The following is a 109861-nucleotide window of genomic DNA, read 5'->3' as shown; positions in this document are numbered from 1 at the left end:
TTTCAGCTTGGCATGAGTTGTAGTTGTTTTCCAAGGATATCTTCGTCTGAGGTTGAGATTTTTCTTTTGGTTTTGGTGGGGGGGAGGCAGTTTCTGATGTCTGCTTTGGTTTGTTGGGTTTTTTTAAGAAAGCAATTTCGGTCAGGCTTGTAAATTGGAATAGCAAATTATCATTGAGTAATGAGTGAAGAACCCCTGGAACTGAAAATTCAGTCGCGAAATGAAAACAGCTCTTGAGGTCTGGACATGTTGCAAATGGTTGAGTTCAGTAGAAGGAGATTCCTGTTTCCTAATAGCATCAGGAAATAGAAGATTTGCCCAGGTCTTGTTGCATTTTAATTTGCTGTGGGTGACACGTAGCACCGGTGCCATTTCCAGGATGAGGTACCACCCCAGACCGGGTCGTGTAGGTCACTTACAAGCAGAGGTAATGTTGTCCCATGTCTCATTAAATGCATATTTATGTGGAGTAAGGGTATTCTCCAACCTTTACACCTCTGTGGCAAATGAAAGCAGAGCAAAAGCTCATTGCAGTGGTGGGAGGTAAATGCAGAGTCATCAGAAAAGCCTAAAGGAGTATTTGGGATGGTAAGAGCTTAGTGAAGGCATGGCTGGAGCATGGCAGGATTTGAGCAGACGAAGCCTGCACTAAGCAGTGGTCTTTCATAGCTCACTCGGCAGCCGAGCTGGAAATCCCGACCTATGAGCAGCGACGGAGCTAATGCCGTGATTTGCCTCCATCCAGATCATTGTACGAGCAGTCATCACATGGAGAGACCCTTCCACCACCGAGGGGAGCTGAAAAAAGTGCGACAGGAATTACTGGTACTGCCTTCAGTGTTTACCAGAAATCTGCTTTCTCTGTTATCTTCAGCCGGCATGGGGGAAAGTTAGTTGACAGAAAGAAAAATTAATTTCTTTGACAAAAGATCTTAGGAACTACTTAGAGTGTTATTGTTGCCTAAAAGAATGAAAGGAGGAAACAAATTCTGTGCTACTCCATGCAATTCCTGTATTAGTAGGTGTATTTTTCTTCGAACAGATGACAGGCCTTGGTAAATTGTTTCCCAGTGGTACCGCACAGATGGACAAAAATAGCTTATATAGAAAAACAGTTAAGTAAGAGAGAAGCCTACGTGCACCATTGTCAGCCTTCAGACACTCTGAGCAACCTTGGTGGCAACCCTAGAAAACCATTTTGGAAATACAGTTGTCCTGAGGGAGTTATTTAGGCCTGTTTAATGCTTAGGTTGTTTAAACATTGGAAAACTGGCCGTTGTCCCTTATTGCCAAGACTTCTTTGTGCTCCCATTTAACATTTTTGACAGTCCATAATGTAACTAAGCCCGAGCAGGCTGAGCCTGGCAGCACGCAGCCGCCTGCGAGCGGCCACCGAGTGGCACGTGGAGGGAGTAAATCCTGCAGCAAGCTGGGGGAAATGCCTGTGGATGGAGGGGCTGGCAGGGACTGCCTTGTGCCAAGTTCTCACTGCGCTTTCCTCTCAAAGGGAGACGGGCTGCGTTGGCTTTTCACATTGAAGACAGCCCCCAGGGGAAGCACGGCAGGTCCTTGTGAGCAATCACAGGTTTATAGAGTTCCCTTGGTCAAGAAAAGGCAGGCAGGGCTGTCCTTGCAGAGCAGGAGAGGTTGTTGGTAATTGGGCAGCTGAGGTTGAGAAGGTCAGCTTGGAGGGGAAAGTGGGTTTGACCAGGCCAGCTGGGATTCAGGAAAGGGGAAGGTTACACTTGTTCACATCTCAATTAGTCCTGGCCAAAATATGCTACTCCCAAGCTACAGAGAGCTTCCAGCCCACCCTCAGCTCTGGTCTCCGTGGAAAACCCCCTCGCCTGGGTGCTTTCTTCAGTGGACCTGCATGCCTTCGCTCCACAGCTTCATCAGTGCCTGACTCTGATAGAGGAGGATCTCTACAGCCCCCTGATCACCCAAGCAGGATTTCAGCACAGGTTATTCCCTTTTCCTGATGCTTGTTCTTGAAGTGACTTGATCCATCTAGTCTCACCTATTTAGTGCTTAGTGCCGCAGCACTAGTGTGGCTGTGGGCCTGCTCTCTTGCTGCTGTGGTGAAAATCATTCCTTTTCCTGTAAGCGGAGGTTCATACGAGAAAGCAAGCAAGCAAGGAGTTAGAGGTGAGAGTATTGGCACCTTTCTCCGCTGCTTCCTTAAGCCGTTGCCTGTTCATATTTGCCTTATCATCTCTTGCTTCACTTTCTCCCGCTGCAGCTTGTGTGCTGCGTTGCCGGCTCTTGCACGAGCTGCTCCTGTTCTTTTGCTTCTCGTTGTCTGTAATAACAAAGCTGTAACTCTGAGAAAAAGCTTGGAGGGAGCATAAACACATATTAAACAAAAATGGCACTTTTTTCATTCTTACCCTCTCCCACTTGTCGTTCCTCTCCCGCTCCTTTTTTGTGCGTGGCTATTGCGCTAGTTTGGCTTTCAAAGGTTCGTAACAGATGAGGATAAAATTGCTGTTAAAATAGGGCTGGCTTCAGTACTGTAAAAGTCCTTTGGTGAGCTTCAGCCCTGAGCTGTGTCCTGCCGAGCAGCTTCCCCAGGTCTTACGTTTGATGCTTTGTCCGCTGAACCTTCCTATTTTGTAGAACTCTCAAGAGATAAATATAAAATGTCTATTTCTGGTTGACAAGGAAATCTTCTTGGAGCACATCCTTTCTGGAGGATGCTTCAGCCTGGTACCACAGCCTGGCCAGGCAGAGCAGTTACAGACAGGTCTGTCTAGTAGGGGGTTTTATGGCAAAGACAGAGCTTTGGGCAAATTGCTTAAGACAAGTAGACCAGAGAGAGCATTGGTGTCGGTGGGAGTGGAAGAGAGCTTTGTACAAGCTGGGACAGCTGGAGCTGTTGTGATCCAGGACAACAGAGGACAGCTAATGTTGGTTGCTGCTCAGACAAATTCTAGTCTTAAGATCAGAGAAAGCTGGTATGAGTATTTCTAGGTCTTGTCACTTGGTAGATCACAAGTCTGTTGGAGCTGATAAGATAAAAGATCTGGAGAGAGTGGGGGTAGGAGGAGTAACATATCTGTTAAATGGGGAATTACCAGAAGTTTGGGGTTTTGCTTAAGACCACATCAGTGGCTCTCAGAAGAAAATGGCCCTCGCTGCCAGCTGAAACTGCAGATGGTGTGTTACCTGCCTCCCACAAATCAGCCCAGTGTGCACGGGGGACGCTGCTAATGCCAGTGGTTATCACCCCGACCAGTGCAGAGAAGGCTAAAGGATTCCCAGCTTTGGGTAGTTCTGTTGGGATTTGCTTTTCCCCCTCTTTTGAGGAGAGCACTGGGAGGTGTAAAATAGTACCTGGGACCCATCTGTTATTGCTGGCAGTAGTCAGTGCAATTGCAGAGATGCAGAAGTACTGGAAGCTGGTCCCTGGTGGGGAGATGTGGCAGGTGCTCGTGCTGATTTCTGCACTGACGTGACCCTACAGACTTGCTAGAACAGTTACTCCTTCCAAAATCTCTGATGTCTGTAAAACAAAAATAAAAGCTAAATAACAATGATCCTGTTCTAGGGAGCCCTGCTGCGCCTCAGAAAAAAGCATTGTGGGAAAAATTAGAAGGAAAACACAACATAGAATAGTGCATACAAGTGCAATTATATAAATAATGCAGCAAGCCAAGACTTCAGCTGAACGAATGGCTTGTGGTTCCTGCAGTAAAAGTCTGAGGAAAAACATCAGCTTGCTGCTGCTTAATTCTGTTCTACTACAGCACTTTAAAGGCAGGAATGAGAAGCTGAAATCTGATTTTTGAAGGCACTGGAAAAACTTGAATGTGGGTAGATTAATCAGAAGACAGTGCAGAAATCAGTAGGTTTAACACTGGGTGGGCAAAAAATGCTCCATTTTCAGCAGAAATCTTCATCCCTAACTGGGTTGCTCTGCTTGGGTCTGCTGCCCTCCATGGAGGACAGGCAGGTACAAAGGACACAGCATACAGTGACCCTCCGGGACTTGCAGGAGTGTAAAACATTATGGTGCACATCAGGAAAGGCCCTGGAAGAACACCTAATAAGGCTGCCAAGCAGAGAGCAGCCACCCAGATTAAGTACAAGTATTCGAACAAATGGTCTTTAACATCAATTCCTTGTCAGTCTCAGCATGTAAGTTAAACAGAAGCATAGCTGATTTATCTCCAAAGTACTCAGATGGCCAAAAAAGGCCAATTTTCATGATGTAGGATGATCTTCAGGGAGCAAGCGTAGCCATAAATCTCAGACATGTGCAGACAGTTTGCACAGAACTCTGAATTCTCTTGAGAAGAGGGTGCCGTTGGCCATGGGTTTTTGTGTCAGTCCAATGTCAGAAGTCACTTCTGAGCCTGACCTCGCAAAGCCAACGTAGTTTTGATGCGCAAACAGATAAGCTGTGTTGGTGTGTTTCATATCTATGTGTATTCAGAGTGTTGCAAATTTGAAACAAAACCTCATAAAAACTACTTCAGGGAGTTCGTAGAAGGTTGGGGGAAAACCCGTCTCCACCAGTGGTACCTCTGGGCCCTGACCGCCTGGTGACCTGCATCGCTGTAACTCTCAAGATGGTGGATCAGAAGCAACGCAAAGAGGGGGGTTTAAGAGGTTGCTTGGCAATGGGTAATGAACACCAGTCTTTACCAGACAGTAACTACCGTTCTCCTTTAGCTGTCTGCTTCTCGGCACTTGGGAATTTACTGGAAGAGACTAAAAAGGCATTAATTCCAACATGAGAATATCTCAGTTTTCCAAAAGCTCTGCTGATATCTGCTGGACAGGGTATAGTTATGTGTCATCCCCCATAGGAGAATTTTTCTCTTCCAGCAGTACTCTCATATCTTGAGCGATCTTCAGATGGAGGGAAGCAGATATGTTGCCTTTGGATTTTAAATGCTATTGCCAAAACTCAGAGTCAATATGATTATCAAGCCATGATTTTTAATTGCTGCTGTATTGCATTTGAGATCAACACTAATGAATCTTATTATGGCATGTTCGTGGCTGGTACCCTCAGTCTGAGCCAGATGGCGTGGCTTTCCCTAGAAGTGGCTGACCAAGGACTATGGCCAGGGCTCTGCGATGTTCCCAACCTCCACCACCATATGTAGCACTGCTGCATTTTAATTATCAGATATAACTAAGGAGATAAAATCACCCGCAAGATTTTTTTTTCCCTTAGGAAAAAAGCTTTCACACTATCTTCCTCAGATCCTCCCCTTTCCCAGCACAGGTGACAGGATGGCCCGCACGTACCCGTCTTCCCTTGTGATCAGCAATCCGTCTTCTCCTGAAGAGCTGACAGCTGAGCAAGTTCGCATGACGCAGCTTGTCCTGGGAAATAGACCATTCCCACCAGCAAGTGACTGGGGCAGCCACAGCTCGAGATGCTTCTGCTACATGTTTCCCCCAAGCGTCATTAAGTGTGTGTGCATTAGGTTTAGGAACTTTCTGCGAGTTCCTTCCCTCTTCCCAGCACCTTAAAAGGAGAGGACTGTAGAGCAGTTGTCAGGACAGGAGGGCCACGAGCAGGTCCTCTTTTGTATGGCTAAACTCAGTTGTAGGGTATTTGATACATCTAGAGTGAGATGAAAGCAAGAATCTTGGTATGTTAAGCCCATAAGAATTAATTCTGAGTTTGGATAAACAATATATTAAGAGGTCAATACAAAAATAGGGGACTATTTCCCATTTAAAAAACAGAGCATGGTTTGTTCTTTAGGCCTTTACTAATTGATTTTCAAGTGGGTTTTTGCAATAAGGGCAAGTTTCCAGTATTATCTGGCTTGAGACTAGCAAGGCTCATTTTTAAGTGGTGATACTTTGGGGTTAGAAATGAGGAGAAAGGCTCAGACTATCTTTCAGCTCTGTCAACCCTGCTTCACACAGAATGGTTTCCGAAGCTTACACGTCTTGGTGAAAGGAAAGCAAGGGGGGGGGGAGAAATATACACTTAGCCTCCTGCCCTCAACAGGCTTCTCAGCCCAACTACAGGTGTTCCACAGACACCAACCCAGCACCTCAGAGGTGTTCCCTTCCTTCCATTTCCATACACTCCTTCATCTCTTCTGCTGGGTTTTTGTCCTATTTCCCAAATCAGAAAGAAGGATATTTCATGTTTCCTCAGTGTGACTGTACAAATTAATATATTAAGTGTTAGAAATCCAAGTCTTGTTCATTGTAAGATACTTTGCCTGGTATCATAAAAGAACATTAAAATTAATGCCTCTGGCAAGAGACACCCCTATTTTACCCGGATGGAGCTCAGAAGGTTCGGTACTAAAGCGAATTAAGAACCATTACCCTGAAAAAGGAGAGCCAGTTGGTGCAGTTGCTGTTTCGTGCTTCATTGTATAACTAGTCCCATTTTACACTCTCGTCTTGTCATTTCTTTGAAATCAAAGTTGTTCTGATTTGATTGTTGTCTTGACTCAGCTCATCTGGCTGCAAAAGAGGAAGGAAAACAGGAATTATGTTGAACGACTTTTGGGCTGCATCGCCAGGGCTATTTGGTCACTTATTGCAGATGGTTTTCCTCTCCACCCAGAGAGATCTTGCAGATGAGCATGTCTTGGACTGGGAGCTAATCAGATGCTGCAGCTATGTTGGTTGGTGAGAGCAGCGGGTAGCAAAAGGGATGGCTGTGGGCCAGAAATCAGACTGACACGGGCAGGAGATGGACAGCATGATCTGACCGGGCACAGAAGAGCACGCCGCTAAACAGGAAGGTCCTTCGCTGCAAGCTTGTTGGGCAACGCTTACCAGCAGATGTTGAGGGACACCAGCGAGGAGCAGGAAAGCAGAAAGAGCCTGAGGTGCTGTCTGAAAGAGGATGACAGATTGAAGTCTTAAAAGCAATTAAATAGTTGAAGATGTCTGAAATCAAACCAACTGAGTCTAACAGACAGAGGTTTGCAATGTGGTTTAGAAATGCCCGGGCAAGGGAGGGGAAGGGAGGACAGGCAACAGTCCGAGGTTATTAACACCAGGAAGAGTGAATAATTATTGGAAGTGATGCTTCAGGTTAGAACAGGAAATGATAGTACTAAATTTAAATAAAATGGTAATTTGAGGGTAAACACTGGAATAACTTCCTGATAGAGAGGGGTCCCAAGTGGATTTGGGTTTCCAGGAATGAGACCAACATACGTGAACATGTAGAATGTGTGTCTGGGCATAGCTGAAGCTGATGCGTAAAGTTTGTAGGCTTGGAATTTAAGGGAGAAATCCCTTTTCCCAGGGCCACTTGTTGTTTCTGCTTCATGGGAAGAGGGAGTAACATTAGGAGAAAAGCAAGTCCCACGGTTCTGCCCAGGCTTGAAAGGTTACTGTTTTTCCCAAGAGCCAGCAGAACAGCTTTTGAGACACTTATTGCAAAGCAATAAATATTCACAGTCTGCACTTGCCAAAATATGTTTTGCCTCGTAAACTGGAGGAAAACTAAATCAGGAACTAAAACCACCCTGGTAAAACTGTGTCCTCTGCTGCCTTCGGTGTGTGCTGGGCTGTGGGTGAGCGGGACCAGGGGTTTGCTCCCCATCTCGGAGCGGGTGTGGGGACATCCTGGTGCCCTCTCCAGTCCTGCACCCACATCAGGAGGAATCGAGAGCGTTTCTTCCTGCAAAATTTGACTTTGACAGGCATGGTAATAAAGGTGACTTGCTTCCCATACGTGCTTTGTTGCATGGAATACAGTGAAGCACACTCAGGGCAATATATCATGCTCTGATTGCTGAGTACCTTCCATTAAAAATCTTCTTTACTAGCCCATTAATTTTACCACTCTCCTTGATGCTATTTAGGCAGCCTCCAGTGCACTTTTTACTTTCTAATAGCAAAGACTTGCTTCTTGCCTGTCCTTTGTTCTCCACCTGTTATCTGCCCAAGAATGATTTTTTGAAGGACCCCAACATGAAAAAATATGTAATTGGTTTAAATGCATTATTAATTCCTTCCACCATAGGAAAAGGATGTCAAAGTGCAAAACCTTAAAGTGCATTTCAAAATATTGAGGATCACATAACATATTAAAGAGGAAAAAAACAACCCAAAGTGTTTGGAAAGATATTGCACCACCGGTTTGACAAGAAATGATTAGTTGTTAAACTACAGCAGCCTGCGATTAGTATTTTTAACAATGGGAGTAGATTAGCATCAGTGAAGCAATTAGTGGAAATATCCAGGTACTAAAAACATCGCTGAATGAAAAATAATGCGTGGTTTGTGCTGGCAAAGTTGTGTGTGGTTTGTAGCTGGCTCCCAGGCAAGGAGACTTGGTGCTTGGTGTCTGCGAGGGGCTGAGCTGAGATTCCTTACTCCAGAAATACTGGCAATCTGCTAAGCAAGCTGAGGAAGAGTCCTGGTAGTTTCAGTTGGACTGGATGATGGTTGTAGGTCCCTTCCAACTGAACTACTCGCTTCTAAAGCATATTCATGGCATTTTATGTGCATGATCTGTAGAAGACAACTTGAGCATGTGTATTAGAGCTTTGGCTTGGCTGGAGGGAGGCCAGTCCTCACTCCACCACTAGGACAGCAGGATGTCTTCCACTGCTGTCAATGGAAAGTGATCTCGTGTTGCTTGTCCACGTAGGCAGTCTGTGTGATGCGGATTTAACACGTGTAGAAAGTTCCTGATGGGCAGCTTTGGCGGCTGCAGTTGTCTGTCCCAGGACCAGATACATAATAGTCAGGACTAAAGTGTTCCCCCCCGCTTCGTGCCTTACATGAGCCCTGGAGGTGAAAGATACAACTCCACATTTCTTTTTCCCCAATTTCTGCCATTCCTATTTACGAAGATCGTGCCGGTATCACGTGCTCGTGCCCCGCAGAGCGCTCGCTGAGCGCCCCTCAAGCATTAGCAACGCGTCGCTGTTGCTGCTGCCTTTGAGCTCAGAGCAAACACGCGCTCATGAAACCTCCCGCAGGTGCCCATTGGCAGGTGCCTACGCAACATCCACTGCAAAATCCCCTGGGTTTAAGTCCAGTGGAGAGCAAGCCTTTTAACCAGGGACTGGCAGTGGAACTGAGCAAGGAGGAGCCTTAGGGAAGGAAAAGTGCCATCCTCTTCAGTCCATTTTTCCTCTATTTTAGAGATATTCTTAAATCTACAAATAATATGCCTTACATGAGAGTTGGCGCGCTCGGTAAAAGCCCAAATCAACTCTTCATCTTGCAGACAGTCATGATGCACAAAGCAGTTGAATCATGGCAGAAAAACAGTCACATCCTCCTCTAGTGAGGGTTGGTTTGTTTTTTTTATAAAAAAAAAATCAACCACTTCTCCACACATCAGATAAGAGCAGCTGCCGAGAGCAGCAGGTTATATAATTGAAGGGCTTGATTCACTGCCCAGGGAAGGCGCTCTCAGGGCTGGTCAGAAGCTTATAGCCAGCCTGAACCAGGCACATCGTCTGGGGGCTGAAAGCATGGGACAGAAGTATGGGAAGTTTTGAAGCAGTGGATAACAACTGGACGAGAGCACAAGCAGCTCAGCGTGCAGGTATACGCCACACAACTCCTCTCTCTGACCGAGGACATGAATTACTTTCAGGCAGTTCCACCACTGTTATTCAGGAAAGAAGAGGATGTAACTATCAAAACCAAAGCTTCTACTGTTTCATAAAACTTCCCTGCGATATCTTTCATGATCTGTTCTAAAAGCAGAAGTTCAAGTGTTGTAGGTGGACACCAGTAGCTGTAAGAGCATCTCTTCCGATTCCTGGTATATAGTGTGCCCTTATCTGAATTTCAGATTTAAACAAGTAGCCCACATAACTATGTAATCGTTAGTTAGGGGTTTTTCTCTTCATGTTTTTCCTTTTAAAGCGACAAGAAAAAAAAAAAACACCAACAAGTTGAGCACTTGAATGTTCAAAGGACAGGAAATTTCTAATACTACTTACTCTGGTGATTTTAACCAAATTACTTTGCGTATCCGATGATCTGTATTGACCATTTGCATGCTGGCTGTCTCAATATTTGTTGACTTAAATTCTCATAATGCAATTACATACCCTACCCTTGCATTAGTTGTTAGGCGAGGCAAAACGTTTATCTGTCACTTATGGTGCTACAGTTTATTTTGATTCCAAGTTGATTTTTTGGGTCATTTTCCGTTTGGGTTGGCATTAGCTGTCCTGATATTCTTGTTGGTTGGCCAACCCCTCTGCACAGGCATGGAGGTGTGTCTTTAACCACCGGCACGGCTTGCAGCCTGCTTTCTCCTTTCTCAGAGAGCTTGATTACGCTTTTGCTGTTTTGTTTTGGTTTTTTTTTAATTGTATCCTTCAGAGAACTTATCTCACTCTCCCTTCACACATGGTCCATCTGATACCAGCACCTACCCATTGCATTCACGCCTTCGTGAATGTTAGAAGCCCAGGGTTGCTGACCTCCAAGGATGCCCTCCAGTGATCTCAGCTTAGACATGGACATGGGGCTTTCCTTGTATGAACCAGCTGGTAACAGCATCATCCTCCTGACACAGATTATTCATATGACCTAAATAAAGTCCAGAAATCCAAGGATATTACCCTAAGAAGAAATAATAAGATGCTCTTTGGACAAAACAGTGAAGGTGTTTTCTGTTCCAGGTCTGCCACAAGTTGAGATCAGAGTGCAGAAGCTCTGCACGTAGGAGAGTAACTACTCTCTTCATTTAAAAGTCTGCCACATAAAGCAGTGTGGCAATTTCAAATTCAGACTGAAAAGCGTCAAATGAAACAGTAGAGACCACTTACACAGGATGCACGGCGGGTGCACACGGTGACAGGACAGATCTCGGTGGCAGAAGCTGTTCTGAGATCGGCACACCGCAAAGCAACACAACACTGCAACAAAAAGGGTGCTGGCTTGTCCAGACAGAGCCCTGCCTTTATCCCAAAAGTGCCGCTCCCGCGGCTCCCTGGCAGTCCGATACATCTCGGGTGGAGCGCGTGCAAAGTTTGAGAGCCAGGAGGGCGGATGCGCGATGGCCCTTCTGAAGCACGGCGATGCTTCCCTCGAGCTCGGCGTGATGCCAGGTTGTGCACTAGCACGCGAGGCACGCACACGTGCACGCAGAAGGCTGGACACAACGGCTCTGGTCCCGTGTCCTTTTCCCACGCCCCGCTTAAGGCAAGCAGGGTGCTAACAGCTCCTCGTCCTGCTGCTGACTGTCCTGCTCAGCAGTGACCTGTGTGCGGCGGAGACAACCGGCCTCTCCTCTCAGCACTACAACGGGGCAAAATAACCTTTGTGTGCAGAGCTTCCAGGCACGCCAGGCTCTTTGCCATTGGTCATCCTGGTAGTCACGGTGTAGGAGTAGAGGAATGAATTTTCTCCTCGGAACCAGCTTGGCCAGCTGTACCCAAGTGTTCCTGTGTCTTTCTAAGGTAAAACTGCGAATAAGAACAGATGAGCACAGGTGCAACCTTGATAAAATGGAAAGATGTGGTAATAAAGGAAGTAGTTAAAAGGTTAAGCCCATGACGGTATATGTTTGATCAGCAAAGATTAATTGTGCAGGTTTTAGCTGACCTGGTATTTCTTCTTAAGTTAAGAAAAAGAAAAACACACAAACAAAAAAAACCATACACAAACCCCATACTTTGGCAAATCAGGCCATTTTAAATGACTAGCTTTTCCAGAGGTGTAAATCACAAAGTGCTGATCGCTGCGGGGCTCCGGGGGTGGCCCCTGGGAAGCGGCCGGCCGCCTCCACTGGTGCGCAGGACTCGCGGAGCCCCAGGGATGCTCCTGGGCTTGGCCGGCACCCCAAACACCTCCTGAAGATGGAGCACATGGGCTGCGGGGGGTTTGCATGCCGTGTTTAAGTCCCTGAGGCAGCCCTAGCACAAGGGAATCCAGCACTGAGGAAAATCTGGGTCTGATTTCCATGTGGCTGTAGTTGTACAACTAACGTGGAACCATCCTATTGGGAGGCAGGGTTTTGTATCCTGATGGATATTTCCCATTAAAAGCCTCTGCTGGAACCCAGTTAGCAGGGCCTACAATCTTATTCCAATATGACCATTTACTCGTATAACATGATCTCTGATGTTCTGTGGTAGTTTACTTGACTTACCTTGTGTCATAGATGATTATCTGACCATCCTCAAATATCAAACAACAGTGTATATCAAACGATCCACTAGATGCCAGATAAATATGGGTTTAGCTCATTGTAAAGTGTCTCTATCAATGTTAAGGTTCAGTAATGCACATAAATTTTCCTTTCAGTTTAGATTTTAAAAAATTTCCAGTCAACACAAGCCCTGAAATAATCCTGATGCAAAAAAAAAAAAAAAAAAATCACATGTTTTTGTGATGTTCATTCCATTCCCTTTCCAAAAAGAGAAATCCAACTTTCATATATTCTTTCTGGCTTTTTAGATTACTTGCCAAAAGAAAACTAATGCAAAATTTCCCCATGAGAAATGTTTTCCTGTGTACTGTTTAATTTTCCAGGGATAAGTTTGTTTTCTCATCTTGCAGAGAAAAAGAGCCCTGGTAGTTTATGCAGCCAGTAAACTCTGCTATCAAAGAATGAACATCAGATAATTAAAATGTTACTTTGCTATCGTGGGTGGGAAAACCCCGTAACGAAAACGTCTCTGATAGACTGTTTTTATTTTTGAAAATGTATATGTCAGAATATATTTTTACAAGAAAAATGGTAAGAAGCAATAAAGCTAATGTCAGTATCTGAAACAAAACTAGAAAATCGAAGCACAACCTTTGTTTATTTGAAGTAAAGGCTAGTTAAGATTACCTGGACAGACTCCCAGTAACGCAGATTAGGAAGCCTAAAGTCACTGCTGGCCTGTGTAGACCCCTCGCACCCCGTTCCAGTCTAAGGGCCAATAAATGCACCTTATCCCTGTCCCGCTCTGGAAAAAAAAAACACTAGAATGATAGAATACTTTGCCAGGTTTGCCTATAATCCAGATTTCACATCAGTTCTAAGAAAACCAGGAGAACTAATACAATTTCCCGGCTCCTGCTAAAGGGAGCCTCCGGGAACGGGAAAACATTCTGCAGCTTTTGCCTGAAAACTTGTCTTCCACAAAGTCCCACTGAACGTTTCTTGGTTCTGACTGGTATGTCTGCAGTGTGACTTGTGAAATAATGGAAACACAGCTTAAAGAAAGCTATATCTCACCCATCTACTGAAGCGCTCTTTTGTTACATATACAAAACAGGAAGAGGAAGCAGCAATTGGCTCTATCAGGACAGGATCTCCTGACAGTGTGGCTATTCTATTTATTACAGGTTGACATGGTGGAACCATAAAAAGACTCAGGGAAATCCAGCTTTTCAAAGCAGCAGTCCAAAAGTCTTCCTGATGCCATGAACTTTTCTCTTTTCTAAGATGGTTAACCATGCGAGGGACTTGGGACGCTAACCTGCAAGACACCTGCCATTGAACGTAGCAAGACCTGGAGGTGTCCAGCATCTGCTAAAGCCAATCCCATAATGCCTACAGAAAGGTAAAAATTCAAACCTTATCTTTCACAAACACATATATAGCGTTCTTGTACAGAGTATGATCAGCTGGTTGCGCATGGCCGGTTCTCATGGCTTGCTGAGGTCCTTCACCAGCCAAACCACAGCAAAAGGATGTCTCTGGGTCCTTGTCTGCAGTTTTGGCCTGACAAGCCCATCCTTTCCTTTTGCACAAGGCGAAGGGATTGGAGCGGGTTAAAGGGTCCCCAAAAGCCCTACTTCCAGAAATTTTCCCTGGCAGAAGACCCTGAAATTACCACTCCCTGTCCCAAAGACCCCTTCAAACCCGGGTCGCAGAGACCCCTCGAAACCCCTGGTCTAGGGGAGAGGGGAAGCGCAGCCAGCTGCAGGAGCACCATGAAGCCCTTGGGCTGCAGCACCCAGGCAGGCTGAGGCAGCACGGGCAGCCCCACAGCCGTGCCCATACCCGTACACATACCTCTGCAGCGGTGGCCACACAATCTGCTCCACTTCTCAGAAGAAGCAGCACAAATTCTCACTTATTCATTTGCAATTTCAGTGGAAACCACATGAACCCTGTCTTCGATGAAACAGAAACAACGCTGTTCCCTGGCTTGTGCCTTCTGTCATTTCCCAGATTAGTCAGCCATGCCCATTACTGCCTCCTTCTGTGAGGAGAGATTTGTGTCTGTGAAAGAATAATATAATTCTCCAAATATTTAGGCTAACGATGATGAGATTGCTGAATGCGGTCCTTGCAGTCATGCTGGTAGTAATTTATTTCATTCACCTCAGCAAGTGCTTTATTCCAAAAAAATGCGAACTAGAGAGAGTGCTGAAGATGCCCTACCACCTTTGCAGCTTTGCGGCTCCTCTCAGTCCTCTTTTTCCCAGCAGCTAGTTAAAAAGGTTGTATTTGCCATAGGATACGATCAACAGCTTCGTGATCTGAAAGACTGACAAGGGCTGAGGTTTTCTTCTCAGGAAGTTGCCCATCTCCGTTCTTTTCCCACGGAAATCAGGGGAAGGGGGAGCTTCATTGGTATCCTGTGGCTGGGATGGAGCAGCTTCTCGCAGCTGACAGTAAGGGCCACGCTCATTAACAGCAGTCCCTAAAACACAAGTGGAAGACAGGGCCGGTGCTGGAACTGTGGCATCACGTCTCTGTGCCGGGTCTGGGAACAAATGGTGACACATCCTGGAGGGTCTAGGTGACAGTAAGGGATGGTCCCCTGGAGAAACAGGTCCCGCTGGGTGGGGGCCCTCGCAGGAACTGCTACAGCGAGAGCCGAGCAGAAAAGGGATTGCCTATCCTCGGCAAGGAGGAGGAATTACTTTTCCAGATAAGGCATCACGTTTGCAAGCTTGACAAAGAGGGAAAGGGGCATACCCGTCTGACTCCGGCCGCTGATACCATCGTTTCTCGGTGTGGTTTTCTGCTGCTGGAACGCACCGACTCAGCCAACTTGGGGGCTGACTCGGGGCTCGCCGCCACTCAGAAATGGAGGGGACGGTCCTGGCTGAGCAGCCCCTATGCAAGGTGCAAAGCAAAATCTGCTTGTTTCAGAATGACTACGGGCTGTCAGGCATCACGGCATGGAAACTATTGCATAAGAAAGACTCTTCATCTCATCTCACACTTGGGCAACATCCCCAAACATTCCATTTCCCTGTGACTTTCCCATCCCTGCGCAATGGGAGTGCACCCACACCTGCTAGATCCAGGGCCACCATACCATACCTCCGTTAACCCACACCAAAAGCTTTCCGTGCTCCATTCCTCCTTTTTTTTTCCCCCTTGCTTTCCTCGTGTGCACATCACGGGGAAGGATGTACCTGGTTCGATGAGCCCTCCCTCAGCAGCCCATGGGGACCGCAGCTATGTACTTTCCAGGCTGGGGCTGGCTCAAGTCCAGCTAGGTCAGTGCAGGCAGAGCTGCACCAAGGTCTCCATCCCCACCCTCAGGCATCGCCACGGTCGTAGTTTTTTTTCTCTAGAAAGTGCACCTGGCAGATGATGTGGCCACTAGTCATTCTGCTGCAGTGTCACGCAGTCCAGCCTGTCTAAAAAACTTTGAGCAAGTCTGAACCGAAGTTGAGATCGCCAGCCCTTCCACACAAGATTCAAAGAGAAACAACCTATTTTAGTCATCCAGGAGAGGAAAAAACAAGCAACATGTTAAAAAGATGTTTTCTTTGTCACAAAATTCTGTCTTTCTGATTTTTCCTTCTTAAACAGCCAGCGTGAAAGCTGTTGCCAAAGCTGAAAAGCTTTTTCATTCAGGCTACAAATTATTTAGGTGTTTAGGAAAATTGCTTGGCACTCCAGCAGTAAAGGAAGAAGCAGTCCAGTGCACTCGATTGATATGGCATTTACGACATCTAATGAAGGACTCAATGTCTTGGAATCTGGTGTCTGACTGGAGCTGTGGACGTTCGGGGTCCGGGAGGAGAAGGCAATGGAGGGTCCATCAGTGCTAAGTGGCGACTTAGCTTAGCCCTAAAGAATGATCAGGCTTCTTCCAGATTTGGATGGTCCCAGACAGATCTCCAAAGCCCGTACCCCTAAATTATGCCTTATCCCATTGTGTTGTAAAATGGGAAGCAGACTGATTTAAGCATCAAATTAGTTTTATTAAGGACTAGCAGAACAAATCTTCAGCCTCCAGATGTCTACCAAGTCATTAAAATTTGTGGTGGTGTTAATAATCACCTTTATATCAGTGAAAAACTTTCTCAGAGGCAAAAGGTAGCTTATCTAACTAAGCTCCTCCGGTGAAAGACTGAAAGAGCTGATGCCTCCAACGCAGTCACAGCTTGCAGAGAACTGCTGACATACGGGAAGTGCCAGCAAGTAGCATCGTCAAGGTGGCTTTGAACATCTGCTACACCACTCAGCTTTCTAAAGTGCTCTGAAAGTCCCAGTGCAAAGAGCCTGCAGACCGATGGCTGCTTCGTCCCCTCAGCACGCATGTCTCATCAGCGTAGCTAAATGATCCCTTCCGAAATGTGTCTGGTTCCCCAGCACAGCTGGAATTCAAACTGTTACTTAATTATACCAGATTTCTAGTGACTTTGAAGGAGAGTGAAGAAATCACCTTATGCCACGTCAGAAGTGAAATGACCCAAATCCTGAGGTGCAGCCCTCCTTCCCTTGCTGACCTGCCTCCCTCTCCCAAGATGCCCTACAACTCTCTTCTTTCCTCTTCAGCCTTCATCCCATCCCCATCATGCAAGTTTTTAGGGGTTTCCCTCCTCTCTCAGACTCTGTCACTGCCTTGTGTGTTTTTGCACACTGTCTCACCACCTGTAGTTTTCTTTTTGCTTACCACTCCCCCCCGCGTCGTCCTCTGCTTTAAGTTCCTCTGAAAGTAGTGTCTTACATTTTCTCCAGCCCTTGTTTCTTTGAGCTCCCATGTCTAAGCAGGCTCTGTCCCCTCAGGACACAAGTGTGCTCTCAACTGATGCACTAGACTAAACTGTCCTTGATATCGCCACCTTCTCTTACCCACCCCCCACACTTTCGCCACAGCACACCCACACTACAGACCCCAGTCCCTCTTCTCCTGACCCATCCTCAGCCTCCAGGAACAGGTTCTTATGCTCCACATCATGAACCTTTTCTTCCTAAAGCCTCCCCATCCCTATCGTCCTGCCTGGGCTAATTCTGCAAGCCCGACGGCTCATGAGAGGTGATGTGTAACCTCATTCTTCAGACATGACGGGGATCATTTTGGGGGGGTCTTCTTCACACCCACTTCTCTGGCAATGTATCCAGGGGCTCCTTCAGGGAGCCCGCCCTTCCCCTGCCCTCCTCTGGGTATCTCCCCTGTCCATGCCTGGCCTTTATACATGCATGTTCATGTTGCCATCTCCTCCATCCTTTGCACTGCTCCCTCCCAATTCCTTGCCTAACCTACCTGTGTAATCTTCTTGAGACTTTGAGGTGTCAGTGCCAGTGACATGTTAGCTCGGTTTGGACTCCATCTTACAGGAAGGCTCTAACAAACCAAGCAGGGGAAGAAGAGTAAGGAGGTGACCTTGTGTGGTGTGCGAGGGACCCCGCGCGGATGGCGCTTCCCTGAACCACTCCACACCGAGTGGTCTGAAGATCTTCGCCTGCACAAACTGGGGGAGCAGAGGTGCCGTGCTCTGCCCCACCGAGCAGTGCCGGCCGTCCCTGGGGACGGTCACCTGCGGCCCCACAGCCTAGGAGGTTTGCTTGGTCCTCTCTCAGGGCATCGGGTCTGCGTGCCATGGATTCATGCTTTCCCTTGAGTGCAGAGGTCCCCATGGTGTGTGGAGGTGTCAGGGCCGGCCACCCTCCAGCTACCCATCCTGGAGGACAAGAGGTTTCATCCAGCTCCTCACAGTGCAGGTATATTCAGCGAGTACCCCAGTCCTGCACTAGTTATCATGCCTATCCCCTTTTGAATCACAGAATCACAGACTGGTGGGGGCTGGGAGGGACCTCTGGAGATCACCCCGTCCCACCCCTGCTTGAGCAGGCACCCCCAGAGCGGGGGGCACAGGGCCGCGTCCAGGCGGGGTGTGAATGTCTCCAGGGAAGGGACCCCACAGCCTCTCTGGGCTGCCTGGGCCCCTGCTCTGGCACCCGCACAGGGAAGGGGTTTCTCCTCATGTTCAGGTGGAACTTCCCATGTTCCAGCTTGTGCCCGTGGCCCCTTGGCCTGGCGTTGGGCACCGCTGAAAAGAGCCCGGCCCCATCCCCCTGACACCCGCTCTTCAGATATTTATAAGCACTGATGAGATCCCCCCTCAGCCTTCTCTTCTCCAGGCTGAACAAGCCCAGGTCTCTCAGCCTTTCCTCACCAGGGAGATGCTCCAGCCCCTGACCACCTTGGCAGCTCTGCGCTGGCCTTGCTCCAGCAGTTCCCTGCCCTTCTTGCACTGGGGGGCCCAGAACTGGCCGCAGCCCTGCAGGTGTGGCGTCACTGGGGCAGAGCAGAGGGGGAGGAGAACCTCCCTCGCCCTGCTGGCCACACTCCTTTTCATGCACCCCAGGACACCGCTGGCCCCCTTGGCCCTGAGGGCCCGGTGCTGGCTCAGGGTCACCTCGCTGCCCCGCAGCACTGCCAGGTTCACGTGTCTTCGTGGCCTCATTGTATCAGAGCTGAGGTTTGACCTTGTCTTAGGAGTGGGGTAAGCAAACCCTTCCCACCTCAAACCCTGGCTCCTCTGCCAGCACATCTGGAGCAGCAGCAGCCTCCACAATCCCACACCAACCTCAGTCTGACCTTGCAACAAGAAATCTTCCTGTTCTTGCGAGCAAAGGGCAGAAAAGAAAAGGAACAGCAAGAGAAAGGAGAAGGAATAAAAAAACTGAATAGCAAAAAGCAGAAGGAATAGCAAAAATGGTACCAAAAAAAGCAGAAGGAATGGCAGAATGGAGTAATACCAAAATGTACACCACAACAAAAGCAAACTACGGAACTGGCTTCACAGCGCAGAAGATTGCAGGCCGTGCAATGGGTTGCCCAGTCTTGGAGGCTCTTGGACCTCCATCCTCGGAAGTCTTCAAGACCAGGTGAGATAAAGCCCTGAGCAACCTGGCCTGACCTGGTTTGAGCAGGGGGCTGGACTAGACATCTCCTGAGGTCCCCTTCGGCCTGAACTATCCCACAATTTGACCATTCCTAATATGCTGCCAAGTGGCTCTTGGGAGACAGGCAGGCTTTTCTGTGCGCGAGGTAGGTGAGGAAGGCAGGGAAGGCTCTCAGGAGAGGCAGGTGGATGAGGTGCACTTACTTCTCACACACCTTCCCTGTTCACAGAGTGGCACAAAAGAGGAACTTCCACCTCTGCTGCACCATGGCTTTGTCAGAAATGCAAGTCTGCACGTTCTGGGTGTGCGCAGGTTCAAGGGCCCACAACCGAAGCGCCAGTCGCCTGGTCTGACAGCAGAAGAACCTTCTGGGACACATCAGGGTGGAAGAGATGCAAGCAAAAAAGAAAGGAAGATCTGGCATCGCAGCTGGAGGAAGCAGGCACAGCTGAAATGCTCGGTACTGCGAAACCTCCCGGTGGGTGTGTAATGGGTCTGTAATCCCAGCGCCAGGTGGACAAGGGCTTTGCCATTATATTCAGCCAATTTTCCAAGCCTTTGCTTTCCCTATGCGATGTAAAAGAGCAAAGAAGGGAGAATAAAAGCATGGTGAATAGCAGCTTGCAGTGGCTGAGAGCAGTGACGCTTAAATAAAACACACAGGTACAAAACCAAAACCGTGCAGCCCAGGCAGAACCTGCCATAACAGCCTCCAAAGAGACCATCAACCACCTACCTCCCACCAGAGCAGACTCCAGTCTGCTGTTGATCTTATTTCCAGCTCATTCCTAGAAAGAAATGAGTTTATTGACGTGGTAGCATTTATGTCATTCTAAACTATTTATTTCCAAGGTTTGAGGTTGCAAAATACGTAATTCATGCTCTCCAGCAGCCTTCCTGCAGCGGCTGCTCAGCTCTGTACCCTTGCAGCTCTCCCAGCACAGCGCCTGGATGCCACCTCCGCAGCCCAGCGCTGGCGCGGGGCCACGCTCAGCCCTTCGCACCTGCGTCCCTCTGGGCTCTGCTTGCTGCCTCCGGTCCCTGCCCCAGGCCAAGGCTCTGGCGCTCACCCAGCCAACCTGACCTGGGATCTACTCCCTCTTCATGAGAAAAGGAGGCTTTGGAAAGCCCTGGAGCCCAGACTTCGCTGACCCAACCATCTGTAGGAGTTTTCTAAACGTTGTGCCAGAACTGAAGGTTGTAGAAGCAGCCTACAAGAAAGCAAACAGCTGGAAAAACTTCATGGGCGATGCTTGCATCGAGCCCTTCCCTCTGGAAAGAGCCACGCACAGGGGCAGCAGGGTCCGAGGGGCTCAGGTGGGAGGCAGGCTGGAAGTAACCCCTCTTCCTCTCCCCACATGCCTGCCTTATGCCTGCCCCTTATGCCATGGTGGGATTCCACCTGCGCCCGAGTGGGCAGAGCCATCCCTGTCACGGAAATGGTTCCTTCCTACACTGAGCACTCCTAAATAACAGCGTGGGATGTCCTGCTGAGCAGAAGACAGGTCGTCAACAGGAGCAGTCTCGGGGTCCCTCGCACAGGGGCACAGACAGGCAGGGAGGGGTCCCCTCGCGTGACCTCCACACCACAGAGGTGTCATGGAAGCAGGAGGACGTGGAGAGATGTAGGTCCCACGAGCAGAGAGCAGTGTTTGCAGGATCTCTTGGTTACAATATTGTTTTTCATTCCTGCCACCTTGGAAATTAATCCTTAATTCTGAGAAACTGTATTTAGTCAGTATTATTTCCCAAGAGAAGCTAAAAGAGTTACTACCAGAGGTCAGTTGGGGTTACACGGAAGAAAATAATCTTTCCAGGTCCTGGACGAGTGTCAGAGCTATTCCTGGCCATTGCAGCGTCTCTGCATCCACCACCTGCCCAATCCTCACATTCTGAGGAAGGGCTGGCAGAGACCTCTGCTCCTCCTGGTCCCCCACACAGATATGGGGGCTGCAGGGCTGACGACGCTGTGGGGATGGCCTGAACAACTCTGGTGGGTGTCAACAGTCGAGGTGGCCCCGGCTGTACCTTTGGGATCACTGATTCTGTAGAAGGCAGGGTGATGCCACCACTTCCAGGACAGTGTAGGGGCCAAGTTTGCCCCCAAGGGCAGGAAAAATCTCTTTTGGTGCATATTTTGGTCCAGTGCAACTAGAAGTCAGTGCAGAGCACATTTGTGGGTGATCTCTATTTTTTAAATAGGTGAGCAGCAAAGTGCCTGGAGGCTCGTCAGCACGTGGGTGGGGATTTTTCAGTAGCCAACTTGCCATGAGGCGAAAAGATCTGCCTCCACCAGTGCAATTTCTCAGTGCACAGTAGCCAGCCAAGCACTCCATGGGTTATACTGGGGCCCCTTCCTGTCCTGCTGCTGGTGTGAAGCTGAGGTTGCCCCATTTGCACTTGTTACCCCCACACACAATGCTTTCAAGCTGCCACTGTTTCCCAGTTGTGTGCTTCGCCACTTTGGGTCGCGCCTGGGAGGACCACGCAACCGGCCGGGCTGTCCTCGCCCAGCTAGAGAGCACAGCGGTCTGCGGAAGCTCGAAAACACTCATCGAAACGGAGCCGGGGCAGAAAAAAATGCCTCAAAATTCGGCCAAGCGGTCACCCAACCGTGTAAAAGCCGTGGCGATGCAGGGGGCTCTTCAGCAGGAGCACCTGGGCTCGCTGCTTACGACACCCGCTCGTTGAAAAGGAGCTGGACGAGGCTCAGCCTGGGGGCACCAGCGCCGGAGGGGTCCCAGGAACCAGAGGTGCACCTGAGGATGGGGGGCTTTCACGGTGAGTTATCCTGGTGGGGCTCCCTTGAGTGCTGCGGCGGGTGCACGTTGGAGGCGCCCTCCAAAAGGGTGTTCCCCCCAAAAGGGTGTCCCCCTAAAAGGGTGTTCCCCTAAAAGGGCATCCGCCAAAGGGCGTCCCTGTTGCCCCGCAGAGGAGGCGGCAGCTCTGCAGCACCCGGGGGGACCCGAAAAGCCGCCGGTGCCCCCAACCCCGAGAGCCGCGACCCCGCCGGGGACGGGTGCGGGGCGTGGCCGGGGCGTGGCCGGGGCGTGGCCGGCCCCTCCCCGGCGCTGGGGAGGGGCGCGCCGCGGTTTAAGGGCGGCGGAGGGAGGGCGCAGGGTAGAGCTCGACGTCCGGCTCGGCTCCGGTAAGTCCCGGCCGGGGTTCGCTCGGGGGAGCGGAGCGGAGCGGAGGGACGGGACGGGGCTCCCCGGGGGCTGCCGGCGGGGGGACCCCCGCGGGGGGTGGCTGCGGGCCGGGCTCTGCCGCCGGTGCCCCGGGAGCCGCCGTGCCCGGGCGGTCGCGGCCGGGCTGGGCACCCCGCTAACGAGCCGCGTTATTAGTTGCCGCTTGCTTCGATTATTCGCTCCGTTCCTCTTGCAGAGGCCAAACTGTTCCTCTTGCAGAGAGCTCCTGTGCTCAGGCAGCTCCTGCGCCTCTTCCCCCGGCCGCTGACTCCAGCCCGTGTCCCTGCGAATGGGGGATGCTTTTTGTCCGAGCGCAGAGCAAGCCACAGCACCTTCTCCAGTAGTACGCGTTGTGGTTGTCTAATTAAACTTAGTGTCATCTGCTTATGACCAACTCTAAACCTTGTTGCGATGTGGGAGGCTTGGAGAACAGCAGGTTTTTAGGGTTTTGCTTAGCTGGGGTTACTATTCTTATCTGGCCGTTGCTGGATCATCTCACTTGTATACATTCCGAACGAGCCGAGTTCGCCAGCACGGAAACAAACAATTCTGTGAGCCGCGACTGTATAAATAAAGAGTGGCAGGAGCTATATTTGTCTTCAATTCACGTTGCAAACCTGGTCTTAAAGCCTCAGCTAGGAAATGGTGTTTGTGGGGGTGGTTTTTTGGTCTTTACAGATAGCTTTCTAGGTGTGGGGCTCTCTTGTACTCTAGCAGCCCACCTCAGCATTGCGAGCATCAGTTTTCCTTTTGGTGGCAAAAGGCATTTTAAATACATTTAGAAATATGGTGGGTGACAGGACTCGGTTGTCTTTTAGACAAACATCTCGCATGGTTGTTTGCTGTCTGCTGATGTCTCTAAGAATAGCAGCTGAAAGATTGAAATTTAGTCCCTGAAGGAAGTAAAAAGTTCATAATCCAGCTCAATGCCACTTCAGAGGTGTGCACAAATAGGCATGGAGATTAAATAAGGAAGTTTCTCTACGGTGCAAGTAATGGGCTGGGAAGTTTGCTGGTACCTCCTGGCTACCCTGCCCAGGAGATAACCAGGCTGGCAGAGGGGAGGGGAAGCCTGCAGTGGCAGGAAGGCAGCAGTAACGTCTGCAGCTGGGCATCACTAGTGCCCTCTCAAAAGGCAGACGGGGAACCTGGCCCAAAGCGTGCTGCCGGGAGAGGCTGGCTCTGCCCGGCTCCCCGGTGCTCCTGGGTGTTTCTCCATCTGCAGTCTCTCCAAGCGTCACATCCCGTTGCTGCTTTTAGGGGAGACATCTCTGTTTTGGCCTCGGCGCTGGCCATGCCACCTAGTTTCTCCCATTTTCTGCTCCTTCTTCGTGCTGCTCCAGACTGCCTGGAGGTGCAGGCAGGTGAGAGAAGCCTCAGTGTGCAAAATTCCAGCCTCTTAGTCTCAAACATCCTGGTTGTCTTTGGTTTTTTTTTTTTTAAATGTCTGAGGAAGAGCTGATCTATGATGCCTTGGTGAGTACAGAGATTTTATCTATACGGGTTTTCGTGAGATAATTAAGCCTCTAAACTCCAAGTGTTCTTCCAGCGTGCAGCACAGCAGGGTTTTGCTCAGCAGGTCTGTCTCGCTAGGCATTGACCCAACATAACGGTAGTAAGAGCTTCATCACCTGTGTCAGATTATCTTGACAGATAAAAACAGGGAATGGAGATCGTGCAGCTTTTTTTTTCCAGAGAATACTGCACTACCTGCTGCTCCCAAGCAATTGGTTAAAATCAGACAAATGTCACCACGAATTTAATTTTAGCCTTACGTGGAGATTTTCAAACATTATTGGAGTGATGCACCTTCCATAACTTGAATCTCCGGTCTGAAGTGAAGACCTCGGGCAAGCGAGGATGCCGGCAGTCTGGGCTGAAGGGCAGATCTCTCCGCATCTCCCAGGGGACCCAAGGCTCGGTCTCCCCTGCGCGGGGGCAGCAGCTCCGCGTTGCTGGCCGCTGCTCACAGAGGAGGGGCGGCTGGAGCCGCGGGAGGCGGGCAGGGGCGATGGCTAGTGTTCAGACCCGCTCTGGGCTTTCCATCACGAGCAGCCCGGGCTTGCCCAAGCTGGGGCTGAGGTCAGGGTTTTGCCACCGCCAGAACCGGGCTGTCAAGGGGTGGCACTTGCGGGGCAGGGAGAGGATGCGGCTGCAAACTTGCTGCCTCTCCCAGATTAACAGGTTATTCGCAATGAGCGGTGCTAGATAAGCTTCACTTATGCAAGCTAGGGTGAACCGTAAGCGATGGTGTACAGCGTGCTGGTGTACGGCTGTTGACAGAGGCGTGCTGAGCCGTGGCTGCCTCTTGGCCAAAGACCTCTGTGCAGTCCTGTGGTCGGTCGTTCACACGCCCCTGTGTGTCCACAAATACCCCAAAGGGAAAAAACATCCTCCCTTGTGTCAACTTTTGCTTCCCCTCCTACCTGTGCCACCTCGCTGGTATCCGAGCTTTAGTGTAATTTGTGCGTTGCAGATAATGAAAAGATTGTTTTAAGAGCATAAACTCCCAAATAGCTGAAACTTGATGGAAACCTGGAAGCTTTGAGCATCGTAGCATGCTTCTGAATTCCCCGTATATCCCAGAGAGGGAGAGACAGGGGGAATCCTTCTACTCTAATGCTGCCAGACTATTATATGGTTGAAAATATGTATCATTTAAGGTTGGTTTTGAGCACGTACATAGTGTGGGTTCTCGGTTGCATTTGTCTCAGCTGTTGCTTTCACCATTTTTGTTCAAGTCCTGCTATTTCAGTCTGCGTGTATCCTGCAGTTCTGAGCCTCGGGGTTTTACATGGTCTCAGACTGCAAGAGAGATTCTGTGTCTGAATCATTAGAAATTGAAAATCGATGAGAAAAATATGTAAGCGTGTATTTTCCTCTACTTTAGGACAACCCAAATTAAGGGTGTCGTGCCTCACTGCACTCAAACGAATACCAAAAGGAAACGATAAAATGTCACGGAAGACTGGCTGAGCAGATCCAAAAACCCACCCTGGCGGCTCTGGCGAGCCCCAGACCTGCTAATGTAAATCAAAACAATGTGCAAAAGCAAGCCCAAGAAGAAACCTTTTGCTAGGGAGTTACCTCGATAGTGCAGATGTCTCCAGACCAAGAGGTTTGTCCCCTGTGCCAGGAGCCGCCCTGCAGCTTCCCGCTCCATCTGTCGGGTGCTGCGGCAGCAGCTCTGCCCAGGCAGCGTCCGCTGCCCTACAGTCATCCCTCCCGCTCATCAGATACAGCGTGCAATAGATTTCCCAAAACTGTTAATTTACACATTTATTAGCATAGCAAGTTGAAAATACGGTGCTGCCGGTGAGGAGAGGAGGGCAATGAAGAATGTGGGGAGCTGACAAATGTCTGGCTGTGCGCTGAGCACCCTCTGGCTTACAGTCATCTTCCACCTTCTGTGCAAAGGATTCGGGTTTTTTAAATTGATTTTTTTTTTTTTAAACTGGAGAAAGGCTTGTTTGACCACATCCTTTACTGTTTCGGAAACCTTCTTGCGGTGACCTGCCCTTGCACAGGCAGGCGTGGAGGTGGAGCACAGGGAGACAGTCATTTGCCAGGCGATGCAGAGAGGCAGGACTGAACTGTCACTAGGGACCAGATCTGGTCTTTCCTTTTTAAATGGCATAGTGTTCTTGCCACCCGCATTATTCCTCTCCACTGGTTTAATGGGTAGCTACCTTAGCTTGTGGGGAGTTAGAGCTTTTTGGTAATTCAGTGGAAGGATGGCGCCGGTATTGAGGACTTCTGAGAATGTGACTCTCACCTTTACATCAGTTGTTGGTACCAGGGTAAGGAAGGTGGATGGTTACAATAGCACGGATCTGCACAGACCCACACCCCCATCCTAGCTATCCCCTCCTGTACGAGAGAGATGGTAGGTTTTTCCTCCTTTTTAATAATCACATTTTATTTTCATGTGCTTCTTTACATAACTCACCCGAGTGTTTCATCCTTAGGCCTGACACTTGTCACCAGGCGGAACTGGTGCCTCAGCCAGGCAACATGACGGGGTCGTTCGATAACCTGACGTGCCTTCACTCCATCGATGACTTCAGAAACCGAGTCTACTCCACGCTGTACTCCATGATCAGCATTATGGGCTTCGTTGGTAACGGCGTTGTGCTGTATGTCCTCATAAAAACGTACCAGCAGAAGACAGCCTTCCAGGTGTACATGCTGAACCTTGCCGTGTCCGACTTCCTCTGCGTGTGCACCCTGCCCCTGCGTGTCATCTACTACGTCCACAAAGGGAACTGGTTCTTCAGTGACTTCCTATGCAGGGTCAGTTCGTACGCGCTGTATGTCAACCTCTATTGCAGCATCTTCTTCATGACTGCCATGAGCTTCTTCCGTTGCATAGCCATCGTTTTTCCAGTCCGGAACATCAATTTGGTAACGGAGAAGAAGGCTAAACTTGTCTGCATCGGCATCTGGATTTTTGTCACCCTGACAAGCGCTCCCTTTCTGCGAAATGGGACATACCAACACGGCAACAAGACCAAGTGCTTTGAACCTCCAGAAAACAATCAGAAGAAACATGTAGTGGTGATCCTGGACTTTATTGCCCTATTTGTGGGTTTCATTTTTCCTTTTATTGTCATAACTATCTGCTACACCATGATCATAAGGACCTTACTGAAAAATTCCTTGAAGAAGAACCAGGCTAACCGCAGGAAGGCCGTCTGGATGATCATCATTGTGACAGCCACCTTCCTGGTCAGCTTCACCCCGTACCACGTGCTGCGTACGATCCACCTCCACATGCTGCAGCTGAAGAGCGCTAGCTGTGATGACACCATATACCTACAGAAATCTGTCGTGGTAACGCTCCCCTTGGCAGCTTCCAACTGCTGCTTTGACCCACTTCTCTATTTCTTCTCGGGGGGCAACTTTCGGAAGAGGCTTACCACCTTTAGGAAGACTTCTTCCTCCAGCTTTACGCAAGCCTTCAGGAAAAAGTTCTCCATAAAAGAGAAAGATGAGGAACCCTTTGGAGACAGTGATCGGGAGAATGGAAAGTCAGCTGTGACCCCTTCGTAAGGGGGCTAGGCCATCCCCTGAGATCTCAGATGGGCAACAGAGATCTCAGAACTCTTCCAGAAGACGTGATGGAAGCTCACAAGCCTTCATTGCCACTAGATGTGTAATAATAAAGGTGGATGTTCCCCGATTTATGCTACTCGGAGGTACAGCCGCTGCCGAGGACGGCCAGCCCCTTCCCCAGGAGCACTGCTTGGACACGCACAGCCACTTAGCATGGAGGAGCCACCTCCAGCGCCAGAAAACTGTTGATCTGTCAATAAATTTGCATAAACAGACTCTTCAAAGGCTGTATTTGGGCATTGGCTTCACTTCACAACTCTACAAAGAGCGTTAATTCTCCAAGTCAGTGGGAGCTACTGACAAATAAAAAAGGCAGAGTTTTCACTGAATCTTTAAACAGCCCCTGAATTATTTATGCAGCAGAGGCCAGCAGATAACTCCTGCCGTGTTCCTAGCTGCTTCTGCTTTGGATTTCAGTTTTCAACCTAATTACTTGTGTAAGACTTGCAGGGTTGGTGCCTGCGTCTGCAAATCTGGGGACTCGGGCCTGAGCCCCTCTCCCACCCCCAACGAGCAGCTCTTGACAGACACGCTCTCATGGGCAGCAGATCTGCCGGCATTTTCTGAATGTCCGGAAACATCCCGTCTGTGGGAGCAGTTTTAAAATTGCATTATCCTAGTGTGCGTTTGAAACTTATTTCAATGGGACTGGCCCTGCAAGGGATGGCTGTAGGATCTGGATTAAAACACCAGTTCTTTAGGAGGTTTTACCTAGAAGTAGAGCGCTGGGTGCTCAGAGTCCGGTGCAGGACCTGGCCTGCCTGTCTGAACTATTGATGAAATTTAAAAAAATTAATAACTTAGAAAAAAAAACATTAATGCAAAGGACCTTTTTAAAAATGGCTTTATACGATATTTGATCCTGTTCAAGAGTGTTCACCTTGCTCACACCTCACAGAAAAGAGGCAACCCATGACCCTTGGAAAGATCTCTAGGAAGACCTGGAGATCAAGAATCTGAGTCTGATGAGACATGAGTGAATGTTGAGTACAGTGTGATGGAAACCAGATCCGGCTGTTTCTTGTGTAAAGAAAAACTTCAAAAATCTTGGACAGAAGGAAACATTCCTGTGCTTTTTCCAGTGAACCCATGGAAAAGTACCACTGCCTGCCTTTTGCTGGAGCAAAGCCCAGCCCAAAATGTGTGATATATCAAGACAAATACAAATTTATGTAGGATTAAGACTCTTAGTTGGAAAAGTGGATGATAAATGAACAGCACATACGTTTTTAATATGGTATTTATGAAGCTCTTTGATGTTATCTGAAGTAAACACTTTTAATACTGTAGAATATGTAGAATACTGTAGAATATAGCGGCCTCAAGCTGCGTCAGGGGAGGTTTAGATTGGAGATTAGGGAAAATTTCTTTACTGAAAGAGCGGTCAGGCCCTGGCACAGGCTGCCCAGAGAGGTGGGGGAGTCACCGTCCCTGGGGGTATTTAAAAGACGTGTAGACACAGCATTTCAGGGCATGGTTTAGGAGATATTGTGGTGTTGGGTGAATGGCTGGACTTGATGATCCTTGAGGTCTTTTCCAACCTTAATGATTCTGTGGTTCTATAAGTAAGCAAAAGGAGTTTGGGTGGGGGGCAGGAGTCTGCTTGAGAAATGATCTTTACAGATACACAGAAGAGTGCAAGTTCACTTTTTACAGCACATTCTGCGTATTCCTGGGTCAGCAAAAGGCACTCAAAACGGAAATTCACCCGTGGAACAATCTATGGATGTGAATTTCCAACAAGATCTGAAACCCCTTTAGAAAACTTCAAGGATCTGTGAAGTGGAAGAGGGCTGGAAGCTGCTCATGCAGAGCAGTGTTACGGTTCCCCCTAAACCCACAGGAGGGCAGAGCTTGTAGTTCAATGGTAGCACTGTAGAGAGTTTGACAAAGAGCGTGTAAGAGGAGAGTTGGCTGAAACTTCCTTTCGAGGTTTAGCACTGAGTACTCTAGCTGCGTCTCAAAGCGTTGAAGGCATTGTGCAACTGTAAATAGAAACTATCACGGAAAACTGAGTTTCAGTATATGTAGAAATAATATGCACATTCCCAAACTTTAAAATATTGTACAGAAAAGCTATATCTATATGTTGCAAAGCATTTTTATTGCACGAGAGGTATTTTTTTCCTTTTTATTTTTTTAATGAGTCAATGGTTATGGCAAGACAAATGGCAGTGTTTTTTTGTGCAATAGGAAAGACTATTTTTAAAAAAGGTTGCTGAAAACTAAATGAAAATGTTGCAAGCTAAATTTTAACATTTACTGTTTTCTGTGTCTTATTGTAAATTCTCTGCATGCAGATTCTTCTTCCCTACAATATATTTTTATCTACACATGGTGCCAGAGTGTAATATTCATGTAATAATCATTTATAATGCTATAATAAAATCTCAAAGCAGCACAGAAGTTGCTGAGGGCAGGACCCGGAGTGGGCTGAGATGTCAGGGGACTCGCTGCCCCAGCCTCCCAGAGCTGGCGTTTGGTCCAGCCCAACTTGCCTGGGCTCAGGGCGCTGGCTGGGGCTGCTGGTGGGGGGACCCGCAGAGCCAAACCACATCTGACGGCAGCTGGCGTCTCGGTAGGTCTTGAGAGGTGGAGCACCCCGGCACACAGCAGCTGGGACCTCGGTAAATCTATATTTACGGACAGAAACTCTTTGTAAGACACTTGGTGGGAAGTGGTGCTTTTGGTGAGGACGATGTAGTTGGGTGTCTTGCGTGGTCACGTATCACATGAGTTCCTGGGCGGAAAAGTCTGCTGAGAACGACATTTTCTAATTATGCTTTCCAAAAATACATGCAGGATCTGCGACGTGTTACTTAGTTATAAAATAAATACATTTTTATATATACCTGGACTGGCGGGGAGGGAGCTTTGCCATCGGCTCAGCAGAAATTGGGTTTCACTGAAACTGTGGCAGTGAATGCTGATCAGGCTTTGCTCAGGAATAAGGACCTGGAGAGAATACGTGCCAAAAAACAGGACCCGTTACCCCATACCAGCATTTTTGTGGGCTGTAAAAATGCCAGGAGTTGGGAAGAGGGACATAGTGCCATCCTGGCACCGTGTCTTTGTCTGAAGTGCCTGAAACAAGTAAGTGGGGTGTTCAGTTTCTTGCCTGAAGTTGGACTTTCTTCTGCTGCATGTGCTGCAATTTATGGTACGATAGTGTCCCCTAGTGCCGAGTTACTCCTGGAGCAGCTGCCTGTTGCCTTATGAGATTTTTTTTTTTCTTTTCTTAAATAGTCCAGTCTCGGCTCCCCACCTGTAACGTTGTCCTGTTTCCTCCAGTGTTGGTCACACTCAGTTCTGCCTCTCCCACCCCTGCCGGAATTTTATTTCATAATCTTTGGGGTTTCCCTTTCTTCCTTCCGCTTGTTTTTTTTCCATTTTCCTGGGGGGATGCTCAGGCTGGGAAGGGGGTCCAGCAGCACCCCTCCCCACATGGCCACTGGTCCCCGCACGGGGACCCCGGCCTCGGCACCGGTGGCGAGCAGGGTCCCTCCTGCTGCCCGAGCTCCAACAGCACCCTCCGCCTTGCCGAAAAAATGTTGGTTTTCCACTGAATGGCTGTCCTGGCGAGGAGCTTGGGCCTGCAAAGCTTTCACTGGAAGCTGATGTAACTGCAGCCCTTTGGCATTGCATCATCATGATGTAAATCCCATCATTTTGGCCTTCGTTTGTCTGGGAGGGTTATTTTTCTGATAAAAGCCAGTAGAGCTCTGGAAGAAACCAGCACCCAGGACGAGCTCCTGGCTGTGCCCGACAGCAATAAAACGGTCTTGCTTGTCTCTTACCGAGAGGAAGCAAGCGGTGGTGGCTGCCTTCGCACGGATGCTGCCGGGGCTGAGGAGCCCCTCGGGTCCTCGGTCAGGGCACCCAGCGCCCGCTCGGCGCCCGCCAGCCACGAATATCCCAGCCGAGGAGGAGCGGGGATCGCCGCGTGGCTGCCCGTGCTGGAGCGACACGCTACGGCTCCTTCTCGCCTTTCGCTTACACGCGGCCTGGTCTGGCAACGAGTAACGTTGGGTCAGTGGGTAAATTAGACGCCGGTGTTTGTTACCTGTAACGCGGTATTGTTTCTGTTTGCTCAAAGGTGGAAAAATAACCGGAGCATCACAGAACACCCAACCAGCTGCCTCATCGCTTCTGTCGCTTGCCGTGCACGCGTTGCCAAGCCTGCGCACTCAGAAACCTTAAACCAAGCCTTCAAAATCATCACTTAGTACTGGTTTGGATCTCCCTCTGTGCTGCTTCAGTGCCTGTGCCCGAGGGTGCAAGCAGGTAACGTCTTCAGGCTTTGCTCTGCAACCTCCACAACTAGAAATACACATTTTTTACCCCCAAAGCAAACCAAGAGAGGGAACTTCTGTTCTAGGCCTCTGATTTTAGCCAGCATAAGTCAAGCCGCTAAGAAAGTTTACTTGGGGCTAGTGTGTCTGCTTTACAACCTTTTTAAATTACATGTAGGGCTCAGACAGCGTGGCAAGCATAGTCTAGATGCTAAAGCATGAACTGATTAATATTATATTTACTGTTAAAAAAAAAAAAAAGTCCTTTAACCTATTCCCCTCACTGTTGGCTTTTATAGCACTGTTGGAGGTGCTGTATACCCTGAGCCAGTGTTCAGAGCATGATGCCTCAAGCCGGACCGTGGTCGCTCCCCTCCAACAGCCTCTGCCGGGGCAGAGCGTTCGTGCCCGTTCAGAGGGGAAAAAGGCCGATCTCAGCTGAAGCCCACAGCGTGTAATGGTGCATACAGCCTGCAGGTGTGAGCATAAGCAAGGGCTGAGGCTGGGAGGAGACGCCGATTCCTTGGTTCCTGTTCATAGTTTCAATCTGCAAACCCGACGTGCGAGACTGTCGTACAGATATTGTGGTTTCTGTTTCTAAAACAAATAAATGGGGAGATCCAGCCCTTTCCCCAGTGGGCTGAATAGGTGCCACCAGCTTCTTCGAGCTTGAAACGGAGCAAAAACTTAAATACAAGAGAGAAATCTGCGTTATGTGTTGATGGAGGCAGAAATCTTTTTGCGGGCTGTGGGATTACAGCGTAGCAAGTTCCTTAATGGGAAAATGTGACAGAGTGTTTCCCTTGAAAAACAAGAAATCCTGGACTAGCCGATGCCCAGGACGCAGTGCCTCCCAAACAGACTAAAACCTCTCCCCTTTACCTCTTGGGGGAGTGGGTTTCAGGATAAACTTCTGTGCAAGCACCGAGAACCACATGGGCACTGTTTTGTCTTCGAAGGAGGCTAAAATGTGTTTTTATTTGTGCTCATTTTCAGAGAGGGTCCAAAGCAGCCACCTGCCACCAGAAGCTAACCACAAGCTAGCTTTCAGTTTGCAAAAAATAAAACATTTTTTCTGTTTCCAAGAGAACCGCACAAACCTTGGTTTCCAATAAGCCCTGGCCTTGCTCTGCCCTCTTTTTTCAGCAGCCGCTCAATACGGGCGTGCCCTCCGGCAAGCACATCGCAGCCTGCCTGGCTTTCCTCGGACACGCTGCCGGGGCAGGTGCTGTGCAGGGGATTCTCAAGCAAGACTCTCTCTCACTCTTAGCTTTTCTTAATGAGCTGCTTTAGCAACAGCAAAATTGCCTGACCCTGACTGCGGGGAGAGGAGGGCACTTTCTGATTTCCCTTAGGCTGCACCCCCAAAACCGATCAGTCAGAATTACTGGTTACTTCTGGAAATGGTAAGTTTTGGGGGAGTTTTCTCCCCACGTGCATGGACGTGCTTGAACACACTATAAATTGCAGAAGATAGAGTCACATTTCTCATACTCAGTGGCATGTCTGTCTTGTTCACAAGCCTTCAGTGGTCTTTTTACCTCAGGCTGTAAAAGTATTTCCTTTTTTGACACTTGTGATACTACAGCAAGTTGTCGTTTGGGGTTTTTAACTCCACACCAGTTTTGCCTGCTACAGGGGCCAAATTCCAACATGGGAAATTCAGAAACTACGCATGGGATGTAACCACCCGTGCTCTGTATGTAATATCTTCATATAAAACACTTGCAGGATGTGAGAAGCAAACAAGCCTTCAGTTTAGCAACCAGTTAAACCCAAGCACCGGCAATGAAGAGAGGTTTCCTGCTTGGAGCAAGGTGCTTTCTGCCGCCACCATCCGCAGGAGCCTGGGCACGTATTTTGGGGCTGGAGGGGCTTGGTGCAGGGGGTCGGTGCAGGCTGTGAATCCCCTCCACCAGCTGCAATAGGGGTCTGTGCACCCAGATGCTGCAGGTCCCTTAGCGGGAGCTAATTCTCACGCTGAATCCTAATTTAGCAATTATTTTTACCCCATTTCCACTGCGATCTGACATTAGAACTGGGCCTTCTTCCATACGGCAGGAGGGAGAGCACTGGGCTCTTTATCCTTCACACACAGCAGCGGAGGGTATGACCTGATTACTAGGGGAAAAAAATAAGCAGCAAAAATGAAGGAAAGTACATCAGATTTTAAAATACCATCAGTGTAAGCAATAAAATGGCTTAGAAATGCTATGGAAAGCAAACCTGAGGGATGAAGAGCCTGGCCTGCCACTCGGGGTTACAAATCCATCTCCCGGGACACGGGTCAGCAAGATTGTGAGCTCAACCCTATTTCTCCCAAACTATTAATTTCAGCTCTGCGAGTGGCCACATGTACAAACAAATATTTGGAGTATTTTCAGACTTCACTTGAGGGTGAAATGTGCCTGTTTCTTTCCTGTCAATGAGGCTTCTTACGCTTGAGAGGAAGCCAGGCTGTTCTTGGAGCAAAGCGAGGACCCTTTGTTAGTTCAATAAATATATTCCAGATGGATATTCACTGGGGGCGGGGGGGGTGAATAAAGGGGAGGAGGTAGCAAAAGCACCCTATTTTGGTCATTAATGAAAACTCCGCTCCCAGGACCACTGCTGCATGTCTCTGCTAGGGATGCTGAAGACTAAACAGAGTTTGTTTTCGGTTTAGCCCATTGAAATTCCTTTATTTGCGAGGAGCATGTCTCTGTGATGCTCTGCTTGAGTTTAACTCGAGCAAGGCTCCACCCAGCCCCCACGAACCCCGCAGCTAACGCCTTGTGGGACCGAGGGCAAAAGGCACAGCGTTGCCCTGCGTAACCGTTTCAGGAATCGCTCTCGGCACGAGGCAGGAGGAGGCTTCTGCGGGTATTCTGTCTAGCAAGCCCGCGCCGGGGCTGCTGCGCAGGGCTGACTCGAGAGCCACTCGCTTTTGCGAGCAGTTATTGCAAAAGGTGAGCGTGTGGCCTGACTCTGTTGAAGAATTGTGTCGACCCCAGGAGTCAGCTCAGGCTTTATTTCTGAGTAACCATCTGAAACGAGACAGACCCTTCCCTCTGGCTTTTTCTCCTTCCACGTTACTCACGGCAGGAAGCCTGCTGGAGCAACCAGCACACACTGCTCACATGAGTAAGGGCTGAAAAATGCAACAGTGCCCTTTCACCACCATTTTTCAAGGAAAATGGAATGAGAAGTTCCCCGTAATTGGCCTTGAGCCTCTGGCTCCTGTCAGCAGCATCTCCTCCCACATGCCTCCATGTCCTTCATCACCCCGACTTACTATGCCAGAGGTTCACAGGACTTCAGAGCTGCTTTATGTTCCTCCTCGCCCTTTTCTGGGGCCTGAGGTGGGAAGGGCATCGCCGCAGCTCCCCTACAAACCCAGAGCAGCATCCTCACCCTGCGCAGGAGAGCTCGTGGTCCCCGGCTCCAGGCTGACCCCGGGGCAGCACCCTGCTCCCTACCTGGGCGAAGGAGACCAGCGAGGCTCTGCGTGCACAGTCCAGACCCTGCGATGAGGTGGCCAGGAGACCTGCCCTGGAGAAGAGCCACGAGCCACGCACGAGGTCCCCTTGGTCCCGCGCTGTGTGGGAGTGGAGGCGGGCAGAGGCTCTGTGCTGAGTTCAGGTGGTTTTCTGCTTCAGGATGCAGCACGCTGACTCCAGTCAGGGTTAATCATATCCTGTGGTAGGAAAAACAGGCCTTGGGGATGTGAACTAATAAAACTGAGGCACTAAGAAACGGTTGCCAAAGCCCTGGGGAACAGTTCTGCCCATCCCGAGGCCGTGGGTACTTTTATCTTGTGATCTTCCAGGAGCCTGTTCGAATCTCAATTGTGCTGCTAAGACTGAGCTGACCGTGGCGTTTGCTTCCACCGCAATTAAAACTAAAACTAATCGTTACAATCTGGGGTTGGTCTGAGGGGCAGTAAATGTCCCTGGTGCATCTGCGCGGGCTCCGCGTTGCCGGCTGGCCCGTGGCAAAGGGTGGCGTAGCAGGTCAGGAGAATCGACCGCGATAGAAAGTGGCCCCAATGATCCAGCCGCGGCATCCACCCAACTTAAATTTCTGAGTACGGTAACAGTCTCCCGTGGTGGGAAGTTCTTTGGGTGAACTAACCCCAGCTCCTTGCAAGCGTTCAATATTACACCAAGATTACATGAATATGAAGGCACTGATCCCACCAACTCGCACAGCTTCAAGCGAGGGGTGCCTGAGCTCACAGCCTCCTCCATGGCCGCTGACCCTGTGGCAGCATTATGTATTTTGATTTTCCCCTATGTATTTTTGATTTTATTTCTACTGGACGTTCCTCTAGGACAACTGTGCTCCAACAAGGAGTGCTGTAGCAAGAGATACTGGTTACACTTCACCCTCACAGAGGGCGCATTTTGTTGATGAAGTGACTTCTTAATCAGAAGGAAGTTGTGCGGGTTAAGTGATAGTTGCAAGGGGGAAAAAAGCTGAAATAGAGGGTAGTAGCCATCAAAGCTGGAAAAGCTTTCTCTGTGACAGTCCTCCTGCATCAAGGCAGACAGAAAGGAGCAAAACATCAAAGCTGTGGCCACGTCGTCTACAAGGAGCCTCTTAATTCTGATTGAGGTATCTCCTCTGCTTTGTCTAACTGAAGTATTCTCTGGGCAAAGAGAAGGAAGCTGATCAAGCCCTCCTCCACCCCACTCCCCCCACCAAAAAAAACCCCAAGAACAGTGATAATCAAAAGTTAAAGCTCAGAATTAATCAAGAATTCAGACCAGAGAAGCCCAACAGCTGAAGTTTCAATCCCAAATTTAATTCAGTTACACAGAAAAATACGTAAATGCTTCAACCCCTGGTTTCCTTAGAAAACCGAAATCTTCACCAATTACCAGCTCTTTATCCAAACTGCAAAGACTCTGTCAATACAAACGGTGCTGCACTCCCCCAGGGCCACCGGGACCGGGAGGAGGTTTGGGGCTGACGGAGAAAATAGTAACTTGAGGGATTTGTTTGTTTCTTTATATTTTATGTAGAACTTCAGGGGCTTTTCTTTAAGGTCAGTGCAGAAACACCGCAGAACAGCATCGCCTTTACTATCCCAGCTTGCATAAACACAGTTTGGGCTCCTTTTGGATGAAGGGATCTATATTTAAATACTCATGGCTTTTAGGATTGTTTTTGCTATATTCTATATATAAACACAAACCTACTTATCCAAGGGCAGCGGTGAAAAGGTGGCTACACCGTCCGTGACCAGTAGCCCCCAGCGTTGGCAAGACATTTTCTCCCCCTGTCTCCCAAAGACACAGGAGGTCGGGGTCTGTTTTCCTAGCAGGTTCCCCTGGAGCGGCACCGACAGTATTTTGTCCATCAGAAGGAGGATTTTAAAGCCTCGGCCACAGAACCTTTAATAAGACGGGGGATTAGCAACCCTTATTGAGCGACGCCGTGACAGAAGGCCAGGCTTGTGCATGTTTTACCCCTGCCCGCGTGCCCCGTGCCGCTGGCACAGTTTGGGACAAAAGGCTGAAGTAACTGCAGAGAGGGGAAGTGAAAACCATATTGCTTCATTTATTTTACTTTTTTTACGAAACAAGAGTCCTGTAGTTCTCTCAAATATGTGCTCTGTGTTTTTCCTTTTAGCAAAGTGGCTGGAATAGACACTGAGAACACACGCGCAGGTGGGAGGAGGGTTTGGGTTTCTGCTTACAGGTGGCCCTCCTGGGGTGACCGGCCACACCAGAGCATTCGCAGGTACAAATATTTCATTTATGGGGGCTTTCCCTCAGCTCCGTTTGAAACGCTTAGGATGAACAAGAGCAAAGAGGGTCATTTCAAGCTTTCCATTGCTAACGCTATGGTCGTCCAGGCTGTGCCGTGACACTGTGCTACGGGGAATCCGCTCTCGGGTCTCCTCCCTCACGCATTTCACATTTTTACCCAGCATCGCAAGGAACGAGTTGTAAGTGGGACACAAAGCAACACTTTTCAGTTCGCCGGGTTTAGCGGAGGCTGGTGTTTGCGCCAGCCGTGACGTGGGACCTCTGTAGCTGCGTGGTGGCCAGGGTCATGCTTAGCTGCGGGGTTTGGCTGGCTTGCCCCTCACTATAGCAGAGGAGCACTTGGGTCCCAGATCAGCTCCTGGCAGACAGCAGCCTATCAGCCCTCTCTGACAGCTCTGACAGAAAACGGTCCTCCATCGCTGCCGGACGTATCTCGCCCTCATTATCACAGCAGAAGGGTAACCTCTAACGAACTCGGGCTCGTAACTTCCCCGTTAAGCAGGGAGCAACTTTCCGAGCATGTAAATGAAGAGGTGAGGCAGTGACCGATGCTGGAGCACCCGGCCATTCTCAGCCAGCTTTTGCCAGCCGAAATGTTCTTCCTGAGCTCACCGCCAGCGAGACCGTGACGGCAACCAGCAGCGTTGCCCAGCCGGCCTCCAGGTGCACGCTCGCAGCAACGTCACCACTCCCTGCACTGCTTACACCTCACTTTCTTTCTTTCTTCTGCTTTTCTCACAGATGATCAGAAAATAAGCTGCTGGAGTGTCAGAGACGAGCCGCACGTCCATCCCCACGGATGACCGCGGCTGGCAGCCGCTCGGGGCCTCGCTCGCAGCCCCCGGAGCCGCCAGCCCCTTCTCCAGAGCACGGCCGTTGCAGGGAACTCGGCGAAGCAAGCACGCCGCGTTTCTGCGGAGGTGCTTTCGGAAAGGCTGGGGAAAACCTCCCCTCTTCCAGCCGCCCCCATTGCAAGGCGCTCACAGCAGCTGCAGTGAGGAAGACAGTGCAGATTTTTTTTTTCACAGCAAGAGAAGATGCAGGAGGTGGGAAGAGGCCAATTTTTTTTTTTTCCTGCTTTCTCATGCGCAAAAGGGTCCTTATTCATTTTAATAGCAGGTTCTCTCACGCAGCAATCTGCTCCGTCAGCCAGACAGCGCAGAAAGGCTCCTCATGCAGCTACCTCACGCAGAATATCGCCACTTAGACCTTCTCATCTGAGGGTGGGAAACTAGATCCTTGACAATCTCAAAATGGAGAGCATTAGCCCTGAACAAATAAGTAGATTGCAATAATGGATACAATATGGAGGTTTCCTCGAGGAGCCAATATTTGTATTCTTCACAGCTGCATCTTCTTCTGTTTGTTTTTTTTTATTTTTTCTTTTTAGCCTGAAGTGCTCCCAAACGCCTCATGCCATATGGCTGCTTCTTATTTGCATCAAAGACCTGATTCATCGCCGCTCTGCACTTTGATAGATTACGTATGCTCCTGCAAAGCAGATATAAACCGCTCGTCGGCGAGTACAGCGAACCTCTTCTGCAGCGGTGCTGCCACCGATCCGATGCGAAGGAGACGGTGCTCCAGCTCCGCCGTGTCTGCTGAGTGCTGCGGCTGGGAGAGGAACCCCCAACACAGAGCAGGGGCCCTCGGGCCTCCATCAAGTGAAAAAAAAAAAAATAAAGAGAAAAAAACCAAAAAAGGGAATGGAAACAATAATGAGGAATGGGGTTATTGTAGGAGAGAGCAAGTAAAAGAGGTTGTTCGGGGACAATGAAGAAAATGCCAGATAGGAAAGAAATAGTGCTCTGAAGAAAGACAATGGAGAAATAGAGTGAAACAATTGAAAACCCATGTTAAAGCAGAGCAGGGAAATCGCTGATCGTAGGCGAGCAGTTTTTCACAAAGGTGCTGAAGCTTCGTCCGCTTCCAGCACGCACGGCTTAGGGGATGCAAATAAAGCCCTTTACCTACGTCGTTAAGTTGCAACTTCAGTGCTAACGTGATGCCACGAGCGAGACGGTTTTTACTCCCTAAATGTGAAGGGGGTGGCAGTTAGAAAATGGGAAGCAGCCGGGAAAATGAGTGAACCTGCATCAGCTGACAGAGGGTAGGAAACCTGCACCGCGGGCACAGCAGGAGAGGAACAACACGAACACAGGGAAGAGCATCACATCACACTTGACACGAAAATATTTTCAGATTGCATCAGGCCTCTGTTGCTGATGGTTCACCTGCAGCTCGTCCAGATATGACATTTAGAGCAAGTTAAAAAAAGAGAGCGGTATTTCAACAACTAAAGTCTCAGCCTTTAGTCTGATGGAAAAAAATCAGTTCCAAATGTGGAAATTTCAATACAGACTATAAATTTGTTACAATTCAGATTTATTCTGCTTGCTCTCTTTCCTTTTTGTCCTTCCCCTCCCCTCAGTTCTTCAGAAATTGGCTCTGATGCTTCGTTCCCACTCTCCAAAGACCCTTTGCAGCTGAGTTTCATGCAGCGGGAAACGAGCCCCTGCCCAGCCTAGCCCAGGGAGCAAACCCACTCCTTCCAAATCCCCTGTCTTTGGGATAAAAACACAGTACCCTGGTGCTTCAGCATCTTGCAAATTTTATCTTCTTGCAAGGCAGCAGTGAAGTGTGTCAGTGATAGGGGTTTTTTAAACATTTTCAGTCTAGTTTATAGAGCTAGTAGTGAACTCATTTTGGCTTTCTCCCCGCTAGAGCGAGGACAAGCATCCTCCAGCCCTAATGTGTTTAAATCATTGTTGTTTTGGGCATTTCTGAGGATCCAGCTACTCGGATTACTTAGAACTATGACTGCATTCACATCAGGCCAGGCAAGCAGACCTGACTGCTCTGCTGGCACTGCCACCAGGTCAGCTGAAGAACTGCCTGTGTATTTACCTTGGGAGCAATGATGCCGCTCCAGCTCCTCAGAGCCTGAGCCTTCCCACCGCTGAAATGTCCGATGCATCTCCTGGGGATGCTGCAGCACCAGGGAGCGAGGCCAGGATGGGCTCCCTCCTGCAAGGAGAGGCTCTTTGCAGGAAGACCATGATTTCCTTCAGCCATATGTTTTAGCTCTGGAGCAACAGGTACGGTGCCACGTTGTATGTGTTTCCCCCGGCATTTGCTTGGGCCTGCCTGTTTCCAGCGTTTTGTTGTGGCACAGAGTTCTTCAGCCTGTTTGGGTCTGGTTTTTAATTTTTTTGTTTGCTTCTTGGCTTGGGGGAAGAGTTACAAATTTATGGGTAAACACAGCTAGTGTTTGGAATTAGACTGAATTGGGATATTTGATTCCTATCTGGGCCCTTGATGAATAATTCGAGGAGGAACTGAGCAGAAAGACCTTGCAGAAGGTGGTAGAGGCGTGTGGGAGAGACTGGGCAGGTGTCCCACAACCATCTCCTCTCGTGCTGGTGCCGCAGGAGAGCTGGGACTGAGAGAGGCGAGCAACGACTTCCCTGCTCCAGGCTTTTTGGTGAGGAAAGCATCGGAGCCGGGCAGTGCTCGAGGCCATGGCAGCCAGCCGCTTTCAAGACAGTAAGGGAGAGCTGGAGGGTGCCACGTTCCCCTCGGCCAGAAGGCCAAGGAGCTCTTGCACGCGCCTCCCCAGGGCTCTGCAGAGCTGTCGGCACGAGTCACCACGAGTCCCCTGGCAAACAGCGCTTGCCCCTGGACTCTCATGGCTCAGCAGAAAGCAGAAGTGATTTGTTCCTTACAGGGGCTGAGTTCAGCAAGGAACCAGAGCTGCTGCTAAATATAAGCAGCCAGGCATTTGGGTGAAGGCAGCCAGGCAGCCGAACACTCCCGACTCTCGGCACCTTCAGCCTCCAAGGATCCTCCCGGTTCTGAAGAGGCCCTTCCAGCCGCTTTTCCCCCTCATTTCAAAAGCAGCTGGAGCGCAATTAGTTTGCCACGGCTGATCGGCAGCCTGTGTCGCGCTCCAGAGGAGACGTGCTCCCTTTCGGTGCTCCCGGGCATCCCCTGTCGATATGTACAGGCATCCTCTGGCAGGGAGCAAGGTGGGCGCTCTGGCCGTCCATGCTCCCAGTGTGGGTGACAAGGGCAAGCGTGGCTTCTCCTTGCACACAGGGACGTCAGCAGCGGGGCTGCAGCGACAGCCCAGGGTTTAATTAGCTTTTCCTAATAGACGCTGTTGCGTATCCAATGAACTTGGTTGAACCTGTGAGCTGGGGTGAGTGAAGATGCAGGTGCCGCTCCAGGTAAGGACACGCCATGTTTGCACACAGACTGCGCCGTATAATAAGTGAGAGAAGGAGTCGTAAAACAGATGTTCTGTGCAAAGTGCAAATTACCCAGGCACTGAACTTCATCCCTTACCACTTAAAGCAGCCATAAACACGAGGGCTGTTTACTGCGGGCTGCGGAGGGCTTTTTGCACCTTTATCATCGCTTTGTACCAGCAGTGTTGTGGATCCAGTGATGATATTCAGCGAGTTCGTGTGGGATTTTACGTGACAACTTCTATGCAAGGAGTTTCTGGTCCGGGGCGGCAGGTTCGCAGGGGGATTCTGAGTCCAGCCTGGAGAAAGAAGCACGGACAGCAAAACACGGTGTCCGTCTGCACCTCCGTCGCCTGCCAAACTTGTCTGCCAAGCCATCCTGGCCTGTCCGTACTGATGACAAGAATCTGTCTTCGTTCTTCATAAGACAACTCTCTTTTTTTTCAGTGAGATTACCACGGTTCCAGCTGTACCAGGAACACAGACCACTGTGCCCACTGAGAGGACAGGAAGTACTGCGAACATTACTGGACTCAGAAGAAAATCTCTGAACTTGGTTTAATTTCTTCACTTAAAATGCCATTAATTTTTTTTAATGACATAGTGGACAAAACTACAGAGTGTGGAGCGGAGTGCTGGTGTAATCCAGTGCCTCTGATGGTATCGCCTGTTTGTTTAGCTAGCGTTGATTACCATTAAATCATTTCTGCCGCTGCTGACTTGCTGCTGGGTTCAATGGCAAACAAACTGCAAGTTCTCTGGAATCGGGGCGAGCGCACCCGTGCGTGCGGAGCAGCGGGCACGTTCCATCTACCGGCAGGGGAAGCACCTGCTCCCGACACCCTGCAGGCTTTCCCCATTGTGCTTCTTTCCAAATACACAGCACAGAGTGCTGCTTTGCTCTCGGTGGACCAGATCCTCAGCTGGAGAAAACACTCTGAATTCCACCGGGGTGGATGGAGCAGTGCCAGTACGTACTGGCAGAAAAATCTGCTCCAGTGTACACAGTTTACTTTTGAGGATCTAAGCTCATACGCTTCCAACAAAGTGCTGTTTGATAAAAGTTTGTTTGCCAGGTTGCCTTGCCTCGGTCTCTCCTGAAGTGTACACAACAGTATTTTGTATATAATAAGAGAAAATAAAGCAAATGTGTTCCAAGACCTCATTCGCAGGTCCTAGCAAAAATTCAAGAGATGGGAGGCTTTGCTAGGCACTAGTTAAAATAACCATAATCATCATTATTATTGCCATGCAAGTATGAAAAAAGAAGTGTTTTTATTATGGGCTGGAACTAGAAATCCAGAGCAGCTGCTAATTGTGATAAATGGGTTGTTGGTTGTTGGTTTGGAGGGGGTTTTGTGCACAGGTATTTACTGTGTCCAACTGTAAAAAAATAAAACCCAGCAGGTTCTTGTTATCCAAGCCTTTCAGCAACCTCCCCGCCCATGCTCAGATTGGAATATGTTGTAATTGTAATAGTCCTCTTATCTCTCTTTTCTCCCCTTTCTTGTCAAAGGCTTTCCGTTTCCATTTCTTTAATATTTTTTCTTCCCACCCCCCCGCCCTTTTTTTTTTTGGTTATTAACTCACCTAGGACAGCTGAATTAGCAAAGAAAAAATAGAGAATACAATTCAAAACTTTCTAATGGAAGAATAAGCATGGTTTTGGCACCGCTTCTTGTCATTGTTTTGTTAAGACGGACTCTCCTTAACTCTCCTTTTCCACTCCAGAGACTGCCCTTCCTTTATAAGCCCAGATTTCTTCCCATTTGTGCTCTCTTCCCTCCCTCCTGACTCACTTCCACTTCCCACTTTGGCTCTTTCTTTTCTCTTTCCTTTTCCTCTCTCCAAATGTTCTCTGATCTTATATTCTGCTATTTTTAATTCCCTCTTCCCAGGCCTGGATCCATCCCCCCAACCTGGTATCACTGGGGTATGTACCTGTCTAGCCTCTTCCTCTCCTGGCTGAAAGGACAGCCTGGCAAACATTTCCTCAAAATCCAACTTTTTTTTAGTCCAGCGACTCGAGATGAGCGTTGCCTGCCTTTGTGTGGGAAACCTGGCATCGCCGCTGTCCTCGCACCGTCCTTACGGCTCTCCAGGAATTTCAAAATATAGTTAAAGCTCTCCTCAAACTTGTCCCATCTGTTCTGTAATTTCCGACCCATCTAACCAGGGCCTTCTTTCCAGGCAGTTTGGTCACTGTGCTACTCCTGCCAAATAGTTCTTCTGTGCAGCTTTGCCATCTGGAACAGCCCGTGTGCCTTCAGCCTCGCCGACTGCCCGTGTAGTTTCCAGTTTCAGCTGAAAACAAGAATTTTTCCTTACTGTCATCCCATAGCAATCTGAATGTGGGATGTAGGCAGCAAACATTCGGTCATTTATTTTCCACGGTGTGGGAATACTTCTCGTACTTGAAGCAATTTCAGTTTTAAAGGAGCCCTGGAGCTTGTGGAACATGGGCGGTTTTTAGATCTTTCATCCTAAGTCTCACTAGCAACTAGCTATGACTCGGTAAGCTTTTCCGTCAGGCATCATATTTGCTAGAATTACCAGTGAATACCTTGCTAGGATGTAAAGCATATTCAGAATGGAAAACTAAGGGGGGGGGGGAAATGATTTAATGAAAGGTCGGAGGGAAAGGAAAAGGATTTTTCCGAGTGCTAAAATACTGCATTATTACCTACAAAGGAATTCTTATAATAATCAAAGCTGGGAGGTCCAGGAGCCTTCAGTGCAAAGAATGCTCAGCATTCACCCCCAAAGACCTCCTTTAGTCTGGGTATCAGACACAGCATGCTCATGACGGGGAATCAGACCTTCGCATATCACACAACACCACCAGTCATAACTTCTAAGGTTTGGCTGGCAATGAATAAATACTGAGCCTGCGAAGTCAAAATAGTCCTTGAATTGCTGCCTTCAGCAGCAACGTTCATTTAATGCAACGCATTTCAGATTTCCAATTGCATCCTGATGGGTCTTTTTCAGAGGAACTTCCAAAAAGAAAGTACAAATATTTCACTTCAGAAATTAAATCCCCGGGGCACTAGATACGCTTCACTGCAGATTAGTTAGAGCCCATGGAGTTATAAGATTCCTGAGACGGAGTGCTGAAGATTCCAGGAATTCTCTCAAAGGTGAAATGATTAACCAACCTTTTGTTCCTAGAGCACAATAACACAGAAAGCAGGTCTGTATTCACTGAGTCTCGTGCTGGACTTGTCTTCTACCTTTTCTGAAGTGTTCACAAGCCTTAAATCTGAGCTGGAATTAAAGAACTTCATTTCAGAATTGTCAATGAAATAAGGAGCTAAGTATTAGTGGCAAAAGTAAGATGTGACTTAGAGGAGCAGCTTGTTTTCCTCCCCGCCCCGAGTCTTTTGCTGAAGTTTTCGGTCTATTTTATTGGCACGAGGAATTATTAATTCCTTTTCAACCCTAATAAAACATGCGATGTGCTGATCCACACTGTTCCACAGGACAAAATTAGGAGCTGCTGCTTTTCTGTACCAGAATCAGGCCAGTGGTCACACATGTGCGGTAGAACCTGCGCAAGAGGTAGGAAGAAGAGGAAATTTCAGTGCGGCAACTGTGACACCGCTTTTGCCAATTATCTCATTCAGAGGGAAGCGGTTCCCCTGCCTTCTCCACCTGGAACTGGCCATCGATCCAGATACCAAATTAATTTTGCTTTTCAGATCACAAAGGGCATTACAACGAGCTGTACAGACACAGAGGCTCTCGTGTGCCTTCAGAAGCTTAAATAAACAGGGGTAACAAGAGAGATCACAGGATGAAAAGGTAGCGGGCTCCTTGCAAAAAGCCATCTTTTAATGCACCAGCAGTGTTAGTCTGTACCGAGTGTACATTTTCAGCGATGCTAAAGGATACGATATCATTTGCTTGTTTTCTCCCCACAAGAAATGTACAATTCAAAAACGTTAGTGAAGTCTTGTAATAGCTAGATGATCAAATGCAACGAAAGAGAAGAAAGGGACAACACTTCAGCAAGTGCTGGGTGTGCAGATGCAATCTGATGATGACTTTTATCTGTTCTTTCGCTGTTTGCTACCCATTTGCAGAGAACCTATTCATCATTTTATGGGCCAATATGAGTAAAATTAATTGTCAAGTTACACGGAGTGTTTTTGTGGCATTTATTTAGCAAGGTAAGTTATAGCGCCTAGAAATTCAGCAGACACCACCGCCTCTGGCCTGCCTTAACACTGCTTGCTTATTTTAAAAGATGGATGGGAATTTATTTTAGTCCTGCTTAGCATGGGTTGTTCACTATGGCAATCCAACCGCTTCCACTAGTCTCCAGAGAGAAATTCTCTGGCGTAAAGGAACAATTTCTTCTATTCATTATAAAATTTCCTATCTTAATTAAAAATACATCTAAGATCAGTCCGGGGGTAAACACATGGCCATTCATTTTAAAAGGTTAGTTTCTTTCTGCGTATGTTATATAGCTTGCGAATAAACATTGAGTTTGACCTTTTTCTTCTAAACTGCTGTGATTCACAGTTCACGTGGAGCTCGTGTAAGAGCACAGCTGTCACGCTCATTTTGCATCCCCACAGAAGCCGACTCCCACACTGTGCACAAAGCACCCCCTAAATGACAGCTTGGAGAAACGCGCCTCGAACTCGCTTAAAACACATTAATGGAGATGTATCAGTGCAAACTGTCCGGTGGAAATAAGCTGAGGAATGCAAAATTGATTGCTGCGTTAATTGCCGGAGAAAATGGATGTGCCAGAGGGGATGTTCAGCCCATGCTGTGTTTCTTCGTCCTTTTTGGAGCAGGGCTCGGTGGCCCCGAGGGCTTGGGATGCTCTGACCCGGGTAAGAGCGGACATGGAGAAGGGAGCTGCATGTCTGGATACCTGGCTCCTCATTTTGACCCACCGGTAATGAAGTCTTGTCTTCCTCTTTATTGTGCCCGCTTAGACAGTTGGCGTGATACCCTTCGCTTTTATGGTCACCAGCGTTAATGCTTTTTAACGTTGCTGCACAGTGTTAAGAGTCTGGGCCTTTTTGCCTTTGCATGTGCTGTGTGGGGCCCCTCTATCCCACTGAGTTAGCAGCGGGGGGGGGGGAGATGAAATGTGTAAAATGTGCAAAACACCGCGTTTGTCCTGGTTTTGCCCGACGGGGCTGACAGAGGCCACAGACGCGCCAGGCACCGGTTCATGTGTCGCAGCCAGGGTAGAGCCGAGGGCGCTGGTGGTGCCAGTGGGTGACGGGCCATGACCACGCAGGGCATCTGCCACCAGGTGCCAACAACCCCGTCCCCAGAGGGACAGGGGTTGCGGGTCCCGGGGGACACAGGCCTCGGGGGACGCGGGCCAGGCCTCCATCATGGCGGGGCGGTGGGTGCCGGCCACTCGCCCCCTCCGGCCACCGTGGCACCTCCCTCTCCGATCGCTGCCACCCACCTCTGCCCCGAACGGCTGTGTCCCCTCCCTCGCCCCCCAGCCCTACCGTCCCCCCTCGGGGACTCCGGACCCTTTCACCCTGCCCCACCCGGACCTGGCCCGCCAGCCACCTGCGGGGTAACCGGCCCCCCCCACGCGTCTTTCCGCGGGAGCGGGGTGGGTGAAGACGGAGCTCGGCCCGTGCTGTGGTTGGCGCGCCCGCCCGCCCGCCCCCGGCCGGCGGCGCAGGCGCAGTGCCCGCATTCCATCATGGCGGAGCGGTCGGTTGGCGGTCGGCAGCGGCGGGCTTGAGGCGGGGGCCGGCGGCGCCGCGTACGGTCAGTGCTGCCGCGGGGCCCGCCGTGACACGGGACGGGACGGGGCGGGACGGGGGTCGCTCCCGTGGGACCCCGCTTTGCCCTCCCGCCCGCCAAGGGGCGGAAGAGGGCGGCGGGGCCGGGCCGGGCCGGGGGAGAGAGGCGTTCCCCACCCAAGGCGCGGCGGGCAGTGCCGGGGCTGGCGGCCGCTTCGACCCGCCGGCGACGGCGGGAGGGGACGGAGCGGAGCCCCGCGGTGGGGAGCGGAGGCCGGGCTGAGGTGGCGGGGTGCTGGCCCGTCCGTGGCGGGAGGCGGCGGGGTGCGGGACGGCGGCGGGGCGGACGAGAGGGACCGCCCGCCATGTGAGGCGATTGAGGGGAGAAGGTGGACCCCGGGGTGTGGGGCGGGTGTCGTGGGGACACCCCGGCGTATGGGGCGGGTTTGGGGGGTGGACGTGGCGCAGGTGGGAGCAGCGCGGGATGTGGGGGGAGGATGATGAGGCGGAGGAAGGCTGTACGCGCGGGCTGCCCCACGGGGCGCGGGCGGGCTGCCCGGGGTGTGTGGGGATGTTTGGGGTGCAGGGGGATCCCGGTTGCTGGTCAGCGAGCCCCGCCGTGCCTCCCCGCCGCCGGGGGCTGACGCCAGCGGGCTCCCCTGACTCCCTTCTCCGAACTCCCCGTCTCCCTCTTTCCCCTTTCTCTCCTTTAACTTCTGTTTCTTTGGGGAGAGCGGGCTGAGGTCTGAACTCACCCCCCCCCGCTCCCCAGCTTCCCCCTCGGCCCCCCTACACCCACCCCCACCCCCACCCCCGGTTCTCCCTCCTCGGCAGCCGGAGCCGCTGCCTGCAAATGCCACGTAGCCTTCTACTTGTTCCCCTTGGCTGCCTCGCGGCTCCAGTACCAGACACCTCCCCCAGCTCCTCCTGGGGTCGGGGCAGGGGGAGGTCAGCCCTGTCACCCATCGTTTGGGTGGTGGCCATCTTTTACCTACCCACCCCCTTCTGCTTCGCCCCCCTCTGCCTTGGGGCAGCAGCCAAGGTGGGGACCCTACTGTGACCCCTTTTTCAGCGCGGTCCTATTTACCGCCCCTTACAAAAGGCTGTTGACTTCAGCAGCGTGGGGGTGCTTTCCTGCGGAGGGCTGGGGGAGCGTCCCCAGAGATTCGGGGCCCCCGAGCCTCAGCAGCCCCTCTGCCGCCTCTTATCTGAGGTGCTTCGTGCGCAGCACGTTGCCACAGTCTCAGAAAACGGGGCAATAGTGCATTGCTGGCAGGTGTATTTGCTTCCTTGAGCAGTTCATTCTCAGCTGGTTTCTGAGTTTTGTTTCCGTTTAAAACTTGCTGCTCAGACTTCTTGGAACGATGGAAGCTTTCTGTACAGCTAATTTATTTTCGTAACTAAGGTTTCCATTTCTATCCATTCTTCGAACATTTTTATGTCTTTTCTGTTCTGTGGCAGCAAGATTTTTAACACTGGCAGTCCTTCCTTGCTTTGCCGGCTGCCTAGTTGTGAATATTGATGCACAGCGCTGCTGCAGATAAGTTCCTCGGTAGCCCGGTACGCCTGTGCCTCTGATCTGTGATTTCTAATGTTCTTCTAATGTATTTATCTTTCTAACACTTGGTTCATTAGGGAAATACTATCTCAGTCACAGATGGAAAGACTGAGGCACCGGAATATTTATGGCCCAAGGTCACACAGGAAGTATGTGGTGAGGCAGGGAATTGAATCTAGATTTCCTGAGACCCAGATTAGCATTTTAACCAGGGAAGCATCCTCTCTGTATTTTTTAAGCCAATAAATTGACCTTGGAGTTAATATCCAGTGTAGAAGAAAGTACTTAGTGTTTTGTTCAGTGTCTTTGTGAGTAAGAAGCAAAACTCGAGTTGCTTCCCACACTTGCATTCCTCTCCTTGTTTTTTGTAATCTGTACGTGAAAAACGATAAGGTGGTAAAATAGGAAAGATGTTGATTTTCTCAAGGCTCTGTGTGTGTAATCACACACGTTGAAAAACGGCCAGCTATTACACTGTCCTCTCTTTAAGGTCTTTTTACCTTGCTGTGTTCCAAATCTCTGCAAGTTTTGGAATGCTGTTGTTGTCTGGGAATAATTTGTCCTTAGCTGGGATCAGATAAATCTAATATTCTACAAAGCTGAGTTGAAGGGGATCTACTTTGTGTTCCTTGGTGTCCTGGGTCTTAGTTTGTGATTCTTAATACAGCAGCCTGTGAATAAACAGGGCTTGTATTGACCGTCTTAACTGTCTCCTGGAGCAAGCTATTACAAGTTGTTCGCTCGCTTGTAGCCTTGGTATTGTTGCAGCAAGTGTTTGAAAAACTTGGTCTTAGCTGCAGTTAAGCAGCACTTTGACAATGAAATGGAATAATTTCAACTCTTTGGGCTTCGTATCTGCAAAGCTACATATTGCAGGCTGTCTTCATTCCCGTTATGTTGGGATGGCTTGTTTTTGTATGTAAAGTTTGGTAGTTAAGTTTACTACAGTGTTTTACTTGCCAGTGGTTTTGAGGAATTGGATGTTAGGATCGTTTAAAACAATAAGTCCTAGTGTATGCACCTTTAGAGAGAATAAAGATAACTTTGTCTACACAAATGCTTTTCCTGCCGCAAGCCTTGATCACAAACTGCATCTTTCATGTTGTACTGAAACCAAATTTGCAACGAAGTTGAACGTAAAGGTTCTGTATAACACTTTTAACGGTCTTTTGTTTGGGTTTTTTTGGAGGCTAGCATTTGCATCGTGTTGACTGTGTGGGTTGTCACACCCATGCCAAGAGTCTTTCATCTTTTATGTTTATTTTTAGGAAAGGTTTGGTGAGTCCTTAAAAAACAAGATTTCATATGTACTGTGCAAATGGTATAAATTCCAGCGTTCTGCTCACAGGAGAGAGTGCCTTGCCTTGGCAGACCCCTCTGGGAAGGCAGTACGTTGGAGCGGTGCTGTGTAGGTATTTGTTAGACCCATTTGTACACCCATTATTGAAAGAGTTTTTTGAATCCCTTTGAGTGAATCTCGGGCAAATTAAAATGCATGTTTTAAGCTTGGAAGACTGAAAGTGGCACTTCAATTTGATGACTGCTATTTCCCCAACTTGGAAGTCTTCTTGTCAAAATGTAGAAGGAAGCTTGTAACTTCTAAGAAAATCCACAACTGGGAAGGCAATCTTAACAAGATTCTGCATCAAAGTCGTAAGCCGGTATGCAATATTGTAAGAATGGCATCCCAATTTTCTTCTCTACATACTTTCTTAATTTCCTGTCATAGTTTCATTTAATCAGAGAAGAATTTTAAATTATCTCTGAAAGCAGATGAGAACAACTCAATATTAGTAATACTGTGACAGTCGAGAGACTTTACGGATAAAATTGACATTTCTCACTTCTAATTTTGCTATATCTCAAAACAATTGGGTCTGAACTATTGGTATTTAAAATTGTGGTTGCTCCTTGCTCTGGTTTCACAAGGCTGGTGAAGATCAGAGAAGTAACCTTTTCATTTTTTTCACCTGTTTTTAGCAAGTTGTCATGAAGCTTACCAAGGTCACGATGGTTAGTTTTCAGCTGTTATCTTTGCTGCAAGCCAGACCTTAACTGAAAAGTTTTGGATTCCTGAGTGAGGAGCACACACTGAACCCTTTATTGCATTCTTGAAGAGCTTATTGTAAAAGCAGCGATAATTTATTCTTTCAGTGGTGCTAACACAATCCTTTCTGTGTATTGACCGGCAAAGACAGACCACTGGCTCAGAGCCCGTAGTCTGTTTCAATCTTAATGTAAATCTGCTCTTGTTCCTGATATCTTGATTGATGCAGAAAATGCCTCCGTTAGCTCAAGATTCACTTTTCCAGCACCGGAGCCTGATGCTTTATGTTTTTTTTGCCCGTGTCTTATTAAAAGTAGTTCAGGAGGAACATTTATTAGGCTGTGACTTTGGAAACATCTGCAGCTTCAAGACAGTATCACCTTTCTGGGGAAAATAACAATGGATCTGCTGTGTTTGCTGGAGGAAGCTGTGAGCTTCTGCTGGCTGGCTGAGTGCAAAGTTAGCCAGCTCAGTCTGTGAACTACCTCGGCGGCTACGGGGGCAGTGATTTCTTGGAGTGTTCCACTAAAACTGCGGAGCATGTGTGCCTGTGCCTTATCGTTAGAAAAACTATATTGGGAATTGACTTAATATTTGTAAGGCCTTCCCGAGTCTGGAGAGCCAAACCAGTGCAATTTATAATCCTCAGTGTGCAAACAGTGTAGGAACCGGAGTCTGGTGCTGGATCCAGCTTGAGAAAAGTGATGATTTTTTAATATAACCTCTTGAATGGCTTCAGTGAGGACTGAAGCTGTTCATTACCTGGTCCTGGTGGAGCATCTTTAGAGGAACCGTTTCTAGAGTAAACATCTGCTGCCCTGTGACAGTAAACTGTGATTGTGTTTTCCAGATTGTACCATTTATGTCTTATTTTTATGTCCCCTATCAGAGTATAAATGTGTTCGTGGTAATTTAAATTTTGCTATATTCACATACTTTTTGGAAATTGGTATTTTTCATCCTTATTGTCATATAGAGGAATAGAGCATTGAGTAGATAGCTAAGTAAATGTGCTGAACTGCCACAGAATGCCCTTCATACGGGAACCATCTTCACAGCGTTCAAGTTACCTTTCACTAATTAGGCCGTAGCTGAAGCAGTGGCGTGTCTTTGGTGAGTACGGCGTTGAATGCATGTGCAGTGTTTACTCAGTTGTCAGGTTTTGCATTCTGTACATACTGAATAAATGCAAGGCGGCTGCGTGAGGTCTTCTGGTTCTTTCCCAGTGGAGTCTTCCTTGAGTTTTATTTGCTGATTCTAGTTAATCATTGGCTGTTCTCTGATGTCTTTTGCTGTTTTATTGAATGTATGTTGTTTTCTGCACCTTTTTCCTTAAGACTTCCAAGTCACTAGAAAGAAAATTACTGCTACTTTTTTCTTCTCTGCAGAAGGAAGACTGAGGGACAGTACAGCACATTGCTCATACTACAGCAGGCACTGACGGTGTGACACTTATCAACAGGAGCAAATTCAAGTCAGGAGAGTGTCAACGGTAATTAGACATAACTTACTATTCTCCCAGGTTTTATGAAGTGTTTTTTCCTGTTAAGTCGCTTAAGTAATGCTTTAAAGTGAAATAATGTAAAAGTATTTGACAGACTTAAAAACTTAGGGCTCTTCCCCCACCCCACCCCCACCCCTGGAAGAAAATTTTTGATAGGTTATTAACAAATGTAAAAAATGAATTAGGGAAGGAAGAACCGATAGAGTTCCTGAGGTAAAAGGAGATTCGGTATTTCCACATAAACATTACTGGTTTTATTAATATTTCCACATGGCTTTCTCTCTCTCTCTTCATCCCACCCCCTTAGCTGGAAGTTTTGTCTTAGACTTGCATAATTGGCCTTTGGATAAAGAAAGTAAACTCTGTTTTTAGTGAAATGCATTTCCTGTGTAGAAAACAGCTGAAGTGGGTGGCAGCATACTGATAAGTGACCGACTAGGTGGCCTTGCTCAGATACGTTGTTTTTAGTTGGAGTTCATGGAATTGAGCTCCTCGGTCATGGAATTGATCAGGTCACGGAACTGACCTGCTGGAAAAGCGGAAGGAGATCTGTCAGAAAGCTGCCATCAGCGTGGCACTTGTGGGAGCAAGAATTCTCCAGCTTTCCTTTTTTTTAATGAAGATTCCTGTGAATTATCTTCTGATTTACAATGCTGCAAGAGCCTTATGAAACCATGGCAACTGCATTCTTAAAAATAAAAGTAGCCAAAAGTAAAGACAAACTTTATAAGCCGATGGCTGGAATGGTGCATTTTACGCAGGGGGGAGAATAAGCAGATGCACTATAAAGTATTTGTGAATCAGAAATCACCTTTTTGATGTAAAGACACAAAGTAGTTGTTTCATCTTTTAGAGGGTTGGTGTCAGGATGTCCTGAAGACCATCATCAAGCTTTTTCTGCAAAGAATGTTTATGTATAGAACCACCTGTTGCGTTGGTGGAGACTCATATGTCTGAAAACATGTTTCATGATCTGTCTGTGGATTAGAAGAGAGCAGTTGTTAATATTGCTCAAAATGGGTACCCATTGATACTGCACAGCTATTACACAGCCGCTAATTAACCCTGTCCTTTGACAAGGTTTTGATCACTGTATCTGTGATGTTGGCGCGCAGAGCTTACAACAGTGCATTCTTTGCCCTAACACAACTGCCGCATTGAGGAAAGGAATCGTGTGTCGGCTGTCTTGGAAGATGAAATCGCATTTTTGCGTTATGTCACCAATAATGTGCTGTCCATTGAACTGAAAGGCGTCCAATCAGATTTTAGTTTTTCTGTGATGGGGGTGTATTTTTGCTGAGGTTCGGTCCCCTCTAATGAAGAATTAGTTTTCATGTTACGACTGTGCACCGAAATTCAAGCGTAATATGCTAGTCTCAACTTCGGGAAGAGCAGTTTACCCTGTTTTCCCAAGCCCTTTCCTGTTTGGTTCGCAACTGTCTAATGCAGCAGGAGAAGTCAAGTAAAGAACTGAATGGTAGCTAATCCGTGTAGAAGAGAATGTGATGTGAAGTTACGTAAGTACAAATCTTTGAGGAGAAAAGTTGAAAGTCTCCTGTGAGTGAAAGATCAATCAGCAGATGGATTTCATACAAGACATAAAGAAAAAAAATTGGGAACCATATTATAGTCTCCTGAGTTGAACAGGTGTTTCGGGAGGAAAATGGTTTAATCACGTTGAATAAGGGATTATAAATTTGGATGAAGTATTTTTTATCTGCTTTATTAAATAGCTTCAACATTGATATCTTTTAATGGGGATCAGTTGCTTTCAGTTCTGCCATGTGAAGTGTTAAAGTGTTCCAGGCTAGGGAAGCAATCCGTACCATTAACGGATAACTCTGGTTGGGTTCGTCATACCATGGTTACTTGAAAGGATAAAGGCAGCCTTTAATACTTGCTTGGATATAAGTACTTGAAAGATGGTACATGGTACGTGTTAGTATTGAACAGAATGACTGTTTCCATCAGAAGGTTTAATTTGCTTCATATATATGTACATCATGTATTTTTGTGCATTTCAAAATGTCAGGGGTGATAATTATTTGGAAGAATTATTCTGTTTTGGAATGTATTATGTAAACAGCTTTTTGGTGTATTGTAAACTGCCATTTTGCTTTTTAATGCTGATTTCTTAAAATATAAACTTGATAAAAACCTATATAAACCGTCATCCTTAGCTCTTCAAAACTGTGATAATTTACACTTAGGTTTTCATGTAAAGGCGTGATTACGTCCCCAAACTCGTAGCAGGTTAACCGATTTACCAATAAATATTTAAAGCTCAGGCGTAGAAGCAAATTATTTCAGTGTGTTAGCACACATCAGCTGAACTCTGATAATGGTTATGCATTTTCCTGGCCTGTCACAAACGCTGGGTGAAGTCTGTTTGCTTAAACCTCATGTGTATGATCTCATACTTGCATTTTCCGTGAACTAAAAAAAATGCACGTGGTCTGTTACCATGAGACTGCTCAGATGTGGTAATTTAGGTAATTTATTGGTGTGTTTTAGCCCCTGGTTTAAGTAGAACCTGTTTTAACTAGACTAATTTGATCCGCTGAGCAGCTAAAGCATTACAGCCTGAACATCATCTTACGTTGCGCAAGGAAAACAGTCTTCAGTTTGTGTATCAGAATAATTCTTCCTTGCTTGAAGTTTGCATAATCTCTTACGATTTGGAGAAATCCTTTGCTTTCACTGTATTTTTGTGCTTGTTTTTGAAGTCATGTTTTGTAAGAGAGTTCTTAAAAAGCTTGTGTGTATCCGTACATTGAGAGGATACATCAAGCACGCTTCTGACTCACAGAAGCAGACTGAATCAGAGCTGGGGGACATCAGCCTTAGTGCCTTCAGAAACCTGAAAGCAAACTCCCGCTTGTGTGAATCTTATGAAGTCCTGATATTACTTCTGTTTTGTTGGATTAGACGACAACTGACCGCTCTGAGCAGTCTCATGGTAGGAAGCCTTTCCTGGAAATAGCGTTGTTACCGTTTTAACAATCTGGATGATTGCTCTCCCTTAGGTTTAAAATAGAAAAAAAATTATTTTTTAAGATTTGGAATGCAAGCGTTGGATGATAACTTTTGGATCAGAGTCTGTTTGTGTCGTACCAGCTGTACCGACTTTGTGCGCCTGTCTGCCATTCCGTAATGCTCTCTAGGTTAATTTAGGACAGGTACTACATGGCTCTGGCACCAACACGGCCTGAGTTTTGGTGCTTCCCTGGCATAATCCCAGGAGGTTTCACTGGCTCAGCAGACTGACATCCACGTCTGTACGGCGCACAGCGTGGCATGTCATGTGTCTGGAAACACATCGTGCAGGGCAACGTAGACCAGCCAAGCTCAGGGTACGCTTACATTCGCCGCTTTGCTGGCTGGTCTTCTGCCTACTCTTGAAGATTGTAAGAAAAGCTTTTTAAAATACGTCAGATATTTATTCCTCGCTATGAACAAGCTATTCCTCGCTGTAGGGAGGAGACTCAGAGGAGCAAGGTGCTATGGAATATGTGTTCCTACTGCGGTGGCTCGTCTGCACGTACAATAGCTACTTCTTTGGATTGTTTCCATTCTTTGAAACAGAACTTTTCACCTGAAATTGAATAAATAAATGGGCAGAACTTGTTTCTTTTGTGGGGGAAAAAATTACCATAAACCGGATTCAGTTTTCTGTTCCACTTCAAGACCAAATTGGTCCCACAGAGAAGAATTGTACTCTGTTATCCAGTTACTTAACCTGAATTTCAGAATCTTGGAGCACGTGCACTCCCTGTAGAAACTTGCAGTTCCCATCCTGTAAATCTTGGCACAGTTTGAAATACTTTGCTTCATCCGTTCAGATCTGCAGTTACTTAAAGGTATAAACTCCAGCTACCTGTTTGCTGACTGGTGACGGTTTCCCTGTGGCTGTTACTGTGTTATCACCAAGGTGTATTTTCAGGTACGTAGTAGGGCTTGTGCTCTTTAGAGTAGAGGCTTGACTTCCTACAGCTGTGTGTATTTTATTTGCAGAGAAATACCCTATTAGCTTTCCGGCTGCTCTTCACCACTGGTAAGGCTGACTGCACCGTCAGACCTATGTAGGGTTTTCCTTTCTAACTTTTTGTAATTATTTTTTTCATTTCAGCAGTGCCCTTTGGTTCTTTTGACTCTGGTCAGAAGTTTTTTGGAATTACTTTTCAATGAACCATGGGGTGTGTTACTTCCGTAACTTCTAAGTGATTTAGGTAGATATTTGGGTGTAGAATTTCAGTGATATGTTTTTAATGTGTAAATAAACTGGTTTCCTTCAAGGCCTGAATAACCAGAGCAATGTTTTGAAATTCAGGAGACACGGTTTCACACTTAGAAAATAATACTTAAAGTAAACATGTTGTTGCGTTGCATTTATTAAAAGCTTTTTCATAGAAGCTTGAAAATTTCATGCTTTGTGTAGCTTTAGGATATTAAAATGAGCAACTTAGCTTATGCCAGAACACGTCATCTTCCTAGCCGGTGGAAAGAAGCAGTCAGGTTTGCATTTAATTAATTTTATTTTTTGAACAGCACCAATAGAACTGGTAAATAACTTAATCCCATAACCTTTTTTCCAAGTTTAAGTAAGAATGAAACGCAGTCCTTTGAGGTGTTTGGTTCTCTTGAACACTTCTAGAAGCAGGAATAGGACCTTTCAGGAACTACTAGTTTCATTTTATGGGACTGGTCACTTAGGAAGCAGCATAGAAGGGCTTAGGATATGACTCTGCTTTTCTGGCAATAAGAGTAAAGACATGAAGTAACTGGAACAATGAAGGAAAATATTTATCTAAAAGTAATATCATGTTTGCATTATAGAAACTCTTAATGCAAACTTCACAGGCCTCATAAATGAATTGTTGAGGGGACAGTCCTAACGTGAGCAGTGAGCATATTGTTAAATAGCACCTCAAATCAGGTCAAATCTATTGTACTCTGGGCGTTGGCAGATAACTTTCTCCCCAGCTCGCAGTTCTTAACAGTGGAGTTTTCCCCTGCGAAGATCAGCAAGTTCTGCGGTCACTGGGAAGACGCGCAGAACCCTCTGGGGTGAGCACTGCCCTCCAGGCTGTGCGCTTGCCTTTTGCTTTTGTGTCCCCATGGAGTGGAGCTCTCAAATCTTGAGGGATGTAGCTTCAGGCTAGAAAATAATTCTTACGTGCTATGGGCCGTTGCTGGTGTCGTTTCTATTTGAGGGTGGAGGGGTTTTTTATCGCTTTCCTGGCAGAGTCGCATCAGGAACCTGATCCAGACTGGTAAGGAAGGATGAAAATTGATACCCTCGCTTACGTCAGAGTTCCCATGTGTCTAATATGTTGTATCTCCTCTTCCTCTGCGATTTTAGGGGGTTTTGGTGTCTGTGATATGAGGGCTTTCCATCTCAATCTTTCTCTTCCTGCAGGGAGAATTTCTAGGGGCAATCAGGTCTCACAGTGCCCTGAGAGATAAGCATTAATACTTAATTTAATTGTCTTTAGAAAAAAATGTACTCTGATTTGCTAGTTGCTTTTTTTCTTCCCTCCCCAGCTCTCCTACAGAGAGCATTTACACCTTGACTTCCCCTCTGTAGGTCGTTCTTGTCGGTGGCCACAGGAGCTAGCCAACTTTCTGCAGCTTTTAGGAAGTTACCAGAGGTCCTTCTGGCGACTGGCCTGATGTGTTTGATCCCCGGATGGTCTTTGTGAGGGCAGATCTTTCTGCATTGTGATAAAAGGCTTGTGGTCACTTTGCTGTTTTACCGTGGAAACTATTAGCACCGCTTTAGAATAGTCATTTAAGTAACAGCTAAACCTTTTGGAAAGCACAGAGAAATGTTTTGGAAATGTCAGGTTTTTATACATCAAAAAGAGAAAAAGATTTTAAGAGAGTTTCTAGAAAAAGACACTTGGCGTGGAGTGTGGAAGCCTTGTGCTATGTGTCTGGAGTTGGGGTGGGCATTTTGTTGAGGTTTTCTTGTTTTACTTGGGTCACAGACCTCACCTAGGTCAAAATTGTGAGGTCCTAGCAATACTTAGATCAAAATTACATTGGGCTTTTCACAGCTGTAAGTATTAAAAACGTGTGACTGAGCACATTTGTTGGGCAAGTCATGAAGAACATTTTCAGTATCAACGTTGTGGCACCCTTCTGGCTAGAAGCCAAGCTTCGTACAAGATGGCGCAGACAAATTCACTTGGGTGTCATTAGAAATTACTTCCAACATTTTAATCAAAACGTATATTTAGTTTTGAACAGATGACTGTTATGGAGTGATGGTGGTCTCTTCAGAGCTGAAGTTGTAACTGAGCTTCTGTTAAGTCTCTCGTTCCCTTAATCTTGCTAAAAGTAAACCAATCCACCTGGAACGTCTCATGTGTGTGGTCCTGCGGCAGAGGAGAACTATTTTAGGACCAGGATGATATCTGAAACACCTTATTAATACTGTTTATTTGAAAATCTTGGGTGGGAGAGAGTAGCTTGTATCTTTTTTTCTTTTTTCCAAAATGTTTCCTACTTCAAAATTGCGTGGGGCATAAGTTTCAAATCTGGAGGGATGAGGTGTTTTTAGAATTCATAAATAAGGTTTGATCTTTTCAACGAGGCCATTCCTTACCCTGAGGATGGGGATGACTTTGCTTGGGTCTACTGTTGTTCTTTTTAACAGCCTTTGGAGATTGCTGATGCAAAATTTAACTGAGAGGTCAGAGTGTGTTTAAATACTCAGAAGTCTCAGTTTGCAAGAGGTCTTCTGCAGTTTAAGGCACGGCAGTGTCTCAATGATTTCTTTATCAAAGTACATGAGGTTCATACATGTATGCGTCCACGGATCCAGTTCTAGGTGTTGCTGTTTTTCAAAGGTAAAAGACACTAAGTATATTGTGTAATGGGACTGGGGTTTTTCTTCCCCGCTTCGAGAAAATAGAGATATGCAATATATACTCACTACACTTTCATATAAAAAATACTAATTAGTAATTCTATTAATATTAAAGGGTATGATTAAAGCTTTAGGTTTTAATACAATACCACTCTTAATAAATAGCAATATTGTAGTAGTTTACTTCCTGCAATAAATGTAAACTTATGATCAGGCTAGAAGGTTGCATAAGGCACTGAACCTAGAAATCAGGAAGTCTGAGCTAAATTTCTAGCTCTCCATCGGACTTCCTCTTTGGCCCTGGACACGTTGTTCTTTCTAACTCAGGCGTACTGTATTTAAAAAAAACAACTCTCCATTTAAGTAATAAGCTCCTTGGAATAGGAACTTTCTCATATTAAATCCAGCACTTACTGTAATGAAAATACAGTCTTTGTGATCACTTGTGTGTGGAATTAAACTTTTTTTTACTGTGTTTGAAATCTGCTCAGCTTCTGCTCTGGCCAGTGGAGTGAAGCTGATCCATTGCTGACTACAGTGTTCCCCCCATCTAGTTGCTATGTGATATCTTTCTGGAGAGAGATTTTTAATATACTAGGAAAATATGTTAATATGAGATAACAGGATTTGTAAAACTTGCTAAATACGTAATACTGCTACACATGCACAATAAATAATCTAGTATTCTATTATGATTAAAGGATATAGTTCCAATGAAAAAGTTGTTTTTTCACTATATGAAATTTTTCTTATTTTATATAGTACTATAAAACACATTTAATTAATGCACAAACTTTTCTTTGTTTTTACATGCCCTGCACATAATTGGTTGCAAATTTATTGTTACTGCCTAAAAAGAAGCCATGTCTGTGAAATTGTTGATGCGGTGTTGGTGTTTACTGGTGACTCTTCCAAAGCTCTTTATGAAACAGTAGCGGTGCATTTCTACAGGAAAATTATTCCAGTCATAACTTTTTCTTAGAGATATGACTGTCAGAATGGGGAAGTTGTTTCTGTTGTGTTGTTCAAGTGGAAGTGCCTGATGTGGACGTGGCGCCTTGTTCCGAGCTGCGCATCGGCAGGTGGCTGGAGGAGGCTTTGTAATGCGGTACGTGTGGCTCCTAGCGGGTTTAGTAAATGTTTGTTAGTAACTACCTCCGCCTACTAGAACTGCATATTAGTTTCAATCCAAGATGAAATAATTTTAGACTATTTTAGGTGTTAGTTTCAGAATGTCTCATTAGAATATGTAATGTTTCCCAGGTTAGGGTACGACGATATAGTATCAAATAGGCTTCCGTCAGCCTCCGTTGCTTTGCTGGTCCCATATAGGGAGCGGAATGGCTGGTTTGGGTGTAAAGAGGAGCCCAGCTTGCTCGGCTGAGGCGCTGACTTCAGACGCGAGTAGGCACGAATCAATGAACAGAGTTCAGTGCGAATCCTTGGGGCTGGATGGGGTCCAGGATGACTGAAGCACGGGCTGAGAAGAATTTGGGCTGGAGAAAAGGGAAGGCCAATGTTTCAGTCTTCCAGAGTCTCGGCATTTTTACTATGTCAGGAAGTGAGGTCAGGCCTAGCCGCTGTATACCGTAATTGTTTTCTGGAAGGCTAGTCATTAAGATTTTCTGTTTTTCTTAGAAGCCTTTGTAGTGTGAGACTGACAGTGGAAAATAGTGCCTTTTTTTTAAATATGATTAACATGATTAACCATGTTACAGTAGCACAGTGTTGAATTACTCCGGAACACTTCTCAGGGTACGTTTTTAAAACATGAACAGGTTTTATTTGGTTTAAAAGAAATTTACTTTTTTTTACGTAGGGAGATGACAAAACAGTTCAGTTTTTTTAGATGCTTGCATCTTGAACAAATAATCCTTGAAAGCAGTAGCTCAGGCGATTTCCAGTATAGATTTCTGTTAACTTAGAAATGTGATTTCGACTATTACCTCTTTCAGCTTTGCTAAAACACTGCTTCTGAAGTTTCTGAGATGGTTAGTCCCAATTCTCTTTTTTTAATGGCTGGCATGCTGTACAGGCTGAATTCATCCTTCAGCTCAGACAAAGTTTGGGAATGACCTTTAGCTGATGTCTAATAGAAACCACTGTAAAGAAATGAATCAGGCCAGAAGTACCCTTGCAAAGTGTAACCTTTCTGAAAATTAATCTGTTTAATTCCATACTGACTCAAATACCTCCAGAGCATGGTGACAAAGCCATAGAAGATACCTCTGCACATTCTGCTGTTGATTCATATATAATGATTCACTAATTCTCAGCGTGTTCCTTCGCAACTCTGAAAACTCCAAAATTTGTCTAGTCTGTAATGCTTGCAGACAGATTCTTCTTGTTTATTTTTAGTCTAGAATTTAAAATTGTGTGTATTAGCTCATCTTTAATGTCAATGCAGCCTGTGAATTCTTAGTACAAACACTTTATTTTCTTCTTTTTTTGCCCTGACCACTTGGATAGTTAGTACTGACGATAACACACCTAGCTGCCAAGAACAGACCCTGGCAAATAGCAGCCTGAGGCTCTGTTGCCAAGCATGTGATGAACAAACTAGCTTGAGGGGACCCGAGAGCTTTTTGATGCAGTTCTACCCTTTTTTGACCATGTACAACTCACCAGCTGGGTTTGCCTGTCCCAGGTAACTTTTTTTTTGGGGTCAAACTGAGGGTTTAGAGAATGCCCAGCGTCCATGACAGCGTTTGAGGGAAGCTGTGAGACTTGGTGGGACTCTGGCCATGGGAGTTGTGTATGGAGGTGGGTTCAGGATCCCTGGATCTCCTCCCTGCCCATGCAGTGCTTGCCCTCTGCCTTTGCTTTGGAAGCAGCTCTCATCCTCCCTTGCATTGCTTACCCTGCCATCAGTGGCGAGAGTGGTGTGGCTGAGCTGGGGCACAGCAGGGCTGCATTCCTTGCTCCTAGACTAGCAGCAGGAGGGTGTGGGTAATGGCTTTTCAAGATAGATCTCGATTTCTTTGCTTTGTTTTTCAGGAAATTTTGCTGAGTATGTAATAACTTTTCAAGAATTCTCTTTTTATTTACCCAAATACCATCTACATCCTTGAATGAAATGGAGACTTTGGGGGGTGAACCCATTAATACCATGTTCAGTAGGAGTGCTTTATTTCCCTTGAAAAGTTTTACCTATTAAGCTGGTTGAGTCCCATGCTCACTTAACAGCAGAGGTGCTAACTTTGAGAGCAGCACTGTCTCTTGCTGCTCTCTTATCAGTATTTTCAAGGAATGAAGCTTTGCTCTAAAAAAAAAAAACCCTTGTTTTTTAAAAATCTAGCAGTATGCAGTGGGATGTTCCTCTTCATCGTTAGCGTTCTGCCACTTGCAGCTGTGTGAGCCCAGCTGTATGGTAAAACGTTAGTGTTCTGAGCCAGGTGAAACCGCCCAAGAGTTATTGAAATGGTTTCATTTATGTGAGTACTTCTATTTTCTGTGGCCATATGGACATTCCTACGGAGACATGAGATTGTATCGGCTATTTTTGGAGATTGTTAACTGTATAAAAGCATTCGTTTCCTAATAGTCCAGGTATTAAGTTCTTCCTCTGAAAAATGTGAAGTTACAGCATGTAGAATGTGTGTGTAGGTGTAAATGTAAATATTACCTGTGTCATTAGGCAAGAGATTAAGGATTCTGAAAACCACGTGGATGTTGGTGCGCTGCTCTACGAATTGTACTGACTACACTGTGCTGCTTGCCTAATGCAGGCAAAGCCTCAGAGAATTATACTCAGCCAATGTAGGAGACTAGGACAGAAACTTTGAACGTTTATTTAAAATTGCAGGTGGTATTGGGGCTTGTTTCGGAACACGTTTTTCTACAGCTGGTTATTTGAACATTTGAATACAGATGTGGTAAAGGGTTTTCCCCTTTAAGTGCTAATTTCTGTTTGAGGTTCTTAGATGAAAGAAATTGAGACATTATCCATATATAAAATAAAGTGTTTTCAATCTGCCTGTGTATGCTGAATTCCTATTATGCTCTTAAGACTTAGATCTAGCCTCTAAACCTCTGTAAGTGGGAGAGGTGTAGTGGAAGAAACTTCTGCCTAAATTTTAATGTAGCAACTGGCAGTGTTACCACATGGGTGTATTTTTAAGTTAAATAGTTATATACAGTCAGATGAGTTTGTTTCCTTGGCAGAGGTACTTCAAAAATCTGACAAATAAGTTGGAAGATTATTTTATTCAGGAACTAGATATCATGTTAAGGTAGTTAAGTATATTTAGGACAAACCTGGTACAAATTGAAACTTTGGAGGTCGTGTCTAGCCCTTGCACCTGTGCAGTCATATTTGGCCTCTTAAAATCGTTGCTGGAGCGGGCCTGGAAAACAACAGCTATGCAGGACGAGCTGGTTTCTTTGGCAGTCTTGGGTATTTTGTTATGCTGCATTTTGTGCCTGTGTGATTGTATCGGTTATTTTGACATACTTTTGCAAACAAGAAAGAATGTGTGTTTTATCAGTGGATGCTACCAGCCTCTTTACCTTGTAAGGGTAATTCAGGAGAAGTCCTTGTAAACTCAACTTTTATTACAGACCCTTTCCAAATGAAATGAGTTAATGCCAGAAGAAAGTGTGCGTGTGTTTGTGTTTTGTTTTTTTTATGCCCCCAAACACTGCCACTTCCAAACTGGTTATAGAGAACTGAACAAGGGTTTGGCGGTTGCGTATAGACTGACTTGCTTCATGCACAGATTTGGGGGTGGGGGTGGGGGTGTTTTTTGTCTTGCTTTTGCTTTTTATTCTTAATGAATTTGGACTATCCTAACTACATTTGGTTTTCTGTCTGGGTTTACAGGAGGTAATGGAAACGGAGAAGGTGGTGTCAGCATTTCCTGTATCCTGTTATCTTGTGCTTTTTACGGATGCTAAATTAACTACGCACTGAAAATTCACTAACATTTGGATTGTATTTTGACTTATTCTAATTACAGATTATTCATTAGAAGCCAAAAATTATGCAGCAGTTTTCCATATGCAGTTCTCCATGGTACTCAGTTAAAGACTTTGTACAAAGTGCTCTACTCTCTTGTGTTGCCTTAAGCTTTGTTTTCACTGTGTCAGACTTCTGTGTCAATGACATGTTGCTACGCTGGAGAAATTGTATGGTTTGGGGTGGGGGGGTTTGATCATCTCAGAGGCTGAAACAAGCATGTAGTATGTGAATTATCTGGCCTAAAACTTAGGTTCTAGAGTACGAGCAATTCAGAAATTGTAACTACAAATTCAGGGATGAAGTGCTGCATAGGTGTAAACTATGCGACTGTGTTATTTCATCATTTACGTACCGATTTCATCACTTAGGCATGTCAGGTTGAATATGCATGATACATATTTAAAGAGAGTATTTTTGGAAAAAGGATATGCATCGCCTGAAGGCAGTACTTAAAAATGAAAGGTAGGGGAACATACTAGCCTACTTGGGTGTACTCCATGGTGGGGAACTTGCGTATGTGGCATATGAGCCCCCATGCTTTTAAGACTGTGAGTTTGCAAAAGTTTTTGAATGTGCGATGAAGCTAGAAGTGGATGTTTTGTAGTAACCTTTGGCTCCAGTTAAAGTCAGTTTCTTTGAAAATCTTTGGGGGAACGTTGTGGAGTGTTGAAGTCTGATGATATTTTTCCTATTAAGTTCTCAAATGGTCTTGAATTGCTGTCATTAAAAGATTCAATTAATATCATAGTGCAAGTGTTCGGCTGATTTGTGAAGAAGAAGAAGAAAAAAAGAAAAGCGATGTCCTGAAGATACCACTGTATTTTTCTTCTGAAACATTGGTACCAAATTTGGCAAACAAAGAGAGAATTATTTGGGGGAGAGGAGAGACATATCTAATACTGGCATTGTCTGTTTTAGCAGGTGGTTAACGTGAGCAGTTGTCAATGAATAGTTTTCAGACATGATGGCCGACCAGCCGCCTCCATTAGAAGCAACGCCTATATTGAACGAAGTGCCACTTCTACCTCATATGGTTAATGGGGACAGCATACAACAGGCAAGTGATCCGCTGTGCTTCGCTTTCAAACACGTCATGTCATACTGTGGTAGCAGGGAGGTTGACATTCAAGCACGCTGTAGAAAACGGAGCAGGTAGAAAAGCTGTTTGTTGTACAACTTGTATGATGGCTGAAAGAAGAGAAGGCTTGGAATAAAGCATCTGTGATATCGATACTGCGATAACTGCAAAGTTAGAAGAGCATGTGGCTCTCAGCACTGATATTGTCAGTAAAATAGAAGTGCAAATATAATGTCAGAAAATCATTCAACATTACTATAGTGGAAATATGAAAAGATTGCAGATTAAAAGGAATGTTTGTTATACGCATGTGAGTGCTTTAAAATTAAACTACAAAATCAAAGAATAAAAGGGAAAATGTAATATACAGATTTAATAAAGCACTAAGGTTTTGAAAGATCTTAAAGCGTATGTAACATAATCAAGATTAGCAAATGGCTGCAATGCTCTAAACCAATAGGTCTATTGCGGGGAAATGTAGAGAGGAAAGACCTTGCCCTCCTGAGATTAAGTATCTTCATTAATAATTACAGTGCACTGGTGAAACCTGAGTATATTTAGTTGAAATGTTAGCATTTTATTGGACACGACCCTTCACAAGTACCTAGTATGATTAGAAATACAGACAGAAGTGAAAGCAAAATGGTTTGACTGAAGCACAAGCTTGTGTGAGCTGTCAGTAAACTTGAAGTGAATTTACTGTTTGGCGGTAGAAGGTGAGTGCCTTGTACGACAAACACTGGGATATCTTCCCATCTTTTGGAGATAGACTGTCAGTGCGCTCAGAAATATTACAGACATCCTGACACTTTAACACTGGGTATCAATTTAAGCAGCATCTACCCCCAGCCCTAGAGCAGCTTCAAATGTGACTGGTCCTGGTAGGAGAGAAAAGGGTTGTTGTTCGGTTTGTTTTAAATAGCTAAATAGCTGTTGGCTGGCTGCGATGGGACAGAGTGCTACATAATTCACTGAGGCTCCCGTTCCCACCAACAGTTGAGCCAGATGATCTCAAGGTCCCTTCCAGCCGGGGCTGTTGTAGGATTCTGTGATAACAAAACATAAATTTGAAGGCTTTATGTGCCTGGAGTTAACTAATCATTTTTTTGAGGCAAGGGACAAACTCTGCCCGTTGCTTTAATCTGATCAGGATATAACTTCGTGTCTGACAGTAATTGAAATAGGAACTAAGGGGTTAATCCAGTAGGAAAAGTTGCGTAAAAGTTTCCAGAGGATAACTGCCATGTGAGTGATTCTGAAGGGTAACAGCAAAGACCTTGGCATATTTGCATGTGCAGTGGATAAACAGGGTAAAGCAAAATAATAATGAATTCTTGAGGGTCTGACAGAACATAAATGAGGAAAAGTTTTAAATGAGATATCCTTTACTGTGTAATTGTTACAGATGAGGAAGGATCATAGTATACTTGCTTGTAAAAATAGCCTTTATTTAAAAAAAAGTCTACTCTGCGTTTTTCCTTCAGACTTTGGAGAGAAAAGTACAGTGACTGTGTTTTGAAATAAGTAAAGCTGTAGTCTTTAAGCTAGTTCTGAAGTTCTAGCATTAGCAACATGAAATTTTAGACACTGACCAGTGGTGAGGTTGTTCAGGAGCTCTTGTTTCACGTTACGCAGGGGAAGAGATCAAGTAGATCTAATTGGAGACCGGCTCCATAGCTCTGTTTGTATATAGCATGTCTTGGTATAGATCAGTGTGTAGAGTACCAGCATTTATTGAATGATCCAAAGGATGGTGACAGTCACTGAAATTTTCAGAGCCTAGTGGAGACAATTTGCAATCAGGCGAGGTTTAAAAAAAAGTTTCATCTTAGTTGCATGGAAACCGGTATTTGGAGAGTAGATTTTGTAGACTGATAGACTCCAAGATTTATAGTTGAATTATACTGGAAATAACGAGTAAGTCTGTCTAGTGAAAATCTTCATGGGACCGGCAACGTGATTTCATATTGATGTGCCAAGGTTTCCCCTTCTAGCATGTCTGTATATAAACAGCCACATCCTGTTGCCATCCCTTGGGTGCTGAACAGAGACACTCACTGCTCTTGTTTGTGGCACCTCTCTCTGGAGAGGAGAGGCTTCTGAGCCAGCCTCATATTGGAAAGCTTGCTTTTAAGTAGGATATTAACTTAGAAGCTTTATTAATGCAGATGATTTTTCAATTTCTTTGGTGCCATAGAGCATAGACTAATTATAGAGTCTGGTACTGTGTCTTTTGTTTTAGAAATAAAACGTGTGCTGTTTTGCCAATCACTGCAAACAGGCAGATGCAGCACCCAGTTTATCAGTTTCAATTCACATAAAGTGTAAGTTGGAAGTTTTTCTGGAAGGGTTTCTTGTTCTGAAAAAACTTCAGCCATGGAAGGCGTGTGAATAGAGGATAAAAGCAAAAAGCTGACCAGTGCTTTGAAACAGCTTTTGAACTATGTTGATCCCACTAGTTCCGAAATGGTCGCGTGGGACACGCAAAGGTGATGGCATATCTGACTCCCAGCTCTAGTCTATCGTCTAATGTGGCTTAGATTGACTCATCAGAAACATTCAAGCTTCCTGGAAATTTTCCTTGGTGGGAAGTAGATAGAACTGCGTTTGCTTCATTAATTATACTGAGTCATTCCTCTAAGACATGGCCCCTTGCATTCCTGAAATTCCAGCCTCTGAACTGCTCTACAGCCCTGTGATTACACCACACAGCTTCCTGAACTGTTTGTGAGAACTTCAGTTAATTGCAACGTGTTCCGAAGATCTGATACGTTCTGAGGCTCTGAATTTCTAAAAGGATCCTTTTCCTGCCTCGGAATTTTCTTGCCCTTGAAGATGAGACTTGCTGTGAGGTTTTATACCTGCCGATGGAGTCGTGTCTCCTGCTAGTGTCCATCCCCAGCAGCTGCTGTTCGCAGCAGACCTCATCTTTCCTGGTTCTTTGTGCTCTGGCACAGCGCTGGCCCATTGCTGTCTGTTTCCTTTAAACGATTAACATCACTTCTCTCTCTACTCCTAGAAATTCGGTAGAGTTGGAGTCATGAATTTACTTATGTACTGAAATGATGGGTCTGCTTAAGTATCAGCATTTTAATTATGCCATTTTAGAAAGTATTATCTGCCCTTCTTGTGGAACCATAAAAAAAAATTACTGACTGGCTGGATGGCCTTTTTAGGGATTTTTGGTGTTTTACTTACGTCCAGAAGCAAGTCATCTACCTTGAGTAAAATTGCCTCCTGCACCGTGAGCTCACAGGTGAAGGGTCTGTGTTCACATACGCTTCTACAGCCCCTGTTAAAAAATAAAAGCTAAGATTAATACAGCAGCGTGTGGAAGCTGCAAAAGTGTTAAAAGGCGTTTAACAGTCTGCTCCTTTGAGTTTCGTTTTACACACAGCAGTTTAAAAGTAAGAGATCTGTGCAAACATCAATCTCTTTCTGTGCCACAGTTGCACGCTCAAGAGCAGAGGGAGAGGGAAGCGGGAGACCTAAGCTGTAACGTCAGTAAACATGGGTGCGTTTGCACTTAACCTTCTTAAACGTTGGCTGGAGAAACGTGCTTTGGTTAATGCCAGCGTAAGCTACGTGGCGAACTCTTGGAAAGAGTGAGTGGAATTGGTCAAAACACAAAGGTTGAATGAGGGACCACAAGATCTTTTTTAAGTCTCAATCTTTTCCATGATCGTTGTGTTAATGACCAATATAATAGAATTGAGGTGTACCTAGTAAATCTGCAGCTGATATGAAATGGGAGGAATTGCAAGCATCTTGGGAGCCTGAAGTTATTTTAATTACTAGAAAGGTAATCTAGAAAATTACAAGCACAAAGGACTGTGTTTAGGGAGTCAGCTTATCATAAGGCTTGACTGGGGTTTACAGTGGTCCTTCAGAAGCAGGTCTGCCAAGGGATGGATAAAGACTGCAAGTGGAAGTCATCAGCTTGTCAAAAAAAAGGCAGAAAAAAAATCCCTAAAGGATTTATATACAGGGTATGGCATCTAAATCACAGAAAACAGTCTTTTCTTTTATGGGTGGTTTATTCTTTATTTCATTGGTGGCTAAGACATGAAGAAAGGGTTCGAGTGGAGGTAGGGGGTGTTGAAGGTAGATGATAAAATCTGTAGTGATGAGGGAAGTGAAACTGTGGCGCAGGTGCCTGGGGAGTTGATGCCTGGGAGGTGATCTCTTCAGGCCTCATCTACCTGATACAGGTGTCCTTTCATGAATAGTACAAGAATATTTTGATAAAAACTGAAAGAAAATCATACTTTTTTGAGTTCCATAGCTGGTTTTACAAACATATTCTTTCCAGTTCTACATTGGCCTGCCTTTACGTGCTAGCCCCATTCAGGGTGGAATTTTGACTGTAAACATGCAGTTCTGCCATGGCCAAAGCCCTCATTTTACTGGAGAATTAGACCTGTGCCGGTATAATATAGTAGAATCTCAGTGCAGAATTCCTGTGGTGATGCTCTCGTGTTACAATAAAACTGAAGCACGTGCTGTGAACGGGGTAGAATGAGGCGTGATCGTTTGTGCTACCCAACACAAGGGTAACGATGCTGTAGACAGCCTGAAGAACAATTCCGGCAGATGTCCACGTTGATTTGCATGAAAGTGAATGCGATCGTGTCCAAGCTGACCTGCAGACTCTCACTGTTAGTTGTATTTTTCCAGCTACAGGTTTACACAAATGTGAGGAAAATACACGTCATCTTTCAGGAGCTGGAGAGCAGAGGTCGTAGGCATGACCTGCTTTACCACCTCCTCTGCCCTCCTTCCACCCCAAAGGACTGCATGCTTCATTAAGTAAGCATCAGAGAATATATCGTCAAATACATATGAGCATGCTATCAGTGAAAAAACATGGCTGAGTTTTGGGCGAAGCATCTCTTTTTTTTTTAATTTGTTTTTCCTTTTATTTTCTTTTTTTATGTGTGTGTGTAGTCCTGATTTTGCCAGTTTAGCCCTGAAACTGAAATAATCTCATAGGCAAAGCTTAGAAAGCAAGTTGAATCTTAGGTAGTTTATTGTTTCAGTAAAACAAGAAAAAGCAGAGTGAAAATACTGAAAATAAAAGCTTAGTTAATTATTTTAAAGATATCAAAGGAAGCACCTCTGGTAGTAATCAGAGAAAACTACTGATGATGCAAAACTAATGATTTTATGCCAAAGTGTGAAGAAATTTCATTCTACCCATCAGTGTTTCTCATCTTGCTCTTGCACTAAGGTTGCTGAAGTTATATTGTTTTAATCTAACTTGTGGGTATAAGGAAGAGATGGAGTTCCCCCCACACCTGGTAATTTCTAAAATTAAAAAAAATACCTAACCGCCCCTTTTGTGTTTTGTTTTCTACAGGTTATTCTTGTACAGGTAAACCCAGGTGAAACATTTACAATTAGAACTGAAGATGGACACTATCAATGTATTCAAGGTAAAGGGAAAACTGAAGTACTGAATCCAACGATTTTGATTCTGCAAATGTCACAGAGTTGCTACCAGCGCTTGTTTCTGTAATGTCGCATGTGTTTTTATATATCCTCTAATGTAATGAATCTGATTTGTCAGTTTGTAGCTAAAGCACAGGTGTGGCAGTGCTGGGAGATGGCCAAGATTCGCTGCATCTCTGCAGACTTTGCTGCTGATTTAGAAAAGGCCGGCATCTCAACCGTTTTTGTAACGCTCCTTGAATAACTCCTGAGAATCGTAGCATATGAATTTACATGGGATTTAGTCCACACTAATCTAAATAACTCTAATAGACACCATGAGAGCTCGCTTTACTGCAAGGTAGTGGCGTTAGCAGTCTGCTGGTCTTGAGGGAAGCATTGCTACCCTCTGTGTCTGGCTACAAACTGCTTTTTAGCTTCTGGGTAAGTGACTGAACTGCAAGTCTGAGTCAGGTCAAAATATTTCCTGTAAGTCAAGTTGAATTTATCAGCACTTCCATTTTTGGAATATTTTTCACCATTTCAAATGATATTATATAAAATGTGTCCATTCTGCTTTCATCAAATCCCAGACAGGAACACTTTCTTTCAGCTTGATGTGAAAAATAATATATTGTTATTTAAAAAAAAGAAAAGAAAACAGTCGGTAGGCCAGCTGTCAGCTTTACTGTAGTGCCAATGTTGTTGCTAGAGACTTTTAACTGTCACAAAACAAGAACTAAAATTTATCTGTGCTTATTTCTGTACAGTTAAAGGAATACTGTTGGCTGTGTAAGCGTGGTGGTTGGAATAAACCTATCTGTGCTTTTTGTAGAGTAAATGTACAGCCATACTTGCATTCAGCAATATTATCTAAAATTATGGGTGCTTCCTGAAAGCTATTAAATCATACTTAATGCGTATTTTGAATGTGAAAATGAGTTATCCATTGGTGACGTAAATTGCATTATTTTTCTTGATGGAAACTTGGTACAGTCACTTTATTTTTTAAACTTGCAGTCGTAATTATTTCAGTTTCTCTCCTAACTGACTTTTTAATTGGGTAGTTTAAGCCTTGCTTCTAAATCTACTTGTCTAAAAGTAGTTCCATAAATACAGAGTTGGGTGCGGTTGCTGGCTTTTCAGGCGCCAAAGTGAGCCACCACCTTTGGAAAAATAGGTGTCTCGAGTTTGTAAAAGCCTCGCTTGTTTAAAAAGTGGCACCTTGTTACTTCTCAGGTCCAGCACATGTTCCTATGATGTCACCGAATGGTTCGATGCCGCCTATATATGTGCCTCCCGGTTATGTATCTCAGGTAAACTTTTAATGTATTCTTATATCTCAGTATGTTTGTGGGTGTGGCTTTTTAACAAGGCTATCAATTTTTTTATCTGGAACAGCTGTTAAAAGCATTTCTCATTTTTTCCGTTGAACTTACCAACTATTTAACTTTATTGTAGGCTCTCTCACCTTCTGCTCACTTAGGAAAATTTGATCTAGTTTTCAGGATTTTTTTCACGCTACTGCTAGGCAGTAAAAGATCACTTGTAGTAAGATAGCCGATGGCTCTGAATGGGCTGTCTGTGGAGCTCCATTAATAGGATCAACACCTTGATTTTCCTTCAGCCCTATTTTCAGGGTGAAAGTAGGTTCCTGGGTTGTACAAACAGAGTGGACCGCAGCCTGCTAAGCGTCAGGACTGATGAGTACGGACGGTGCTTAGCTCTGGTGGGAACATAGCTGGGGCAGCGCCAGAACGAACGCGTCCCGTGCATACTGTGGGTACGAGACTCCTGTTTCTTACGTGAGGTTATGTGGGTCGTATACCAGTATCGTTCCCTCTCTCATCCATTAGGTCTCTCTTGTTTTTTCCTGGGCTGCATAGATATTTCTTTTTAATATCTTCTCTTAATTCAGGTTTTTCTATTCTAATACAACTCTATTTATCAAAGTTTTCAATGCGCCTTTCTTTACCAGCTCTGATCTCCTTAACATTCAGCAAAACACTCTGCTGTTTTAGCAGAAGTGTGAAGAGGAGTGTTAATGCTGGTGACATGTGCCTCTGAAATAAGCAGGACTCTGGCTTCTCTCCCAGCTTTACTTTTCCATTCTCACTGATTTTCCACTGCTCCGCGTCGTTACGTCAGAGCAGATCAGACCTGCGTGTGGTATTTGAACTGTTATCAGAGATATTTGAAGTTACCAGTTTGATTTACTTTTAAATTAATGCATTTTTAAAGGGAAGTAATTAAAAAACCAGTGTTTAAATTAGGTTTTTCATTTCCTAGTGATGCTCAAAATCAGGAGTTTTCTGAGCAGTCTTGAAAACCCTGTAAGTGTACGTTCTCGAGTTCCTCAGGCACTTGTCTTTTTGCATACAGCTGCCTCTGCAGATTGTGCTTCTGCTATTACAAGTTCGTACTTTCACGCAGACCCTGAAGAAAGATCCCCCAGATAATTTATGCATCAATATGAAATTGAGTCTTCAGTGCAAACAGCATGCAAAGCGCTGGCAAATGCTGAGGTGTACAAACTGAAAAACACATTTGTTCTGTGTTTGCTGACCCATGAAACTAGGAGGCTTGGTTTGGTTTGGTTTTCCCTTGGTCATTATGACGGGGATAGACAAGTTTAAAACCAGCTTTAAATTGGAGCTTGAGTTACTTAAACTGATCTTGTCAGCAGGTGAGACTTTAACTTTCTGTTCCCAAAACTGTCTGGCAGAACCTAGAGATAAGTTAGGTTGGCTTCTGCCTAAGTAGAATGAACTGATTCAGTAGCGGATAGCAGGGACATAGCAACTTCAGGCTGTAAAAGTCGTATTATATTAATGTATCCCTTCTACCCAAAGCTGCCATGTGTTCTTGCTTAATATACATGTTAGAGTTAACATAGCCATCAAAATTTGCTGAGTTTTGACTTGTATAGGTTATAGCATGTGTTATAATATTAAGCAGTGTAACGTAGTTCAAGTCATGCATTTAGGTATACTGATGAACCAAAAAGCTCCCCACGTTGTTTCCAAAGCGAAGTGATCCACTGTAAGCTTAGTCTTAAGTGACTTCTCCTTGTAGTTTTGTTTTCTTCTATTTAAAGTCTGTTAGGAATTCCTAATAATACAGCTGACTCTGAGGTCATCTCACAGCTGAACTCTGTCATAGCAGTTTGCGAGCGGACACATTCTGTTTCCCTTCAGAAGAATAATTTCTTGCTAGTTTGCTCTATCTTTTGCTGAGGAGCTTTTAAAAATGTACTTTTGGCATAAGCAATATTTCAACATCCGTAATGCCTTTTTGGCCAACTAGGAAACGCTACAGTGATTTCTTATAGCCAAACTAAACATGGCTTGAGAGAGATCTTGAAGGAACTAACAGGATAAAACATGGCCTGCTTTTGTGTAAGCGCTTTCTCAAAATGGCCCGAAAATATAAATTGTGTACATTTTCAGTAACGGGGCTACATAAATAAGTTGAAATCGTCTAAGAGCAGTTTTTATTTTGTATTATTTACTTTACCGATTGCATTTTTTAAAAAAAACATCTTTTTTGCATCTCGGTTTTGCATGCCAGCCTGCAGCTGGAACGCGCCCCCCACTTGCATCCACGGATAATATTTTCTGCTGACTACAGGATCCGTCTCTGTTAATACCAAAGCACTGTACAGCCCTGCCTAACAGCGTTTGTGTTCTGCGCTTTTAAAATGCGACTAGGAGGAGATGACTGATGTAGAAGGAAGGAAGCGTAAAGCTGCAGGCTAATTTTAAACCAATCTAAGAAAAATGCCTCATTTTCCTACTAAGACTTGATTAACTTTGAAGTGTCAGTTTGCCTTTAATATTGAATATTTTTCTGTCACTATTTTTTCCCCCAGTTACATTGCTCACACCTGTTCAGTTATTTGAGGGAGAAAACAACTGATTTGTTGCCTGCCTTTAAATGGCATTTAAGACAATGTAGTTTGCTTCTGAGTCAGACTTTGCATTCAATACAGTCTGAATGTTATGCCAGTGGGCTTCTGTATTGTGGCAGAAGAAACAAATTGGAATATGACCAGGTGATTTCTCTGATGCTCAACTCGGAAGCCTTTGACCCAGTCAGAACTGTAGGTGCTGAAAACGTAATCCCTCAGTAAGCAGAATGGACTGTAGCTGCAGTGACAGCGCACCGGTGTAGATGTCCTCTCCCTGTACTGTGAACCCTACCTGGAGAAAGAACCCCATAAACCTCTGCCTCTGTTTGTCTGTTCCACGTGCCTTAAAGATGAGATTAACTGGGCCTTGTTTTACCTCAGTGTCATTGTTTTTTTTTAATATGACTTTTTGTGAATCCCACCCTGGTGTTATTTCTTGACCTTGCCTTCTAAAACCCGTGTCCTGCCCAAAGTCTCTTCTCAGTTTTAAGATTTGGAGAAGTGTTATGGTATGAAGCGTTGATGTATTTTAAATTTACTGTAGGAAAAGCAATGCATGGAGATATAAAAGTATTTCACGTTGGCAGAATTAGACTCCAGAATGAGCCTGTGCACTGCCAGTTTAGGACACAGGCTTAAAAGCGTGCCTGTGCATACATATGCATGCGCTGTCTCGGCACCCTTTTATCCTAGAGTTCAGACACACAGACAGGTTCCTTGTCTGAATTTTCTTAGCCTGTGGCAAACATGAAATGTTTTGACATTTGAGTTGGGTTGGATCATAGTACAAGACAGCAGAGCTGACTTGCGATGCTTTGTGCTTGCCAGAGGCAAGGAACGTGTAGGCAGACGTGCACCACAAATCCGACGGCGTGCAGTGGCTTGTACATCCGATAGCGCTGTCAGTCAGGATGTGGTCTGACGCGGTTCTTCTGACTGTAATTACAAGTCGACTGGGAATTACCCCCCGATCAATTCACGTTACTTGTTTAAAAGAATATATACGTTATTCATAAACGATAGTTGCTCAGCACTTCAGCGTGTGGGCCTCAGCTTCTTAAAGCTGGCTGCCACAAACTCCAGTTTCTTCCAGTAACATAGGCTGGGTTTCCACTGGGATTCATTTCTTTGTGCATGTCTGTGACTGTCTGATTGTGGGTGTGAACTTTGGCATAGAGATTCTTTAGTAAATACACAATATTTACAAGACTGGTTTTGTACTGACGTTTCATTTCTTACATTGCATAACAGGTGGTGGAAGAAAATGGAGTTCGTAAAGTGGTGGTGTTGCCACACTCGGCTGAATTCCATCCTTCCATGCATCCTCCTCCTCCTCCTCCCCATGTGCCACATTACCTGCATCATCACCATGCTTTGCTTCCCCACCCGCCTCACCCAGTGTACCCTCCGGTTCCCGGGACGGGAGAGCTACCGCCCCAGTTCATTCACCAGCATCCACCACCACACGTTTTTCAAGAACAAGGTGAGAGTGTTTAAATACACGAGAAGGCCTTTCACTCGGTGCATTTAAATTGAGACAGCCGAGGTCTGTCAGTAGCTCTTTCACATGCCTCTGATTTTGGTGCTACTTATTAGACTCCCTGAGCCTTATGTGTGTTTATGGGGTGTCTTAAAATATGCTTGTGTATAAGGTATCGTGGAGCCTGGTCTGAAGGCACTCCGCACGTGCGAAATACCGCTGTATAGAGCTTAAATCTTCTGCTGTTCTGTTTTTAAGGATTTAATACAAAAGCACTAACCTAGAAGTGTTTTAATACAGTGTGTATTGTTCGTGGATCCTTACTTTTGTTACAGTAAATGCCACAATGATTGCTTCTACCTTTGTCTAAAATTGTGGTCTCCAAAACTGCTGCCTTTTGTCACAGCCTTGGCATGAAGTTTTTTGAAAATGCATTTGATTTGGTACATTAATGTGTTTTTTTGGCTAGACAGAGTCCAAATATGACTGGAAAGAGAATAAAAATAACATACTTAAACAAAACCCATAGTAATCCATGCTGGAGGGTGAAGTGCAAGTCCACTCTGTATTTAAAAACTGAATGAAGCAATACTTCAGAGGAGGGCTAGGATCACTGCTGAATTAAACCAGGCCATAAGACTTATTATATAAACAAGCGTTTAACACAGAAAGAAATTAAGCTATGTAATAATATTAGACTATTCACTATCTCTCTCTCAAGCTTAAATTGGTAATTAAGCTATTTTGGATCATGTCTAGGGTGAAATAATCAGTAGCACCCAAGCTATGTTTTGAATTTGCTTACGCTTTTTTGAAGATGTAAATGTATGGCTATATTGGGGAAGAAAGGCAAGTGCAAGGCATAATCTTGAGCAGCTAACAAAAGAGAAAAGCCTGAAGAAATACATCTACCAAAAAAACACCAAAAACAGGGAAAACCCCTCCAAACCCTAAACTCAACAAGTGATCAAAAATAAAGTTTAAGAAAAAGAAAAAAAAAATCAACAATTTGGACATGAGCTAAATAGGAATATTGTATTTTATAGGTAATAAATAACAAGAATTACACCTCCAGGTGCATTTTTCTACTACTACCTGATCCTTATGCACATACACTGATTTGAGCCCAATCCGTAAACCCTTTCTCAGGCGAGGTTCCCAAAGCCTGGTGAAGCTCTGCCAGTCAGCAGTGCGATACGTGCGCGTTTCTTGTCAGAGCATGTTGCTCTGCTGCCCAGAGACACCCGCGCGTCACCCGTGAAACTCCTGGGGGCTTTGGATGCACCAAGCTGACGTTATGCGAGCCCTGCAGCTCCATGAACCTACGGGCTGGCAAAGCAAGCGCAGTGAACTTCCACGGGCTTTCAAGTTCTGGTTACTCTTCTAACTTACAGAGCGTTTCTCAGATGTCAAATTGTCCTGAATAATGAAATAAGTTGTTTCTTTGCAGAACCTCGTTCTCATGGAAGGACAAACTTCATTCAGCGAGATGAAAGGAGCCTCAAAATGCAAGAACACCTGAAGAAAAGACTAAAAGACAGACAAGCTAGTGGTCATACTAACAATAAACTTAACAGTCCTCCATCTTCACCACATAAAGTTGTTAATTCTTCCAATGCAACAATGCAGAATGGAAATGGAAAGGGACAGCAAGGGGCAGGAGGACAACTAAAGCAGAAGCAGATAGGAAAAACAAAGGGCAGCCCAGATGCAGAGATGGGAGGTAGGTTGCGTTGAAAGGGTAAAAAAAAATCGAGGTTCTTTTGGAACAGAAGGTGCTCTAAGTCCACCGCAAAATAGTTTCTGAAAAAAATGAATTTGTAGATTTCTTTGGCTACTCAGGCATAGAGAAAGCCTTGAAATACTTTTTGTTATGTTTAGATTTGTTTTTTTTCCCCCCTCTAGAAATCATAGGAATGTCAAGTTTGTTCACTTGAGATTTTTCAAATAAGGCCTTCAGGAAGATTTAATTTTAAACCTTTTGTTTAGTTCTCTGCTTTTTCTGACCTGGGACTGATCAGTAGTCCAAGCAGGGATGACCTGTGGGTACTTCCACAAAAGGCTTCTGGTGCCATTCTTTGCGGTACTTTTCAGATATCCAGGAGTTAATTAACACTTCCAGAAATAGGAAAGTTTGAACAACTGTCTGTCCAGGTTGTTGTTTGATCAGCTCTAATTTCAGTTCAGTGCATGATTTTGCTCCAAGGAACGTTTGAGGTTTTTAATAGCTTGTGGCTATATACATCCATATACTGAAATACCTTGTGTACAATAGCTTTGTCTCTGTTGTTGGTTTGAAACAGTGTCGCTGAAACGCAGTTCCTTATCATGATTCCTTAAATGGTTTGTGCATCTTTTAGTGTTTTGTGTGTGCGTGTCTTAATTTAAGAGGTCTTGTTAGGCTGCAAGGTGTGGTCCTCATCTGTGTCACTGCTGTATTTAACTCTTCGGTTAGGGAAATAAAAGAGAAATCTGACATTGTGTCTTGGGAAGCAAGTAGAGGTGGAAGCTTCTATTCAACTTGTTTCAAGGATGAGAAATACACTGGATTAAAGATTTGTCTTAATACAAATTTATTGGAGGGAAGAAAGTTTTTATTTGTGGGCAGAATAGCAGCCTGACTTGTTCGACATGGACGATTGCAACGGTAGCGGTCAGTTTACAGATGTAACCCTTTTGGTACCTGTAGGTATTTTTCGTGTGCAGTTTTGATCAGGCTTCTCCCAAATTATGCCTAGACCAAGTGTTTTGCAATAGAAATTCAAGGAAAGCACACCCAATAGAGAGAGAAGATCTTATTGTCATTTTTCAACACCTTTCTGTTTTGGAAGAATGTGTTTGTGTTGTCAAAGAAAACCCATTTATGCTCAGATTCAGAAAATATACCCTTTGTGCAGGATGTACTAAAAGGGGTTTTGTAACACTGTTAGTTTTGGGTAGTTCGTGTTTCTACCTCTCACGCAGCCAAAACAAACAGAGGAAATGAACTTTGCACAATAAGTACTATTGTTAAACTCTTAACGAGGCGAACTCCATCTTGTGGTGGCATTTTTGTAACAGACTGGTTTACTCTTGGAGTTTTCGGTAATCTGTTGTGTATTTGAAATTTCAGAATCTGACACTGAATCCAAGAAATGTGATACTCACTTGAGCATTGGCAAGCCAGTCGTAAGTATTGTCCTTAAAATACCATTATTTTCTGTGCATATACTTTCTGTAAAATAACATGTGTCTTATTGATCTCTTCTTTTTTTCGTAATGGTTTATTTAATAGAGAAAATTTATTTTAGTTGTCAGAGCTTATAGCTGGGAAAGGGCAGCCATGCTATGGAAACCCACAGTTTCTAAACTTTCTGAAAATGCCTGACTCAGTTTCCCAGTCTGTAAGCCAAGAATGTGTCCACTGTTGAAGTTGTCTAGTGTATGCAGGGCTTTAGTACCTTGCAGACCAAGGGCGTGCTAAACTAACAGAAGTCTATCCACTCTTGGAACCATCCTTTGTTCAGCGTAGAGGATTTAAGAATATTTGGAATAGAATTTACAATAAAAGATCATCTTTTTATTCTATGTGTAGGAATTGGAGCAAATATTTGAGTATTTACAGACCAATTTAGGAAGTTGGAGTCCGGTGGTGTTAATTTAAATGTCTAAAGGCTAAAACTGCTGATATTTTTGATCTCGAGCATGCTTAATGAAACTCCTCTTTGCATTGTCTATACAGTAAGCGTGGGTCATATTCTGCTCCAGCTTTCTAGCTATTCTTTGTTACGGTAGTATTTTTTCACTGCTGCTTCTGTACTTAATGCTAACATCTGTACATTAAGTACATCTGTACTTAATGCTAACGGGAGGCTGTGTTGGCTTTGTCAGAGGAAATTTGGAGTCTGGGAATTAAGCAGCAAAAAAACTTAGACCGACAATTTTAGTCGTGAGCACTTAAAATCAGAGCCTCTTGCTATCCTGTAGCTTAGTGGTTAAATATTATGTGTCAGGGAGTTGTAATAGAGTTAGAAAGTTAGGCAATGTGACGGTGCCTAACTAAGATCTGGTGTCAGCGTTCAAGACTCCAAATCTGAAAATTTGCTCCAAATGAGTGACGCAGACAGTGCAGGTGAAATAGAAGATTTCTCTTTGTACACTGAGACAATGTAGTGTGCCTGTACATGTGTGGAGTGTTTGAAGGGAAATCCGTTAATATGGTATTTTAGAAGTGAAAAGAGGAAATAATTTAAATTCAAATGATGACTCGATATTTCCACTACAAAGGTAAAGAATTCCTCCAGCGAGGAACTTCATAGGCAAACTAGCAACACCATGTTATTGACTAATATACCTTTTATTACAGAAAGCAAACTTACTTGCATTATTTATGCTTTTAATAGGTTTCTGATATACAAGCAAGATCAGCCGTTCTGTCCTGGAATCTCCCAGTTAGTTCACAGAATGGAGAGAGCCATAGTCATAGTCCAGCAGCATTTACATTTGAAGTAGCAATATCCAACAGTGGTAAAAATGGAAAATTTAAATCTGTCTATGTGTAAGTTTAGTTTCTTCATTTAAGCACAATACCGATGTTTAAAAACATTAACCAATCAGCAATCTCTCTATCAGGAGCTGTTTGTTGACTTGCAGACCTACCTACTTCACATGAAATAAATTTTAAGTAATATCGCTAAGAGTTACATGGACAATGGAAAACGTGAGAATTAAATGTGCGCTACATGGTTTTGCTTTTCAATAAGCTTTTTTCCTTTAAAGTATTAGGAAAAGCTGCAACTCTTTTCTTTGTTTTTTTTCTCCCCCCCTCCTTTTCACAGTGGGGAAGAATTAACAATTACACTTCCTGATCTCAGACCAGCAACTGATTATCATGCCAGGTATGTTGGTGAGAACAAAATACTTCATGCTTTTGTTGATGTGTTAATTACAAAATTATTGTGGCTTCATGAAAAAGGTGGGATCACAAACAACCTGGGGAGCATTCTGCAAAAATATCATAGCTATGGATGCCACCGTCGCTATCTAAATTCCCACTTATCCTCTGATTTCGTAGAAATGTCACCTCGTTTTCTTCCCCACTATCTTCTGTCTCTTTGTTTCTCAAATAGAAGCTTTAAGTTATCCCCAGTTGGTATTTTTTAGAACAATAAGACAGGACTCGATCGAAGAGACTCTTGTAGGCTGAAGGCAGCAGCAAATAAAATAGTTTGGCCTTGAACGTGGATTTGCAAGTCTGACCTGTCAGCTTGATTTGTGAAGTTACTTCTCTAAACCGCAGGCTTCTGTGGCAGTGCAAGAAGGGAAGTTGAAATGGGGAGAAGTTAGATGTTGTGTTTCAAGGGAACAAGATGTGACATCAAGAATTGCCCCACAGAGTAAATAAGCGTTACTGGAGAAGGTGTTTAACTGGTCAGGGAAAAGACAAGCTGGTTAAACAAGCGGCAGAACACTCTGATCCAGTAGCAGGAGAGCACGCCTCGGTGCTTGGGCACAGAAGGAGGCGAGTTTTCAGACTTCCTGAAGCACGCTCCTATTCTTAAACTGCAGAAGGGTTCCGAGTGTGTTAAAGACTCAGCGCAGCTCCACTAGCACAGTGTAGCACAGCGTCTGTTTGGTTTGTGGTGTTGCTTTCCGTGCAGGGCACCTTTTTTCTACCTACAAGTCACTTGATAAGACAGACGGTATTTGTGAAAAATTAGTCAAGTCATTGCTCTCCAAAAACAAACATAAATGAATGTGGCTGCTCTAGAGGTTCTGTCCCATTTGAACAGTGGCTTTATTGCCTCGCCAGATGATTTCCCCCATTTTAGTATCCGTACTCTTGCACAAGTGTCGTCCGTATTTGAATCTCAAGGTCTTTTTAGCAAAAGGTTAATTTCAAGTCAGGTGTTCTGTTACCATAATGCTTGCTATAGTTTTCATCATGCCTCCCGTGTGTATTTCATCACTAAAATACCTGCACTGTGGTAGACAGTAACTGTAAAGTAACTGAAGGGTGCCAAACGGGAGTCTTCAAGATCAGTAAGTGATCTCCATCACACTACTCCGTCAGCATGCTCTGTCTCCCAGGACACAGGACAGATAGTGGTGTTTCTTAGGACGTGAGTATTGGTTACTAGAACCCGGAGCAGCATCATAAACTTGCTTCTTTTTATTTCTTCCTGAATGAAGAGGCATGAAATTGTTGTCTTTTGGAATAGATGATCTGAAAGAAGAGTGATTGGGTGCTTGTTTCCTATTAATCGTCTCCCTGTGCTCGGCACTGGGGAGGCCCCACCTCGAATGCTGGGCTCAGTTTTGGGCCCCTCGGGACAAGAAGGCCCTGGAGGGGCTGGAGCGTGTCCAGAGAAGGGCAGCGGGGCTGGGGCAGGGTCTGGAGCACAAGTGTGCTGGGGGGCGGCTGAGGGGGGTTAGCCTGGAGAAGAGGGGGCTGAGGGGAGCCCTTCTCGCTCTCTGCAGCTGCCTGAGAGGGGCTGCAGTAAGGGGGGGGTTGTTCTCTGCTCCCTGGTCACCAGTGACAGGACGAGAGGAAACGGCCTCAAGCTGCGCCAGGGGAGGTTTAGGTTGGAGATGAGGGAAAATGCCTTCCCTGCCAGAGCGGTCAGGCCCTGGCACAGGCTGCCCAGAGAGGTGGGGGAGTCACCGTCCCTGGGGGGGTTCAAAAAGATGTTGACGTGGCACTTGGGGACATGGTTCAGGAGGCCTGGGGGTGCTGGTTGGGCATTGGACTTCATGATCTTAGAGGTCTTTTCCAACCTTAATGATTCTGTGATTCTATTCCATGATTCTCTAACGTGAGCAGGCTGGTCCTGCTGCTGTAACCACTTCTTGTGATTAATTGCGTTTCTAAAGCTGACAACACTTTCCTTAAATTTTCAACTTTTAATGCAATAGCAACATAATTAATTGTCCTTTCTTCAGAGTTTCAGCAACCAGCAGTTCCATAAAAGAATCCATTTCAGAGTTAGTGAGTTTCACTACAGAAAGCTGTGAGCCAGACTGTCCGGCTGCACCGAAGCTAACTAACCGAACCAAAAACAGCCTGAGTTTGCAGTGGAAGGTAAGCAGTCCGATGTGTTTGTGTATGGTATGTCTAAATTAGCTTTGTCGATAATTTAGTGTGTACTTTAGGTGTTGGCTTTTAAGTTGCTCAGTTAAGACTGATAACTGACATCGTGATTGTTTCTTCCTCTTCCTTTCACCGCTTGCTTAGTTTCTTGCATGTGGCTTTAGTGTGATCGAGTTGGTAGCAGATCTCTCCGACTATGAACTATTCAGTAGGACAGTTCTCTTCTGAACTGGCAGCATAGGAAAGGATCCAGCATTTCTATTTTCATTTGGGGTTCCTGGGTGATAAACAGATGAAATGTAATGTTATAATTCAGAGGCCTCATTCTAACCGGGGCGTAGTGAATTTCTTTGGCTAGTTTGGAGATTTAACTGTTTGAGTTTTGAACGCATACAGTATCTGTGCAGACTTGCTGGTAACTGTTTTCTTGTCTCTTCATGTTTTTCTTATGTCTACGATTTTACCTGGAAATGGTTTATAGCTAAATGACTTTAACTAGTTAAATTATTTGTATAATCTGTATTCAGAAAGTAAAGGTTGTTCCCAATTCATATGTTGTAACAAACGCAAATGGTGTGCACCTCAACGCTTACGATGCTCAGTTGCTGAACACACAGTGCAAGGACACAAGGGAAAAAGCTGTAAGAATGTAATTTGCATTATTCATAAAACTATTCATAAGCTCGTATTCTAAACCAGCAAGAATCCTGTTCTAAACCAGAGGAGTAGTCTAGCAGCCTGGAGAGCCATCAGGAGCGAGGAATTAAACTAGTTAAAATAGCTGCTAGTTTTTACCCTTTCTGACTGACTTTACTGAATGTGTGTGTCTGTGCCCACAGTGGAGTTTCAGGTGATCACAAGTGTGTTTGTGGGAGAGGAGGGATGTTCTGTGTGCCTGCTGCAGATTCCTTTCAGCTTTATGCACAATACTTCGTTATAAAAGGCAGTTGGAGAGTGTTATATTCAATTGTTAAAATGGTTTTTTTATGTGCAAAAATATTTCTAAAAGCAGAACTGTTTGATTTTAACTTCTTTCATTGTTTCTTTATTTTCAGTCCTCAAATGACAATGGTTCCAAAATAACTAATTTTCTTTTAGAATGGGATGAGGTAAGCCCTTTTCTTGTGGAAAAAAAAATCATAATGACACCTGTAGACCAATTATACTTAAAAATACTTTTTGCTTAGGTACATCAGCTATTTTCAGCGCAGCTGTCCAGACAGTTTTAAAGGGACAAGGTGATTAAAGAGCTTGAACCAAATGACTGGTATTGCAGCAATTCAAGTAGACAGTCCTTTCAGATCCTCTGAGAGGACAGTGTAAAACTCCCTCATTTGGCTCTTCACAGCATCTTTAATTCTTGTGCTCCATTTAAATGGATGAGTTTGGCTTGTATCTTTGGTAGCTGTCACAAATACCGCTCAGCTTTGAACTTCTCACTGAAGTGTATTCCAAAGTGATAAAAACTTCACAAATGTGTTTTGTTTTCAACTGCAGCCGTTTGTTACCATTTTGTCAAATCTACAGTGCCAAAAACTCAACAGATATCTCAGTCAAAATGAGGTTTTATTAGCAAGAACGCTGGGGATTGCTGTCAGCAGACTCAGCATGACCATGATGACATTAGCTTATGTTCTTTAGGCTTACTCATTTTTCTTTAATTGTTATTAAATTAGTGAAATGAAATTTAGGAAAATTTAGAGTGAAGAAGTTGACCTTAGCAGGGAGCATACAGTTGGCGTGCAAGAAGTTATTCAGGTGGTTCTCTTTTTTTTTTTTAAAGGGGAAGAATGGACCCTTCAAAGAATGCTACTACGGGCACCTGAAGCAGTATAAACTTACCAAACTTTCTCCTTCTACAAAATATTCGCTCAGATTAGCTGCTAAAAATGATATTGGAATGAGGTAATGAACACAATGTATTATCACTTATTCTCTCATCAACTATGTCTGCTGTCATTAATATATTTGGTTCTTTTAAATATTTTTGCAGTGGTTTCAGCGAGACAGTGACGTACTATACAGCGGGAATTGTCCCACCAGCCCCGCCACCCCCGGTGCTCGTTGAAGCAGGAGTGACCTGGCTGTCAGTAAAGTGGAGCCCACCTAGCGGCGTGTCTTCAGATGACGCTCTCATTTACAGTTTAGACATGGAAGAAGAAGGTTCCGTAAGTGCTGGATTTTGTTATACGTGCGAAAGCCTGATACGCAGCAGCGCTTAAGTAAAAAACTAACTCTCGCTTTTACTTTTGAATAAAACAATGCAAAATACTGCAACAGTTGGCGAGTATTAGTGAAACAAAGATGAAGCTCAATTTGAAAAAATATTTGATCTGATCTGCTTTTTGTTTTACCGTGGAAAATTAGTGACTGCGTTTTGTTCTTATTTTCCCTCCTTCACAGGGTTATGGGTTCCAACCACAGTACAACGGAGATGAACTCTCATGCACTTTAAGAAATCTTAGGAGGAGTACGTCCTATAAGTTTAGGGTTTGTACTATATTTTATTTCTAACTAAATGATGACTGTATGCTTTTCTGGAGTTTCAGCATTTTCGTACAGCTAAGACACTTTCTATGGAGACAGTGGAAAATTACCTGCAGTACTTCTGTTGTTAGGAGAGTTTTTGGTGAAGTCATAATACACATCAGATTTTTTGCACTAGCTAATTCTGTTTTCTTTGAAATTGTTGTCTTTTTGGGTATGTGGGTTTGGGTTGGTTTTTTTGATGGAGGTACGTTACAAATCAGCGGGGTGTCGTTACATCAAGCATTGTGATTATATATTCCATTCATTCCTGAAACAGCTCTTTGCCTACAACAATGAAGGAAAAAGTAGCCCTAGTGAGGTGGTAGAGCACAGCACCGATCCTGACAAACCTGGACCACCAAGTAAACCAACCGTGAAGGGCAAGATCCATTCGCACAGTGTGAAAGTGACCTGGGGTAGGTTACCTTCCGTTATGGCTGCATTCCAGCGCCGCTTCCACACGTGCGGTTGCTCAGTAATGCAGACTGAAAAACAGGCAAACTCTGGCTCATTATTGGTCTCTGCAGAGACCATTATTGCGGGAGAAGTAGCTAGCGTTACCAAAACATTGCAGCTTGCTTTGTTTGGGGGCTGTACCACAAAAGTAGTGTCTCTCTCTATTTTAGAGAAGCAGTCAATGTTATTGGCTGTCGTAATAGCCTCTAGATTTACTGTGATGCTTCGGTAATTTTCACGTGCTGTTAAAAAAAAAAAAAAAAAAGACGATGCCTGAAATTGGCAGTATTTTCCTAGTTACTCTTCTTCCTGGCATAATCACGATTAGTAATAAAAAGCCCTGGTTTTCTGGAAAACGTATTGTGAGTATAGAAGTATGCTGTTTTCTGCTGGACTTGAGTTTTCTACTCAAACATATACCACAGTGAATGAATCTGTTCTCTGAAAAAGCTGATAGCAGAGTAACGCGTTGTTTTTAAATCCTCTATAATTTATTTTAAGATGTCGATCTCTTTCAGAACCACCCAAAGATAATGGAGGATCAGACATTACTAAATACTTCTTGGAAATCTCAGAGACGTCAGCTGGTAAGCAGTCACCTCTGTCCTAATTCAGCTTGTGTGCTAATCCAGCATGCGGATTCACTACTCATCGCTCCGGCGATTACTGTTCTGTTCTCACGTGCGTATGTTGTGTTGTACATGTTCTTCGCAGAATTGATCAAACTGGATTCTGTGGCTCGATTAGCTCTTAATTAGTAATTGTGTGAGAGAATTTTCAAGGTTGATCTTTGCAAAAGTTTTGTAGCGTAAAGTATTTTCTTTCTTTCCTCAGGAAGTAAATGGGACACCATATACAGCGGTTCCCAGAGAGAACACGTGTGTGACCATCTCAAGCCTGGCACCTCATACAGAATGAGAGTTTACTGTGTCAGCAAAGGTGGTGAAAGCCAGGTGAGAAAAATGAGAACAAATTTGCTTCCAAAAACCATTTCTGACTCTTGTTTTAGTGAAATGTTGGATTGTGTTTCCGCTCTGAAATAACGTGTGTTACTGCTAGGCTTCTGATGTTATGACTGTTACAACATCAGCTGTTCCTCCTGGACCGTGTCACGCTCCATGCCTGGCAGGCAAAGCTAAGCCCAAGGAAATCACTTTACAGTGGGGTAAGCTCCAGTGCTTCTGAGCAAAATACTTCTCTGATTTTAAACGTCAGAACAAAAATGAAACATCTGTAGAACTCCTGGGGGGAGAGGGGGCAGGGAGGGGAATATATACGGATGTAGTCCATGTCCGTAGGGGTTTTTCAGGAAGACTAAAGCTTGCTAACTACCTCTGATTTGGTGATGCGTGCGTGTGCAACGATGTGGTGAGAGGGAAGCAGAAATAAGTGTCTTCCAGCGAGAAGGCTTGCCGACTGCCTCGTTACTGGCACGTGTTTGGCAATTGAAAAACCAACCATCCTTTTTTCATTTTCTGTCTTAGTAAAGGAGACAATAAAAAAGTAATGATGATACACTGGTTTTTGAAGGAAATATGTGGAAAATACCTGGAAAAAACCTGATTATGGCCATCTTAAAGTAGTAGGTATCCGGGGGGGGGGGGGGGAAGCAAGCTTCGTGAAGTGTTTTTGCTCAGGTATATGATAAAAGCCTGCACTCTAACTTTTAGAATTCATCTGATTCAACTTTTAGCTTGAAGGATGATTAGAAACTATTTAAAAGAAAATGTGCTATGTGACATTAATAGGGGGAAAAAAAAAAAAAATCTCTTTTTATTTCATAGGCCCACCATCTGTAGACGGAGGTTCCGAGATTACAGAATATATTGTAGAGATGGCAAACTCTGAACAAGATGAAAGCAAACAAGTGTATCAGGGTCCAGCAGCTGAATGTGTAGTAAACAATCTACTTCCAGGGAGAACATATGGCTTCTGGATACGAGCAGCAAATAAAGTTGGGGTAACCAATGTGCTAATGGGCAAATATTTGTTTTTTTACACAAGAGAGTAACGATACTGTTGTCTTGGAAGCCTGATGATGTTTTGTAGCTTCTATGTTCTGTCGTAGTTCTGTTGAAGGGGCAAAATGACTTCCAGCATAAAACAAGTAGAATTTAAAGAAGATTCAGTAAATGAGGGCTGAAAGAAGGACTGAACGTCCCCGGCCCTTTAAGGGGATGTTCGCTGTGTGTTGCATTTCTGTTGTTTAGTGGATTGCTGTCAGTTCCAAAGGTAACTAGTACAAAGCTAGTGCCAGACATTCTCTTACTACTTTTAGTCATTTCTTTGACCCCTACATTTCTGGCTGTGAATAACCACTTAATGCTCGTGCCTTAAGAAATTGCCTGGTGTGTTACAGTCAGCGCGGGCTCCGCGGATTGGTGGGGCGGGAATAGCGTTGTGTAGGGAGGGGTGTGTTCAAATAACGCCAGGTTTGAAAAAGGTCGGGATAAATGTTGGTTGCGTAAAAGTCTGTCTAAAACAGGACCCAGCTGCTTCTGGAAGCCAGATCCTGACTACAGGGGAAGGAGGAGTTGCAAAACCGTAGCACTGGGAGTTAGTGGGAGGATTACAGGTCTCCAGGAGACACAGGGCCAGTTTATAGAGTAAACTACCTGAAGGGAATTTTAAATGGTGCTGTGAAACTAATATAATTCTCTGTCAAGTTAAAAATAATTTGTTCTCTTCAGCTGATACACTTGCACATCAGTTTTTGCTCTACTGCTGTTGCTGTATTCATGTGATCCTATTTTCTTGCAGTTTGGCCCTCACTCTGACAAAGCAGAGATCTCTACCGCTCCAGGGCCCCCAGATCAATGTTCCAAACCCCTGATAACTTGTAAAAGTGCAACTTGTGTTGTAGTGTCATGGGAGGTAGGTTTTGATGATTTTCAGTAATACACAAATTAATATCTGGCTTTTAGAATTCTAGTGATGCACGTATGATACAGAGAAATGGAAGAAATAACAAACGTTGAGGTGGAATATTTTGAGCACATCTCTTCGTAGAGGTACGCGTTGGTTTTGTAAATTGTGCCAGCTATGAATTTCCATCTTAACTGAATGAACTGGGTGACATTTAATCCTCCTTGTGGTATGGTAACTAGTATATAATACATTTGATTCATCCAAGTGGTAAGAGTGAGAGTGAGTGAGTCAATCAGTTCTGGGCTGAATTGCATTATTATTACAGACGTGTGTCTAGATGGAAACCTTTTAACAGGCTGAATGTAAAATCATGCCCTTGGCTTTGGTGGAAAAAACATCAGGTTTCAACCCCAGTGCTTCTGTTCCAGTGTCTCTGCTCAGCGTAATGAGAGATCACACTTGTGCGGTGAACATATGTATGTGCAATAGCTGAAGGAAAATTTATCGCTTAAACCCACAGAGTCCTGCGTGCAATGGTGCGGAAATCAGTGAATACAGGCTGGACTGGGGGCAGGTGGAAGGTTCGATGCATCTCATTTACACCGGCCCTTGCCAGAGCTACGAAGTAAAAGGTCTCACACCTGCAACCACGTATTATTGCAGAGTCCAGGTATGACAAGCCTTGTGTTATGTGTTGCTAAGCAAACAAACAAACAAGTACATACAGTTTGAAGAAAAACTTCAGCTAGAGGTGAATAAAATTATGTTCTGTCACCTACTAATGCAGGATAGAAGGTAATGGGTAAAAACGCTTTCCCTTCTGCCCCAGACCCTCCTAACTACGTGTTTCTAGAAATGAAATTTAGATGTAGCACTGCGTTAAATACCAGACATTTTGCGGTATTTACACTTTATTTGGAAGATCTTTCCATTCGCTTCCAAATTGCTTTTAAGAACATGCCAAAGGAAGCGCGATAGGCGTGATTCTCTGGTTAGAAAAATGTAGACTCTGCAAACAACACGCGGTCTCTCTTTCAGGCCGTGAATGTCGCTGGAGTTGGGTTGTTTGGTGAGACTGGTGTGGTGACAACCCCTGCGTCGGTGCCTGCAGCAGTGTCAGTTCTGCATTTACTTGAAGAAGATCAAATGGAAATTTCTGTTCCTTTATCAACGTGCCTTGCAATTCAATGGGAAGAACCGTGTTCTCATGGGTCAGAGATCACGGGATATAATATAGAATATGGGGAAAAGCAGCTTGTGACTGTTGGAAGAAACACAAGCCATGTTCTTGAGAACCTGCTGCCTGACACTCTGTACAGGTAATAATTTATCCTTTTATTCAGGAACCACATTTGTAGGATTTTCAACCAATAGCTTTGAGGGTAGTGTGTTAAATTTTTAGAGCAATTTGTCATTCGGCTTACAGACCATCGGCCGAATTTACTCTGCAACACCAAAAAGATAAAATTATTGTACCCAGAATCAAATTCAGTGGCAAGAGTTAAGATTGCTGCATTAAGATTGACATTCTGTCTCACAGCCAAGGCTTTATTCTAATTTTTCTGGGGTTAGAAATTTTTATTCGGAAGCAACACATGTAATGGGATGATCGGTATCTCACCAAAGAGGATGGATGTACAAATAAGAGCAGAACAGCTGTTCCTGTGGTGCGCGCTCAGGCTCGGTTAAAGCTTCTTTCAGGCGGTGGATCTGCAGCATCAGTGGGAGGCAAACAGTTCAGGTCAACGTGGAAGACCCGGGCGCTTGTTCGCTGAACGGAGTAAACCTGAACAATACTGAGAAACGCTGAAGCTTCATTATGTTGAAAATAACGTAATTAATGTCGACTTGTTTTGAAGTAGGCTGTTTTTGTAGTTAATTTCTAACTGCAGTTTAATTGCTTTATTGTTTGGGGTTATATTCTTTGCAGATTTTAATTCTTGCTTTATTACCTAGCATTTTTTTTCAGGAACCTCAGCAAATTAACCATATAGCTACTCTTCTCACACTTCTAGGATTAGAATACAGGCCATAAACAGCTTTGGAGTTGGTCCTTTCAGTCATTCCATTAAAGCCAAAACGAAACCACTACCTCCTGACCCTCCTCATCTTGAATGTGTGGTCTTCAGCTACCAGAGCCTTAAACTCAAATGGGGCGAAGGTCCGAGCAGAGCTTTAATTACCAACCCTACGCAGTTCAACTTGCAGATGGAGGACAGGTTTGGCAGGTGAGATAAACAGGGCATTAAGGGTATTGCTGCTTTACAACCTCGTATCAAGTTCTTACGACGTTTGAAGTATGCTCGCTTCTGTTTGCACTGGTACGACATTTGGGCATCCCAAAGGTTGCCCCTTAGTTTGCAGCCAGAAATGCTGTTAATAGCTGTTGTCACACTAGTATTTACTTGCAAACGGTAAATACTATTTACTATTTAAATAGTAAAATCTTACCATCTTCCCGTGTTGCCAGTTTTTTGTTTTTTGTTTTGTTTTGGGTTTTTTCCTGGAAATTCTAAAACAGAGTTCCGTTTGCTCGTAAGGAATACGGACTTGACAGCTGTTCTTTACCTTGAAATTACAACATATCTATTACATACAAGGGTTATTCCCTTGATTCAAATCAAGGGTTTGGTCCTATAGTTTCAGCAGTAGCCTGTGTGTGGCTGTAGCTTAGCGCCTAGACGGGCGGAATGAACGCTTTGTGAACGCAAATGGAGACTTCCACGAGCCCGAACGGTCTGTGCTGCTGATTTAATGCACATCGCGAACAGCCGATGACCGGAGCGGAACTCAAGCTGCCTAGCGTTCGTTGTGCATGTATGCAGAAAACCCGGGCACCTGCAATGTCTTGTCACTTTTTTTATACTTAAGTTAGATATGAAAATGTTCCGCGTACAACAGACGTACAAATTAGTGATTACTGAATAATACTCATTTGTATCTATTCTGTTTTTTCCTCCAGGTTTGTTACCGTTTATAACGGTCCTTGTCATACATACAAGGTACAGCGACTCAGTGAATCCACTACATATTACTTCAAAATCCAGGCGTATAACGATGCTGGAGAGGGAGAGTTTTCTGAAGTTTACGCTTTCACTACAACTAAGTCTCCACCCGCATCTCTTAAAGGTGAGCTTACGCTGCACCAGAAACTTCTGCAAGCTGTTTACGTATTAGGTTATATGGTAAAACCCGACTCTCTTCCCAGTCTAGCCTGTTTCCAGGGCCTCTGTGGGACAGAGAACAGAAGCTACCTATGACAGGCGTTATCTTGATGTAAGAAGGGCTCTGCTGGTGGAGGACCAGCGTGTGGTCACCTCCTACACCGTAGCTCTTCCACCCCTGCCAGGAAGCGTTTCCTTGACCCATTTTCAGCTGGAAAATAATTTTTCAGGGTTTTAACAGGATGTAGGCAAATGAGAGCCCAAATAATTCCGCTGATCTTTGCTTTCTAATAGGAACATTAAATATTGTCATTAGAGAAAAAGTCATTCTGAAGATCTGAGTGCTAATGACCTGCAGGAAAATTAACTGGCTCACCATGTTTATAACATGTAATTTCAGCTCACGGTACATGGACATAAATGCTGTTTTCTCTAGCAGTTTGAAAGGGCCCGCTCATCTGCGTGAGCGTTAGATGCCAGAAGCTTATCTTGTCCCCTTGAAAGACAGACAAGTGTAACCTATAAATACTATAATGATCACCTCTTAAGCTTGTGTCATGAAATATAGCAAAGAGAAGGAAAGAATGAAACAAATCTTAATGGCTTAAAATTACTTGAATGACTGTTACCTCTCCATCGTCAACAAATACACTGGGAAAGCCTTCAGCTTTCAGATTTACACTGCCCAGTCACTTGGGTTGGAACTGAAACCTTTTCAATGGAGAAGGTACAAAAGCAAAGTGTACTTTGAGCCAGAGTGAGAAAACTCCCTTGTTGTCACCGAAACCAGTGCCCGTTTGCTCCATTAACTGTGAAAATGAGTCACTGTAATAACTGGTGATTTGGGCTATTTTCTTCTGATTGAAAAAGCAAGAACGTTTGTCGAGGCCATTGTTCTCTTTTTCTGAAATGCCAACAAATCACTTTTTTTTTCTAGCACCCAAAGCAAATCAGCTGGAAGAAAACACTTACAAGATCACGTGGGAACCGTTACAGCCGATGAAAGGAGATCCCATTGTTTACATCCTTCAGCTTGCTGCTGGGAGAGAGTTTGATCAGGTACCTTTTATTTACCATGATGAACTTGAGATTTTTTTACTTTGAAAAATTACTGCAAAAAAAGATGTCTATATTTGAAGGTTCCAGTTCTGTTTGGTGTTGCCAGTGGCAGGGATACCTTTCGTTTCAGCAAGGGACTCCATTTACAGCCCTGACTCTCAAGGCGCTCCATTCAGCGTCTCAGTGAGCTCCTCTCAATGAGGCTTTAAGTTTGTGGCGGGTGAGGACAGCTTCCAGTTTAGGGTCCTGCCCTTCTGCCCCTTCCCGGCATCAAAGGTTGCCCCAGATTAAAGATCATAATGTTTCAGTTCCCTGTTGAGTCTTTGCTTATACCATAAAAGCAAATGACTGCGAAGGCGGGCTCAAGAGTTGCTGGGTGATTTGGTTACCGAGGTGTGGGTTAACGCTGGTTTATCCTCATCTCCCAGCATTTGCCGTGGCTCTTGATTCTTAAATCTTAAGGTCTGAGGCATCACTACCTGTGTTAGTCACAGACAGCACTTCAGCGGCAGGGCTACACAGAGCAGTAGCTGTGCAGAAAGATTGGGGGGTTTTCTGAGCTTCAAAATCCAGGTCTGTCGGTGTGGGGCACAGCAGGAAGCTTTGGATTATTCACAAGAAAACAAACGGTAAATTCTTTAGAAATGAAAGCTGAGACTTTAAGTTGGCTTGAAGCGAACAACTTCAGGCAGCATCCAGCTTGTAGGATCATCCCCACGTAAAGTGGTCCCCTCTCTCCTCCTGACCAGGTGTACAAGGGACCAGAGACTTCCTTCCGTCTCACGAGCTTGCAGACAAACTGTGAATATCGGATCAGAGTCTGCGCTGGCCGTCAGTCCCAAGACTCGACTGGATCACAAGAACTATATGGACCTTACAGTCCCAGTACAGTGTTCTCATCTCAGAAACCAGAGCTGGTTCCACCGTGTGCTGATGTGACGACGGAGTTGGCAGAGACCAAGAAGACGTTACGTGAAGAGCGCTTCATCGCTATCGTTCTTCTCTGCGGATTTGCGGTGGTTGCTATTTTATTTGCTGTTGTCATTCAGTACTTTGTAATCAAGTAGAGGGGAGCCTATTCAGTTCTCAGCTTTTCGTACAGAAGCTATTTCGGGTATTTATGGTTAGTTCTAAGTAAAATCATAGCTGGAAATGTATAGTTACGTGCGTTTCCACTTCTGCTGCTGGCTAACAGTGAGGCTGGGTTGGCAGGTCCTTTCCAAATGCTGAACACAGATTTCTTGTAGAAAGGGTAATCCTGGGTCCTCTGTAATCAGGGTTAGCTGTTAAAAAAACAGCAAAGAAAACTGCCTTACCATGCACGCTGGTGTGTGTGTGTGTGTGTGTGCACACTCCTCCTCTCTCTGAATTCAAAGCGGGGCCCTTTGGCAGCTGGAGAGAGAAGGCACTGGTAGAACAAGTCCTTTTCAATTACAACTAGAGCAGCGGTAGTCGATCCGCGGTGTTTCCTCGGGTGTTGTAGTCTGGTATACATGAAATACAGCAGCACAAATGCTTAAGCTTAGAGCAGTACTGTATTGCAGAACATTACTAGAGCATACCACATTTAATATACTGTAGAAGGAAAGCAGAATATTGACTTAGTGATATTACTACTTTACAGTTATTTTAGTATTTCGGATTCAGTAACAATCATTTCAAGTGTTAAAGTAGAGGGTGCCAGCGTTTTTAGGCTTTTAATCCAGATGCTAGACAGACGGTTAGCAGGACGTCACGTCCGTAGAGCGAAGGCCTTCGTACGTAACACGGCAGAAGAGGCCCCCTTTTCCTATCGTGCATTTCGGAATGAAATGCTTTCTGCTGTTGGTGAGCAGCTGTTGGCCCAATCCACATTTCACTCTCAGTGCCTGAGAGAAAAGTAATTTCCTGTGTTTCTGATTAAATCTTTGCAGTGTTTTCAGAAAAGCACAGGTATTGTCTTCAAGGAGAAAGAGTGCATTTATGGTAAATGTTACACTATTTGGCTCAAACTGAGCAAATGTTTTTGTACTATTATTAACCTAAAAATAAGAAGTTCGAACTGCTTTTGGATGCCCTTCTAACTTAATCTGAATTATGAAATTGTACATGAAAGAACTCTTTTTAGATAACATTTATACGATGTTTTAAATGACTCGCTGCCCGCGTGGTAGCGGCTTCACATTCCATTGTTCTCTAGATGGGAATGTTCAGCCTGCGATGAACTTCTCTGAAACTCGTCCTGTTTGTCTGGCGGGTATGTTTTTGTGGACACTGTGCACTACATACGACTGTTGTTTCTGCTTGCGAGTACCTAAAGATGAGTCTGACAGCTTTGTATCGGGTGTTTTTGAAAGCTGGTGCTCACAGATTTCGAACGTGTTTCAGAATGGGTCTTCCCAATAGCATTTGGAACGTGCCAGAGAAAGGTAGATTCGGCGTGTTTCGCAAAGACTGCGGCTACACTTTATATCCATCAGAGCGATGCGCTTGTACGTGGAATGTTGGATGTGATAGTGCTACAGGCTAAGTAGTTCCCGTAACTAATCACTTTAAGGGTCTTTCTCCTATGGCGGTTGATGACTTAATGTTGCGTTATAGTTTGAGGCATTGTGTTGTATCTCAGATGTGGAAAACCTAAATTATGACATAGTATCGCTTAATACTCTTAAAAGTAGATTTATGGTGCAATCTGAAATTAATCTTTTCAAAATGTACTCTTCATTTTGTACTCTATTTATTTTGATTAAAAGTCCTGGAAAATGTATGTTTGAATGTATGGTTCTACTTGTAGCAGAACTTTAAGTTAATCGTTTATTATATCATAGAAATCTCTCCCTCCAGTGTTGAAAAGAGTTTTATACAGATATTAGGCTTTAGTTTGCGGAAGAGTTTACAATCTGTCCGTATTTCTCTTCATAGTCTCCTTTTAGCAAATAAGACTGCCTTCAGCAAATCTCTGTTGCCAAAGGGTTATTTCTTTAACTCTTAGAACGAAGTTTGTAGAGGTTTATTTGGCAATAATATTTCCAGTAATTTTAAAAGATAAATTAGGATTGCAGAGTTAAATACTAACAAGTCGTGCGTGACTCCTAAAAAGCGAAAGGACGTTCTTTTGTAATTGCCACACAATATTCACGTTTCCAGAAGGTATCCGTGAAAGCCGACCGCAACGCAGGTGTGACGTCGGCCGTTATCCATTCCAGAGCGATACACCCCGGTGGCATTAATCTGTTAGGTCTCTTCGGTTTTCTCATATTGTAATTTTGAGGTATCTCAAACTTATGTTAAAGCTGCCATGCATTGTATTACTAAATTGTAACTATCAAATAGATAATATATTTAATACAGCCAATAAATAATACAAATGTATTCAGATTTGACTACGGTGTTGTGTGTGTGTTTTTCGGATTTTCATCTCACTCGGGAGCAGCCAGGGGTGCAAGCATGTATTTTCGGGTGAGGAAGCATGTTTAGCCTCGTTACTAAGTGTCATTAAGAGCCCTCTTAAATAACTTGGCTTCCAGGAAGATGTTTTTGTGGGAACCTTAGCACAACCCAGTCCGCTCCAAGAGCTGTGCCAGCCGGGGGACCGAGCCCTGTGGTTTCTTGGACCCTTTTATGTGAGGTCGGGAGGGTGCCGGGATCAGCCCGTGAGCTGGTGGTCTGGGCTTGGCCTTTGCCTGTTTTACAAACAAGGGAGAGGGGCGAACGCCTTCTGCTCCCGCTTCCCTCCCCCGCCATCGCCCCCCTGTCTGATTTGGCCCTGCTCCCTTCGGGTGAACTCTAAAGGCAAGGATGGCCTCTCGCCGTGGAGCCCGGCACAGGCGGGCTCTGACTTTGCGGAAAGCTGGCTGTAGCTTGAATAAAGACCAAGAGTTGCTTCCCTCGTTTTCAGTCTTTTATCAAGAGACCAGAGGGGTGAGCCATAAATCAGGCTGTAGGAAGAAGGCCCACTAAATGAGTAATTTCTTCTCACTTTCAAGTACCTCACAGATTGTATTTCTTAGGCTTATTTGCTGAGAGCAAGCAGCTGGCCTGCCTTTAGCTTCCACTTTCTCTTGGCTTCTGCAGGAAGAAAGTAACTTAAATTATGTTTCACAGGCCTGCAATTAACAAAATGCCTAGTCTGCAAAAACAGACAAATCCCTTGACGGGAGCTTTGCAGATTCTTAAGTCTGGCTGCGTGGCCGGGAGGTTCTCTGAAGAGAAGAGCCCAGCCTCCCCCGTGCCTGCCCCTATGCGCAGGAAGAACATGAATCGGCTCCAACCTTCAGAAAACCTACCTGAGGAAATGCGTAGCAGCCGAACGTGCAGCCTCAAAACCTCTCCCAGTGTCCATGTGCACCATCTACCTGGGTTTTAACACACAACGCTGCTGGCAAAATGCTGGGGTTGTGAGAATGAAGTCAATGCTGAACGGTTGACATGAAAGAAGCGAGCTCTGTACCTCCAAAAGGAACCACCTCACTCCTGGGCAGGCTCCTGCAGCGCCGAGTTCGCTTGCGGTGCAGGATTTTGCTCATCGCTTTCCTGTATTTGTGTGACATGACGTTGTAAAGTATGGGGTTTATAGAAGCCCCGAGGTAGAAGAGGAGCATGGCGATGAGGTTGAAGTACTGCGTGAGGTCATACAGGATGACTTCGCCCTGGGCGAAGAGGATTCGGCCGACGTGGAACGGGAGCCAACACAGCACAAAGGCCAAGACTACGACGGCTAAAGAGATAGAGAGCACACTTCAGTCGTCTTGAGCAGAGTTTATTTTGCCTCTTTAAACTATATAAGGACCGAGACATGAACTTGTGAAGTTTAACCAGGCAAAGACAAGACCTCCTGCCTCGCCCGGCTGCTTTTGTGCTGTGGTTGCTGGTGATGTCAAGCAATGAGGGCTTACAGTTGCACACAAAATTAATTGGTTTTTCAATTAAAATAGGGTATGTTTTTACTGAAGGTATCTCCAGTCATGGGTGCTGCTCCTTTCCTGCAGAGGAGGATTGGGGGGGGAGGGGGATTGGGAGGGAGGGGTCAGAGGGCTGGGGAGGGGGACCTAAACCCTCCTGGTTTCAGCATCTGCACCAAAGCATGGGGAGCAGCTGGCAGGGGATAAAGACCATGTTCATGTGAGCCCAGACCTGTGAGTTGTTGCCATCCCAGACAAAGCCACAGTCACTAAGCTTGAGAAATTTTGCAGGGGAAATGGCTTTAAAAACCTTTCCTCGCCACAGCAGGGGAAGCGCCTGGTTTGGTTTTAAGTCACTGAACTTTCCAGTTTCTTTAATTTAATCCCACAAGGTCAGAGATGGCGGGGGAACGTGAGGAATGTGACCTCAAAACAAGGAAAAGCCACGCTGCTCTGCTTCCCCGCCGTGCAGTAAGGTCCCTCGCCTGAGCACGGTGCAGCCGGGGACACAAATTAAGTGTAAATCCATTGATTTTTAAACCTGTGTAACCATGTGTGTTTTGTCCCTCCTCTCCATGATCCCCCGCATCGCTCTACGCCCCAGGGGAGTGATTAAAGAAGGCAGCTCTTCAGAACTGGGTTTCTGAAAGCACTCTTACCCAGCATTTTCACAGTCTGCGCGTGGGACCTTTTCCTGCCCGCAGCCTGGCAGTCCGGCAGCCGCCGCCTGCTCTGCCAGAGCTTTCTGCAGATGAGGCCGTACAGCAGAGTCAAGCAGAGCATTGGCAGGAAGAAATAAATGGTGGAGACCCAGGTCATCGTCATGAGCAGCCCCGTGCGGGCCACGCGCTCGATGGACCTGCACTCCCGGCTCTCCTGGGGCACGCTGCCGTCGGGGTGTTCCACCCCGAAGAGGAAGAGGATGGGGCCGGCGGTGAAGAGGGAGCAGCCCCACAGCGCCAGGATGACCCGTTTCACCCGGCACTTGGTGATGGTGGCTTTGGCTTTCAGGGGCAAGCAGATGGCGAAGTACCTCTCCATGCTCACCGTGGTGATGTGCAGGATGGTGCAGTACGTGCACGTTTCGCTCAGGTAAATGAAGAACTTGCAAAGAAAATCCCCAAATATGTAGGGCTTGTACTTCCAAAGGCGGTACAGGTCAGAAGGTAGGCCAAGGAAAATCAGTGTGTCCGACAGTGCCATGCTGAACAGGTACATGTTCACTGTCGTCCTCATCTCCTGCGAGCGTCTGAAAATGACTATCGTTATCAAATTCCCTGAAACTCCCAAGAAAAACAGGATGATGGAAATTACTGTCACAGGCACCAAAATATGGACGGCAAACAAAGAAAAAGACTGGTCTTCCGAGGGGTCCGTGTCATTTCTGAAATAGCTGTGATTCGAGGTGGAGCCCATGTCTGGTTTCAAGGCCGAGGGCAGGGCTGGCTTCCCCTGCCCCTTCGACGGAAACCTGAGTCGCGGCAAGAGAGGGGCATGTTTCAAAGCGAGCATCCAACACCAGCCCTCTACGCAACGATTCTCACATGATCAGTTAAAAAAAAAAAAAAAATCAAAATTCTGTCCAAAACCATTTAGCTGATGACGATAAATACCCAAGTGCCAATTAGTCTATTTTATGCAAAGCAAAGGAGTAGCAGAGTCACACATCCAGCACTTGCCAGATGCAACCTTTTAAAAACGATATTGACCATTATAAAACAATATTTACCGTGCTGATATTTACCCTTAGCTTCGCGGTGTTTGGAAAAGGGCCGTTTTTTTAGATTTCCTTTCAAGTTCTGTGAATCAGACTAAGTGTGTAGAGCCAGGTCTGGCGGCAGGGCTCCGGATCGATGGCGGAGGGGCTGCAAGGAGAGGCAGCCCTCCCAGGGAGCGCTGGACAGGAACAGCCTCTCGGATGTGCTCAGCGGTTTGCCAGATCCTTCCAGCACTTGCGAGCACCACAAGTAGAAATCTTCAGGCTGAGCAGTTTCCTCTGAGGAGCAGGGAGGCGCTCAGACGGTCACCGCGGCCGGCAGGCATGGGCACTTCACCCACAGGATGGCTTTTGCTGCTGGTAGCGAGGATGCCGTTGTGCCGGGAGGTCCCTGGGATGCCGTCGTTCCCCAGCATGTCACATATTCTCTGGGGAAATCAGCTGGGGCCGCTGGATTTTTCGTGGCCGTTTTCCTTAGTGCTGCCCATTCTGCGGTCACCCATCCTCCTCCCTCCACCCCCACACAACTAATGATGCTGCGGTAAATACATGCCGCCCTCCCCCCGCCCCGCCAATTCCACTTTTTTCCTTACCCTGCAAAAACACCTGCAGTTACCAGGTAGGGTCGAACAGTTCTTTGATACTGGAAATTTAATTAGCCCATCTGGGCCATTTACATAATTTTCCATCGTTCTCTGTTTACTTAGAGCCTTTCCCACTTGAGCTCCTCCCCAGCATATGCCACCAAGTGAGAAATTTCTACTGGCAGTGCTTTAATGACATTATTAAGATAGGATGGGTAAGCCTTTATTTGAACATCAGTCTTCAAAATGCGACAGTCTGCCACTTAGCCCTGATGTACTTTCCACTTCAGAAAAGATAAGAGGTTATGAGCTGGCAAGTGTGGGGGAGGTGAGGGAAAAGGGGCCAGTGCAAGGGCAGATGCGAGGGAAGGCTCCCGGAAGCCGGAGGTTAACTGCACACAGCCGGAGGAGCGGGGACTCTGGGCACCAGCGAGGCCGCGCACACTGCTCGGCTCAATGGTGGGATGTGCCCGGCCAGGGTCCTCAGAAAGTCCTCCGTCACCTGGGCACGAGGGTGCTGGCAGATGTAAGCGGGGTACCCGGTACAAAACAAACCTCCTCCATTCTCCTCAGAGTTCTGCTCTTTGCAGTTTTTCTTGCCTGAAGGACTGTTCAAGTGCCAGCATGTTGTAGAGCCAAATAGCGTGGGGTTTGGGCTCAAAAGGTCAGTGCTGAACACAGCCACCGCACTGTGCTGACAGATCCCTGGCTCTAGCGCAGGGGAGATTCCTGCTGCCATCTCCAACAGGCAGAAGCGCTGGCTGTGTGGCTTTTTTTTTTAAGAGGTTCAGGCACCTAAACACCTCAGAAAAAAAAGCAAAGCAGTCTGTGTGCCAAGGCTTTACTTTGCTGCACCGTAACATGTCTACAAACCCCATCTAAGAAATTCCCACTGCTTAACTAACTCCATGTTGGGGAGTTAAACGGCACACCCCGAGTGGGGCCAAGCCCCCACCGGCAGACGCTCGCATGGCCTGAACAGCGTGCGCATCTCGTCCCTATTTATTTGAGCAGATCGCTCCCAGCTGGGAGGCAGTTGCCTCTGACGAACGTCCCTGCTTCAGCAGTGGCAGACGGAGGAGTCAGCGCTCGGCCTGGCCACGCCGTGACCCAGTTTCCTGTTTTCCATCGCTGAAAGAAACCCGTGTCCAGGCAGAGACGAAGGGTGACTGCTCTGTCACTCGGCCAATGCGCTGTGCCCCCGCAGCCAGCTGAACGCAGGCATTCACAGCGCGGCCATGCCCCGGAGGGCTGGCAGTGGGGAGGATGCTTTCACGGCCGGGAAGACCCGCTCCAGCTCAGCTGCCCGCACAGAAGGCATTTGTGGCCTCAAGGACAAATATCTCCCCTGTGGAAAGTGGCTCTCTGCGTCTTCTTTTACTGCATTGGGAATAAATGGCAGCAATGGCAGGTGATGCCAAGTTTCAGCCTGACCCACAGCCTGCATCCAGCCCACGATGGAAGAGCTCCCCCGCCTCTTCCCTAAAACAAGGGAAAAAAAAAAGTAGTGGATTTTGTTTGTTGTCTAAGGTCGGTGTCTGGAATTCATCCTCCGCTCCCTCCTCGCAGGATGTTTTTGTGTAATATGCTCTGACTCATGAAAGTCAAATGACTTGGACTGTAACGCTACAGCACTTCCAGCCAAAGAGCCTCAGCGGAGGCATTCCGCCCGCCTGCACCTCCAGCCCTGGCACGTGCTGGGCACGGGTTTTCCAGCTCCTCCTGCCGCTGCCGTGGCCGCGGGGCTGCCTCTGCCCCCTGTCAGGCCGAGCCTGGCACCCCCGACAGCGGAGAACCTGCGGCGCGGGGGGCCAGCCGCCATCCCAGCGCGTATATACGGGGTCCACGTCAGATCTGAATGTTGCGTTCACATCTAGGTAGGCTGAGCGCTCGCTCCTGGGTGTTAAACGTCACCCTCGGCATGGGTGTTTTGCAACGCGTTGCAGGGGTGACCCAGAGGGATCACAAAGTAACAGCTGTGTGTGCCAGCTTGCTCTCCGAGGAGGCTGGCGTCTCTCCCCCATTCCATCCGCTGCTCCAGTGCAGGTGTTGCAGCTTCCTCCAGCCCTTCCGCCGTTTGGACCAGCTCGGCTAATGACACAACTGCTGGGATGCTGCTACTCCCCCTGTTTGACAAATTCACAAGAAAACACTTTTTTTTTTTTTTTTTTTTTTGTTCTGTTTTGCACCAGAAAGCGAGAGAGAAGCTTTTGATGAGACCTGCATGGAATGCAGGCAGAGATCCCTGGCTGCTAGGAGAACAAGCTTTAAAAGTCCTGCTGCCAAAACTCGTGTTTTTCGTCAATCTGGGGAATGCTGACAATTTTAAAAAGTGGCCATCAAAGTCATTAATGAAGTAACGCGCCCTTCTGCGCCATCGCCGGCTGAGCGGCTGGCATTACGGCTGTTCTGCAGCTCAGGGGGACGGCGGACAACTCCCCCGAACCCGTCAGACTCGGTCTGTGGCTTCGGTCTGTGGCTTCGGGTACCGCTTTGCCGCCGCAAATATTGTTATTAAAAAAGAATTGTTGCATGCGTTGTGCCAGGCCGCGTCGCCATGGCAACCGCCGCCCCCCCGCCCTCTCGGCCCCCGTAGCCGGGTCACGCGACCGGAAGCGGCCGCCGTGAGGCGAGGGAAAGTGATGGAGGCGGCCAAGATGGCGTCGCCCAAGAGCGCTCCCAAAGACGCGCAGGTAGGGCAGGGGCCGGGGGACCGGGGCGGGCCGGCGTGGTGTGGGGGAGCTCAGACGTGCCTTTCCGCCCTGCAGGTGATGGCGCAGATCCTGAAGGACATGGGCATCACGGAGTACGAGCCCCGCGTCATCAACCAGATGCTGGAGTTCGCTTACAGTAAGGGGCAGGGGGGGCTTGGAGGGAGGGGCGCAGGGAGGGGAAACCCCGCCCAGTGCTACCCCCTTCGGCCTTCAAAATCACAAAATCATAGAATGATTAAGGTTGGAAAAGAGCTCTGAGGTCATCAGGTCCAACCCCCAACCCAGCACCCCCAGGCCTCCTGAACCATGTCCCCAGGTGCCGCGTCTACACGTTTTTGAACCCCCCCAGGGACGGTGACTCCCCCACCTCTCTGGGCAGCCTGTGCCAGGGCCTGACCGCTCTGGCAGGGAAGGCATTTTCCCTCATCTCCAACCTAAACCTCCCCTGACGCAGCTTGAGGCCGTTTCCTCTCGTCCTGTCCCTGGTGACCTGGGAGCAGAGACCGACCCCCCCCTCACTCCAGCCCCTCTCAGGCAGCTGCAGAGAGCGAGAAGGGCCCCCCTCAGCCCCCTCTTCTCCAGGCTAAACCCCCCCAGCCCCCTCAGCCGCTCCCGAGCACACTTGTGCTCCAGACCCTGCCCCAGCCCCGCTGCCCTTCTCTGGACACGCTCCAGCCCCTCAAGGGCCTTCTTGTCCCGAGGGGCCCAAACCTGAGCCCAGCATTCAAGGTGGGGCCTCCCCAGTGCCGAGCACAGGGGCCCCATCCCTGCCCGGCTCCTGCTGGCCACCCCAGTGCTGACACAAGGCCGGGGGCTGGTGGCCTCCTTGGCCACCCGGGCACTGCTGGCTCATGCCTAGCCGGCTGTCAGCCAGCACCCCCAGGGCCTTCTCCGCCGGGCACTTCCCAGCCCCTCTGCCCCAGGCCTGGAGCGTTGCCTGGGGTTGGTGTGACCCAAGGGCAGGACCCAGTACTGGGCCTTGTTAAACCTCATACAATTGGCCTCGGCCCATTGATCCAGCCTGTCCAGGTCCCTCTGCAGAGCCTTCCTGCCCTTGGAGGTCGCAGTGTTGTCTTTTTTCGGTGACAGCCAGGTGGGATCAGGGAGGAAAGATCCATTTCTTTCAGCCCCACCTTACTGAGAGGTTCTGTTTCTCAAAGGGTATGTGACTACTATCCTGGAAGATGCAAAAATTTACTCAAGCCATGCAAAGAAATCCAGCGTTGATGCGGATGATGTGAGGCTGGCGATCCAGTGTCGAACAGACCAGTCGTTTACATCTCCACCTCCGAGAGACGTAAGTAAAACTGCTTTGATAATAACAGAGTGCGCTAAAAGACCTTGGGTAGGAAGGTAACCCTGTCTCTCCAGTTCTTGTTAGATATCGCAAGGCAGAAAAATCAGACACCGCTGCCGTTGATAAAGCCTTATTCTGGACCCCGGCTTCCACCTGACAGATACTGCCTGACGGCTCCCAACTACAGGCTGAAGTCCTTGCAGAAGAAGGTAAGGACTTGGGTAGGGCCGGATTCTCCTAATGCCCGTGTTGTTTGCCAGGAACATTCTCAGAATTAGTTTTTCGCACCTCTGAAGGGTCCGCATGGGCAAACGCTGGCCTGTGCATGTCAGAATAACGTCTGAAACGAGGTCAGTGGTCTTTATCTCTAGGAATTTGTATGTATTTTTACTGTTAGTTAGGTTCAAATTCAAAGTGTGTTAAAAAATGCACCAGTGAATCTTTGTAGCATTGAAGTAAAATTGTCGAGTTGAATGTTGGTGTAAGGCAAAAGTACGGCTTTAGATATTAAAGGATATTTTGTGCTTATGCCTTAGTTGTTCCTGCTTTAGAGGGAAGAGAAAAGATTTGCTTTGCTTGCTGGAAAATGCTGAATGTGTTGGTGTGTAGGATTTCGTATTTATTTCCCCCATTTTAAAGAAAGAATTTTAAAAGTCGAGCTTGAGGGTGGATGTGGGGCGTGCCTTGGTGCTAGCTATAGAGTAGAAGAACTGCTGACAAAAATGTTGTAGTTATTGTTTCCAGTAGAAGCTCACGCGATTGACCCGAGCGCTGTTTGCCAGATCAGCCGCCTGCCGATCTCCCAGGAGCTCTCCAGCTCGCGCTGGTGACGTTCAGCCCGTGAAGGGTTTGAGAACGTCTGTGTTGGAACGCAAATCGCGTGTTGCTGCTGTGAAATAGGCTCTCTGTGGTTTTGTGGGAAGAACCGTTTCTTCTTCCCGGGTTAAAAACCGTTAATTTCTAAGGGGAGGCTAAACTGAACGCTCTCTCTCGACAGGTCTCTTCCTCTGCAGGAAGAATCACGGTCCCTCGGCTGAGCGTCGGTGCCGTGAGCAGCAGGCCCAGCACTCCTACTTTGGGTAGGAAACGGCTCAGTTGGGGTTTCCAGGGTTGATTTTATGAAGGGAAAAAAATAATGGGGAGTAATTTAAAGCGTGCTTCAACCGCTGAGGGTGTGTTGGGTGCCACCTGAACGTAGCGTCGCTTGACGGGATCATAAAAACTAAATTTGTTTCAAAAAGGATGGTGTAACCTTTGATACGTGTGTACGTACTGACATCCTGCGGTTTTCTTCCTGGATTTGTGGTAACTTCTACACGTGAAGAGGCTGTTCAAGAAACTTAGAGCAGTTTGAGGGTTTTTTCCTCAATGTAAGCACGACGCTGAACTACAAGGAGCGCTAAATAACATCCGTTCTTAAAAGGTTCACAAAATACGTGACTGAGCCTGTGCACTGACACATTACTCTGTGTGTTCCTCACCCGCGGTTTTATAGGTTTTGAGTAAATGTGCTGAACCTGCCTTGTGTATATCCAGTATCAGTAGGTTCCTGCACGGTCCCGCCTCTTTGAAAAGAATAGGTTCTGCTCTGAAAGCAAATTTATGAGAGCAAGTATGTTTGTTTTTCTTTTTTAAATGATCTTTTGACCGAGTTGTTTCCAATTTCAGGTACGCCTTCGGCACAGACAGTATCCGTCTCAACAAAGGTCGGCACCCCAGTGTCGCTGACGGGCCAGAGGTTCACCGTGCAGATCCCGTCTTCGCAGGCAGCGGTCAAGTCAGGTAAAACACGAGCTGTGAGGATCAGCAGCACTTTTTGGTGTTCTTTTTAGCAGAACGGTAATTAATTTATACTAATAACGTGGGAAATTACTTCGCCTCTTCTGTTTTTTTTAATATTGCTGGTCTTCCCTGTCTCCTTCCGTAAGGCACGCGGGCCCCGCGCTGCTCAGCCCACCTCTGCTTTTCATTCCTGTTTCTGGCGCTGTGGTGTCAGCCGGAACGCGGCGTTTCTGGCGGGTTTCCCTCACTGAAGGTGTGCTGCCACTTCCGTGCTCTCTCGCTCTTCTGTGCTCACCCCATGAGCCTTCTCCCGTCTTCTCTGCTTCGCTCTCGGATCGTTGCAGGGTTTCCAGCCCAGAATGTTCTAGTAGCTGCTTTATTGGGTTGGAAGTTCTGTTTGTGTGGGGAAAATCAACTCATTTTCTCAAGCTTTTCATTCAATGACTCCTTTTCTTTTATTTCGCAGCCACGCCAACCACTCCGACAGTGCAGAATGTTCTAATTAATCCTTCGTTAATTGGCCCAAAGAACATTCTTATTACTACAAATATGGTATCGTCACAGAATACGTCTAACGAGTCAAATCCCTTGAAAAGGAAGCACGAGGATGACGATGACTACGATAACTTGTGAAGATCCCCTTCTTCAGTGATTCATATTGAGGCCCGTAAGGTGTTTTGCCAAGAGTCCTTTGTAAATGGCGTGAGAGCGTGTAAATACTCTGTTTATAGCCAGTTGGGTGCAGAGTGCGAGAGAGATCATTGCCTGTGGAGGGAGGAAAAAGCAACTAACCTTTTCCCGTGGCCCGTAACGCCTTTTGACCCTCAGCGGCAGCGGTGAGCGCCGGCTGCTGTGGTGGAGGGCAACAGCCTTCATGTCTCTTCTGTCGCTGTGTTCCTAACAGCCGTGCCCGTGCCTCGGGAGCCTGGCGAGCGGGTGCTGGCAGTACCGCCCCGTGCCCAGTAAAAACGATTTTTAGAAAGCGCTGGGTGGTGTGACGTAGAGAATCATTTCAGATAACGCCAAAAGCAGAGTCCGGGGTGGGGTGGGATGTACCTGGGGAATATCAACCTTCGGGTTTTTTTTTCCTCCCAATACATCTGCTGCTTCCAGGGCATGTTAGTTGCATACACTGTCCTCCACGTGCAGTTCCAGGGGGCGGGAAGGCCGCCTCTTACCAGTAGCAATGCAGATAAGGGGTAGAGGAGGGGGTTTCTGGAGAGCACTTCCTTAGGCTGGTCGCTGGTTCCTGTTAATCACAGAATCATGGAATGTCCTGAGCTGGGAGGGACCCGCAAGGACCATCGAGCCCAGCTCCTGTCACTGCACAGGACACCCCAAATTCATACCGTGTCTCTGAGGGCCTCATCCAAGTGCTTCTTGAATATCGCCAGGCTTAATCCGTGGTTTCTATTGGCCTTAACACCTACACCAGTACCCACAACTCAAAAATTGGAGAACAGCTAAAAGCGCAGCCAAGATTTGTCCTTTATTTATTTCCAAAGAGTTTTACCTCTGTCGGTCGCCACTTCGTTAAGCTCGAGCTTATACGTGTATTGAATAAAACGTCGCTGTCGTGGCGGGAGCTGGCGAAGGGCGAATCGCCCGGGCTGGGCTGCGAGCCCGATGTGCCGGGTGCCTGTAGGTGCGGCTGCGGCGTAGCGGGACCCCAGCGCTGCTCTGCTGGAGGACTGAATAAACTGCACGTGGTTTTATATAGTAAACAATGAACAAAGCGGTGCGTGTTTTTAACAGTGTCTCCTGGTAAAGGCTTTAGCTCGCACTGCCCTTCCTGGTGCATCTTTTCTCACGCTGAGCTTGGCCTGCCTTGGGCTGGGGGAGCTCTTGCGCAAAGCCCGGCTCAGCTGCAACTGCAAAATCACAATTTCCTATTGAAGCCCTGAGAGGTTCACAAATAATTGAATATACCAGCTCTTAAAATGGTGCAGCGATGAACGCTGCCTCTTCACGACACGTTTTTCAGGAGCGAAGCAAGCGGGGGCCCCTCGCCTTGCCCCAGCCTGGCTCCTGCTGCAGGTTCTGAGGCTGCGCCGCGCTTTGTACCCGCTGCCCTGTTCGCTTGAAGAAGTGCTGCGTGAAACCGGCGTTTCCCTGCGGGAGAAGGAAGAGCAGACGCGGGGCTTCTCAACGCGAAGGTTTATAGAAAGATGGAATTAAAAAACTTCTTCGTGGCGCATTGGGAAGGAGAAGGGTGTGGTGGGCGCTGCAGCGGGGCCTGCTCTGCTGGGGCCTTTTATATAGAGCAGGTGTTGTATATAGATAATATAAAATATTTAATATATAAAATATAGATATAAATACACGATATAAAAATTAATATATAAAAAAATACAGATGGCCACAAAACAGCCGAGGGCTGGAGCCCCTCTGCTGTGAGAGCTGGGGTTGCTCAACCTGGGGAAGAGGAGGCTGTGGGGAGACCTTATTGGGGCCTCCCAGTGCTTAAAGGGGGACTGTAGGAAGGGTGGGGGCGACCTCTTTAGCAAGGCCTGTTGTGACAGGCCAAGGGTGATGGTTTTAAACTAAAGGAGGGGAGATTTAGGCTGGATATAAGGAAGAAACGTACCCTGAGGGCGGTGAAACCCTGGCCCAGGTTGCGCCGAGAGGTGGTCGATGCCCCATCCCTGGACACATCCCAGGTCAGGCCGGACGGGGCTCTGAGGCACCCGAGCGAGCTGAAGCTGTCCCTGCTCACTGCAGGGGGTTGGGCTGGGTGGCCTCTAAAGGTCCATTCAGTCATTCTATATATGTATGTGTATATACTGTATTACGCACAAACGCTCCCAGACAGCTGTTCTTTATTTATATACACACACACAGAGTATACGTAGAATATAGTGTGTGTACACAGAGAATATAGCGTAGTTAATTATGCACATACAAAAACACAGTCACCTTTTACATATATGTATATATACACTTGTATTACACACACATTCATGCATTTGTTCTTTTATATAGCTGTATTTATCCTCACTACAGTCTCAGGCACCCTTTTTATAGCACTGTATACAGCGTACAACATTTGGCGACATATAATGTGTAATTTTTTAAATTATATACATCCACATTCTCACAGACACTATTCTCAGCTCTGTACTAGTCAAATATATATATATAGCTATAAATGAACCTATATCATATATTCTCTCACACCCGACGCTCTCCTATTTTCCATACATGCATGTATTTATAAATGCACACACAGCCTCAAGCTCTTTCATTTTTATCTCCAAGTATAAAACAACAATACATATCTAACAAAACATAATAGCGTATTTTGTATATGCCATATGTAATATAGCATGCCACCTGTTAGGCATATTTACATTGATATTATATAATACATAATTATTATATATTGCTCTAGATTATATATACTTACATATTAGAACATTATTTATAATTATATACTACACACAGCTATATGTAAAAACCAAACCCCACACGCCCTTGCAGGCTCCTGGTCTTGTAGGTGCGTACGTCTGTTGGGCGCTGTACAGACACCCTTTGTGCAAAGCCA

At 46.0% G+C, this 109861-nt stretch overlaps 4 protein-coding genes and 1 long non-coding RNA gene across 7 annotated transcripts; 4 read left to right on the top strand and 1 right to left on the bottom strand.

The window, feature by feature from the left end:
- Positions 1-13260: 13260 nt before the first annotated feature.
- LOC142063177 (uncharacterized) lies at positions 13261-32093 on the top strand. The gene is made up of 3 exons (XR_012662667.1): positions 13261-13478; positions 31421-31608; positions 31916-32093. It is a non-coding gene; the product is annotated as an uncharacterized LOC142063177 (long non-coding RNA).
- Positions 22131-29743, top strand: CYSLTR1 (cysteinyl leukotriene receptor 1). The gene is made up of 2 exons (XM_075106602.1): positions 22131-22169; positions 26178-29743. Exon 2 carries the CDS (start codon positions 26224-26226, stop codon positions 27259-27261), a length of 1038 nt encoding a protein of 345 aa, XP_074962703.1. The 5' UTR covers positions 22131-22169; positions 26178-26223; the 3' UTR covers positions 27262-29743.
- Positions 32094-47291: 15198 nt separating the features above from the next.
- LOC142063170 (fibronectin type-III domain-containing protein 3a-like) lies at positions 47292-96705 on the top strand. Of its 2 annotated transcripts, none has more exons than XM_075106590.1 (27): positions 47292-47382; positions 52351-52454; positions 65222-65357; positions 70738-70813; positions 72048-72124; positions 75970-76201; positions 77649-77921; positions 79311-79366; positions 80581-80735; positions 81016-81075; positions 83120-83258; positions 84323-84376; positions 85051-85172; positions 85261-85435; positions 85671-85757; positions 86074-86212; positions 86771-86839; positions 87087-87205; positions 87312-87417; positions 88037-88212; positions 89013-89126; positions 89641-89790; positions 90159-90439; positions 91136-91348; positions 92083-92249; positions 93222-93343; positions 94093-96705. In XM_075106590.1, the coding sequence occupies exons 3-27, from the start codon at positions 65262-65264 to the stop codon at positions 94408-94410; spliced, it is 3576 nt and encodes a 1191-aa protein (XP_074962691.1). In that variant the 5' UTR covers positions 47292-47382; positions 52351-52454; positions 65222-65261; the 3' UTR covers positions 94411-96705. The 2 variants fall into 2 exon arrangements, with proteins under 2 accessions (XP_074962691.1, XP_074962692.1); XM_075106591.1 differs by having other exon boundaries at positions 47293-47382; positions 65219-65357.
- Positions 96706-97731: 1026 nt separating this feature from the next.
- On the bottom strand, positions 97732-100376 carry LOC142063094 (growth hormone secretagogue receptor type 1-like). Its single transcript, XM_075106481.1, has 2 exons — positions 98883-100376; positions 97732-98039 (listed from the first exon to the last, which is right to left on the bottom strand). The coding sequence occupies exons 1-2, from the start codon at positions 99733-99735 to the stop codon at positions 97732-97734; spliced, it is 1161 nt and encodes a 386-aa protein (XP_074962582.1). The 5' UTR covers positions 99736-100376.
- A 2731-nt stretch (positions 100377-103107) lies between these two features.
- Positions 103108-108058, top strand: TAF9B (TATA-box binding protein associated factor 9b). 2 transcript variants are annotated; one of them, XM_075106600.1, is made up of 8 exons: positions 103108-103217; positions 103293-103374; positions 104399-104535; positions 104610-104744; positions 105533-105614; positions 106204-106317; positions 106784-106984; positions 107580-108058. In XM_075106600.1, the coding sequence occupies exons 1-7, from the start codon at positions 103167-103169 to the stop codon at positions 106948-106950; spliced, it is 768 nt and encodes a 255-aa protein (XP_074962701.1). In that variant the 5' UTR covers positions 103108-103166; the 3' UTR covers positions 106951-106984; positions 107580-108058. The 2 variants fall into 2 exon arrangements, with proteins under 2 accessions (XP_074962701.1, XP_074962700.1); XM_075106599.1 differs by having other exon boundaries at positions 106784-108058.
- The last annotated feature ends 1803 nt before the right edge of the window (positions 108059-109861 follow it).

Source organism: Phalacrocorax aristotelis, chromosome 11 (genome assembly GCF_949628215.1).
Source record: "Phalacrocorax aristotelis chromosome 11, bGulAri2.1, whole genome shotgun sequence".
Classification (NCBI taxonomy): Eukaryota; Metazoa; Chordata; class Aves; order Suliformes; family Phalacrocoracidae; genus Phalacrocorax; species Phalacrocorax aristotelis.
Note: the sequence above shows the minus strand (reverse complement) of the source record. Positions and strands in the feature narration are given on the sequence as shown.

What these genes read in the sequence shown, in the direction of transcription:
- TAF9B (XM_075106600.1), top strand. Translation starts at nt 103,167, where the DNA reads ATGGAGGCGGCCAAGATGGCGTCGCCCAAGAGCGCTCCCAAAGACGCG. An exon ending in CATCTCCACCTCCGAGAGAC is followed by an intron (nt 104,536 to 104,609) that starts GTAAGTAAAACT and finishes CTGTCTCTCCAG; the next exon opens with TTCTTGTTAGATATCGCAAG. An exon ending in GCAGGCAGCGGTCAAGTCAG is followed by an intron (nt 106,318 to 106,783) that starts GTAAAACACGAG and finishes TTTATTTCGCAG; the next exon opens with CCACGCCAACCACTCCGACA.
- CYSLTR1 (XM_075106602.1), top strand. Translation starts at nt 26,224, where the DNA reads ATGACGGGGTCGTTCGATAACCTGACGTGCCTTCACTCCATCGATGAC.
- LOC142063170 (XM_075106590.1), top strand. Translation starts at nt 65,262, where the DNA reads ATGATGGCCGACCAGCCGCCTCCATTAGAAGCAACGCCTATATTGAAC. An exon ending in ATGGGGACAGCATACAACAG is followed by an intron (nt 65,358 to 70,737) that starts GCAAGTGATCCG and finishes TGTTTTCTACAG; the next exon opens with GTTATTCTTGTACAGGTAAA. An exon ending in ACATGGAAGAAGAAGGTTCC is followed by an intron (nt 85,436 to 85,670) that starts GTAAGTGCTGGA and finishes CCTCCTTCACAG; the next exon opens with GGTTATGGGTTCCAACCACA.
- LOC142063094 (XM_075106481.1), bottom strand. Translation starts at nt 99,735, where the DNA reads ATGCTCGCTTTGAAACATGCCCCTCTCTTGCCGCGACTCAGGTTTCCG. An exon ending in GCAGACTGTGAAAATGCTGG is followed by an intron (nt 98,040 to 98,882) that starts GTAAGAGTGCTT and finishes CTATCTCTTTAG; the next exon opens with CCGTCGTAGTCTTGGCCTTT.